Source organism: Zootoca vivipara, chromosome 9 (assembly GCF_965207765.1).
Source record: "Zootoca vivipara chromosome 9, rZooViv2.hap1.1, whole genome shotgun sequence".
Lineage (NCBI taxonomy): Eukaryota > Metazoa > Chordata > Lepidosauria > Squamata > Lacertidae > Zootoca > Zootoca vivipara.
Window position 1 is genome coordinate 50,726,704 of NC_142592.1, and position 128,575 is coordinate 50,855,278.

The following is a 128,575-nucleotide window of genomic DNA, read 5'->3' on the forward strand; positions in this document are numbered from 1 at the left end:
CTTAACCCATTCTGTTCATTATGTGAAGTCGTTTTTCCAAAGTAAATAAACAGCACACATTCTACCTGACATTCTGTTTTCAAAATTGGCAGGTTTGAAGAGTTTACGAGTGATATTAAGTGGATTCTACAGTACCCACACCCTTTAATTAGCTGTTGCTATTTTAGATAACATTGTCACTCAACTGTTCACTCTTCAGAATTAAGAAAAGTACAAATGACTGAGAATAACTTTGCTGTGAGGCCCCAGAAGAGGAAAGACTGCATTGTTACCTACTGTACTCTAAAGAACTGTGCCCCATTTGCTCTGCAACAAACAACATTAGCAGCACTGAAGTGACCTCCCTGGGGTGCAAGCCTGGTCAGTGAGTATGGAGGTCCTGGGCTGCCCAGATGACAAGACCCCCCTCTCAAACTCGCTGATGTGGTCCAAAGGAAAGCAGAGCAAAAGGTTTTACACCAGCGTGGCTGCAGGAGTTGCCAGAGGGAGGTGTACAAGATGCTATCTTTAGCCTCCCACAGATATCCTGAAAGGCAGTGGAGGTTTAGAATCAAGAGTTTTCCTTCTCCTAGATGGGCTCTCCATCTACCTCTCACTTCCCTCTACAGCACATGCAGAAACCACCTTCTTGACCACTGGACCCACTATTGGTCTTGTCTGCTCAAACTGCCAGAGCTTGTCTTTGCATGCAGGGGAAGTCCCTAAATCAAACATGAGGACAAACATGTCACTGAAGGAGCTTAATGTCACCTCTTTCATTAGACTATCCATTCAATTAGTTTGCTATTTTCCAAAATAGTCAACTTTTATTTCTCAGCTTGACATTTTAAAAATGTAGTTTACATAAAAGCTGGAATGAGGAAATTCCTAATGCCTTGCCTGGCTGCCCAAGCTCCTATAACTTAGTGTATGTTCCTATGAATTGGAAATGGCTTTCTAGCTGCACATAGCTCTGAAAAAAACCAGATATTACTCTTCTGTGTATGTCCCACACCTCAGACTAAGAAGGATACATGTGAAGCATCTGTTGTCTCTTACCTTCCAAAGAACAATATGAAACCTTGATAAGCATTGAAAGTTTTGTTGTGACACGGTAACTGCACAAATCATCACTGATTATACAGACTTTTTACTTGACATAGGTACATGGTATGCACAACAGTATTTCACATACTTTGCATTTGCATGAAAATACATAAATAGAAGAGAGGGCTATAAAGTTTTCTGAACTACATATTTCAGCAGCAGGATGATCTTTTATTTCTATGCATCACTGGTGAAAGGTGTTTGGAACAGGTATGAGATCAATTAAAGCCTTGCATCTTATGTGACAGTCTGCATACAATCACAACAATATTGTTTACTATTTTTTCAAATAAAGAAGACACTGTGTTTATTCCATATCATCATCTTACATGGATGCTAATTTCCAGATGGCCTTCTTATCATAATAATTTTATTTTAAATATGTATATGCCGCCCATTCAACAAAGTCCTGGACAACAAAGGATGGACAAAAGCACACTGATTCTTGTTATTCGCTAGTTGTGGACGTAAACCACCAGAGCAGCAGTTCAAAAGCATAATTATATTAATGGATAGACTGACACCCCCTAACTTCCATAAATATGTAGCAAGAACATATATTAACTGGAAATGGTTTCTTATCCACTTTTCTACCCTGCTCTCCAAAGTTCCACACTTCCCAGGCAATCTCTTGTGTCTGTTCCCTTATGTTCTCAGAAGCTACAGATTACATCTCTCAAACTGCCCTAGATTTCCTGCAACAAGAAAATAATCATAAAAGCTTTCAATATGCCCTAATATAGAGAGGAAAACAATAACTGGGTAATTCTTAGGTTTGATTGAGAACATTCTGACCGATAGGTAGACAAGAAGGAAGACCAAGTTACATTGGTCCAAGAATGGTCTAAAGCAGGCACGTCCAACAGGTAGATCCTGATCTACCAGTAGATCACTGGATGTCTGTGGTAGATCACTGGTAGATCACTGGCTCCCCCCAAAGAAGCTCAACAACTTTGGCTCCCCTAAAAAAGCTCATTTTTTTGCTCTGCACCCCCCAAAAATGGGGCATTCCCCCTCCCTTAAAAAGCTCAACAACTTTGACCTGAACCACCCAAAAGGGGGTAGATCACTGCCAGTTTTTAACTCTGTAAGTAGATCGCAATCTCTTGGGAGTCGGCCACCCCTGGTCTAAAGGACTGCAAATTAAAGGACCCTGGGAAATAAAGCCATTTTCAAATAATGAGGACTCAATCTTGTTCCCTTATATAGGGAACAAAAGATGAGATCTCGTATTTCACTGACTGGAAGATGGTGCAGTGGGTAGGCCTACTAAATACACCCACTTTGGGAGATGGCAACTACATTCATGCCTCCTGTGCATCTGTGGGCACTTTCTTAGATAACCTGAGGACAACTGTGAACCTCAGGAACTCACACTGCATGAAAATAATTTAAGATGTAGGTATGGTGTTATGATACATCTCCAACGACAAAAGATTATGATTCAATTGCAAATAATTAAGGGAAACACCCAAGGCTCAGTATCTGTTGTACTTCTTTGTACTCTACTCAAAGCTATGATAGTTTTTTTTATCTAGCCCTTGAAAACTTGGAAGCCATCAGCATTGTTCTGTCACACATTTCACTACATCATACACAATGCTTGTTACTCAAAGATGTCAATGTGTTTTACAAGCTCCATGTTCCTCTTAAGGTTAAAAGGGGGGTGTCTTTGTTTTTACAGATGGATTAATGGTATCTGTCCACATTCCCCCACTGCTTTCCCCCTCTATTTTCGATTTTATAATCCTTGGGAAACAGAGACCTATTTCAATTGTCTACACAACTCTATAAAGGTGCAATGTGCAGCCACACACACACACACACACAAAATCAGGTATGTCCAAGATTACACAGATACCTCTTCGGATAACCAAAACCTAAATGCCAGACTTAATTCAAGGATTCAAAGTACTAAAGCTATTTCTACTATCCCACACACTTATTTCTAAGCATGCCACTTAAATAATTATAACTACAGCTATCACTATTATAACTACAGTACTCTTCCATTTCAAAAGAGAACAGACCAGGATAGAGTAGTTTCAAGATAAAAACTCAGAAAGCACTCTACATTACCTTGGAACAGAACTGAGAATAATGCTAAAATTCAAGTTCTACAAATTTACAGAAGCCCCTCAAGTTAAAAACTCACAAAAGAAATATTCATTGTTTTGAGAATTATTTCTGTTAGGACCTGTAAAGTGACCAGAAACAAAACTAAGACCTCTGGACAAGAACTATGCCACTTCTATGTGTTCACTACAGCATCTAGCACAGAACGCAACATTAAGAATTAAAACAGCGATCTCACTTACTTGATCTGATCAGAGATGGTCAACTTGAATCCCTCCCAAATGGGATGGGAAATTTTTATCCAGCTTCACTCATGAAAAAACTGTTTCCAAAACATAACAAAAATATCCTGTACTAATAAAACACATGGGGTTTGTATGCAATGCCCCATGTTTGCCCAAATGTGTGTGCTTCCTATTTATTTACAATACCCTAAATATATTCTAAAACTTGCTATCCCAACAAGGTGCCTACACAAATTGTGGGACTACAATTAGCATCATCCCTGACCATTAATTATGCTGGCTTGGGCTGAAGGGAGTTGCAGTCAAACAACCTCTGAAAGGTCCGATGTTGGGGAAGGCTGTTCTAATGTCTCAGCACCTGAAAAAGGCGCTCTGGGCCTATGCAACGAAATACACTTCCAACCCAGACCACTGCTGAGGAATTAAGTAACCTAATCTAGCAAAGATTTAGATCAAACCAGAAGACATGCAGTGTAGCCCTAATGAAGTTTACTTCAAAGCAACTCCCTAGTAAAGGACTGCAATCTACCGGTAAGTTTGTTTCAGCCTAGGACTTCAAACACTGCTGCCAGAGAATCCTTTTCATTTTGCTCCCACATACAGTACACATCTTATGTTATCAGTCTGCAGGACTCAGAAGGCTTACGTGTACATACAGATCAGTGCCACCTTTAGTCACAGGCGAACATCACCAAGGGGAACAAGCAAGTGAAGAGAACCCGGTGAACAGAAAGGGTTGCGTTGGGTGTTAATTGGGAGGCACACGCAGGAATACATTGCTGTCATCATTGGGGGGGGGGCAGAGAGAGAGAGAGAGAGAGAGAGAGAGAGAGAGAGAGAGAGAGAGAGAGAGAGAGAGAGAGAGAGAGAAATCTGCGTCTAGGAAAATGAAAATTTATAGTACTTAGGATGGATGAGGAGCGAGTAGTAAACAAAGGATCCAGACAGCATTTTACAAAGGGCGCATGGAGGACTAGCGGTGGAGGAGCCGAAAAAAACCCAAAACCAAAACATCTCGGAGGACCCGTGACAAGAAAACCTACCCGGTTTCTAAAAAAAGAAGATAAGAGACAGACGGGGGCAGTGGGCAACAATGGTAACATACCGACGCGCGCGCGCATGCACACCCTCCCCCCAACCCGTTTCTGCTTCGGAAGAAGGAAGGACCCTGGCCAGGATCGGTGCGCGCTTCTTCTGCCAGGGGAGAATAAAGGACCCGAGTCACTCTGAGGGAGGCAGGGGGGCTCGAAGGTCCAAGGAGCACGAGCGGGGCTCCGAGGGCGGTTGGGGACGGGAGGGAGGGGGGAGGCACGGGCGCCATCACCCGCCACCGCCTCTACACGTTACCTGCAGGCGACTTGCTTAGTCCAACCGCCGCTGCTTCCCCCTCCGGCTCCGGCCGGCGGCGGCTGAGGCTCGGCGGTGGGGAGCCCGGGGGCCGTGGCGGTGGCGGCGGAGATGGTGGCGGCGGCGGCACCGGCGGCGGGGCTGGGGGCCGCGACAGCCGCTGCTCCAGCTGCCGCGGCTGTCGCTGCTCCGCCACCACCGGGGGCCACCGCAGCCTCCGCCATTACTGTTTACCCCACACAGAGACGGCCCCGCCGGAACTTCCGGGAGCTCATCCTTCCGGCCTGCTGGACAGGAGGGCGGGGCAAAAGCTGATGGACGGGGGAGAAAGAGGGGGGGAGGAGAAAGAAAGAGGGGTGGGCGTGGCTTACCTTACCCACCCTCCCCCGCTTCGCTTTGGGAGAAGAGGACAAGCGGGCCGTCAGAGAAAGGGAGGGAATGGGGTGGGAGGGGGAAAGCACGAGGTCGGGAGCGAAGGTTCTGATTGGTAGAGCCGTTCGTGAAGCCACGCCCACTGGGTTAGACGGACGTGGGGGAGTTGTGACGCCAGATGCGGAGGCGGGGCTTGGGCGGGGGAACCACCTGAAAACGGGCGTTGGGCTTCACTTCGCGCAAGCGGCAGTAGGTGACAGAGGGCTCGGGAGTTTTCGGTGTCTTTTCTCTGTCGGGGCTTCATGGGGAGCTCGCTCAGTTACGGGGACGAAGCTGTGGAGTCTCAAAGCCCAAATACACATCAGAAACATGGACGAGTCTTTTTGTGGCATCCTAAAGACGAACATAATTTAATTTCGCATAAGAAGAACCCACTTCACTTAGAGGCCTAAAGCGTTCTCTTTCTCCAATTGTTACTTTCAAAATACGTTTCTTGATTTATTTTTCTTTATTTCAGATTTATACCCTGCTTGATTGTTTACACAAAACAATGAATTATTGGAAGAAAGTTTAGGAACCACTACATAAAACATTAAAAGAAATTAAAAAATCAGTGCTAAGCTGAAAACCAGATTGCAGCACATGTTGACATTGTCTGGATACGCTTGTCTAAACAGAAGTGTTTTGAGCAGGCACCCAAAATTGTACGGTGAAGGCACCTCCCTGACATCTACTGTGTTTCTCATATTATAAGACACGTCTTATATTTATTTTTTCCTCAAAAAAACACACTATGGCTTATTTTCAAGGGATGTCTTATTTTTTTCCTCCTCCTCCTGCCATGGCCGGCATTGCTGCTGCGCCTATCACTATGTCTTATTTTCGGGGTATGGCTTATATTCCTTGAATACTTAAAAATCCTGCTATGGCTTATTTTATGGGTATGTCTTAAAATATGAGAAACAGGGTATCGACAGACAGACAAAAGTGGCATTCTGTAACAATGCTGTTTCCTCAAACTCTTGACGGTAAGAAGATACTGTATTGCAAATACAGTAATCTGGTCCCAAGCTGTTAAGGGCTTTGCACACTAATAGTGTTGTGGGAAATCTCACATCCCAACAATACAAAAAGACTATACAAAAAGAGACCAAATCTAAATGCAAAAGTACCTGGGAGGGTGATCAAGTAAGATGGAGGCAAGAAATGCCCTGGCATTGTATACTGAACTGTTACCTCCTCAAACAAAGAACTTTAAGCTATGTCATTACATTTTGTTGCAGTTTTCATACATTGCTCCATGTACACTTATCAGCGGCTACATTCCTAGTCTATCAGGGTTCCTTTGAAGTAGACTCTGTTCCATGGCCTTGAGAGCAGCTCCTCCTGCTTATCTTCAGCCTCCCTTCCTATCCTTCTCGCAACTATCAGGTCGCATAAATATTAGGCATTCCACATGTCCGCCTGTGGCCTTGCTCAGATTGCAAGCCTTGTTCAAACAGCCACATACTGTAGTTTCACATTCTTTCTTCACAATAGTAGCGCCTAGAACTTGGCCTGGTAGCAAATCTGCAACCAATGCGGGACTCTGACCAGAGATGATATATGTTAACAGGGTTAGAAGCTCATTTACATGCAAGTATATAGAGAAGGTCTGGGGGGGACGGACCAGAGTCTTTCTGTGTAAAGTTTTAATGTACACAGAACAACGCACAATCACCATTCACATCAGCGATAATGGAAGATTAGACAACCAGCCTAGCTTTACTATACAACTGAACATCTATAGTGGGAGAAGAAAGCATTTTCACATTTAATGCCAAATTGATAGAATCAAACTTCTTGGTAAAATTCTTGCTGGCTTTTTTTTTAATTTTAAAAATATAATTTTACTTTTTTGTTTTCAAACATAAAATACTGTATACACCACCACCACAGCAAACTTATTTACAGTAACAGGCTGGATACAAAACAAAAGCTAGGTCAAGATTATGTAAGCAGTACATTGTTTGGTCATATTTTCAGTAAAAACTTCTTTTATTTTCATTAAAGAAGTTTCCTAGTAGTATAGAAAATTAATCTAAAGCATCGGCTCATTAGAGGCCATGCATGTTTAGAGGACACAATGCATTTTCATTATATGTTATATGTTTGGCAAAACCAAGTTGTTTGAATGCATTCTTAGAACATGGATTATGTAATGTCCTTATTTGTTTTATTAATTTTTTAATACTTTTGCAGATAACCACTATTTCATCATGTTGACATCAGATCTTTCCAGTGTCTTGCAATGTTTGGTGGGCAGCTTCCAAGGAGAATCTCAAGAAATATTTATGTAACGTTTCTTCCCCATTTCCATTGAAAATAGAAAGAAGACCCTTTTGTGGTATTTATCTTATTTTTCTGCTTTATTTTTATTCTCTTAATAAGCTGTATAAGCTTCTAGGCCAGGCACCCCCCAAACTGCAACCCTCCAGATGTTTTGGCCTACAACTCCCATGATCCCTAGCAAACAGGACCAGTCGTCAGGGATGATGGGAATTGTAGTCCAAAACATCTGAAGGGCCGTAGTTTGGGGATGCCTGCTCTAGGCAATGCACATCACGATTTTTTTTAAAAAAAAACCAAGATCTAAAAACATATCAATAAACAGATAATTCATACTAATAACTAAGCCAACCTGCAAAATAAAATAAAAAATAAAAGATTTGCAGCAGTAAAGAGCATTTGATCACAATTTGGTAATTTCTTTGAAGTCCCTTTGTTGAAAAATGGCAACATTCGGTTCAGCAGCAGAGTGTCCTGGGGTACCACAATGTTCTGTCCCTGGTTTCTGAATGTTGCAATTTTTAATATATTTGTGCTACTTACTCTTTTTCACACAGACATGCTGTATAAGAAACACAGTACTGTAATGAGTGAGAGGAACAGCATAACAGCAGCAGCAGCAACAACAACAACAACAGGTGAGTGATCTTTACATATGTTTTCAAATACATGTTCATTTCAGTAACCCTTTACATGTTTAGGTATGCTTAACGTGTGAGGAGATTCATCATCCACTTCATGCCTCCTCCATCTGTTGTCATCATTTTTGGGATATCACTTATCACACTCAAAATTGGGCAATCTAAGGCCTTGTGCAATCCAAGGAACTGTTGTTGTAACATAGGACTCTTAATTTTATAGTGTAATACAGCATGTATTGACAATGGAGGGCAGCAATCCAGTGTGGCTGATTAATGTTAAAAGGTAAGGTAAAGGTCCAGTCGTGACCGACTCTGGGGTTGCGGCGATCATCTCGCATTATTGGCTGAGGGAGCCGGCGTACAGCTTCCAGGTCATGTGGCCAGCATGACTAAGCCGCTTCTGGCTAACCATTTACCTTCCCGCTGTAGTGGTACCTATTTATCTACTTGCAGTTTGACGTGCTTTCGAACTGCTAGGGACTTGCGGGGATTCGAACCGCCGACCTTCTGATCGGCAAGCCCTAGACTCTGTGATTTAACCCACAGCGCCACCCGCATCCCTTTTGTTAATAGGTACCCTACCCTTTTAAAGTTGCACAGCTGGGAAGAGAAGTATAACAACAGGAGAGTATAATTGGAGACCTACAAACATTTGAGGATGTGAATTGTGTGTAAAATGGCTTCTCTCAATCCACTCCCCCCAGTGTCACACTTATTCATTCACATCCATATATGGATATTTACACTATTTGCATACAAAAGTTAATTCACATGTTACTCTCACCATTTAACACATACACACAGCCTATCAACTTTGATGGCACAGCTTTCTACCTATTCTGAATTGCGACCCTTGAACACAACACAGCCCCGTGGTGAGGTTTATACACAGTCCCATCTGTCCCTGAGACTTAGGCATGCACAGTTTGTTTATTTTTCATGAAACAAAACTGAGGAGTTCATAAACATTGCATAACAGCTCAGCGGCTGAGCAATGTTTAGGAGAAAAGGGCTCATTTCAATCAGAGCTATCACAGCTGATAGCTATGGCAGTTTCAAAGAGTGCAGCCTGTGTTAATCTCAGATTCCACCCCCTCCTCTTTTGTCAAATTTACCTGATTTTGGGTGGCAAATGTCGAAACCACTATTTTCCTGCTGCATCTGCATTGCATGTTTTGTGCTCTTGCCTAAAACCACCATAGGAACTCTGAAATATTATCCAAAACTGGCTTTGACTTCTTCAGAGAGATACATGAAATTGACGGTGCTGAGCATGGAAAAGCACCAAAAGTCATGGAGATCACAGATGTTTTCTCCAATTTGACAACAGCCTTCCCTTTCCCCAAGGCAGAGAGTGGTTCCAGAATGCCAGCTGCTTTATCCTGTTAATGATAAATGGACTTGCTTGGCGTGGAGTCCATGGCTGGAATGCAGAACAGCTGGAGCCAAGATCAGTCTGTTGCAATTCCCATCAGGCTCATCTTCTTGCAGCGCTGGTCATATGGAAAGTTCAGCCAGCATATGGTGGAAACAAGGAGCGCTCGTAGAGGTAAGGAACCAGACACATTGCCACCTTTTTCTGCTGTCAAAAGCCAATGCTAGTTAAATACCGGATTGCTAAGAGGGTGGGAAGAATCAAAGGTGCAGCTGGGCGAAACCTGAAATAAAAATGAGGGTCCTATCATTATTTTGAACTGAATCAGAAACTAATCGTAGATAGAGAGACAGGGTTAGCAATAGAAATGTCAAGATTTGAAAAGATAATAACAAAAATAAGGAAGAAGAAAATTTCCCTAATGTATGACTATCTTTTAGAATGGGAGACGATCGAGGAGCAAACTAAAACTCCAATGATTAAATGGGCCCAAGACTTGGGTTATAACATCAACATAGACCAGTGGGAGAGATTGTGGGAGAAAGATCTAAAATTTACAGCATGTTTTAACCTAAGAGAAAATTGTTTGAAAATGATATACCGTTGGCATTTAACACCATGTAAGCTGGCTAAAATGTATGGGGGTATGAATCCGAGGTGCTGGAGGTGCAAGAAAGAAGATGGCACACACTACCACATGTGGTGGCCCTGCAAAAATATAAAAGAATACTGGAACAAGATATATGAAGAACTAAAGAAAATGTTTAAAATAACATTTAAAAAAACGCCTGAAATGTTCCTTTTAAATATCTTACCACCGGAAATAAATAAGGAAATAAGATCTTTATGCCTATACACTGTGACCGCTGCTAGAATCTTGGTAGCTAAAAATTGGAAGAGCGAGACGCTGCCCACAGTAATAGACTGGCAAACACAAATGTTAAACTATATTAGGATGGCATGGTTGACAGACTCAATGAGAGATATACCTGTACAAAAGACAGTGAAAGAGTGGAGAGTGTATAAGAACTATCTCAAAACATATTACCCAAATAGCTCTCTACTCACGGATATTGAATGATGCTTGAGAGAAATAGAAAGGATTAGAATAATAATGAGGAGGAAAAAGAGATATCGTTAACATAAGCCTGTGAAACTTAAGATATTGAAAAGTGTGCAACAAAAGGGACAGGAAGTATCTATATGTAGATGTGATGAGTGTATCTGTTCTATATTCTTATTTGTTTTGTAAATCTGTGAGGATAAGTTTTGACGAAATATTGTAAGAATAAGGTTTTTCTTGCCCTTTTTTTTCTTTTTCTTTTCTTCTTCTTCTTTTTTTTTATCGATCTTTATTGTATTCTTTATTGTATTGCTTTTTCCCCACCCCTTATTATTCTCCCCCACCTTATTATTCCTTTTTATACGTAAGTGTGTATTTGTTGTTCTGCTGATTTTAAACAATAAAAACTATTTTAAAAAAAAGAATGCAGGGTTTGCTGCTAAAGATAATTTTAAAAAATACATTGGTGACTCTTGCTTAGTTTTAACAAAGTGTAGACAGTTTTTCAAAGGACTTGTAGTGAAACCAAACTGCATTTGCTTGAAAGGTAAACTTAGTTGATATTTAGTTTTTAGTATTTCGCATCAGGGGGGCTAGCACACAAAATTCCCTGTGTGCAATGCCAGCAACAATTTGTATGCCTTTAAAACAATATACGTAACTAAGCTGAGCAGCATAAGCCTCACCATGTAACTCAGTCCTTAACTCAGATGGAGAAATCACTCTAATTTTGGATAAATTGTTCTAGGAACTCTAATTATAGGGATCCTGGAAATCAAGGTCGAGAGCACTAAATTGTGTGGTTGGTCCTGGACTAGTTACCTGAATATTTAGCTGGTGCCTTTTGCAATTCTATTATAGTTAGATATGTAGGAAGCTGCCTTATACTCAGTCAGACCACCGACTGGCTGCAGCTCTTGAGGATTCTAGGTAGGAACCTCTCCAAGCCCTCCTATGAGATGCTGAGGGTTGGACCAGAGACCTTCTGCATGCCAAGCAGATGCTCTTCCCATTAGCTTCCATTTGGGCTGGAAAATTTTGTAAAGGGAAATTTGAGGTTTAATCTGAGGTTCTCTGTTCCATTTCCATTCTCCCTTAGTTTCCCTGTTATCATGAATATTATGCAGCTTTATAAATTGATGGGTTGATTTGTGGTCTTTGACTACACATTGGAAGCCACTTTTGAGGGGCATGACGTGATGGTACAACGGCATAAATGCCTAAATAAATGATAAGGAAGGGACCAGCTTGCAAGTCAATGAAAGTCTGAGAACAGACACAAACTTTGCTCCTTTCAGACCCACTTTTTGACAGCGTTGGTCTTCATGAATTGGCCTTCTCTTCAATCAAAGAATGATTTTGAAACCTGCCTTTACCTTGGGAGGCCGTGTGGCTTCTGTGGCTTGTCGTGTTCTCCAAATAAGAAGATACTTGAACAGTGAGTGTTTCTTGAAGAGATTGCATTCTCTTTTTTATGCCACCCTTGTGTGCAGTATTAAGGCTGGTTCATGCATACATGTACATCACCTGATAGCTCATCCTCCATCAGGGTGTTCCTTCAGACTGCCATTATTTTGCAGGGCAGATTCAGGTGCACACCGGAGCATTTAATTTGTGCATTTGTAGTGGATTGATGCTCTCTGCCACTCTAGTTCAGAGGCAGTGTTAGGGTAGCATGACCAGTTTGGCCGCATGGAGCACCGCGCTGCAGGGAGGCACCACAACAGTGCTGTAAAAGGGAGCATGAGAGGGGGAAGCGTACGCCAAATTTTAGTGTTGGACAGGGTGCTGCTTGAATTTGAGAGCCAGGGCCATCTTAAGCACACCTGGCGCCATGGCGTAAAGATCCCTCCAGCGCACCCTCCCTTTCCCAGAATTTAGAACTCTGGGTCCAACTTGCAGACCACCTCGCAGCCCTGGGAACCGCCCCCCACAGAAGACACCATCGACGTGGTGGCCGCGGCGCGGCTGGCCAGACCGCTGGAACCCCGCACTCGCTTGTGATGCTCCGGGGTGCCTCCTCCTCCTGCCTGACAATGACAGCCTGCTGCCAGTGCTCTCGCTGCTGCCCAGTGGCCCGGGGAACAGGAGGTGGTTGCCACGCCACCACCTGTGCCACGGGGAGTGGTGGTGGTGGGGCGGCGGGCCCCGGTGACGCGGAGGAGGCCCCTCGGGAGCTGCTCCCGCTACTGCCACTCCCTCGGACGACAGCGGCTTGGCGGGCGGAGGCTGAGAGGATTCTTGCGGTCAAGAGAGAGGAGGCGGCAGCGGTGGCGGAGCCATAGGGCTTAGTGGCTCCTACCACCAACCACCTGGTGGCATGTAGGGAAAGGGGAGGCCGCTGGCAAAGCCGCACAGCTCCCCCACTTGCTGGGGCGCCCCTGAGAGGCTGGCGCCGTGGCACAACGAGCCAGTAGGCCCTATGGGAAAGACGTCTCTGTTGAGAGCGCAAAGTCTGTCCTAATGCAACAAATCCGCTTTCAAAACAAAACAAACCCAGGCTTTTTGTAGTTCAGAATACACATCATGAGAAGAGGGTTTTTTTGGGATATGATATCCCGCTTTATCACTACCCGAAGGAGTCTCAAAGCGGCTAATAATCTCCTTTCCCCTCCTCCCCCACAACAGACACCCTGTGAGGTGAGTGGGGCTGAGAGACTTCAGAGAAGTGTGACGAGCCCAAGGTCACCCAGCAGCTGCATGTGGAGGAGCGGAGATGTGAACCCGGTTCCCCAGATTACCAGTCTACCGCTCTTAACCACTACACCACACTGGCTCTCAGTGAGCAGTTGTACAGTTAGGTATTTTTAAAACTACTGCACTAGAGGGGGTTTGTATGAGGCCACAGTCTTCCTCTGTTTGGCTGTGCTGGGCTCTGCCAGTGGAGTGACTCTGCTGCCTCAGAACCCCCAACTGCACCCTCATAAAACAACACATTGGCAGCAGCTGCCACTGAGGTTATCCACAGGTGGTAGCTGGTACATATCTCTCCCCCCCCAATTGGGGCATTTCAGGAGTGGGAGGAGGGCAGGGGGTGGATCTCAGCTAGCCAAGGACCCACTGGATCCCAAGCTACTGGCAAGTTGTAGCAATGGCCCCAATCTACAGTTTTCTGCTATGGCAGCCTTGAGCAGATGCAGCAAACATTCACAATTTTCCACTCCTCCCCCACTTTGCCTTCTGGTTCGGACGGTGCAGGCGGTGGGGCTACAGGTGTGGCAGTGGTTCCCACATTCCATTACGCCCAGCTGCTGTTCACCAGAGTTTGGATTGCATCCTTAATGGCCTTACAGGGGCTCCCTCTTTAAATGATTGTGTGCAGGGGTCCCCAGACTTACCCGGCTTCGGGCCGGTTACTCCGGCGCCGATCGCGCGGCAGGCCAGAGGGTGGGGGAACGCACTCCCATACGTGCGTGCACTTGCTTTTTCTGGCGCAGGGCACCTCCGGAAATGACTTCTGTGCATGCGCAGACATCATTTCCGGTGCACTTCCGGGTTGGCGCAGCACATAAAATAACTTGTGCGCAACTTGATGGGCAACTGCACCGCGGCACGCCGGTAAGAGCGGGCAGCAGCGGGGGTCATTGGGGGGCCACACAATTAGTTTGGGGACCCCTGATCATGTGTGTTTCTTTACTTAGATTTCAAAATGCAAGCAAAGCCCTGCTCTGTTTGGAGCCCTTCTGCTCTTTGAGGCCCTGGACTCCTGCCCCAAAGTCCTGCCCTGATTGCCACACTTTCCCATTAGATATCGACAGTGTTTATATTTTGTTCTAGGCAGCGACTTCTGCATCCATCCTTTGGTGAGGGAGGCCCTGGACAGCAGGAGGCCTGTCGTTGCCTTGGAGAGCACCATCATTACACACGGCATGCCATATCCCCAGAATCTGAGGTAGGCAGAGACTGTAATTTTCTAGCACAGCAAAAGCTGCAAGCTGGGCTAGGCCAGAGACCAATGCACACAGGCACGCACCTCTCCTGACACCTCGTTGCTTGTTGATCTGCAGCTAAACTGAACTCATTGAACTGCCTTCATTGAAAAGGACTCTTTCTGGGGTCGCCAGGTCAGGGGCATTTAAAGGACTTGGGGCAGAGGCCCCTGACACAAATCTACATAGAATTTGCATATGCTAATTTATGTAGACAGCCCTGGGAAGGTGACGTGGTGGCTGTGTGGCAGGGGTCTTCACCAGTAATGCATTTTGCATTGTACCTAGCCGCTGGGTGAGTGGCTTTTGGGGGAAATTTTAAGAAAATGGAAGTGGCAGAAAATATGGGACCCACCACAAGAGCCCCTCCCCAGGCCACCCCGTATCAATGCTGAAGTCATCGGGAAAAATGACAGCTCTGTCAATTACATTTGACCTTTGATGACTGCTTCAAAAGTTCTAGCTATTGCCTGAAGTTGCAGTCACCAAGTAATAAACATATACATGCAGGGTAGGAGCCACTTAAGCCTGCTTCATATCCCTATAATCATACTTTTTGATGGTAGTGGGGCAGTCTTTGCACAGTAAATGAACAGACGGCACAGTCTCTTTAGGATTAAGGTACCACTGCAGATTGCAAGTGAGGGAATTGCATCCTTGAACACTCCTCTGGGTGGGAAAAGTTCATTGCAATTAGAAAAGCAGCGCATCAGGGAATGTGTACAATCTGAGGGAGGCTACACCAAACAATTTGCCATTCAGAATAGATAAAAGCAGTGCACTTTTTTCAGCCGGAATTCACCAGAACTTAGTCCCGGCACCTCTCAGGTGGGCTCCATTGCCATTATAAGAGACCTGGGGGTGTGGTGGTGGTGGTCATGGTGAGTTCTGGCACCTCTTTTTCTAGAAAAATAGCACTGGCCAATAACCTTGACATACTAGAGAATAGGTTTTATGTTGGCTAAAGGCAGGGCTATTAGGACAGGGGGGGATCCCAGATTGCCACCTACATTTTTGAGCAGGGACTGGGGAACCTGTGGCACTCCAGATGTTGTTGGACTCCAACTCCCATCAGCCTCAGCCAGCATTGCAGAATGGTCAGAGATGATGGAAACTGTACTCCCAACAACACCTGAAAGGCCAAGGGTTCCCCATCTCTGATTTATCCCTGTGCTGACAATCTGGCCATGAATTGATGCGCAAGAACCTCATTGCCATTAAAACTAACCCAAGATTTGTTAGGCATCAGATTATGTAGAGGAGCTACAGGGGAAGGAAATAAAATGTAAATGAGGGTGTGGTGAGGGATTGGGTGATTCAGTACAGCAGGCACCCCCAAACTTCAGCCCTCCAGATGTTTTGGACTACAATTCCCATCATCCCTGATCACTGGTCCTGTTAGCTAGGGATCATGGGTGTTGTAGGCCAAAACATCTGGAGGGCCGCAGTTTGGGGATGCCTGCAGTACAGTTTTTAATACCATGGCAACTTATTTTGCCTTCTTTTTCTATTGCGTTGCTTGCAATGCACCAGCATGGCCAGAGAGGTGGAAGAAATAATAAGAGCAAATGGGTCTGTGCCAGCAACTATCGGCATTTTAAGTGGCCGCATCCACGTGGGGCTCCAGAATGAACAGCTTGAGACTTTGGCCAAGAGCAGAAATGCAATGAAGGTGTCTCGGAGAGATCTTCCCTACGTTCTCAGTCAGGTATTGGACTGAATTCTCGGGGTGGGTGGGTCGTTTTCTCTTACGTCCCCCTGGTTCAAATCTCTATAGAGCACACATAATCTCTGAACATAACATAAGAACACGAGAAGAGCCTGCTGGATCGGTAGGAATGGAACCACTGCAAAGCAGCGCCACCTACCCCCAACTAAGACAGCCACTCCAGAAGGATACCTTGCTTGATAGCCTTGAAAGCTGCGGAGAGGTCGAGGAGAATTAACAGACGCATTTCCCCTGAATCTCTCCCAACAGAGGCCATCATGCAGGGTGACCCAAGCAGTTTCTTGCGGGCCAAATGGGGTGACCCAGTAAGCTTAATTAGGTCCAGGTTCCCCACCCCTGTAGTTTACAGTTCCTATGACTAGTAACCATGGATAGCCTTATCTCCCTTAATTCACCGAATCTCTTTTTCGAGCCGCCCAGGTTGGCTTACATTGCTGTATTTTGCCCAGTGGTGGAACGATATGAGAGGGTTGCGATCTAAGCACTCCTTGCTGAGGGTCTTGTGCAATCTAGATGATGACTGGCTGTTCCACACAGGGCTTGTCTGGTGGTACAACTGTGGCTGGAACCATGATTGTGGCACACAAAGCAAAGATCCCTGTATTTGTGACAGGAGGAATTGGAGGGGTTCACCGCGGAGGAGAGAAGAGTAAGAGAATTAATTTTACAACTAGAAGTTAAATTCCAAATGCTGTTCTATTTTTATTACCAGAGGTTAAATGCTAAATGCTGTTTATATTAATATATATACCGTATAAATTCTAGGCCTATAACCACCTACCATTTTATGGATCTCCTCCTCTAGGAATGGGAAACTTGGGGCCTTTCAGATACTTTTGGATGCTAATTCCCATAAGCTCATCCTACAAGGATGATGGGAGTTATAGTCCAGCAGCATCTGCAGGGCACTGCATGGGCTACATCTGAGTTAATGGCATTTCTCCACATTCTTCCCTCCCTACCCTGCTTCCTCTCTGTTCTAGCGGTGAGAGCCAGGACATGACCCCCCCCCCAATTCATATACAGCACAGTCTCAAATCTGATCCATCCCACACACCTTGCAGTTGCTACTTCGAAACACATCGGGTTAAATGCATTTACTTGTTTAGGGCTACAATCCTACCGGTATACACACTTGCCATGGGGTACACTCAGTGCTTTTTTTTCCTTTAAAAAATGGTTGGGGTACTCTCATTTTGACTCAAGAAAATCACCATTTTATAGTTCAAATTGGGAAAAATAAATACAGTAAATGGACAAATGGACAAAGATTCACAAAATGTTTAGGGGTATGTGTACCCCTGCATCCCCTCAGAAAAAAAGCACTGGGTATATTTCACTGAAACCAACACAACTTATTTTGGAGTAGCCATGTATAGGATTAATCCAGGGCCGGCCAACTCATGAGGTGAGCTGAGGCAGCCGCCTCAGGCAGCAGAAGCCCACGAGGCAGTGCCTCTGCACTGCAGGCACTGGGCCCACCCCACCCCCTCTGCCACCGATGGAGAAGCAGCAGTGCCGAGATCTCACCGAAATACCACAAAATCTCATGAATTCTCATTTGGTCCATGAGGTGCCATTTTGTGGATGCTGCCAAACAACCCAGGTAAGGGAGGCTTCAGCAGGGACGGTGGCGGCGAAAGGGCAGGGTGGCACTGTCCCCTTTTCACCTCTGGTGGCAACATGGAATGCAGCACTCTTGGATTCTTCTGCTGAAGTTGCATCTTGTTTGACCCTCAGACCATAGAAGGCCACAGCCAATTAGAGTGGGTGGTACTGGCAAGGTGAGCCAATGGTCTGACTCATCATAAGGCAACTTCATATGTTACTTTAATACAGAATTATGATGGTTCCCACCCCCACCAGTTTGCCCATTTTGGGGGCTATGGAATTTGGCAGGGCAACTGTCTTTTCAGTCTTTTCTCCCTGTCCTTTTCAGCTTTGGATGTGAGTGCGGACCTGACAGAATTAGGTCGCACTCCAGTTGCTGTGATTTCCGCAGGTGTGAAGTCTATACTGGATATTGGCAGGACATTGGAGTATCTGGTAAGGAGCCACAAATGCAGTGCAGAAGGAACAAGAGACATAAGGCTGGCTAATCTGGCCTTTCTCAGTTCTGTCGTTCCAGCTTCACGTAGAATTTACTCCCATATTTCAATGGATGGTTGTACTGTTATGGCTGTCCTGCTCAGAACTCTGATATTCTGCAGTAGGGATAGTGGAGAATTTGATAAAGTTTACATTTAAACAGAGCCGTCTTAAGCATGCTCGGCGCCCCCCGCCCCGTTTCCCAGCACGGCGGGCGGGTGCCGCGCGCAGGGGGGCTGCCACGGGCGCAACTGCACTGCGCCACCCAGCCTGCTGTAGGGCCGGCCCTGGGCCAGGGGGTGCTGCCCACCCCCTGTTGCGACACCCCTGCGCGCAGCGGAGGCGGCCCCAGGCCCGTGCACCTCCGGAGAGCGGCCTGAAGCCACTGAACAGCGGAGGCACACCTGGGGCAGCCTCAGCCGTGCCTCTCAGCGGGCGCAGCGGCGCCCCTGGTGGCCTGGCGCCCTGCGCCACCGGGGGCGGGCCTAGAGCTGGCCCTGCATTTAAAGGCAAGCCTCTGTAATTTATACTTTCCAAAGCGATATACAAACCAAAACACAGCCAGCTTTCAGAATTTTCACTTCTCCATATTTTGCAATGTGCAATTTTGCATATACTGGGGCAAAGTATGCATTTGCTAGTGCAAATAACCTACAAAAATGTTAGGGAACATTGCTTTGCAAAAAATTGTATATTAAGCAAAATTGCATGTGAATGTAATATGCACTAAAATGCTTTGTAACTTTCACAAGAACTTTAAAAAGTGCAAACTTATGTGGAAATGTGGGGAACTGAACTTAACATTGGGAAAAGGAGAAACTGAAGTGGACAGATATGCCTATCCCTCTTTTTAGTGTACTGGAGGTGAAGGAGGCAAATTATCTGTTTTTATAAATGTTTCTATGCAACCAAAGTATTCATCAAATTGATTTGATACTTCCTTACCCAATTTATTTTAAAAGTTGTTGGGTGGTGTCAGGGGATTGTTGCGGCTACTCTCGAGTAAAGACGCTCCAGTCCGCACTGTCTTTAAGAGTTTTGTTGTGCATACTATTTACAGTGCAGAGATAACAGAAAACATGACCGCCTAGTCCGATTCAGCACCCGGCAATGGCTGCCGCCTGCTTTTCAGCCAGCATAAAAGCCTGGGCACCCCAAAACGCCGCCCCTTCACCCTACGTACGGGCGCATGCCTCAATTCGGGCTCCAGAAATAGAGGTCTCCCCTCTTGCTGGCTGGGGTGGCGCCTGGGCTCCGACATCTCGCTGAGTCCCTCATCCCCTGACCCTCGACCAGAGCAGTGCCAGGGCTCTGACATGTCTCTGAGCCCTTCCTACACGCTCTGTTCTCCATAGCGTTGCCAGGGCTCAGACACCTCATTGAGCCCTCTCTCCAATCCACTCCATTCCCCATTCCCTCTTCCTGACTCGCTGCTCGTGCTGTTGCTGGGCGAAGTGCTAGTCAGGATGACCGGGGGGAGGGAGTCCCCCTGACATCCAGCTTGTGCACCCCTAGTGGGCTGCAAGGAATACCTCCATGAGCCACAGGGAGCCTACATGCATTATAGAGATTATACCAACTAAAATGTATATATTTTGAGGTTGTAGACACCACTCAAAGACAAAACAAGAAAGAGATTTGTTGGGCTAGCTCAGGCTTCCTCAGCCTCGGCCCTCCAGATGCTTTTGGCCTACAACTCTCATGATCCCTAGCTAGCAGGACCAGTGATCAGGGATGATGGGAATTGTAGTCTCAAAACATCTGGAGGGCCGAGGTTGAGGAAGCCTGGGCTAGCTGCTTCTAGTTCACGAGATTGGATTCTATCAAGTGGGTGGAGCTGGAGGAAAGGGCTTGTAATTTTATGCTTTTGTGTGAGAGTGGTAAGGGTTCCCTGCTTGGGGAGGGGTTGTACCTCAGTGATGCAGCTTGTGTCATAGGTGCAAAAGTCCCTAAGTCCTGACATCTCCAGGCAGCAGGGCCCTCAGCTAGTCAGATTAAGAAACACACCTGCCCATTGAAGCAGACAGTGAAGAGCTAGCTGGACCAATGGTCTGACCTGGGATTGTGGAAATTTAATTTGATTCTGTAGTGTGGTTAAGTGATTTGGTCCGTAGCACAGCAAAGATGGCTTTTGCTTTCATGTCACATCTTTTCATCTGGCCCCCACTCTTCACCTCTGCAGGAAACTCAAGGTGTCTGTGTGGCCACCTTTGGAGACTCCAGAGAGTTCCCAGCCTTCTTCTGCCATCAGAGCGGCTTCCAGGCCCCATATCATGTGCAGAACGAGGAGGATGCTGCACAGCTGATTGGTGAGCTGTCCGTGGAACAAAGCGCTTTTTGAGAACAGTGTTTGAGTTTAAACCAATGAGCTTCTCACTTTCCCCGAGGCAGCAGTTCATTGCACACGTAGTGGGGATCAAAGCCCGTTGTAGTCCGTTGGGTTTACTTTTGAAGAAATGCACATGGGAACAGGACAAGTCTGTCCCAAATGCTCCTTTCCATCCTTGGGTATCTTCTCTTGTTTTCAGTATCCTGTTCTTAACAGCAGGGCTGATGTTGAGGCTTGGCGGGGGCAGCAGCCCTGGCAACTGCCCACACCCCAAGTGACAAGTGCACCCTGGACCCAGTGGTGAAGCTGCATGCTCCACTACTGGGGGGGGCAGAGAGCAGACGGGGCGTGGCTGGTGCCCCGGGGTACCGTGATGTGCACCTGGGGGGCGTGGCACACATCCTGGGAGCATGGCGCACTGCCCGTAGAGGCGTGGCACACATGCTGGGGGCGTGGTGGGGTGTGCGGTGCATGTCCGGGGGGGGGGGGCGCCGCGATGGCACCCTATTGGAATAGTGGTGCTGTGGCCGGTCCGCTCCCTCTGCACTCCCGTTCCTCTGCCAGTGCCTGGACCCAGGACTTTTTTTCTGCTGAAAGCAGCTCAACAACTTAGGGTTGTCCGTCCAAAAAAGGTGGGGGTTCCTGCACCTCTTTTTCTAGAAAAAAAAAAGCACTGCCTGGACCTACTTGTTTCAATCTGCTCTTTAGAGTGAATATGCCCACTTCACTCTCTTGGCTCTGTGCATGGTTTGGAATGTAACGCAAGCGAAATAATTATTATTTATAATTATTTCTTTTTTAAACATTCTGATGTGACTTGGAGCTGCTAAGTAGCAGGATGCTGCAGTGGTAAAATCTCTTTCAGAATGGCCCAGGAAGTGACCGTATGTCATAACGTGCCGCCCGTTCCAGGGAAATTGTACAGAAAAAAAAGGATGGGTGCCCGCATGTATCTATGCACTCACTGGGGCTGATGGGAGTTGTAGTCCAAAACGTCTGGACGGAACCAAGTTAGTGACTGCATTAAACTTTGTTGGGTGCAAAGCAGTTGACACCAGAGGCTACTGGGATAAAGAAACAAATTGCAAGCACATGCATATGCATCTGTAAGCGATGAAATTGGTGATGCCACCTTTGTCACCCGTTGATAAGAGTTATTCAGCAGAGACACACAGTTAACGACCTTTCTTCCTCAGCCAGGTCCCTGAATTTGCAGTTGGGCAGTGGCGTGCTGATTGCCGTTCCCTGCCCTGAGGATCAAGCTGCTTCAGGACAGCTTATTGAAGAAGCAATCCAGCAGGCTTTGAGAGAGGCTCGGTAAGAATCCTCCTCCTCTGTTGTGATTGTATAAGGAGAGTTAGGGCCCCCATAGAGGCATCTTTTTTCATGGCTCATTCCCAATGATTTGTGCTCATGGTGTTATTGGGGCTGTCATACTTGATCCCATTTTGAATGCTGCTGGTGTCTGCAGAAGTTTTGGGGGGCAGGCACACTCTTTCATTTCCAATCAGTGCATATCCCATAAGGTGCTGCTGAAATCCCATAACTTTTCATAACACAAATGTTCTGGGTTTATTTTGTTTGTCTCCCTTTTGTCTTCCATAGCCCTGCCAGAGCACCAATGGTGTGTGTGTCTGTGTGTGCGTTGTCCACAGATCCCTGCGGTCTCTGACACCCAAGCTCCAGTCAGTGGGTGCCCTCTAGGGACAGGTTTTCTCCAATCAAGTTCCTCCACTTAAAAGCCTGAGCAGAGCTCACCTTGGATAATCAATGCATATATTTATTAAGTCTGTAGCATAGATGTGTTTCCCCCTTTTGATGGATAGAAAGATGATTTATTTGTGCTCTTCTCATATACAAATATAAAATTACTGGCTCTCATCCAGATTGCTCTTGTTACATTTGCAGGGAAAAAGGAATTACAGGAAAGGAGCTTACACCCGTCTTGCTGCAGAAGCTAAACAAGTTAACTAGCGGGGAGTCACTTAGATCCAGTATCCTTTCCTGAAAATGCTCACTTCTTACTTCCCCTCCTCAAAATCCAATTGCATAATCCCTCCCCCCAATATTCTCCATACACTGCCCCAGAGCAACATTACATTGGCAACATTCTGGGAAATTAAAATAGAGGGGGATCTTTGCACCAGTTTCTTTTAGTTCTTGGGTTCTTCTGCTTTTATTTCCCTTTCATCATAGCCTTCCCCATATCAGATATTGCCTTGATCAAGAACAACGCCAAGGTGGGCAGCCGCATAGCTGTGGCCCTGAACAAGATCCAAAGATTCCCAGGCTGGAGAAACAACTCGCCTCAAGACGAGAATTTATCTCCTGCACCAAGACCGGTGAGTGGCCTGCTCTGTAAGGGTCGCCACTCTCTCAGAGAGAAACAGCTTGGCTGTTGCAGCTCATTTACACATCGCCTGAACCTTGCAGCACATGGCTTTGCGGTCTTGGCCTTGGACTCCTCCAGGTAACGTGACGATTGAGCATTCATCCGGATGTCTTTGCACAAAGCTTACCTGGTGGTTAGACTATGTTAAGTGAGGGTCTTTAGGTCAGCCACCACTTTTGCCTTCTCTAACACTAGCAGTGCTTCCCTGCAAAATATTTTTTCTCAAATGGAGATAATCTCAGCGGAGGTGAAACAACACAAAAAGTCACAAACGTGGAGCTCAAATGAAGAGATCTTAAAAGTCACCTAGTCAAACTCCTCGCTGATGCCAGTTTATGATGTGCACCAATCATGTATGAAAACAGAATATCTGTTTAGTCACAATGATGCTTGCTTGGAAACGCAAATGTTGCAGTCATCGAACAAGAAGAGCAAAGAGGCATGCCTCAAGGAAGTGCTTTTAAAAGCAGTAACTTATTTTGGTAGGAATGCCTAATGCATTTTCAACCACAGCCCATCCACAGGGGCACTAACACAAACAACACATGTTTTAAAATGGATACTCAAACATAACCTCCAGAAAACATGTTGAGTTGTTAATCAGCTGTCTGATGTTGCATGAATGTTGGACAGTGACTATCTTGAGAGTTTTTAAAAATGCAATTTGACAATCATTTTGTACTTTCTCTCTAGAGGTTGTTTATTTACAATTTGCATTAGGGCTTTGCATTTATTTACTTTTTCAATATGTACTTAGGAAAACCTTTTGGTTGAAATGCACTGACCATTCTTCTGTGGACGAAGTTGATTTATTTGCTCCCACTGCCTTTTAGGGAACCCTCTCAAGGTGGCCTACGGAAGACTTTGAAAATGCAACAGAATGTGAGGCACATATAGGTAACATGGTGCCCCCATGTTATGGACTACAACTCCCACGAACCTTTACCATTGGTCATGTTGGCTGAGGCTGATGGAAGTTGTAGACCACAATATATACAACAGATGCCACCACATTGTCTGTCTGTCCTTGCTGTGAATTTACTACTTTCAAGCATCTGCTTGAAACATGCCTCCTCCTCCTCTTGTCTGATAACTGCAAGCCAAGCTTTCATTAATATGAGGGGCGTATCTAGATCAGCTTCTGCGCAACCTCTGATCCACCAAGCCAAGTGTTGATCATTATTAGCCTACCAAGGACACAATAACCCTCCTTTGTTTCTACTGCCTCGGTGGCACTGCAAAAACTGTGGTTGTCTTCTGCTTTGAGCAGAGCTGGGGAGACTGTGGCCCTCCAGATGGTGTTAGACCCCAACACCCCAAAGAACCAATCCCCATGGCCAAAGGTCAGAGCTGATGGAAGCTGGTGTTCAACGATGTCTGGAGAGCTGCAGATTCCTCAGCCTTAGCTTTGTGGGCATGTCCTGGAGGAAGGGCTCTGGAAGAGAGCTCTGCTGATGGCTTTCTCCCTCCCTCCCACCCACCCACCTCTTGTTTTCCTTTCAGGTGGTCATTGGTGCCATCAACGTCGATTTCATAGCCAAGGCAAGAGATGCAACAATAGTGGTAATTGCACTTAGCAATATTTAAGCTGCATTTTCTTTACCCTAACCTAGCCTGTTGCTGTAAAGCTCATCGGATGCAAGGAGCTCACATGTCACCTTTCCAGACTATTAGGAAGTATAAGGGCTGGCAGTCTGGAGGCAAGCAGGTACTGCCCAGGCAGGTGACCAAGCCTAAAAGGTGTTAGGCAAGCAAACAGGTATATAGGTGGTTAGAAATGGGCTGATCTGAGCAGATAGAAATGGGCCACCTGAGGTCCATACCAGGCATAGGCAAACTCAGCCCTCCAGATGTTTTGAGACTACAGTTCCCATCATTCCTGACCACTGGTCCTGTTAACTAGGGGTGATGGGAGTTGTATGGTCCCAAAACATCTGGAGGGATGAGTTTGCCTATGCCTTATGTAACATCATGCAACATCTGTACATGATGTTGATGTGAAGGCTGAATTTGTGTCATCAGAGAAATGAAGGCGGGGGAAGCAGTCTTCAGGGTGCAATGGAAAAGCCCTAGCTCACTACTTTTTCCAGGCAAGTCCGCCCCACAAGAGCAGCTCAATAATTCATTTATTTAATAAGATTTATAACCCACCTAATCAACAAAAACCTCTAAGTGGTTTACATGAAACAATATGAAATATCCATAAGAAGCATACCATTAAAATATAACTTTAGAAACAGGTAGATCTAAGATTTATTGACATATAAGTAAAACCAGCAGTTTGGCAACACATGCCTAATAAGTTGGTGTTTGGGAATATGTACTTGAGCGACACATTGCTTAGACTAGCTTTCACCAATCTGGTGCCCTCCAGATGTTTTGGACTACATGGCCATATTGGTGAGGACTGATGGGAATTCTTCCATAGGCAGGTAGCAGCAGCGGCAGCTTAACACTGTCTTGTGGTGCCTAGGTGTGGTACAACTTCCCTCCCAGCCATTTCTTATGGGTCACAGGTGTTGCTATGATAAAAATGACGGTGGTCATCATCATACACATGGACCCATGAGCTAAGAGAAATAAAAACGTTCCATAATAAGTGATGAAACCTCTGTGGAGTGCAGAAAAAGAAGAGGGTTTAAAGCTGATAAATAGAGGAGTTCACCCTATGTCATCTAGTGGAATGTTTGATGCCAAGTGATGAGACACACCTCTTTGGTAAAAGTGAGCAGAGTTCCCTAGCCAAATGTCTTGCCACCTTTGTGATTAGCTGACAAGTGGCTGAAGACAGAAATGGAAGAGTGCAATGGTTAGTTAATTAACAATTAACTAAGAAAACACTTCTTAATCCTTGGAGACAGAGAAGAAAAGTACAAACCATGATGAATGTTGGCCTAGTAGACAGTTGGATTTTATAGATTTTCCATTTCTAGAAGAAATAGGGGAACTTCAGCAGATGACAGAAATAAGTTTGTTGTAACGATTGGCTGTAGCCTAGCTCATGTTGTATGGGGAAGGACCATAGGTGATTGTCAGAGCACCTGCCTTGCATGCAGAAGTTTTGAGGCTCAATCCCTAGTGTCTGCTTAAAGGTAAAAGGACCCCTGACCATTAGGTCCAGTCATGACCGACTCTGGGGTTGCGGCGCTCATCTTGCGTTATTGGCCGAGGGAGCCGGCGTACAGCTTCCAGGTCATGGGGCCAGCATGACAAAGCTGCTTCTGGTAAACCAGAGCAGCGCACGGAAACACCATTTACCTTCCCGCTGTAGCGGTACCTATTTATCTACTTGCACTTTGATGTGCTTTCGAACTGCTAGGTTGGCAGGAGCTGGGACCGAGCAACGGGAGCTCACCCCGTCGCAGGGATTCGAACTGCCGACCTGATTGGCAAGCTCTAGGCTCTGTGGTTTAAACCACAGTGCCACCTGTGTCCCTAATTGTCTTCTTACTGGGCTGGAAAAAGCTCCTGCCTGAAATCCTAAAGCAGGCACCCTCAACCTGCGGCCCTCCAGATGTTTTGGCCTACCACTCCCATGATCCCTAGCTGACATGGCCAGTGGTCAGGGGTGATGGGAATGGTAGTCCAAAACATCTGGAGAGCCAAAGGTTGGGGGTGCCTGTCTTAAAGAGCTGCTGCCAGTCAGAGTAGAAAATGCTAACTAGATGGATCAATAGTCTAAACTATTGGCAGCTTCTTCTGTTCCAGTCCCATGACATCACATAAAGTGGAATAGTCTCGAGAGAACTTGGGTTTAACTTGAACCAATGTTGACACAGCAGTAGCATTACGGGTCCATCTGGGAAAATCAAGGCATATCTAATTTTTGCCCTGTTCTGTTGAATTCTGTGCATTTGCAGGGCGGAGGACAGACAAATCCATCAATAGTGAGACAGTCGTTTGGTGGTGTGGGGAGAAATCTAGCAGGTAATTCATTCTAATTTTGCTCTCTGCAGGGAGATACTGGGTGTAGCATATTGCTATCCTCAGCCCCCACATCACCGAGCTAGGAAGTTCCATGGTCTCAGCTCTCCCCAGGTTTGTTGGGAAGGAGGCCATTGGATGGGCTTGTTTGGTGCTTTTGACATTTGCTTTTTATTTACAAATATACAGGTTGAGCCGCCCAGAGTGGCTGGGGGAACCCGGCCAGATGGGCGGGGTATAAATAATAAATTATTATTATTATTATTATAGTTGGATATCTAATGTGGGAACAGTCCATTGCTCCCAGATCTCTAGGGAGACAGCCGGCACCCCAAAACACTCTCTTACGGCACTTCCACATGACCTGTTTATTGCGCATTCGTCCTCATTTGTTTGCAGGCAGATTAGACAATGTTGGATATTTAATGAGGATCCATTCTGATTTGTTTGCAGGGGGCTTAGAAGATGTTGCATCAAACAAAATGTTATCCCACACTTCATAGGGTGTGCTCTTTATTGCAAAAATTCCAAACTTTTGGGGAAGTGGATTTGTTGCGTGCAAGACCTCCCAACCAACAATATTTGTGGAACTTGAATCTGTCAGTATGCGCTTGAATCCCTCCAAAACATAATGAGTCTGAGAGTGTTATGTCTCTCTTAGTCTCCATCTCAAACTGCAACCTCTCTTTACATGCGGGCCTAGATTGCATCATCCTCAGTAAAGGAGCAGGGAAGGGGCACCTCTCAGGTATTTCCTAGCTGTTAAAAAGACCAATTATTGATCCTGAGCTAGATGGATAGTTTGGCCTGCTGAAAGGCGCTTTCCTATATAAATTAGAAAGAGTGCAGTAGATTTTTCACTGACTGATGACCCCAGAATGCTTCTACCTTGACTTTCAGATTCTAGGGTTGTTGGCCGATAATCCAACTTTGTTCCATTTCTCTTCCATTTTCAGATTGCTTAAGTCGTCTTGGGAAGACCCCGTTCTTTATCTCCGTCATGGGGAAGGATGAGCATTCCGAGTCCGTCCTACGCTACTGCAAGCATATGGTAGCTCACAGCTTATGGTTATTCTAAACCAGACATCCCCAAACTTCGGCCTTCCAGATGTTTTGGACTACAATTCCCATCTTCCCCAACCACTGGTCCTGTTAGCTGGGGATCATGGGAGTTGTAGGCCAAAACATCTGGAGGGCTGCAGTTTGGGGATGCCTGTTCTAAACTAATCCGTAGCAGGGTGGCTGTTTTTCATACTGCAGTTCACAAAATTTCATCATTCCGGTCCCATGTACCCACTCTCTGCTTGCTACGAGATTCCTTGTGGGAGCTCTTCATTTTAGAGACACAGGAAGCTGCCTCATAACTAGTCAGATGAGAGGTCCATCTAGAATAATAATAAAAATATATATAATAATGTTACTAAGTATACCCCACCCATTTGGCTGGATTTTCCTAGCCACTCTGTGTGGCTCAGTCTTGTCTGCACTGATTGGGAGAAGCTCTCCAGGGCGTCTAAGTCCTAACTGTAGATGCCAGGGATTGAAGCAGGGACCTTTTACAGGCGAAGGTCTGCCACTGAGCTACAGCCCTTCCATAGCAGGGAAGTTACAGAAGGGGAATCTCAGATCCACCTGACCCTCCAAGCTCTCCCCAGACTACATCTGCCTCGCTCCAGGTCACAGCCTGAGTAAGCAAGGCCTGGCTGGAATGTGTCTTCAAACTTTGATAATGGCTCTTCCTTGTCTGGATGGAGGACCAAGAGGGGTCCTGTACAAAAGGTGTGAATTTTACATTCCTTTTTCTGCCCACTGTTGTGTCAGTCTCCACCCACAATGGAATGTGACCCTCAGAAGGATGTCCATTGCCCCTCTTTTAAGCTAAAGAGAATGTGGAATTGAGGCAGCAGATTTAGAAAGCAACAGAAATGATCCGGGAAAAGTTGAGAGGCCTGCATGCTCCAGGGCCATGGATATCCGTGAGACCCAGGTGCATCTGGGATGTGCCTACCTGTCCCAGGCTGCTCCTGTGTGACGCTTCCTGGATTAACATTTGCTTCATGGTGTTATTCCAGGTCTCCTTGAACTGGAGGCCAGATTCTTCATGCAGATGAGGAAGCACATTCACTAGCTGGGCAGGCGCTGGTGCACATTTTGCTCTGAATGAGCTGCAGAGAACAGAACACTAAATTTCTCTTCTCCCCCCCCCCATTTTACTTTGAGGACATGAGAGGTGTCTTGCGACTGGAAGGGCACAACACAGCCACCTATTGTTCCGTATTCACAGGCAGCGGAGAGCTCTCCCTGGGCTTGGGAGACATGGAGATCCACCAGCAGATCACCGAGCAATACGTAAGACCCTTCTGCGTACAGCATGAAATCTCAGTGCCTCTTTTCTGCTTCTACTCTCCTAAGGGGCAGAGGATATTTTCTCAGGGTACCTAGGAAGGAAACAAAGGGGAAATCCAGAACTGGGTAATTCTGGAAGGCGGCATTGTGATGGAGTGCTGAAAGCCACCTTTCTGCCACTGCTGCCTCCAGCCACAACTCCTTCCAGACTCTGTGTTTCTAGGATGTGCTGAGCTGTAGAAACACAGATAAACACAGCCTCCTTGGTGGCTGAGGCGTATTTTTGGGACACTTAATGGAAGGGGTGATTAGGAGTGATTCAGGTGCAACCCCACCCTTTCCCCCATTAATAAAAAAAGCCTGTTGGGAAAAAAAACCCAAGTCTGCATTTAACAGCTGATACTGTTTGGTTAAGAAGGTATGAATGCCTGTCAGTAATCCACTTATCACCAAGACCCTTGAAAGGCTGAAGCTTAGCTCCTGGAAAGAAAAAAGTGGTCATTGTTCCCACCCTCTCTCCACCTTTTTCCGATCCCCATTTCATTATTAAAGGAAGGAAAAAAGGAGGCACAGCTATTAAATGATACATGATTCCCTTGGATTCCCACAGAATAACACAGCAACAAAAGCGCCTCAGAATTTCTGCCGGCTTCTACCTGTTGATGGGTGCTGCGTTGCAATGTTGCCTTCGGTGAATGCAAGAGGCTGCTGGAGCAGAATGAAAAGCCAAAGGCAGGAGTGGGGAGCCTGCTGGACTACAAATCCCATCAGCCTGAGCCAGTGAGGCAAGGGATGATAGGAGCTGCAGTCCAGCAACCTCTGTACGATCAGAGGTTTCCCACCCCTGACTAGGATGCTGGGCAAAATGTTAGGCTAGGTCTACACTAGTTGGGACTGCATATAGCAGGGTTGGGACTGCAATCCTATGCCTACTTACCAAGGGGTATATCCCATTGAAACCAACAGGCCTTACTTCTAAGTAACCATACGATTCTACTGCTTGTTTTAAAATAATGTGAATGCCTTGGATTTGTTGGATCCTATTCATGCTTGTTGAGAACTAAACCCCATTGGTTTCAGTGGGGAAAGCATCTGCCTAGACCAGACTTCCTCAACCTCGGCCCTCCAGATGTTTTGAGACTACAATTCCCATCATCCCTGACCACTGGCCCTGCTAGCTAGGGATCATGGGAGTTGTAGGCCGAAAACATCTGGAGCGCCGAGGTTAAGGAAGCCTGGCCTAGACGCTGGAGACCTTCTTCTGAGGCTCCCCCAGATGACCTGGTCTTGGGGCATCCTGGATTGCTTGTGCCAAGATGGCTCAATATTTGCTCCTTACTAAGCATCCTGATTTGTTTGCAGGTTGGCTATATGCCGTCTCATCATCATCCCACATTTTTATAGTGTTTCCCCATCACTTTCCTATCCACAAAAAGTTCACTTTTGTCCTAGCTCCAGTCCCAAAGCTTCTTATGTGTAAGAAAGTAAGCTTTTTGTCAAAGCTTACAATGGCATAACAGGTACAGATCATCTTAAGGCACAGCTGTAGAGTTCAAGAATGGCATCAGGGTTCTGAGAACCAGGACTAAAGCTATGGAGATGACTCAGCACCTGGTCCCGCCCACCCCACCAGAATTTGAAGCTGAGTCGTGGCAACACTCACTTGTGGGACTCACTTCCCTTTGAGTTTGGTGCACTTGGAGCTGCATGCTTCTGCAAGGGACCTGGGTGTGTTGCCAAACGGTGGATCCGCAGCAAAATGACGTCACTGGGAGCGACCAGAAGAACCTGACCAAGTGGAATATGGCCAGCCACAGAATTTCCTTCTTTTACTTTAGGAAAAGAGGAACATCTCGTTCCTGGAATAAACATGGATTTCCAATTGCCAATATTGTCTCTGTCTCTCATGCAATTTCCTTCAGGTGTCCAAGTTCAAGGAGACTCTGTGCTCGGCCCCACTCGTGTGCATTGATGGGAATGTGCCCCTGTCCACTATTCAGTATGTCTGTCAGATTGCCAGGGAACATAACCTAGCAGGTAAGAAGGGGCACTCACAAAGCACAGCCTAAAATGCATGGCGTTAACAGAGCATAGGAAGTGGCCTTCTAGAGAGTCAGACCTTTCGTCTATCTACCTCAGTATTGTCCACACTGAATGGCAGTGGCTCTTGAGTTTCAAGCAGGGGCCTCTCTCAGCCCTATGTGGCAACGTTGTGGATATTGCCTGGGACCTTCTGCATGCAAAGCAGCTGCTCTATCACTGAGCTACGTCCCTTTTCACCTTCTCCTAGTAAGGGAATGTTCCCAGCATCATCTTACTCTGGCTTATTTTGCTGCTTATTTCCAAATGTTAGAAAAACTACTACGCTCAACGCCCTGTGTTCTGAGAGAGAGTGGCATATAAATAAAATATTGATGACAATGATACATATTTTTTCTTTGCATTTAGCTCTTGTACAGTAAATCAACATTTTAAGAATGCAATGTGATGAAATATCAAGAGAACATGAACAGGGAACTAACCATTGTATTTGAATAGTGACACCTGTAAATGCCAGTGGAGGGCTCTACCGGTAGTTGTGTTTCTAGCACAGGTCTGAGCTTTAAAGCTCCATGTCCAAGCTGGGTTTTTGTGTGTGTCCTGATGCTTTTCTCAGCAGCCAACAAGATTTATAGCATTGGTATTGCCCTGGACATTTTAATAGAAAGACAATGTTTGTAAACTAGACAGATGCATCATTGAATACATATGATTCACGTTTGTCGGGTCAGATCATCTAACCCCATTTGATGCTCTTCTGAAGTGTGTTACGAGCCGACAGATGTGGACAAGGCTTCTAAGCCATTCCTTTCAGAAAGCTGGAGAGCCCTGGCATGCATATCTCCCAATCTACGGGAACTAAGAGCAATCAACCGGACCCTGGGGCATCCTGTTCCGGCAGGTGAGGCACTTTTGAGAGTGGAGGCAAGGAATATTTTGCCCCCCTCCCTCCAAAGCTAGGAATATACTGAATCTGCCTTATATACTGAGTCAGACTGTGGCCAAACTATCTTAGTATTGTTTGTCCCAGGTTGGAAACCAGTGTGCTCTGGGATACATCTGCCATCACCCCTGACCTTGGCCATGCTGGCTGGGGATGATGGGAATTGTAGTCCAGTAACACCTGGAGGGCCACAGGTTCTCCATTATTGATGTAGAACCATGCTGTCTTGCAAACACATCCTCCACTGGATCTTCCTCTGCCCACCAACACGATTAGCCCCTTCCAGCTGACTTTTCCTACCATGACTCTACCTAGGGAAAAAGGTTCCCTACTTGTTTCCCGCAGTGACAAAACAATGACGATGATTTTATGTACACACAATGGGTCAGCGCGTCTGGCTGTTAACCAGGAGGTTGGTGGTTTGAGCCCAGCCAGGGATAGCTGTGGGGCAGGATTCCTACATTGCAGGGGTTTGGACTAGATGACTCTCGGGGTCCCAACCCTATGGGTGGCATTGATGCTCTGCGACTAATTTTCCTCCACTCTTAAAGATCTGCCATCTACACTGGAAGATGCTGTCAAAACCGCCGTGACCCTGGCCCAGCCCTTACTGGGAGAGCTGCACTGCCTCGTTGTGACACTTGGCCAACATGGCGTCCTGGTTTGCAGCCAGAACATGAATGGGAGGTCCTCTCTTCTTCCTGGAATTTTCAACAAGGTAGGAGCATAAGGCAGGAAGTGTGAAGGGATAAAAACAGTGAAGGGGGAGGCGTGAGCTGTAGGTAAAAGGTGCTTGGCAGGCAGGGAAGTATAAAGAAAAGGGACATCCGACCCAAAATTCTATATTAAGCACTATTTCCCAGATTTCCTTGGGAGGAAATCTTGACAGTTAAGCCAGTTAAAAATCTAGGGATAATGTGGCAACTTAAGCTGATGGAGTATGTGCAGCTTGCGGATTTAACAGATAGACTAAGAGAACAAGAAGAACATACAGTACATTTAGAGAAGATTGGAAAATGTTTATTGAATATTTGGGGGGAAATTGTGTACATTTGAAAACGTTGGCAGCATTAAGATAAATTCAACAGTGTAAATAAGTTGTGATGGATAATGGAATATTGAATGGTTTAGTATGTAAAATATGCAGGGATTTATGATCTGCAAAATGAACCATGGAAAGAGAAGGGAAGTCATTGATATTTTAAGGATGTTTAAATGAGTATTCTAAATTGTAACACAGAAAATTTAATAAAAATTCTATCTATCTATCTATCTATCTAGGGATAATGTCAGTGTAGGCAGAAACTTGACCCCGGGAACCGGAATTCAAATATTGCAGAAAAATGGAAGCTCTTAAAAATGTCCCATCCTCACTTTGGTTTTTGAGTTTTCAGTAGATTGTGTAGGCAAAGGGAAGTTTTTGTCCGTCTCTCATAACACTAGAACTCATGGACGTCCCATGAAGCTGAATGTGGGAAGATTCAGGACAGATAAAAGAATGGACTTCTTCACACAGTTCATAGTTAAAACTATGGAGTTTGCTTCCAGACAAGGCAATGATGGCCACCAACTTGGATGGCTTTGAGAGAGAATAAGAAAAGGCTTTCACCGGCTACCAACCCATTGCAGTGCTGTGCCTCCACTGCTGGTCAGAGTATGTCTCTGAATACCAGCTGCTGGGAGTCACAAGTTGGAAAGAGCGCTGCTGTACTTGGCTCCTGCTGTCAGGCTTCCCACAGGCATCTTGCCTGGTTGCTGTGAGAACAGGATTCTAGCAGGACTCAGCCTTTGCGAACATGAGGACCAGTAACTTGTCTTAAAAATTTTTGATAACCTGAGATTTTCAGAGTAGTCAATATTGCTTTTATGGACCAGTTTCAGTCCAACAAAGCATTCATGAAGCAGAGTACATGTGTATACCCCTTACATGTGTATCCAGAAATCCCACGGTTCAGCTATTTGGTGAAGGAAACTTTTCAATCTTATTATTCCAGTACTTTTTAGGTCTGTTGTACTGACTCTACTGTCAGCTGCTGGTTTTATTCTGGACAAGATTTCATCTTTGTTTTATGGTTTTAATTGTTTGCTTGCAAATCCCTGGAGAACTTTTGTTATTGTGTGGTATGCATAGAAATGTGTTTGTGGGGGAGAAACTTAGCACATATTTGCAAATAGATTTCTGGATGTCCATTTGCAAGTATGGCATTTGAGAATTTTTTTGGGGGGCATCACTCCTAAAATAGAAATTAGCTTCACCTGAGGAGGTACTCCTGACCTGATCCCTGGGGTAATAACTGCTTACCAGTATGACACAACCCTTTATCAAGCAGAGCCTATTTCCCGCCCTACTACTGTGACGTTTCTATTTCATCTTTATTCCAAATAGCTCAAGGAAGTGTACAGATGTACCTTGGAAGTTGAACGGAATCCGTTCCAGAAGTCCGTTCGACTTCCAAAATGTTCAGAAACCAAAGCACGGCTTCCAATGGGCTGCAGGAGCTTCCTGCAGCCCATTGGAAGCCGTATCGGACATTCGGCTTCCAAAAATAGTTTGCGGCATTTGGGAGCCGAAATATTTGAGAACTAAACTGTTCAAAAACCAAGGTACGACTGAACTTAGTTCTCATCTCGATGGTGTTTCCTGCTTGGCAGGGGGTTGGACTGGATGGCTCTTGTGGTCTCTTCCAACTCTATGATTCTATGATTTACCATCGAAACCCTATGAGGTTGCATAGGCTGAGCAACCATGATTGGCCCAAGGCCAGCCAATGAGCTTCGTGACCCAAGTGGGGATTTGAACCCTGGACTCCTGCATGGTAACCTCTTCACCGCATTGGCTTCTCCTGAAATGAATGAGAAGTTCCCTTCTTGTGCCAACTCCACGCGTAGTTCAGTTGGGTCTCTGGCTCCCCACCTCTAGGGTCTGCTCTGCCTCTAGCATTCACTTGACAATGTATAAAAGGAGCCCGAATTCATCTTACAGTTCTCCAGGTTCAGGGTGCCTCTACCATTGTCTCTCCTATCTCACCTTGCAGGCCACTGCTGCAGAGGAGCTGTGTGCTGTTCACTACCCAGCGATCCCTGTCCCCGCGGAGGAGATAGTCAATGTCTCCGGAGCAGGTGACAGGTATGTTGCGAGCGGCCCAGAGAGGTTCCTGCCACAGCACCAGGCTCTTCCACCTTCCTCTCCTTGGCCCCTGCCCCCCTGGTTGCTGTGGCAACAAAACAGTGCCTGCATGTACGCGGCATTGCTAAGGAATCGCTAGTCCAAATATTTATCCAGAGGTGGTGAGAGAAACGGGAAGGTTTATTGTGAGCTGTCATTTTCCTGAGCCTTCATATGAAAGAGAGAGAAATGGAGGCAATTAAGTCTCAACAAGATGTTGACATCTTTGCTCCACGTGCCTCCAGACGCCGCAATTGTAAAAAAGCACCTGGAGCCTCTTAGTGGGGCAGCAGGGCTTGGGCAAGAGGCGGTGCCGAAATGGGAGGTTTCAAGACCTTTATGTCTCAAAAGGTTCTCCATCAACCACTCATGGTGGTGCCAGCACCACAGTCATCCTCTTACGCCAGGGAAATGTGGGTCTGGGAGAGGGACAAGGGGTTTATACCTCTTACCATACCGGAATTGGGGTGCAGGATGAGAACACTAAAATAAAACCACTATAAACGGTGAAATTCAGTTGTTGAAGAGCTTGGTCTTTTTCCTTCGGTAAGCTGAGTTGGCCTCTTCTCTCTTCAGCTTAATGGCTGGAATCCTCGCTGGGCTGCTTGCTGGAGAAGACATGGATGATTGCGTCCGGATGGGCCTCTTGTCCGCCAGCTTCTCCCTCCGTTCTTATGAGCCAGTTTCACCGGACATCAGTGCCACCAGCGTGAATGTGGCAAGGCTCAAGGCTCAGCAGTGGCCTGTGGCAAAGCGCTGGAAGTTGACTTAAGAGCCGGTCAGTCCCTTCTGCACCCTGAAATGGGCAGATGCACCAACATCTCTCTCTCCTACCTGGGCCTGCTTTTGAACTGAATCAGGTGGGCTCTATGATTACATCAGGAGAAGAGGAAGGGAGGCTGGCTGGATCTCTCCATCTTCCCTTCCCCCCTTCCCCATTCTTTATTGCTAGGCCCAGTGCTTTTCCCCCCTAAAAAAATGTTTAGGGGTACTCTCATTTTGACTCAAGAAAATCACCATTTTATAGTTCAAATTGGGAAAAATAAAGTGGACAGAGCTACAAAGATTCACAAAATGTTTAGGGGTATGTGTACCGCTGCGTACCCCCAGAAAAAAAAGCACTGGCTAGGCCTATGACCTAAAAAGTTGAATTATGCAACCTGTCCCCCATGAAGAATTATTGGAAATAATAAAAAAATTGTAACAGATGGTGCAATGTTAGTAGTAGAAGATGCAAGAAACTCATTTTGAAACGGAATGTAAAATTTTTAATTTTACTTTAATTTTAATTTTACCTTCAAGCCAAAAGGCTGCATTTAGCTTGGTTGCACAGTTGGGACCCTGCTACCTCTATCATGTTACGTGACTCTGATTTATGTATGTGGGAGGTGGGCTCAATTGTGATTTAACTCATTTAAGCAGTGGCGGACTTTGGGCTCTCAAATTTCAGCATTGGTGTGGAGACCCCTGTGGTGTGGCACCCAGTTTGGTGGCCTAACCAGTTGCCCTCCAACTCTGTACTTTATCACAGACAAGCAACATCTTGTTTTGACCTATGACTGTCATCCGCCCTAGGCAGTGTGGCCATCAGTCAAGGATGGTGGGAGATCACCCCTGCCTTAGGCTGTTTTCTGCAACTGATGGTTTGAATCCATTTTCTCAAAGGTGGGGTGTGCCAACCAAATTGCATTCCTGGACTAGGAGCTCTTGTAGTGTCACAGAGGCTGCTGGGAACAGCAGTGTGGCAAAAGGGACTCTAGTGTGGGCATTGCCCCAAGTTACATGTCACAGTGGTGACTCGAGAGAGCAATAGGCATGTAGTGTCTGCTCCAATGCTTGCAGGTGGAAGGGGGATTTGTTCAGCAGCACACAAGATGGCTCAAAGGAAGCGTCCCACAAAAGGGCAGTTGTGGTTTTTCTCTCCAAGATACTGCATCAGGCACAGTGGTAGGTTAAAACTCCAGGCCAGCCTCCTTCAGGGGGGCTGAAACACTTTCTGCCACCAAGCTTAGATCAGAGCTCGGTTTAGGGAAGTGCCTGTGATCTGAAGATGCTTCACAGCCAACATTCCTATCCAATAGAACAGGGTGGCCAACTCCCAAGAGACTGCGATCTACTTACAGAGTTAAAAACTGGCAGTGATCTACCCCCTTTTTGGGGGTTCAGGTCAAAGTTGTTGAGCTTTTTAAGGGAGGGGGAATGCCCCATTTTTGGGGGGGTGCAGAACAAAAAAATGAGCTTTTTTTAGGGGAACCAAAGTTTTTGAGCTTCTTCGGGGGGAACAGGTGATCTACCAGTGATCTACCACAGACATCCAGTGATCTACTGGTAGATCAGGATCTGCCTGTTGAACGTGCCTGCAATAGAACAAAATGAGTTGCAAATGCCAAGGAGGGGTGACAAACAGGACTGATCAATAAATCTAAAATAAGGCATTGAGTGTAAGAAAGTACCTTTAATCTGTAAGGTAAAGGTAAAGAAGGTAAAGGACCCCTGAACGGTTAAGTCCAGTCAAAGGCGACTATGGGGTTGCGGCACTCATCTTGCTTTCAGGCCGAGGGAACCAGAGTTTGTCCACAGACAGCTTTAATCTGTGCACACAGGTGACATACTTTTGCCCAGCCTAGGAAAGCTTTTTTTAAAAAAAATCAGCACCGCTCACTCAGTACTTTGCAGCACCTGCTTAGCTAAAATAATAAAAATCAAATTGTTCCATGACCACAATGGGGAAAGGTGGCATTGAGCGGGAAGGACATGCTTGAGTTTTACAAAGGAGTTGGGTGTTGCTGCTGAGGGATGGGGGTGTAAAGGAAAGAGGGAGGGAGGATTTTCCAAGCAGGAGGCGTGAGCTAGAATTTCAGTATCACAAAAAGGGGGGAAAGGGGGTGGGGGTGGGGGTTAAGCTGGGAATCCAGATGCATAAAAGGGCTCCCACTCTTGACGCAGAGACATCACCCACATGCATGTGTGGCTGGTTTTAATCTCTCCGGCAAGCTCCAAGGCAACAGCAGCCCTTTGCCCAGAGAGCTGGGAGAGAAAACCCAGGCAGGAAGAGAGGATGAGGGTTTCCGCAGTGGCTACCTTTGCTGTGCTTTCTGTTCAGTTTTGTACCCTGGCTCAAGTCCATGGGAAGTGGGCTGGGAAAGGGCTGGTGGACCCAGCAGGGGCTGGAGGAGCCAAGAAACCTCTCCACGCGCCCCTTGAAGGAGACAGAGAGGCGGAAGCCCAAAGACTGCCTCCTGCCAGGTCGCGGAAGGCGGAAGGAGGAGCTGGAGCAGGTGGCAGAGCCCACAGCAAAGCGGCAAGCAAACCCCAACCGGGACATGTTAAACAGAAGGCCAGCAGCAAGAAGCAGGTTCCCCAGCTGTCCCCTCCGAGAAGTAAGAGCCCAGGACTTCAGAACTACTTGAAAGGACATGGGAAATTTAACACAGATACGGTGAGTACAAAACCTCTAGCTTTTTCACCAGTCCCTTACGGCAGTGGGGGCTAGGGCCCCCAGATGTTGCTGAACTACGACTCCCATCAGGACAAGCAAGCATAGTGGATGGTCAGGGATGGTGGGCATTGTAGTCCAACAAGAGCTAGAGAGCCACACATTCTCCAACCCTGCCTTAGAGGGACGGAGAAAGCAGCCTTGAACCAAATCAGAGCACTGGGTCCGTCTGATGGGAAGCGGTTTCCGGTTCTATCTTGAGATGCCAGGGACTGAACTTGAACCCTTCTGCATGCAGCCAATAAATGAATAAATATATTGTTGGTTTTTGCACTCTGCACCACCCAGAGGCTTTTGAACCATTAAGTGGTTCATAAAGATTTTTAAATAGACAGACATCTCCAGAATCAAAGACAGTCTGTGTCTAAATTCCTGGGAATCACAGCCAGGCGGTGTGCTGCTGCAATGTGAGAACATAGTGGTGGATGCAGCAGGCCAAGCTCTTCTTAATGCCTTTAGCACTGGTGCCTAAAGGGATTCTCTTTCCTTTCCTTCTCAGTATTCCTGTCCTGGGATTCAGTCAAAGGCCTGCAGAAAACCCTCAGACTGCGATGGCTGCCTGGGCCTCTATACCTGCAAACTGCCGAGAGGGAAGTGCGACCTGAAAGCAGTTTCCCATGAAACAGGTAATATATAAAACACAGCAGAAAGCCTACGACACTGGTGAATGGGGGGTGCTTCTGCTGGACATACTGGAATAAATCTCCTTTGTGTGAAAGTTCCCAATAAAAGGTCAAGCTCTTATTGTGGAGCTAATTCTGTATCTTGGGCTGCATCACTTTAAGTGTTTCTGTGTGCAAGGGAAGTGTGTCACGTATTTTGAATCCTCCCTGCAAAAATAAAGTAGAAAACTAAACAGGAGGGGGAAGGGTCTTAGCCAAGCATTCCCCTCCTTAAAATGTTGCTTTCTCCATGCAGGGGGCACAGATGTTTTAAATATACGGAGGAGCATTTCATCATCTGAGTTTACCTGCGGTGATAAGTCTAGAAACTAGCTTATCAGTCACAGGAAGAGATGCGGTTCTCAAATGATGTTTTTGGAACAAGGACACCATGTGGCATCATCCACTGTTAGCCAGCAGGAGGGGCACTGCAGCCACAAAATTAGGAAACAACAGATTTGGGGTGTTCCCACCCACAGTCTGCACATCTCCCTCCATGCCACACAAACCTTTTAAACCGCAGCGTTGACATTGTTGCTACGAGGTCTGGCATCGTCCCCCATTGTACCCTGTTTCTCAGGTACTAGAAATGAATGAAATGGGAAATGACAAGGTAGCATTACTGAGCCGTACTGAAAGGTATGAATGAACGAATCGATTTATTTCGTTCACTGACCAGAGTGCATACTGAGAGGTAGTGCTGAGGACAGGTATTGGAACGTAGGGCGGTAGAATCCTTGCAGGTTACTCCGTTCAAGTCACTCAGCTACAAAACGGATTGTGCTGCTACCTAATATGTAGATGTAAACTTTGCCTCTGTCATTGCACTTAATATCTCCACCACCAAGATTCTCAAGTATTAAGCCAGTTGCGATTTCCTACTGAACGCATTCAGATACCTCACTGTCACAGTGGCCGGAGTGGACTACTTCAGAGTAACGACGCTACGCAGCTCTGCATTTTATTCTTTTATTGGTGCTGCGTATTTACAGTGCTCAAGTCATTGCTATTTACACGGAGCGAGGTTGTCAGTCGGTTTCAGAACCTCCTAATGGCTTTTGGCGCGTCTTTCTCCAACACAAAAGCTTTGGCAGACCCATCCTCTTGCCCCTCCTCTTCCTGCGTAATTCTGGAGTTGGGGGGATGGGTCTTCCCCCCTTACTTGCCCCTTCCTGTCCCACCTGGGACCCTGGCTCCTCTACCTTGCCTGAGCCTCGGACACGACTTCCTGCTTCCCCACTGGAATCGGAACTCTCCCTGCTTTCCCCTTTGCTCGGGGACGGGCTTGAACTCAGGAGGGGAGGGACTTCGCGATATCCCCTGTCCCTCACATCCACCCCCCTCCCAAGCTCTCCTTCACCCCTCCCCAGGCCCCCCCCATGTGTCGGTGACGACTGGAAGCCTAAAAACTCGGTGCTCTCCGAGCCCGTTGGTGTGAACACCTCCCCCCAGTCCTGCGAGCCCCCCCCTTCCGCCTGGGAGGACGGGAATCCCAAAAAGTCCGTGGCGTCAGAGCTGGTGGGGGTAAAAATGTTTTGCCAATCTGCTCCTTCCTCTGACTGGGTGGATCTTGGCGACACCCATACCTCATCCTCTGGTTCCTCAAACTCCGCTTCCCAGCGCCATGGTGAGCTGTTCTCCCGTGCCTCCTCCTCCTCCCCCTCCCTTTCCATGTGCCAGGGCTTGGGTCTGTGGGGAAAGAGGGCGTGAAATTCTTCCACCAAGAATTCCTCCTGTATCTGAGTGGCGGGAACCCATTCATTCTGGGACGGTGGAGCATCCTCCCATGCCATGAGGTACTCCAGGCCCCCCACCCCCCACCTTGAATCCAGGATGGCCGTGGCCTCATTGAGTTGCTCCCTGCTTTCCCTCTCCCCCCCTCCCTCGGGGGTTTGTTCGCTGTCTCTGAGCCTGCTGCTTTCCCTGTACGGCGACAGCAGCGATCTATGAAACACTGGATGCACCCTCATGTCCTCTGGCAGTGCCAGCCTGTATGCCACCGGGTTGACCTGTTGCGTGACCGTGAAGGGGCCCAGCCATTTGGGTGCCAGCTTTTTGCACCTCCCTCTGGTGGGAAGGCCCTCCGAGGACAACCACACCTTGTCCCCCACCCTGATGACCTCCCCTTGTCGCCTGTGGCGATCTGCCCCCTTTTTGTACGCTTCCTTGGCCCTCTCCAAGTGTTCTCTGAGCTGCTGGTGCACCGTCTCCAGTTCCTCTGCCCAATCCTCAGCCTGTGGGCCCTCCTCCTCCTCCTCCCTCTCCCTCTCTGGGAAAGATCTGAGGTCGCGCCCGTAATTGGCCTTAAAGGGCGACACCCCTGTGGAGACGTGCACTGCATTGTTGTAGGCAAATTCTGCTAGTGGCAAGCGATCCACCCAGTCCGTTTGCCGCTGGCTGACGTAGCATCTCAGGTACTGCTGCAGAATGGCGTTGACCCTCTCCGCTTGTCCGTTGGTCTGCGGGTGTCTAGCCGTCGACAAGCTGACCTCCACCTGCAGGAGGTTCATGAGCCGCCGCCAGAACCTGGAAACAAATTGGCGGCCACGATCCGAAATAACCCTTAAAGGTAATCCATGCAGTCTGAAAATGTGATCAACAAACAGTTTGGCTGTCTCTTCTGCCGAGACTGCCCTGGCACACGGTATAAAGTGACACATTTTGGACATGAGGTCCACCACCACCAACACTGCAGTCTTACCCCTGGACGAAGGCAGATCTGTGATGAAGTCCATGGACACCACTTCCCACGGCCTGTGTGGTGTGGCTAAGGGCTCCAGCAACCCTGGTGGCGCTGCTCTGACCACCTTCGCCCGCTGGCAGGTGGTACAGCCCCTTACATAGTCTCGAACATCTTCCCTCACCCCTGGCCACCAGAAGTGTCTCATGACTAGGTGAGTGGTCTTGTCCCTTCCAAAATGCCCCGCTGTAGGGTTGTCGTGCATCTGCTTGAGGACCGTACGTCGAAGCTGGGTGGTGGGTAGGTACAGCGCACCCTTGTAGAAAAGCAGCCCTCTGCGTTCTGCAAAGTCTTTTGCCTGCTCCCTCCCCCCTCTCAGTTCTCTGAAGATGCGGTTGGCAAATTCATCCGCTGCCGTCAGTGCTGTGAGTTCTGCCTCGCTCACCACTGCTGCTCCGCAGGACCATGCCGACGGGGGGAAAATGTGCCTTGGGGCTGGTGGCGCCTCCTCCTCCATGTACTCTGGCTTGCGGGAGAGGGCATCCGCCCTGACATTCTGCTCTCCTGGGATGTAGTGTATGGAGAAGTTGAAGTTCGAGAAGAACTCCGCCCACCGTATCTGCCGCTGGTTGAGCACCCTGGCAGTTCTCCAGAACTCCAGGTTCTTGTGGTCTGTGCACACCTGGATGGGGTGCTTGGCGCCCACCAGGAAGTGTCTCCAGTGCTGGAACGCCGCGTGGATCGCAAGAAGTTCCCGATCAAAAACTGTGTAGTTTCGCTCGGGCTGGGTCAACTTCCTGGAGAAGAAGGCACAGGGTCTCCACTCTCTGTTGGCGTCCAGTTGCAACAAAATGGCGCCCACAGCCTTATCAGAAGCATCTGTTTCAATGCGTAGGGGCGCGTCCTGAACCACGTGGAACAGGTTCTGGTCTGAGGCGAACACCCTCTTGAGGCTTTCGAACGCTGCTTGCGCCTCTGGTGTCCACCTGAACTTCTGCTTGCCTCTCAGGCAGTCAGTGATGGGAGCCGTAACTCGAGAGAAGTTCTTGATGAACTTCCTGTAGAAGTTGGCAAAGCCTAGTAGGCGTTGGGCATCTTTGCGCGTCCTGGGGCTGTGCCAGTCCAGGATGGTCTGCACCTTGTCCTTGTCCATTGCCAGCCCCTTGTCTGACAGCTTGTAGCCCAGGAAGTCCACCTCCTTGGTGTGAAACTTGCACTTCTCCAGCTTCACATACAGGTGGTTCTCCTTCAGGCGCTGTAACACCTCCCTGACGTCCTTCACGTGCTGCACTGGGTCGTTGGAGTAAATAAGGATGTCATCCAGAAAGACCAAGCATTTCCTGAAGAGTAGGGACCCCAGGACGTGGTGCATGAAGGCCTGGAAGCATGCTGAGCCCCCTTGCAACCCGAAGGGCATCACCAGATATTCAAAAGAGCCCAGAGGCGTGAACATCGTGGTTTTCCACTCATCGCCTTCCCGGATCCTGATCAAGTTGTACGCCCCCCTCAGGTCTAGCTTGGTGAAAATCTTGCCTCTGCGTGCCGCTGTCAGGAGATCATCCACTCTGGGCATGGGGAAAGCCACTGGCTCTGTCACCGAATTCAGCCGTCTAAAATCCACCACAAGACGGCGCTGTTGCGTGTCTTTCTTGTCCACCCAGAAGACCGGGCTGCCCCCTGCTGCCTTGCTTTCTCTGATGAACCCCCGCTTGAGGTTCTTGTCGATAAAAGCGCGCAGATCCTCCAGTTCCTGGTCTGACATGGCGTACAGCTTGGCTGGGGGTATAGTTGCCCCAGGCACCAGGTTGATCTGGCAGTCAAAAGGCCTGTGTGGGGGCAGGTGGTCGGACTCCGCTTCACTGAAGACCTCCTGCAGGTCCCAGTATGGTTTGGGTATCGCCTCACCCCCTTTGACGTGCATGGTGGCCACCGTGGCTATCGGAGGCCCCTCCCCTGGTTGGTGCTGCATGCAATGTTCCAGGCAAAAGTCCGATCCAAAAGTGATGCATCTCTGATGCCAACTTATGGAGGGGTCGTGGCGCGCCAGCCAGCTCATGCCCAAAACGATTGGGGGGTCTGAGATGGTGGTGACGTTGAATGCCAGTGTCTCTGAGTGCCTTCCAACCGTCATTCTCATGGGGGGGGTTTGATGAGTGATGGCCCCTCCCAGCAGCTCTCTGCCGTCAATGGTTGCCACGTGCAGAGGAAAATCCAGCTGCAGAAGCTGGATCTGGTGCTCTTCTGCAAAGTTTCTCGAGAAGAAGTTGGCTGAGGCACCACTGTCAATTAGGGCGAGGACCGTCAATGGATAGCCATTTGGGAGCGTGAGCGTCACTTCTAGAACCACTCCTGCTCTGGGAGGGGTGGGCTGGCTCTGCTCCTCTCTGTGCGGGTGGGTGGGCTGGGGCTGTTGTCTGCTGACTGTGCCTGGCTGCCGCCCCTTGTCTCCTGCAGCCAGGCTTTCCCGTTTCCCTGCTGTGGTGCTGCGTCAGTGGGGGAGGGCACAACCGTTCCCGCCTTTCCTTGCCACTCCCTGCGATGTGGGCAGTCTCTGACGAGATGCTGGGGGGAGTTGCAGAGAAAGCAATTCCCACCCCTTCCCTCCTTGCGTCTTGGCGCCGCTGGGGTTTGAAAAGCCCGCGCGCGCGCGCTATCAATCTGCATGGGTTCCTGGTCCTGACTGGCCCCAGGCGTGGCTTGAAAGGGTTGTTGAGGGAGTGGCTTCTCCTGCGACCGTGGGAACCAAGCCCGCTTTGCGCGCGTTGCTTGCTTGTCGCTCCATCTGGATTCCTGCCTCACCCCCACCGCCAGAGCCGCTTTGCTCAGTTGATCCATATTACTGGGCTTTGGACCTCTCGAGAGCTCATCCTTCACCTCCTCATGCAACCCCAAGTAAAACGCCGCTTGCATTGGGGCAGACTCCAGATCCCACCCCAATCTGTGCACCAGCATGGTGAATTTCGCCCAATACGCGCGAACTGTCATATTTCCTTGGCGTAAATTATGAAGTTCCTCCTTAGTCTGGTCCATATGACTATCGGACGAATACATCGTTTTCAAACCTTCTAGAAATAGTTTGACATTCTTCATGCAAGGATTCCTTGTTGCAATTAACGGTCTTAGCCACTCCCTGGCCGCCCCTGTAAGGTGCTCCACAATAAACGCTACTCTGTGCTCATCATCAGGGAACTCATCGTGGTGCAGCTCAAGAGCATACACAATCTCAGTCTCAAAGCCCTGAAACTCCTTCGGGTCTCCATTGAACTTGCTTACTAGGGTCCCGGCTCTCCTTCCTGGCAGCACTTGGACTTGGGGTGCCCCTCCCGCCTTGTTTTTCTCTGCATCCAGCTTGTTTTGGAGGTCTACCGCCACCGCCCTTAAATGCTGCTCTTTTTCCTGGAGCTCTCTCACCTGTTCCGCAAGTTGTAGCCGGTCGTCCTGGACCTTCTTAGTCTCCTCTTTAGCTGCCTTCAATTCTCCCTGCGCCTGCAGCGACAGCTGTTGCAGTTCTAGCTGGGCTTGCTCAGCGATCTGCCGCCACTTCTCCGCCTCTGACACGCTCATCCCGGCAACTCCAAAGTAGCCCAAAAATGATTAGGAGGTTGCTGTCACAGTGGCCGGAGTGGACTACTTCAGAGTAACGACGCTACGCAGCTCTGCATTTTATTCTTTTATTGGTGCTGCGTATTTACAGTGCTCAAGTCATTGCTATTTACACGGAGCGAGGTTGTCAGTCGGTTTCAGAACCTCCTAATGGCTTTTGGCGCGTCTTTCTCCAACACAAAAGCTTTGGCAGACCCATCCTCTTGCCCCTCCTCTTCCTGCGTAATTCTGGAGTTGGGGGGATGGGTCTTCCCCCCTTACTTGCCCCTTCCTGTCCCACCTGGGACCCTGGCTCCTCTACCTTGCCTGAGCCTCGGACACGACTTCCTGCTTCCCCACTGGAATCGGAACTCTCCCTGCTTTCCCCTTTGCTCGGGGACGGGCTTGAACTCAGGAGGGGAGGGACTTCGCGATATCCCCTGTCCCTCACACTCACTTACCAAACTTCCTCTGTGCTCTTTGATAACACAGGTCTAACCTTTTGGCTCATCTCTGTGTGCTTTTTTAAATATTAAAAAGGTAGTAGTGCACTGATAAATGGATATTTTATTTAATGGATACCTCAGATAATCCATGTCTGCTTGTATGAAGATATTGAGGTTGGCGTCTCATCAAGGAAAGTTCCCCTGATGATTTGTCTTTTTGCTCTCTCCCACAGGTGGTTTCTTCCAGAATATCCAGAACAGATAAAAGACACTGAGTTCCTGTCAGCCTTTTTAAAAAAAGAACTGCCAGCACCACCCCAACAGATGTTCATGCTTCTAAAGCTGTACAATTTGGGGGAGGGGAGAGAGAGAGAGAATTAAAAAAACTGGTTTTAAGTGGCATTCTGTTCAAACGTTGCAAGTTACGTTTGCTCACATTATCTAAACTTGTTACAATCTGTTAATAAAGAAGGACTTTCAGTTTATTTTGACTGTTTTGATTTCGGTTACCCCATCTGCACCTCCCATGAGGAGGGAGCTTCAGCAGGGATCCCTTCTCAGCTTGAAGATGAATGAGCAAGAGATAGAGCTTTTTTTGTCTTCTCATTTCCTGGAGAAACCCAAGAATTATGGCTGCTGCTGCTGCTGCAACTTGTCTCAGGGTCCAGGTCTACTCTGGCACAAGGGCACCAGTTGTGATCTTGCAGCTAGGTAGAAAACCTTGATATGTTCAAACTTTGGCAACAGGGCGCAGGGTCCTAAGTTTAGGTTACAACAGGTAAGTCAGCGCTGGCCTCTGTCCCAGAGCCCAGGTGTAAAAGGAAAAGGCACAAGGTGTGCATGGACCCATGCAAGCTTTAAAAAAAGTCCTGGGGAATAGACCATGAGAAGACTAATGGCTTGCAAAACATATAGGTTTCCCTACCGAAATGGCTTGCCCCTAGGGAGGGACAATTGCTCACCGGTAAGCGTCACTTGAATGCAGCAGGTCCCAGATTCATTCCCTGGTATATCCACTTAAAAGGATTAAGTACTGTAGCAGGTAATAGGAGAGAAGTTTTGCTGGCTGAGATGATGGAGAGCTTCTGCCAGTCACAGTAAGCAGTACAGGGCTAGATGGGCAAGTAGTCTGACCTGGCAGAAGGCAACTCCCAGTGTTCCTACAGCCAACTTTCATTCTCAGCACTGACGACAGACAGAATGGCTGGGGCAAACACGACCTTCCGTTCTGAATCCGCTGTGAGCAGGAGGATAAAATAGGAGCTTCCTTTTGATACAAAGAGTCGAGACGTGCTCTGGGGGAGACGTCAGGAAGCAAACCTCTGCCACATCTTATTTGTGTGAGAAACACAAGAATAAGTTGGGGAGGGGGGAGAAGGAGCCTTAAGTAAAAATGGAAGCTAACGGAAATGGAACCTTTCGGTGAATGTTTGACAAAACCTCTGCCAACACAAAACAGCAGAGGTGGAATTGAACCCAAGGCCCTTTGTGGGCAAAGGAACTGAGCTACAGGTGCCCCCCCCCCAATTGTTTGAATTCCCTCCCAGGTACCTTTACTTTTTCCTCTTAACTGGGACTGTACATAAAAGTAGAAGACATAATGGAAAAGGCTCATCGCTCGGTGAGCGCATGAACAAATCACCACAAGTTCCAAATCATCGATGCAATTTTTGTGCCACCACAAATGCAGTACTCTTCAGCAGAGTGGCTTCACCCACTCAGCAGTCACTAAGCCAGAGCTTTCGAATTTTTTCATACGGGTGTCACACTTTTTAGAAAGCAACATTTCGCGACATGGTAATTCAGTTTTGCTAGCAAAATGGAGGTTAAACTAACCCCTTTCCAGCCCCTCCTCCCAGGAGGAGCGCAAGAAGCGTTTGTGTGACACACCTACACACTGCAGCCGACGCACTAATGTGTCGTGACACAGAGTTTGGAAAGCTCTAAAAACTAAGTACAGTGGTGCCTCGCTTAACGAATGCCCTGCTTAACGAAATTTCCGCTTAATGAAAGGTTTTTTCTAGCGGAGGTTGCCTCACTAGACAAATTCGTTTTATGAAAAATTCGTCTAGCGAATCGCGGTTTCCCATAGGAATGCATTGAAATTCAATTAATGCGTTCCTATGGGCAAAAAAAATTTCAAAAAAATTTCAGTGCATTCCTATGGGATTCGCTAGATGAATTTTTCGTTATAAGAAAAGACCTGTGGAACGAATTAAATTCGTCTAGCGAGGCACCACTGTATAGGCAAGCTTAGAGAAACCAAGTGATGTGCAAGCCTGTGTTGCAAGATCCACACAAGAAAGCAACTGATTTACACTTTTTGGCCACCAGGGGGCCTAAGACCCCATAATAATAACAACATCATCAATATTATTCTGGCAACAGGTATTTGAAGAAGTGTGCATGCACACGAAAGCTCATACCTATGACAAACTTAGTTGGTCTCTAAGGTGCTACTGGAAGGATTTTTTTTATCAGCCTAGGCTGGTTTTTTTAAAAATAAAAAATATATATGGATGTTGCGGAACATTGCCACTGATGCAATCATAGTGCATTAATGGCTTTTTACTAAACTGTCCACACATCACTCCACTTATGATGCTTCCCCCACTGTTCCCACATTATTGCCATCTGGAGGGGCCACTTTTGGCATACAAAGAAAACCGCAGAACATTTGCGATATGAAGAGCTGCATTTCAGCAGGCAACTATGGAACATGAGCTCTGTGGAGCCACCCTGAGATCTGCAAAGGAAGGGCGGTATATATATTTAATAAATAAGAAGAAGAACAAGCTCTGTCCCGAAACGTTTGCAGAGGCAAATCGGATTGGAAGCGGGATTGCGTAAAACAACCCCAAGTAACATCACAAGCCCAAATAGTCCTGAAGCCACAATGAAAAGGACATCTGGAGGCTCCCCCTTTCACGCAAAACTGTTTGGAGCGGAGAAACGAAAGAGGAAAAGAACAAAGTCAGGTCAAACCCACAATACACTTACTTGCGAATGGTAAGAACAACTGGACACGTTTTCTTTAACATCACTCACTTTTAATTACATTGCATCAGCCTCTCAGCTTACTCCGAGAAAGGATGCCCACTAGGAGGGCCGGCAAATCTTCCATCCCATAGTGGTTGCTGGAGTGGGTATCAAATTCTCAGCAGCTTCAGCGGTTCCCCTGCCTCACCTTCCCTCTAACTGCCTCTTGCTTCTCCCCCTTTTCATCGTATGGTCCCTGTCCGTATCTCAAGAGTCCAGGTTAATACAGCCTCCATCCAGCAACCTCCTTTGCTGCCATTTGAGAGAGGAGCCCGGGGCAAGTGTCATTGGCTAATACTCTCCTTAACCTCAATATAAATAAGAAACAACATTTCAAAATGTTTACTAGCTAAGAAATAAGAAAAACAAACAAACCCCAAACCACTGTGAAATCTGCAAAGCGCCAATGGAGAGTCCAGTGCATGTTCTTGGTAGCAGCTGAGAGTCCCCTCCCAGCAGCCTCTTCGTCTGTGTCCCCCTTAGCGCCATCCTAGGAGGGCAGAGGCCAGCTTTTCACCTAAGCACAACTCCCGGACACCCTGCTTCCTGGGTTGGGCTTTCTCCTCCTTGGGAGCAGACGAAATGGGAATGGGGGAAAACTTGGTCCATTTTCTGTCTGCTGAACTGTGGAAGAAATCACTTCTCCCTGCAACAGTGGCACTCTAAGGTCTTACTTCTTGTGGAGAAATTTCATTCTGCTACCTGGAAGGGATTGATGGGGGTGGGAGGAAAGAAAGAAAGAAAGAAAGAAAGAAAGAAAGAAAGAAAGAAAGAAAGAAAGAAAGAAAGAAAGAAAGAGTGATTTTGGCACAATGGGATTGGATTGAAGCCCCCCCGGCCTCCATAAAACAGATTAAACCATCCAGTGCACAACCTCGCCACATTTTCCCACCTGCATTGTACACGGCCCAGTATTTATACAAGTGCAATGCCCACTATACACACCATAAAGTTTGCAAAATGGCACGTTGCAAAGTTTACACAACACAGCAAGGACATAAATCCCATCCAAAGATGGTTGGTGACATTTATGGAGCCACAACGCAGATGGTAAAACATAGGAAAAGGAGCAGCGTGCTTTGCTTACGAGTGAACTGCATTTCCCCAGCAGCTGGGGATTTTGCTTTAAAAGCCCAATATTCCCAGCAATGGAAGCAATACCTGACACAAGAAGCTCTCAATTCCATAAACTGTTCCTTTATACCTGCAAAACGAGATTTTGCCAGGCACGGGAAGAGACCCTTCCAAGCCTTTGCAACACTGCCGTATGAGAAGCAGCAGCTCCCTCTTCTACAGAACTATAAAAGAGGCAATAGCCTTCAAACTGGAAGGATAGCCATCCCTGATTTACATCTACTAATACCTGTAAGCCCTCATCCCCAGTTAAAACATACCCAAAACACATTTCCTCACTTTCATCCCCTGTTACCACTCCCATCCACAGTAAACCTGTCCTCACCCATCAGAAATTACATATAGATTGCAGTGTCTTTGGGGTAAGGACCTGCCCTATTTCTTTTACTGCTGTGCATAACATAAATACAGCAGTGATTGTGCTTATATTGCGAATAAACCCACACGCATTGTGATTTGACTTTAGGGCACGCGATGGGATATAAAAGCACACTGCAATCCAAAGCAGCAGCCAGGATCTCTTACCTAAGCCTTTCAGGAATTTATTGACTCCACTCTGCTCTCCACTGGGAAGGGTTTCTAGGTACTCTTGGGCACGTACCTCAAACAAACCTACAAAGGGGTGGAAAACAGAATGCAGAAAGAAAGAAAAACCTGGTGAGTTCCAGTTGCAGACGCTGTGGGATGTAACATCACAAAAGCAGTCGAATACAACATTTCCTGTTTGCCCAGAGTGGACACACAGGGGAATGTTGCTCCAGCCAGGAGGACTTCCTGTCACACCTGGTCTGGAGCATCCTCCCCCTGCGTGTGACCAGGTAGATGGGCATGACCCTGGCAGACCCTATAAAGGGGCTAGTCATGCAACCATCTTCCTCTTCTCTCTCTCACTCTCTTTCGCTACTGCTCTTTTGCTGTGTGCTGGCTCTCAGCCAGCAGCACATGGGCTCCTCCCTCACAAGAACCCACACTTTTCTCTGTAACGAAAAGGTAAAGCCTGCCTTCAGGATCATACAGTGAACTGAATGTAAGTAAACCTTGTCCTTACTTTCTAAAAGAAGACTGCTGTGCCATTATTGTTTTTAAAAGGGAACAAAAGGGGATTTACCAGGAACAATCCAATCTGGACAAGCCAGACTGGATTGCTTAACTCAAATGGTTCTAACGAATCTATCAACTATGTTTTCTGCTGCTCCAGAGAAGCGGACACGGAGCAATGGATTCAAACTACAAGAAAGAAGATTCCACCTAAACATTAGGAAGAACTTCCTGACAGTAAGAGCTGTTCGGCAGTGGAATTTGCAACCAAGGAGTGTGGTGGAGTCTCCTTCTTTGGAGGTCTTTAAGCAGAGGCTTGACAGGCATATGTCAAGAATGCTTTGATGGTGTTTCCTGCTTGGCAGGGGGTTGGACTGGATGGCCCTTGTGGTCTCTTCCAACTCTATGATTCTAACTAGCTTCCTGCTATGCGCAAGGGAATGTGCTCTGCTACTAGCTCACTAGCGTGAGTGAGGAAGGATAATATTTAATCATTATATCCTCTCCTACTATTCTCAGCATTCCCACCAATACCACCTGAACAGCTCCTACGTGATGAAAGGGGCAAAGGAGGGCGGAAAAAAACCCCTGATGAAAAACACGCTTAATTAATCGCACGCCCCTTTCACCGCCCCCCTGCTCTCTCACCTTTAGCACCCTGTTTCCGCAACTCTCGCTCCTGAATGAAGCCCCCAAACATTTGCGTCTCCATGAAGACCTCCAAGAAGCGCCGGAGGCTCTTGGAAGAGACCGACTTCCGGAAGGCCTCCCGCTGCAGGGTCCTCTCTTCCCTCTCGGAGGGAGTCAGGAAGAGGGAGTAGTGCCCCACAATCTCCACAAAGAAGCGGACGAATGCTTCTGACACCACTTCGTTCAAGGGGCTGGACTCTGGAGGGGGGAGGCAAAAGGAGCAGGGAAAACACTGGTTAGCGGGAGACCTGGCCTTAACCTGCTCTCTTCCAGTCCCATCCTTTGAACTTGCCGGGGTGCAGTTTTGGGATGGAGGGGCCGTAGCTCAGTAGCAGAACACCTGCTCTGCACACAGGGAGTCCCGAGTTCAATTCCTGGCATCTCCAGGAAAGTTTGGGAAAGGCTTCAGCCTGGAACCCTGCAAAGTTGCAGCGAGTGTTGTGGACACAGACACTTGGAATCTGCCGTATTTAGAGTCAGACCATTGTTCCATCTAGATTAGTCCTGTCCACCCCAACTGGCAGCAGCTCTTTGGGATTCCGGACGGGGTCTCTCCCAGCCCTACCTAAAGTTGCTGGGGATTGAACCTAGGGCAAGCACTCTCCCAGAGCTGCGGATCTTCCCCAACACCAAGCCAGGTGAACAAATTTTCTGACTTGACATTAGGAAGGTTTCATGCGCAGGTCCAGCCACACGGTTAAGCCCATCCTTGTGACATCTCCACACCCATGCAGAGGGGCTATGAAGTGGACATCATGAAATATTTGGTATATTCCGGTCATCTCATACAGTATTTAAAAAAGGATACCAGGTTCTGAACCGTCCAATCTTTCAGAATGCCAATAGAAATAAATAAATGTACAAACGAAGGATCTACCCAAGTGATGCTGACACCATACACTACACAAACACTATGCAATAGAACAAAGGAAGGCTACCCTCCAATCTCTCTCCTTTCTCTTTACCCCCAACTGTCTACACCGATAATGTCTCATACAGTACAGAAACGAACTGTGAAAATGACTCTATGAAAAAAATGGAGATGCTATGTGTACTTTCCCTTGTTTATTTGTTTGTTTTGTAACAATAAAATCTTATATAAAAACTTTTTTTTAAAAAGGAGGATACTGAGAGTTGGGAAAGGGCAACCCACACGCTGAAGCACCTTTGCTCCAAGGAAAGGCTAAAAATCTTTGGCCTTTTTAATTTTTGGAAGGGGAATGACTAAGGGAGGGGAGGACATGGTAGGTAGAGGTTTATAAAAGCTCGGTGTGATTTTTCCTGGCGAAAAAATAAGAAGGTGAGAGGTTTTAAACCTTACCTTGCTTGCCGTTGGGAGCGCCCTCTTCCTTGTCGCTTGCCAGCTCGTTCCTTTGCTCCAAGATGTGTTCTAGTGCTGCTTGCAACTTCCGAGGTAAAATAGAGTCCTCATCTTCCATCTTAAAAAGAGAGAGGGGGGCATGTTCTATAGCAGGCGCCCCCAAACTGCAGCCCTCCAGATGTTTTGGCCTACAACTCCCATGATCCCTAGCTAACAGGACCAGTGGTCAGGGATGATGGGGATTGTAGTCCAAAACATCTGGAGGGCTGAAGTTTGGGGATGCCTGTAATACAGGCATAGGGTGAGACCAAGCTGCACACTCTGGGATAAACACTCTAAAAGCAAGCTGGAGGTGGCCCTCCAGATCTTATTAGACCTCAACTCCCAAGACACCATGGCCAATAGTCAAGGTAGCACACCAGCACCTGGGGGGTTAAAGGCTAGACCCCCTCTAAAGGATCCACTTTTAAACCCTTGCAAATGGTCATCGAGCACTGGAAGGCGGTGGCGTGGGGGCTGCTTCAGAGGGCTGTGCTGGAAACTTTGCCATGGCGCCATCAAAGCTGCCAAAGCTGAGCAGAGAACTAGCACAGAGTACAGTCTTGGCATGGAGCAACGACCGAGGTGGCCCTTTTGCGATGGTCATAATGTACACACCTGGCAGCCACAGATACTGGAAGGAGGAGAAGCTGGTGGCACACAGGGAGGTAACAGAAAGTGGCACCAAAAGGTGCAGATGTTGGGCCTCGCAAGAGACAGCTCTTGCACTCACTGCGTTAACTATAGCTCATAGTCTGCATGCTGAGTATATCTTGCTGATGTCTGCCTTTGAAACAGAGACCTCATGCGTACAAAGCGTGCACTGCGCCTCTGAGGTACGTACCGCCCCTAAAGAATGATGTAGGCATGGACGTCCCTAAGCATTGGTCTTAGGACGCAATAGTGTGTTTTGCCTGAATCCAAGGTGGGACGCACCACTGGCACAACCACCATCTACTTTTGGGGGTTTTTTTGGGGGGGGGGGTTGTAGAGAGTCAAAGTTCTCCTCATCCACAGCGTTCCCTCATCATAGAGTCACCTTTCCTGCATCTTTCCTTTGTACTAATACTGAAGCAGAACTTGAGAGAATAGCACCCCTGCGGACATACACTTATTTGTGAAAACCAGGGGCAGGGAGAGAATCATTCGTGCATTATTATTTTTTTGCTGCTTATGATATATTTGACCCCTGGTTAATAGGTCTGGCAGGTTTTAGAAGCTTCAAAAACCTGCAGAACCCTTTGACTCACTAGAGGATGGAGTAAGATGTGAAGAAACATACGCACAAACCCCATGGAAATCAAAGCCTCTTGCAAATGATTTCCAACTTTCTCAATGGCCATTTGTCTTCAGGCTACATTTACCATCACCCTCTTCAGTGCTACTTTTCTAGAGAATGAGGCGCTGGAACTCACCATGAACACCTCCCTTGTTCTCCTATAACGGCAATGGCACCTGTCTCAGTGCCAGAACTGAGTTCCAGTGAGTTATGGCTGAAAAAAGCCCTGCTGAGCATCCAGCAACGAAACAGAGCAGACTCCCTTGTCCTTATTCTTTCCTGTTCCTCCCCCCCCCAGACAGAACCAGTGCGGGAAACATTTGGCTCGCCAGATGTTGCCGAACTACAACTCCCATCAACTCAGGCCAATGACCACGCTTGCTAGGGCTGATGGGAGCTGTAGTTTAGCAACATCTAGAGCAGGCATCCCCAAACTGCGGCCCTCCAGATGTTTTGGCCTACAACTCCCATGATCCCTAGCTAACAGGACCAGTGGTCAGGGATGATGGGAATTGTAGTCCAAAACATCTGGAGGGCTGAAGTTTGGGGATGCCTGATCTAGAGGGTCAAAGGTTCCCCACACCAGAGATAGAATGGACATGACTGGAAGCAAGTTGTTCTTACCTGCCTGAGAAACCGGTTATTCACAAGGTCAACCACAAGGACCTGCTCGGACAGAAATACACAGAAAGAAAAAGGGGAGAAGAACATTACTGGGAATGGTCATCAACCTCCTTGGGAAAATGGCTGCCTTGTATACAGCTTTTTGGGGGGGGGAGGGGAGGCCCTGCCTTATTTATTTATCTGAAGCATTTTTACTCTTCTCTTCGGCCCCAAAAAGGCTCCCAAAGGCCTTGGCCTACCCCAATTCCACCGAGCCTCAAAGAGATATGAAAACCAGCCCAATCCCAGGGTGGTTTTTATGACTTTTACCACAAACCACAGAATGACAACTTTAAACATAGGGAAGCTGTTCCTCTTGAGTCTCTTACACACACACTTTCCCCTCCTTTCCCTGACTGAGAAACCACACAAGTTATTCCACACAACAGGGAAGAAGCAACTCATTGGGTGGGGGATCAGAGATAGGAGCATGCTCTTATCTAGCCCTTTAAGAAAAAGAGATATTCAATGCAAGTATGGTACCAGCAACTTATAGCCTGGAGGAGCAATCCTTGGACTTTAAAACAAAGATGTTTTGGTGCTTGGAGGTTAAAAAACAAAAAACCCAAATGCTAAGGATGAGACAATTAAGCCAAAATAGATCCAAGTGTTACTGGGTTTGTAGAAGTTACAGGTAGGTAGCCGTGTTGGTTTGACGTACTCGAAACAAAAAACTAAAAATAAAAAATTCCTTCCAGTAGCACCTTAGAGATTTGGAGATTTGGTCTGACATAGTTGAAACAAAAAAATAAAAAAAGATTCCTTCCAGTAGCACCTTAGAGACCAACTAAGTTTGTCAGATTTGTAGATTTCCTGGTCTTATTCTGCTGACTCTTCTTTGTGGATCTCATTGTAGGGCTGCCTTTGTATAGGTTAGAGTTATCGCCCTGTCCATGTGGGGATTGAACCCAGTACTGTGGTTGAAGTGTCCCACCCTAGTCTCTTCCCTCTGGCTGTTGGGGGCTGCTCCATCTAGCCCTTGCGATTGTCATCACCAAAAGCCATGGGGAGAAAAGGGCCTCTTCTCTTCTGTCCCACACACCAAATCTCCAGCTCAGATGCTCTATACATCTAAATATCATCCCTAAGCCCACCTGCCCCAGATCATCTTCCATGTGGATGTACCATAGCTAAAACAGCAACTGCTGAGGAAAGATGCCAGCAAGTGTTTCACATCACAGCCACTTTCTCCAGGGTTGTTCAGCCTAGCGCCTAGCAGGATCTGCCATGAATAAACCCTGGCCCCAAAGCTTGTCCTCCTCACACCCCCAAAACCTGTGTCCTGTAAGGACAGTGCCCCCCTGAACCTGTATCAAACAATATCCATTCTGCCGCCCTCCCTTTCCCATACTCTGGCCTCACCTCTTCCACGGGCAGCTCCTTGAGGCGGGACAGCGAACTGGAGAGCAGGCCGATCAGAAAGGGGGTAGGCGAGCACACGATGTCAATCATCGAAGGGGGAAGCACAGGGATGTAGGTGTGCTGCCACGTGAAGGGGTAGAGAAGGGCCACCATGGCATGGCAGCATTTTGACAAGGTGCTAAGAGGAGGAAACAGACGCAAGGGTCAGCCTGAAACTCTCAAGGCCCCTTTGAGATAAGAGACATAAATTAATAGGTGGTAACTGAGAAGGCGCGTGGGGGGGGGTGCGGGGGAGATAGCTGGCCACACGCACTGACACCTGGCCAGGTTTTATCCTGGGACCATGCCAAGCTTTCCAATAACCTAAGGATAAAAGGAGAAATCAAATTAATAGTCCTCATGACTGCAAAGAGACAAACTGGAATCTGTCCCCTGCAGATGATCGAAGTGCCTAGAGACCACCAGTCAGGTTGTGTATCCACAGCAGTGACCAGAGGAGGAATGACTGCTGGGAGGAGCACAGAGAGAAGAAACGTCATGGTACATCTGCAACAGCACAATGGGACTCATTCCTCTGCCCCAGCTGCAACAAAACATGTCACTCCTGCATCAGTCTCTACAGCCACAGCTGGCGCTGAAACCTTCCAACAGTTTGACCTCACCCCTAAAGGTGCCCAAGACAGATGGAGGCCAACCATCTACTAAATGTTCACATTTAGTAGATGGTTCGCCTCCATCTGTCTCAGGAGACAGTGTAGGAAGTGCACCTTTAGGGGTGAGGTCAAACTGTTGGAAGGTTTCAGCGTCAGCTGTGGCTGTAGAGACTGATAAAAGTGAACATTTAGTAGTTCAAGGTCAGGCAGGTACATAGGAGCGTTGTTGAGGTCATCCTTCTCCCCGCGCCTACCGCCTCCATCCAAGTTTTTAGATCTGATAATTCCTCCTCCATCTCCCACAGGTCTTTTCTCCCTTACCTCCGGAGGCATACAAATATGCAAGAATATTTCTGGTAAACAGATATTTTTGTGCGTGCAAATTTACCTTGCATGGTTTCTTTTGAACTCAAGAGACTGCCCTTCTCTTTAGATTGTGCAGATTGCTTCTGCAGTACAGTTTGCCACATGGAACGTCCCCAACCCTGTCAAAGATATACTGTGAGCTGCATCCTTCAGTTTGAGTGGCCACAGTTGAGCCTGGAGCGCTCTCTCAAAAGTGTGTTGTGGGGCTCGCATAGTTTTTGCACATGCTTCCCTCCATACAGACACAGCCAGCGCATGGACTCCTGGAGTCATGGGATTAATGGAGAGTCTCGCTTTTCACGCTGTGGCCTCTTAAATACGGGAAGGCGTGGAACAGTCCCAGAATTCCTCCTTTCCCCCCTGCTAGCTAAGCAATCTGCTAGAAAAGCCAAGCATATACCTCTGCTGGGGTCATCTCTGCATGGAAAGACAACACCAGAAAGGAACAAAGAGAGAGAAGAAACTAAGGAGTAGACATACGGCTCAGGGCACAGCCAACAGGCTCTTCTCAGCTACCCTCATGACTTCATGAGTGAGGGACCTGATGATTCAATCGGTCCATCACCTGCACCTACATGAGGACTCTGCCACTCCCGTTCAAGTGACAATCGCTAGTTCACATGGAAAAGCAGGATCAGCACAGGCATTATAGCAGTCGTGGGGGTCTTGGGGGACTCGCGGCCCTCTAGATATTATTGGACTACAACTCCCATCATCCCTGGCCATTGGCTGTGCTGGCTGGGCCAATTGAAGTTGCAGTCCAACAAAATTCTGGAGGACCACAGGTCCCCCATCCCTTAGATCAGCCTTTCTCAACATCAGGTCCCCAGGTGTTCTTGAACTACAACTCCCAATAATTCCAAGGCACTGGCCATGCTGGCTAGGAATGATGGGAGTCGTAGTCCCAACAACATCTAGGAACCCAAGGTTGAGCAAGGCTGCCTTAGAGAGCAACAAACATGGAGGAGCTTGCCGTTTCATTCATTGGCTTGGAATGCCCAGGCATTTGGGAAGCTCAAGTCTGGAAGCAGAGATGCTGCTGTGGTCCCTATGAGCTAGAACAGGGGTGAGGAGCCACAGGCCTGGAGGTCTGAAGCTCAAATGTAGGTAAAATGTGGCTCTCTAAGCCAGGGGTGGCGGCTCTTTTAAGCCCAGCAGGCCAGACTCGTCTCCCCACACCCAAAGTCCTACATAATGGCACCAGACATCCTTTTCAGAGTGCTATTTTGCCCAATGCTTTGAAAGAGGCCTCTGAAGAACTGACAGCCACCTGACTAGGAAAGATTGCAGGAGATGTGTGACCAGTCTCCCTGTGGCTTAGCCGAAACTCAGCCATGTGGGCTGGTGTGGGCATGTGCCCACATGTGTGTGGTTTCCCTTTGGACTGCACCCCCCGCCCCCTTTCAGGATCTCTCACACTTCTTGCCTTCCTACCAAGAAGGAGATGGTACAGGATACCCATATCTGATCACATACCTACCGCTGGCTCCTAACAGACGATTTAGAAAGGGAGGGGAAATAAAACAATGTAAATGCATGTGTATGTGTGCACGCGTGGAATTTGGGCGAAGGAGGACGATGTTGCTTTTCGGTAATGAGAAACGGATGCGACTACAAATGCCTCGCTGGCAGGCTATCGAGATGTAGATTTTCAAGAAAGATTCTGCCAGGGAGCATTAAGTAGAATCAAGCAACGCTGTTTTCACACGGAAACAAAAGCCGAGCAGCACACGCCACCCTCAGAGGCAGGTAGAGGCCACTGGTAACTCATCAGCTCTGTAGGACTGCAAACTCCTTCGAGCATCTGGGGGAGGGCTGGTATGTTACTAAGCCATGCACATCACGTCATTTTGGTTTTATGAGCCAAATCTTGAATGGGAGAGAGGGAGGGAGGGAGACCGCGCAGCCTGAAGGAATCATATGGCCAGGAAACCACTCACAGCTGGCTTGAGTTAAGCACCATGAGGGAATATACACTGAGCAAGAGGAGAAGAGGAAGTGTGTGTGTGTGTGTGTGTGTGTGTGTGTGTGTGTGTGTAAAAATACCCCAGGCCCGGCAACAGCTTCTGCAGTTTTACAAGAGAAATGGAAAGGATGCTTGCTGAGTATGAACTTATTTTTTAAAAAAACCAAAACAGGACTGTTTATATTTAGTACACATGCTGAGTTGCAAGAAATTCCAGCTTCCCAGGAATCTTTCAAGTTTTTGTTTTTTAAAGAAAGTTTCTAGTCCTCATGGCTGAATATTAAATTGTTGAGAAGACAATGCAGGCAACTCAAGGGTTTTGTAATCACACTGGCATAATTTGGGTACCCCACAAATAGGGAAACAGACTTGTGCCCAATTGGCAGCTGTAAGGGAATGCTTGACCTGTCGCCCCTGAGCCTGGCTTCCCTAGGTGGGAAATCCTTTCCGGCCAAGGGCTGGATGGAGCAATAAATGCAAATTGTGTCTTTCTGCAGTAAGCACATCCACACACAACCTACTCTTATCCTGAATTCAGGCCAGCAAATTTCATCAGAGTTTGAGGACACATTCCAGATAAGCCAAACATCCGAAGAGACTGGGAAGAGTGTAGCCTGGGGTGAAGAGTCTCTTGGGCCATATTTGGCCCATGGTTCCCCACTCCTGCCCTAGATGGTTACCTGGGCTAAAGGTAAAGGTAAAGGTAAAGGCGCCCCTGACCATCAGGTCCAGTCGTGTCCGACTCTGGGGTTGCGGCGCTCATCTCGCTCTATAGGCCGAGGGAGCCAAACAGGTTCACTTGGCTTTTTCTTTCAGCCCCAAAGTAAGATGCACTAAGGACATCACCCCGCTTGCCACTCTGACGCCTTTACTGGTTATTATTTGATATCATCTTGTGGGCTCTCCTTCCTTGGAGGTTTTCAAGCAGAGGTAGGACAGCCATCTCTCCTGGATGCATTAGCTGAGATCCCTGCATTGCAGGGCGTTGGACTAGATGACCGCTGGGGTAAAGGTAAAGGGACCCCTGACCATTAGGTCCAGTCATGGCCGACTCTGGGGTTGCGGCGCTCATCTCGCTTTATTGGCCAAGGGAGCCGGCGTACAGCTTCCAGGTCATGTGGCCAGCATGACTAAGCCGCTTCTGGCCATTTACCTTCCCGCTTGGAGCAGTACCTATTCATCTACTTGCACTTTGACGTGCTTTCGAACTGCTAGGTTGGCAGGAGCTGGGACCGAGCAACGGGAGCTCACCCCGTCACGGGGATTCAAACCGCCGGTGTTCTCATCAGCAAGGCCTAGGCTCTGTGGTTTAACCCGGTACCCCCTTCCAACTTTACAACCCAATGGGTGTGTGATTTGCAGCACCATCCTATTCATGTCTTCTAAGAAGGAAGTCCCACTGAATTCAGGGGGGCTTATTTCCAGGGAAGTGGATAAAGGGTTGCAGCAAAAGAGGAAAAAAAGAAAACTACCTTGGCTACCACAATTTATTTCAGTCACAAATTATTGGAATCTTTCCCTGCAAATGATGCACAAGCAAGTCTAACAGAAAGATTAATTTAATAGACTGGATTGGCTTAAAAAAAAAATTAAGTCATTTTCACGAGTTGAAAAGGGATGTTTACTATAGTTACTATGGTAAGGGGGAGGGGGAGGGACAAAGGAGAAAGACTTTCCTTTTCTGCTGGCAAGGTTTTTGGAGTGACAGATCTTTTCAGAAAAGGATAGAAAAGGGGGAAAGAAAAACAGCATTTGGCAGGAGGCCCTCAGACAGCCAATTTTTGCAGCAGCTGAGAGATGTAACAAATCACACAAGCACACACACCCCTCTGCATTGTCCACACAAGAGATGTGTGCAGATACACCGATGATTCACACACCGAGGGCATCTGTGTGATCAGCTGCGGAGGAGCGTGATAAATACGATCTATCATATGCCTTTCTTCACCTGCACAGGCTCATTAAATAACCTCTGCTGAATTACATCTAGCATTCCAAACCTCTGAGCAACTTCAAGCAGCTGCCTTGGCTTAAAGAGACAGAGAGACAGAGAGACAGAGAGACAGAGAGAGGTAAATCAAGAAAGTTGCTGCACAGAAATCTTAAATTTATTTCTTCAGAAATGTAAAACAATCCCCTCTTTCCCAAATAATCATCATCTGCGAATTGGTTGCTTGGATTGATGTGCCATCCTTCTATCAAATCATCAGGGCCATCAATAAACTATACAGTTTTAAACACAATAAAACAAGCACATAAAAATAAGCTGAATGCAGCAAATCTATAAAAACCAAAATTAATATACATGGCAGAATAAAACAGATCATCTTTTAAAAAGTTAATTTTTTGGGGGGGGGCAAGAATTTGGCTGGTTCCAAAAATATTTCTGAGTGGATGCCAGTCAAACCGTTTATAGCGACTGAGATTAAGTAGGCTGCAGTCAGTGGAAGCTTATGCCATAATAAAGATGTTAGCCTTTAAGGCATCTTTGGAAGACACCTGAAGGCAGCCCTGTGTAGGGAAGTTTTTAATGCTTGATGTTTTCTTATGCTTTTATATTTGTTGGAAGCTGTCCAGAGTGGGTAGGGCAACCCAGTCAGATGAGGGGTGGGTGTGTTTGTTGTTGTTGTTGTTGTTGTTTAGTCGTTTAGTCGTGTCCGACTCTTCGTGACCCCATGGACCATAGCACGCCAGGCACTCCTGTCTTCCACTGCCTCCCGCAGTTTGGTCAAACTCATGTTCGTAGCTTCGAGAACACTGTCCAACCATCTCATCCTCTGTCGTCCCCTTCTCCTAGTGCCCTCCATCTTTCCCAACATCAGGGTCTTTTCCAGGGAGTCTTCTCTTCTCATGAGGTGGCCAAAGTATTGGAGCCTCAGCTTCAGGATCTGTCCTCCCAGTGAGCACTCAGGGCTGATTTCCTTCAGAATGGAGAGGTTTGATCTTCTTGCAGTCCATGGGACTCTCAAGAGTCTCCTCCAGCACCATAATTCAAAAGCATCAATACTTCCGCGATCAGCCTTCTTTATGGACCAGCTCTCACTTCCATACATCACTACTGGGAAAACCATGGCTTTAACTATACGGACCTTTGTCGGCAAGGTGATGTCTCTGCTTTTTAAGATGCTGTCTAGGTTTGTCATTGCTTTTCTCCCAAGAAGCAGGCATCTTTTAATTTCGTGACTGCTGTCACCATCTGCAGTGATCAAGGAGCCCAAGAAGGTAAAATCTCTCACTGCCTCCATTTCTTCCCCTTCTATTTGCCAGGAGGTGATGGGACCAGTGGCCATGATCTTGGTTTTTTTGATGTTGAGCTTCAGACCATATTTTGCACTCTCCTCTTTCACCCTCATTAAAAGGTTCTTTAATTCCTCCTCACTTTCTGCCATCAAGGTTGTGTCATCTGCATACCTGAGGTTGTTGATATGTGTTTACAAATAATAATAAAAAATATTGTAACAACAACAACAAGCCACAAGATTGCCCATCCCCTCCACTCTGGGAAGAGCATTTCAAAGCTGGAATCCCATCACTAAATACGTAATGTCCCCAATAACCACCACCACCACACCTGAGATGGTGGGGCATATTTGAAGAAAGTCCTTGGATGATCAAGAATCATTTCACACCTTACAAGCCTGACTCCAGAACAAACATACATTACATTGGTAGAAAAACACCATGGCTGAAAAGGATTTGAAACAAATTTCTGATGAGATTGTACTTCTGGCTGTAGAAAGTGGTGACTCTGGTGATACTTTCCTACTAGACCGCACTAATTCTGATGTCCACCACTTTGATGATCTGCATTGTTGCATGATGTGGTTCATGCAGCTCCTCTGGCATGTTGCTCTTTTAAATTCAAAATGAACTGCACCTGTCTGCAAGGCCTCAAATGAAAACCAACACCCATTCCCATCAGCCCTGAGCGTTCCTGCTAGATGCTGCCAACACAGAAAACTTTGCAAGTTTCCCCTCTGACTGTCAAGGCTAGAAGCTTGTTTAAGGGAAGCTTACATTGTAATGTTTTAACTATCTTCCATTTTATGTCTTTAACACACACACACACCCAAATCAAAGCCAGGTTTACTACTTGATATCTTTATTTAAATAAGTAAAAAGGTAAAGGGGCCCCTGACCATCAGGTCCAGTCGTGTCCGACTCTGGGGTTGCGGCTCTCATCTCGCTCTATAGGCCGAGGGAGCCGGCGTTTGTCCGCAGACAGCCTTTGGGTCATGTGGCCAGCATGACAAAGCTGCTTCTGGCGAACCAGAGCAGCGCACGGAAACGCCTTTTACCTTCCCGCCGGAGCGGTCCCTATTTATCTACTAGCACTTTGATGTGCTTTCGAACTGCTAGGTGAGCAGGAGCTGGGACCGAGCAACGGGAGCTCACCCCGTTGCAGGGATTCGAACCGCTGACCTTCTGATCAGCAAGCCCTAGACTCTGTGGTTTAACCCACAGCGCCACCTGGGTCCTTATTTAAATAAGTATATATATATAAATATACCCTGTCCTTCTAATGCAAACAAATCACTCAAGGTGGCTTGTAGTAATTAAATTCACACCGTCATACCACAATGTCAAGCAAAATGCAATGGAGACAAACTTCAGGTAAAACAAAAACATGGAGACAGCATCTGCTTCCCAGGGCAAAAGCCTCCTGGATATTTTTTTCCCTGCCCCTCCTTCCACCACTCTGTTTTATATATTTTTTATTTCTACGCCCCGCACCCCTGCTGCCAGCCTGCTCACCTTCTCACTCTCCACACCTGCATGAAATTAGACTGAGGGTCAGGTAGTTCAATGATACAACAGTAAATTGAGTGCATGGATAATCTCTTGACAGTTTCTGGTGAATTTCTGAGCATAACTGATTTCAACTTTTTAAAGTCTTCGCTATCTTGGCCGCCGTCTCTCAGAAAGCTGCTTAGTCATTAAACTCCTAGTCTGAGGACTTTATTCAAGCCTTCCTGCCTCTGGAAGTAAGGCAGGTAGGTGGTGACCACAACAGGGCCTTCTCAGTGGTGGCACCCTGCATTTAGATTCATTGCCCAGGCAGCTTCAGAGGTCAATGTCCTGGCTTCCTTTTTGGCTCCAACCAGGTGAAAATCTTTTCTTCCAGCCATGGTCTTAGTAGATCTATTAGTTTTACTACTTATTTTGTTTAATGCTTGCATATATTTTTTACTACTCTGATCCTTGTGTTAATATTGTTTACCTATATAATATATAATTTAATTTACTCTTTATGAATTGTACATGTTTTTCAATCCTTCTGAAAGATGTTCCAAAAGCTGTGCCTGAAGGATGGCTAATAAATACCTTAAAGTCAAATTCATGTCCCCAAGTTTGTGAAATTTAATTTACGTAGAGAGGGAGGAGGTGGGATATTTTCTTGGATGCAAAAATAAGCATCACATTTTGGGAAACAAATATAAGGCACAATCTTGTCTACAGTTAAGCATGACCCCTCCCCACCAAGTTCACCATCCCATTGTCTTTTGTGCTGGATTGCATCCATGTTGTTCAAGATCGAAAAAACTACTTCAAAAAGTTATACATTCACATTTTTGCAAACATTTGATGGAGTGAGATGGACAGCATACAGGCAAGAAGAAAGAACCAGAAGGGGGCAGTAACATGGCTGGGCCACAGAGACAAATTCTCATTCAGAATATCTGAGCTTCTAACATTTTTCCACATAAAAAAGCAAGCCTTTTGCTTGCATCCATGAGGACTAGGAACTTCTCCCCTAATGTTCAAAGCAAAGATTCTCAGGATTCCAGTTCATACTGCATGCAGATGTACTCTGTCATTCTCTGCTGTGTTTTCCCATAGCTTGCCTGAATGTTGTTCTTGTCCACCTTAAAAAAAAAAACCCACCCAACCCTGACGGATGAATGAATTTTTGGCTCCTCTTATGGCGGAGACCTCTACAGCTTTCCCCTTCCTTCTCTCAGCCTCATGGATGCAGCAGGACTTTCTGGGAATTGTGAAAACAGACAGGCTGTTGAAAGCTGATCTTGAGCTTATAAGCGTCATTACTCATCTGTTAAGTTTTGCCTTGCTGGCTTGAAGAGAGAACTCAACTCCCTCCATCCTCAAGTGTTTAAGAAATGGCCGGTTGCCAAGCACCAGCTGCAGAAAATCTTAAAGGAATCTGCCCCCCCCCTTTCTCCCCACCGTAAGGTGCGGGCGGAAAAAGTTTTGCTTGGATCGCTTGCTGACAATAAACTAACAGCCACCTAAGCTAGTGGTAAGAATGCTAAGAATTGCATTGCCACATTAGACCAAGTTCCATCAAATTCAGCGAATCTTCTCAAGCAGTGGCTAGCTTTGTAAAGCTCACAAGTAGGGCGAGAAAATATGAGCATCTGATGCTACATATCCCCAGGTTCTGGTACTTAGGGGTGTTACACCGGAGACTTTTAAAATATGAAATTTTCTGTTTGTTATGTTGAATAGCTGCTGACATTCCTATTCTCCTGAAACCTGTCTTAATGCTTAAAAAACCCCCACACATTTAATTTTAGTTAAAGCCATCTAAGCCTTCACACATAACCACTGACAGCGTAATCTCAGTTATCTCTCAACTGTTATGCAGTACAGACACCACTGAGATGACATTTCAGTGATAAATAGGGGTTGGGGGTGTGTCTGCCTGCGAGGGGAAAGCAATCTTGCTCCACACTCACCCACAGAAATATCGGCCACGATGTCGCACACACCCACGCAGGTTATGCGCAGCTGTGGGTGAACTGAACAACTTCCCGACAATTTTAAAAAAATATCTTTGTTCAACGTATTGTCCTTTGAACAACTGGAAAAGCAAAATCCCTGAGATATCCCTGAAATGCACTGGAAACCAGTTCAGTCGGGGGTGGGAACCTTTTTCTGCCTGAGGTCTCAATTAACTCACAGGCAACCTACCAGGGTGGGGGTGGCAGTGGAGGGAGAGGACATCCGTGGTGGGCGGGACCTGAGGTTAAAGTGGGCGGAGCAACAGTTATAATTCCTAACCTTTGTAAGGTAGGATACGGTACATTCCAGCCAGGCAAGAAACCAGAGGTTCCTGCCCACGTCTCTCTCTAGGAGCGAGCCGGCAGTAAATGACAGTGTGTCAGTTATTAACAACAACAACAACAACAACAACATTTGTATACCACCCTATACCTGCAGGTCTCCAGGCACTTCACAGGATAAAATCACACTATAACATCACAAAATACATAATCAAAATAAAAACAAGAACAACCCAATAACCCCCTCCACACACACACTCATTTTAAAAGGGCATTGAATGTCAGTCAGCCAAAGGCATGGTTAAAGAGGAACGTTTTTGCCTGGCCAGTTGAGGTTATTAGCAAAAGCACTATCTGCACAGACGTGGCTGAGAATCATGAACACAACAACTCATCCCCAGTACGTCTTGCCTCCGAGAAGCAGTTGCCGAGGCTGAAGGTCCCCGCCTCCCCACAGCTGCCCAAGTCTCCTCCTCTCCAGGGATTTCCCCAAGCAATCGGAGAATGCATGAACGTGTCACCTCTCCTCCTTCCTTTTCATGCCTCTTCTGGTTCTGGGAGATCAGGGGGGAGGGGAGCTTGTTGCAGCAGGAGGGGGAGACACCCGTGACTCTTCCCCAGCCTGACTCATCTCTGCCTCTTGGCCTCCCTCCTGTTTCAGCTTCAGCCCAGGGGCGTAGCCAGGATCAAAACTAGGGGGGGGGGCAAGCCATGGTCGTTCAGGGGCGGGGCAAAGGCACAGAAGGGGAGGGGCCACAAAGTGGGCGGGGCTAAAGGGCCAACGGGCCTGATGACATCGTGGCGGTGGCAGCAGCGGCCACCTTGTGCTTCTGGGGCTGGTAGCGTTGGCGGCTACCCTGCTTGGCTGGAGAGGACGGGAGGGTCGGGCAGGCGAGAGGGGATGGCAGGGCGGGCGAGGGCGAGGCAAGACACGGCCGCAGCCACGACAGCTCCGAGGCGTTGCTGCATATCAGCATAATATTTCAACCATGGTTCAAGCCCCACCTTAGGAAAAAAATCCTGCATTGCAGGGGGTTGGACTATATGACCCTTGTGGTCCCTTCCGACTACAATTCTACGATTCTATTGATATATTACCATACCATATGCATCATTCTGCTTTCTTGAATTGTCCTACTCCTAGGCATAGCAGCCAACTCCTAGAGGCCTAGGTGCCTCCCCCCCCCCCCAATTACTGGTAAATACCGTATTTGAAAGAGTCATGCCCCCATGTTGATGGGCTTTCTATGTGGGGCTTATCTGCCCCCCCCCGTATTTTATTAAGGATGGAAGAGGGAGGGAAGGAAGGAAGAAATAGAGAGAGGGATAACTCATATTTGTGGGTGCCTCTGGGTGACGCTGGAACTCTGTATGTACAGGAGCCTTGTAAGCAGCTTTCTCTCTGCTTGATTTACAGCAGGCACGTCCAACAGGTAGATTGTGATCTACCAGTAGATCACTGGATGTCTGTGGTAGATCACTGGTAGGTCACTGGCACCCCTAAAAAAAGCTCACCCAAAATTTTCCTCCTCCCTCAAAAAAATTGAACTATGACCTGAAGCCCTAAACAAAAATGGGCCTCCCTCCCTCCTAAAAGAAGCTCAACAAGTTTGACCTAAACCCCCCAAAACAGGGCTTCCCTTCCTTTAAAAAAAACTCAACAGCTTTGACCTGAACCCCCCAAAAGGGGGTAGATCACCCCCAGTTTTAAACTCTGAGTAGATCAGAGTCTCTTGGGAGGTGGCCACCCCTGATTTACAGTATACAGATGCAGGAGGAGGGGCAGACTGGAACACCAATGCTTTTTATAAACATCACTGTGTCTGTCAAAGCTACAGCCCCCCCTTTCTTATTCACTTCCTTTTAGCCTTGCAGAGCCACCTTAGTCAAATTGAATCCTCTGAGTCTGCACCCTCATTAAATCGCCAATAGAACTCTTAATGCTCCTGAATGCTCATTAACAAGTCCCACTTAAGAACAATAGGGTGAAATGGTCAGCTATCAAATCTTGCCTGGGGATATATGCTCCATTGTCTTAACTGCTTAACTACTGGTAGCCACTTTGCTTTATTTATTTGATGTGTTTTTGTTACTGCTGTGTCCCCCCCCCCCCCAGCAAGCGGAGACTTAGCTGCTCTTGCTAAAGCAAAGCCTTTTCCACTTCAGTTTTTGGAGGGGAAAAGTGCTGGTTATGGTCTGTAAAATACATTAATTTTTTTGCTTCTAGGGGGGGGGCAGCTGCCCCCTCCTGCCCCCCCTGCCTACGCCCATGCTTCAGCCTCTGATTCTAGACTTCTCTCTGCTACAGACTCTCCCAGCTCACTGCCCCTCCAGCTTCCAACACCTCCTCTTCCCAGTCTTCTGCAGACCACTCACTGTTTCCCTGCCTCTGAGCCACCTTCTCTGGGTGGTTCCCCAGCTGGTTCCTCCCACCATTCCTCTGCATCCAACCAGCCCATTACACCAGGCAAGCTATTGGCAGCATCACAGTTCAAGGACACATTCCTGACAAGCAAAGGCACTCAAAGAAAGGCACAGGGTAAAGGCTGATAAAAGGTGGGGCCTGGAGGGAGGGGGCCCCAGCTGGATCCCAAGCCTGAGGTTTCCCACCCCTGCAATGAGCACACTTAGTGGAGGTGGTGTGGAAATACCTGCTCGTACAGAAAGGCCACCTGAAATAAGGGAGCAGTGGCTGGTATTGGAGAGCAGTCAGCATGTGAACCCAGCTTGAGTTGGAGCCGACGGGAAGGAAATATGCACCCCGGAAATCTCAGCCGCAGAGGTATTGTTTTGCAGCTTCATTTCTCCCTCTTATGTCCAGAAAGATGGGAGCAAGCTGGCCCTCTTGATATCTAGGCCACATTGGAATATCGGGTTCAAGAATGGAGATGTGAGAATGAATGAATGAATGAATGAATGGGCATCAGAAAGGGGGAACCAAAGGAGAACAGATAGTAAATGTTCTATGCAATGTGAGGCACAGAAGCAAGCGGCAAAAACCTGTTACCTGAGTTTGTCTGCTATAAATATCACCCTTCTCTCTAGCAGCAGGGAAGCAAAGACTCTGCTTAAGTGCCGGATGCTGAGCGAGGAGAACAGGGACTCAAAGTCAACGTGCTCAAGCCTCGAGTCAAGTGGTCGGCGCAGCTCTATTACCTGAAAAAGATAAAGAAGGCAGCTAATGAAGAGAGAGTCTGTTTTGTGCATTAAAAGTCCCAGGTTCAACCCCCCAACATCTCCAGGTAGGGCTAGCAGTGTCCTCTCTCTGAAACACTGGAGGTCTGCTGCCAGTCAGTGCAAACCATACTGAGCTTGGTGGACCAATGGTCTGGCCTGGTATAAAGGCAGCTTCCTATGATGGCAAAAGTCTGGTGCCTAAAATCTCACCCGAGGTACTTAAGGAGCCACCTCTGCCTGTTAACATTGACTTCTCTTTGGACTGCCACTCTACTTGCTGCCTGGCTTTGGTTTTGAGCTTACTTCTGTCCCAGAGCCAGGTAGGAAGTTCTTGATGCAGATGGTTCGGCCCAGAGCTGGAAAAGGAGCCTCCATGACGCTTCTCATAAGGGGCTGTACCAAAGCAGGAGAAATCCCACGCCTTTTCTCAACCTCATCCAAGATCTAAAAAGGCAGAAAAGCTGGTAAGTAAAACAAATAATATCTTCTACAAAAGACATGTCTGTTTCATAAGTTTGTCCTCTCCTTTTGCTGAGTTCTCACTTCTCTTCCAGTTTTTCCTCTCTCTTTAGGATGCAACAAGACATTCTTTCTTCAAAAAAAAATCTAACTTTGGGAGATTCTAATCCAATGATTTCTTGTTTGGGTTTTTTTTTATAAAGAGGAATAGAGGGGAGAGGATTCATAACATATTTCAAGAGCTGTTTCTTAGATATACTTAAACCACAGAAAAGCTGGTGAATCTTAAGAACTTTGGAAAAAGTCCTTATTTCATACCTGCTAATAACTACAGCAAGGTTATCCACATAAGACTTAACAGACGTACAGTGGTACCTTGGTTCTCGAATGGCTTAGTTGTCGAACAACTTGGAACCCAAACGCTGCAAACCTGGAAGTAAGTGTTCCAGTTTGCAAACTTTTTGCAAAAGCCGAAGTGTTACACTTCGGATTTGAGTGCCACATTTCCTTTCTGAGTGCTACGCTGAAATCTGTCTGTGTTTGCTATTTATTTTAGGGTTTTGGGTTTTTTTTAAAGTCTGGAACGGATTAATCTATTTTGCATTACTTTCTATGGGAAAGCGTGCCTTGGTTTTGGAATGGACTTCTGGAATGGATTAAGTTTGAGAACCAAGGTACCACTGTACTTGTTTCTTTGCAAATCGAACTCCACATGTGTCAGGGATTGCTCTAGCAGTGAGCATTCCCTGACAATCGCAGAAGAGAGGCACCCTGGCTCAGGCAGCATCCTAGAGCCCTTACTGCAACCTCAGACAGGATATCAGGGGGAGGGATCAGGGGAAGTGTCCAGCGGGGAAATGCCTCGCCCTTTTAAGTTCATGCCTGACATAAGACATTCCAAGGTGCGCAGGCGCAAAGGGAGGAGGGCAGGAATCCCACGCTTACTATGCTGGGCGAGGAGCAGACGCCAGGCATTGGGAGAATCTTCGTCAGACTGATCAGACATGTATTCTTGATACTGAATCACATTGTAAATATCAGGCAAAATAAAAGCCTTAAAGACAGAATGACTGTGGTACTAGTTTCTCAGAAGTAGTCAAACAAGGACCGTGACAACATGCTAGCGTGCAGGACCACTGAGCTATCTAGAGAGATAACCCAGATGAATGTTCTTATGGAATCAGAACACAGGCAAGGGCAAGTCTCTATTCTCCACCCTGCTCTAAATGATGTCCCAGAAGCATAAACCATCACCCAGCGCCCCCTTTATGTATAGCCCACATCATCCATCTCCTTCTCCATCTACCTTAGAAAAGAGGTTGAAACATCCAAGACGGCTCACAATGCAGTAAACTTCAGGAAGTCGCTTCCCTTTCCCACTGGGCTTTCAAGAGAGACAGACAAAAGACACACCCACACAGGTGCACAGTAGTTAACAAGGAGAAACAAGTCGGTGTTCAGCACAGAAGGCAGCTTCCCCCAAACTAATTCCCCTTCCGAAAGCTTGAAAGTATGAAAGAAACATTATTCATGTTTTCTAGAAATCTCATTACTTCTCCAACTAAATGATACTGAATATTGAGAGTTCGTAGCATCTTGTGGTTACTTGGGCCTGGTTGCAAAAATGAAATTGTGGTACTGTGATGAAATACTGAAAGCTATAATAATAACAATAATAAACGTGTGAGATAAAGATATGAACAATTTGTTCTGGACAATTCCTTATCATCACCAACACTAGATTTATAGCACAGTATCAAGCAGCAGGAGCAATTGGTGATTTTGATACTTGTGCTGGAACATAGTGTGTCTAGTTTAACCTAAGATGGAACAATTATGATGGGTTGCATCCAACCAAGTTCTCCTCAAGAGCTGACTCACTGAATTTAATGGACCTAAATTAGTCATGTCTATTAGTGCCAATGGCTGTACTCAAGAGTATGACTAACAATGAATAGGACCCTGCGTTTAATTGGTTCAAGGAATCTGATGGCTTTGCTCATCCTCCCCCACCCCCCAATAATCCAAAATTAGGGTGCAATTCAAACTCTTTTTGCATCCGGTTTCACAGCAGCTCTGGGGGTGGGGAGAAGCTGTGATGTGATTGTGTCGGGCTGGATTGCAGCGGCAGCAGCGGCTGAAGGCTGGTACAGCAATCTGCTTCCTCCTCTTGCCTTCTAATCTGACTGGTGTGCATGGCAGGGACATGGGTGCGATTGTTGTCCTGCTGCTCCATTAAGGCCATTGGGCAGAGTCTGAGATGAGGATTGAACCTTGGAAGCTGATTCCAAGAAATAAAATAACATAAAGAACTTATATTCCATGCACCACTGATAAATCTGGGGAAATGGTTTGTTTTCTCAAAAAGGATTACACCCTAAAATATGTAGCAGATCAACTACATTTTAGATTAAAAAGGAGGCAGACTCCAGGTACATTTGGTGGTAGTGTAAACTCATAGAAAGTTTTTTTAAAAAACTATGGTAATTTTAATAAAGGATGTTACTGGGTGTAAACTTCTGTGTGATGCAGGAGGATTTGTCTTGAGAGCCATTGAAAATGCAGTCAGGGAAGTAACATTGGCTTGTTTCAATCTAAACACTGCCAAGTTTGTTTGGTTTGGATGCCATGATGAGCTGTGGCTAACCAAAAGTAGAAACAAGAGCTTCCCAACTCCCCTTGCTGCACCAGAAAAGGAGAGGACCGGGGGGGGGAATAAAGTAAAAAGGTAAATGACCCCTAGATGATTAAGTCCAGTCAAAGGCAACTATGGGGTGTGGCACTCGTCTCGCTTCAGGCTGAGGGAGCTGATGTTTGTCCACAGCTTTCCGGGTCATGTGGCTGGCATGACTAAACCGCTTCTGGCGCAACGGGACACCATGACAAAAGCCTGAGCGCACGGAAACGCGTTTACCTTCCCACCACAGTGGTACCTATTTATCTACTCACACTGGTGTGTTTTCAAATTGCTAGGTTTGAAGCTCATCCCGAGGTGGGGATTCGAACCGCCAACCTTCCAATCAGCAAGCCCAAGAGGCTCAGTGGTTTAGACCACACCACCACCTGTGTCCCTAGCGCTAGCCTGAGGGAAGGTGGGGCTTGTCCCCATCAAAATAAACTTTGGCCTATTTTTACATCCAAACACAGCCATTCTGCGGGCAGACTTGTTCAGTTACCTTTTTCACTTTGGAAAAGAGGTGAGTGTTGACAGCACAGAAGGGTTGCTACCTTTATTGATACCATGCTGTTTTTAGAAGGATTTCCTTTTTATTATTCTGAAAGATAGTTACCAGTAGCCTTCTGCAGTATCCGAACCTTCGACTGCCATCTTCACTAGTCAAGACAAATGAGAAAGTCTCACTGAAAGGACAGAGATATATAGATGATAAAAATGACTTCTGCCTTAACAAGGCTTTCTTTTACACATACTTTAGTAGGAGAGTTGGGAAACGTTTGGCCCTCCAGATGTCACCGAACTACAACTCCCATCATCCTTAGCCATGCTTGCTGGGGCTTATGGGAGTTATGGGAATTTCTGAAACTGCCCTTCAGAGTGCAAGAAGGGAGCTCTATGTTTGAATGCTAGGTCGGTAGAGGGAGTGTACTGTACTTGGATTATCTTGTCTTTCTTACAAGTTGGTTAGGGCAGCATAAACGGGACCCAGTTTATCTTCACAACAACCCTATGAAGTAGGTGAGGCTGAAAGATCAGGACTGGCTCATGGGCACCCAGCAATCTTCATGGATGAGTGGGGGGTTTTTGCCTGGATCTCCAACCCTGAAACTGTCTCCCTACAATGAGGAAATGATGGCTATCCAGAGGTTATTGGTCTCCATCGGCCAGCCAGCATGGCCAACAGCAAGGGATGATGGGAGTTGTAGTCCGGCGGCAACACCTAGAGGGACACAGGTTCCCCATCCCTGCTCTAACCGCTACACAACTCAGGGGATAAAGGTTCCAGATTGGCCATCTCTACCATGCCCACCTGCAAGCTTCCTAAAGGTCGGTCACTTGGTTGTGCTAGATTAGGAGGTCTTCTAACCTGAATCTGGGATAAGACAATTGCTTTGGTTTTCTCTCCTTGGCCTTACATAAAGTGAGCTCGCTTCTCCAGCTGGTTTCTTCTGTTTGAGCCTCACTGTTACCCACTGGGCAGGACTATTTTGGATGAGGGGAAGGTGCTATTGGGGGAGAGAGGGAGAGGGAGAGGGAGAGGGAGAGAGAAAATTATGATGCAACTTACCTGCTAAACTGGCAGACGGGTGTCCAGTCTTTAGCGTCAGGGAAGCAAAACTGAGGGATGGCTTTTAGCTGGTCCTCTGCTTCCCTCATGAATTTGAAGGAACGTTCAAGCTAGCGGGAAAAGAGAGATTAGGTTTCAGATTAGTGAAGAAGAGAGTGAAACAGCTTGAAGGACTGTCCTCTCTGCCCAGCTCTAAGATAAAACAAAGAGGTGATGGCAGAGACTGAGCTTCTGCCTGGACAGCTACTTGTCTAGCGTACCTGACCCTTCGTGTATTTTCCCCTCCAGCTGCCAACCAAAGCTTATGGATTCTTCCATGCAGTCAGCTTCAAAATGCATCAAGTTCTTTGGTGCCACAATTACCACACCATCAGAGGTAAGGCCTAATGCTAACATTTTAAAAGCCATACCTTCAGTTAGGGTGCTTGGTGATCTAAGAACAGAGGGACCTGCATTACACCAGGTAAGACTGCTGGTCCTCTGTGCCCAGTGCTGTTTTCTCTAAGGAGTACCAGCTTTCTAAAGGCCTCATTCAGAGGACTTTCCCATCACCTGCTACCTCTTTAACTGGAGACAAAGGATTGAAACAAGGACCCCTTACAGGCGAAGTATGTGTGGCTCTAACAGGATGATCCCCTCCTCGGATATTTCCAACCATATCTCTGAAGCAAGTCCTTCTCACCCCGGGGGGTGGGGTGGGGGAAACCCTTGTAGTTTCTCTGTCCAGCTACCATCTTGAGGTGGCAAAATTCTGCAACAGCACCTTCACTCACATGGCCCACCTTTAATGGAAACTGCTGGGTGACTTCAGGGACATACGGGGCACAAGCCTGCTTCTTGTGCAATGAGACCACTACGAAGTACTCAAAGAGTTGCCTTTCTTGGTACTCGATGAGATCCCGCTCCAAGGTTTGGTATCTGGGGGCTTGTTTCAGGCGAGACTTCACATGAACCAGGCGCTGGCTGTGAGCTATACAAAGACAGGCAAAGGAAGTCAGGTTTGTGTCACTTTTTTTGCATACTTAGTATTCCCATAATGCTTTGCAGTCCCCCACCCCACCCCTTTTCTCAATGTATTCTCCAAGATCTAAAGGGTTTGGTATTACTTCATGCTATGATGACAGAAAAATGTCCAAACTATGCCACAGAACTGTAAAGCGACATTATATGGAGGGCAAAGATGAAATGTAATATTAGAAGTCATTGTACCATGAACTTTGTGGTACAACGGGAGAGAGAGCAAAGTGACATACAGTCGGAGGAGTCAAAGCATGTCAGGAGTTGAGCATGTATATATTTAACTGCATAATTCAAGATCATTTTCTGAAAAGAAAAATATAAAAGGCTAGAAATATTTTCTGTGTTGGTTTAATGGTACCATTATTTTTTTTAAAAAAAATTGGTTGGATCCAAACTATGTTCATTGCAGTTAGTTGTTAATATTGCAATCAATGGGCCTTAATTACAACTTACTTTTCACATTGATTTCAGTGGGCCCCACATGCAAGTCACTTAGCCTGACTCAACCCATTAAGTTTACAAATTATTAAATAAAACAGGCATATTAAAACACCCCCACCCCAATGTGATTTTTCCCACACTCTGACCCTTTGGCAGCCCACCTCCCACTTCATTACATATGCGTGTGGACACAGGAAAAAAAAAGTCCAAATCCAAAATATTAATGTAGGACCTTATTTCCACCTTATCAAGGCTGTAAACCTGAATGCATGCACTCAGGAGGGAGTAGAAACCGGGGAACATTGTATGACTTATTTCTCAGTAGACTTGCACAGGGATGCACTACATATGAACTGCAAAGATAATGAGCTTCTCTGCAAACTGTGATTCTGGAGAGCAGCATCGGCTGTGTAGCTCTCAGAAAGCTAGGTAAATGGCATGTTCATTTTTACAGTATCTGAAAGTCTATGCAAGCACAGAAAGAAGTCCTGGTGCCTTTAGGGAAGGAAGAGTCTTGGGTGTAAATCATTCCTCAAACCCATAACTTCCATTTCAAAAATCTCTCTTTTGTTCACACTCCTCTGTTTTTTTACCTTTAAGCTTCTCTTCAGTGTCGCTGTCCGATTCGCTATTCTCATCTGTAACTAAGCAGGGAATAGAGAGGAAGAGAATAAAGATCTTCTACACTTTACAAACAAAAATAGCAATTGCCTCCTAAACCAAAATGCAAATGTCCTTCAAGACATTCATTTCCCTGAATTTTGTGGTGCAGCCCTCCAACCAAATAGTGCATACAAAACTGTGTAACATTAGGTTAAAGTGTGCAAAAAGATGCACATAGAGGTGAAAATAACGTACGGAAATGCACAGTAGGAGAAACAGCTTACAAAAAAGGGGGGTTATGCTAGGCAATAATTGCACGCAAAAATGTGTACGGTATATTGAGAAGGACTTCCTTAAAACAAATAAATAAAAAACTGCATGCAGAAAAGTGCGGACCTGAAGTTACGATTAGAAAACTGAGAAACTGAAGGTGTGTTTGAGTGTTTGCCGGAACAGGCATACACTCAAAGTATGGATTGGGGGGGGGGGCTGAGACACTCCCACAAGCCCTGACCCCAACAGCCTCACATGCATCACACCCCTTATTAGTTCCTGACCATCCCAGTGATGAGCGGAGGAGATTGCAGGGAGCTTCCACTTGCATTCACTTGAACACGCGCCAATGCCTTGAGAACTCACGCCCCTTGTTTATCCCCAATGTGCATGGCCACTTATGTGCAGGCTGCCCCCGTCCACAGATACAGAGCTGGCGGGCTCAGTGCATGAATGCACCTTGAGAAATAAGACAGATTTGTCCAGCCCTTTCAGCTATTTAATATTAGAAAGCGTGCTGGCGGTGGTGGTGAAGAAACAAGAACAAAACCACAATGAACCCCCAAACACAGTTCAAGCAAACACCCCAAAGCTTCTCTGTCCCTTCCCTGCAAACGTCCTCTTTACCTCTTCCTGAGCTGCTCTCTGTAGACTGTGACAACCTCTTGACTCGCTTCTTCCCTCTGCGCACTTCATAGATGGCATTGATTTTTAACACCAGCTGCTTAACGTAGAGAAGGCAAGTCAGCGTTTTCTCCATCCACAAGTCAAGATAACTGAAAATCCTTTTCCGTTCCTGCTTCTTTCCTCACACTTCTTTTCCTTTGGCCCTTTCTATCCTTTTGCGCCAAGTATTCTTTCTCTTGGTGAGAATCTTCCACAATTCTGTACAGTATTTATTTATTTTTAAAGTAGTGTGCAAGTTAAGCAAATCTTAGAAAAACATTTAACCCACAGAACTAATTTGTAACATACCTTTAATCTATAAATTTGGGGTGTGAAACTGACTCTCTCTGGTTTGGTGAAGGTTGGCTTGCCAGGTACATTTAACATGTATATTTTGCCTTCTTGCACATCCTATTTAATGCACATTTAACCTGTATAGCTAATCTGGAACGTGCTATTAGTTTGGAGGTATTTTTCTTCCAATTTAGACCTAAAGTAATGGATCAAGGGCCTTCTTTACACATCACAAACTTTGATTCTTACCTTAGGTCTGGTATGGGGAACTTGTGAATCTCCAGATGTTGCCTGAGAAGAATTCCCAACATCCTTGACCATTGGGGCTTGCTGTCTGGGGTTGATATGAATTGAAGCCCACCAACATCTGGAGAGCCACCTGTTTTCTACCTTCTGGCTTAGGTACATCAGTCATATATCCTTTTACGAGACTGGCTCAACCCAAAGTGGGGAGGGGGAACAGTAATCCACAATAAGTGGATATTTCAATAGCAGTCAACTTAAATTTACAACTTCATCTCACAATGATCCATAAAGTTTTTGGCCTGGCCCGTACGGAGGGAACAGAAATTAAAATTCCAAGCCCTTCAGCATATCCTGTGAAGATTGATGACATCATATCCATATGCTTATTCTCAGTCTTCACTATCTGCCTGCCCTTCCCCTAAAAAAAAAACAACAACAACTGAGAGAGAGAGAGAATATCTGTGGGGGTTACCTTAGGAATTTTTCTCCTCCTCTTGCCATTTTGAGTATCACCCAAGGAGAAGAAAGTATCGTCAGGGCTACTAGGGGTGGAAGGGGGACTGATTCTGGAAGGAGAACACGTCCCATCTCGGTTGGATTTCCGTATGTCTAATAACTTGAAACTCCGCCGTTCCGAATTCTGCCGAAAGAAGATGGGCTTGGAGAGCAGCTGCGGAGGTCAGACAGGAACAGAAAGGAAAAAAAAACAGGCAGCAACATTTAATTGGAGATGCTGTGTTTCTCCACGGCAAAAGTAACTCCCACCCCAAGTGGGCAAAGCAGAAACATTACAGTAGTTAGAATACTTCTTGGCAGTTTATCTCTGGCCTAATAAATTTCAGCAGTTACTTTGATTTTCACTGGAAGGCCCAGCAAGATAATAGGAGACACCCTGATTCTGCATCGTGACAAACTCACAGCGGAGTCTCTTCCTTATAAGAGAAATAACTCTTGTTGCTTGTGCAACTCAGGCTGGCAAGCTTTGTAGCAGCAGCAGCAACAAAAAAGCCAGCAAAACCAAGCAACCAAAGACATTTGTATGGGAGAATGAAAGAGCTACTGTACCACTTCGGACCAAAAGTAACACGGGCCAGTAGTCTGTCAGGCTGTGGCTGTTTAACAATTGCTTCAGAGAAAAGTTTAAGCAGCCCTAAAGTTGCATATTTAGGGATTGCTACATTCCCTAACCCTGTCATTTAGCGATTGATTCTACCCAGTAATAATAGAGTGGTCTGGCACCTGTTCGTGGGTCTTCTGATATTCAAGTCCTGGTTTCGACATGGGAAACCCAAATACGAAGCTTGGCTTAGCCATGAAACTTACTCAGCGACCATTGGAACTGTTGAAAGGTTGGTGTGAGCATAAATAAGCTCTCTGTGTACTGGTAACTGCTCCAGAAATTATTCCTTTCCATTCACAAAACCCCAAACCCTAAGGGAACAGTCAGCCTCATCTTAATCTGGGGAACAGCAGCAGGGAAGAATTATTATAAGCTGACAGCCAAACAGGAAAAAACCTCAATGAATGTGATGGGTACTTCGCTTGGTTTCTTTGTTAATGCAAAAAAGAAAGAAAGAAAAAAAGACTACTTTTTCAATATTTTGGGGAAATAGCAATACCTTTTTGCAATAACAAGATCGTTTTGCAATCCAACAGGTCCTTATAAGAGAAATAACTCTTGTTGCTTGTGCAACTCAGGCTGGCAAGCTTTGTAGCAGCAGCAGCAACAGAAAAGCCAGCAAAACCAAGCAACCAAAGACATTTGTATGGGAGAATGAAAGAGCTACTGTACCACTTCGGACCAAAAGTAACACGGCAGACTAAAGAAAGGCAGGTCTTTGAAAACATTTTGTATGGAATCATCTCTTCCCACTCCTTTGAGCCGCATATCCATATATGTAACAATTAATAGTACCAGTACTGCAATGCCTCTTTTTACAAGCTTGCAACAGAGATGGGCTCCCAATTTCTCAACACTTCTCCCTGCTGGTTGTGCCTTCAGCCTCCTATTCAGTGCAAGAGGATTCCCACCCCCCACCCCTTCTCTTAAAACACTTTGGAAAAGACTATGCGTGTCCGCTGCACTCTGTGCAGCACCTAGCACACTTTAGCAACATCAAACCATGTTGCAAGGCATCCGGTAACCCGCACCTCTCTATTTTGACTCATCCAGGGTCCAGTTTCTGATCATAGAATCATAGAATTGGAAGAGACCACAAGGGCCATCCAGTCCAACCCCCTGCCAAGCAGGAAACACCATCAAAGCATTCCTGACAGATGGCTGTCAAGCCTCTACTTAAAGACCTCCAAAGAAGGAGACTCCACCACACTCCTTGGCAGCAAATTCCACTGTCGAACAGCTCTTACTGTCAGGAAGTTCTTCCTAATGTTTAGGTAGAATCTTCTTTCTTGTAGTTTGAATCCATTGCTCTGTGTCCGTTTCTCTGGAGCAGCAGAAAACAACCTTTCTCCCTCCTCTATATGACAGCCTTTAATATATTTGAACATGGCTATCATATCACCCCTTAACCTTCTCTTCTCCAGGCTAAACATACCCAGCTCCCTAAGCCGTTCCTCATAAGGCATCGTTTCCAGGCCTTTGACCATTTTGGTTGCCCTCCTCTGGACACGTTCCAGCTTGTCAGTATCCTTCTTGAACTGTGGCGCCCAGAACTGGACACAGTACTCCAGGTGAGGTCTGACCAGAGCGGAATACAGTGGTACTATTACTTCCCTTGATCTAGATGCTATACTCCTATTGATGCAGCCCAGAATTGCATTGGCTTTTTTAGCTGCTGCATCACACTGCCAGTGATAATCTGACAGTGATCAGATCCATGTGCCTGGGGTCTGGAGCTCCTTGAGTTTATGACAGTGAGCTAGGTGCCATGGTCAGTTTCCTCAGCAGCCCACCCCCACCCCCACCCCAAGCCTGCAATTGGCAGTGAGTTGAAGAGTCTCTTCTCCAGACTTAACAAAACCAGAGACTGTGATTGTCAGCTCACTCCCAACAAGAAACAGAATGCCTCATGCAGCTAGGAAGGTCAGCATTTTCTTGTTCACCTCCTATATATCACCCACAGAACAGGTGGGAATGAGGACACATCCCAACACAGAGTTTGCACCCTAGATGACAAACTTATTGTGATGTGCTCCAAGACACTCCACCCAGGTGTGTCCTGTGTGCCCATATTTCCTAGACTCCCATAAAAGCCAGTGCAATGGCACAGCTGCAGCAGACCATGACTCTTGCTACTCAACAGTTCCAAGGGTAGCTCCCAAGTGCCCTTATGCTCTCTGTACCAATGGAAGGTTCCCCATATTTTTGCTCTACTGTTGGTCATTCATTTTATTACTTCACGGCAAAGGCGGCCAGGCTTCAGCTTTGTGAAATCTACTTTTGCTTTTGTTTTTATAAGAAGCCGGAGATACGCCAACCAGAGCCAGCAGCAAAAGACATGCACATCAAATTTGAAAATTATGAGCTCGGGAATTTACCCCGAGTCCCAGAAGTGACCTTTGCTCACAGTCCTTCCACACAAAAATGATTACTCTCCCTTTCAGTATTTCAGCATTATGAAGGATGGGGTAATTTGTGTCATTGCTTTGGTTAAACAATGAGGTTGCAGAAAGTCACACCCTGGGATCTGCCAGTAGAACCCAACTCACCTTCTGCCCACTCCTCTTTTAGGACCACTATTTTGCCAATAGTTAAAAAAGAGAAAGAAAACAACCACCACCAATAACAACCCAAGGCTGTTGGTGAGGCAGGGTACAAAAATTAAAGATGGTGTGTCACAGGAGTAAGAACTGAGACAGGAGTCGAATTAGAATGTGGAAATAGGCTGATACCCACTAAAAGGGGCAAAAAGGAGCAAGCACTCCACAGCTTTGTAACAAGCCTAGAGATCCCAGATCGATGCCAGGCAGCTTGTAGCCAAAGAGAAATGCCAACAGGTTAAAAATGGTGTGTGTGTGTGTGTGTGTGTGTGTGTGTGTGTGTGTGTGTGTCCCATTTTCCTAGCACCATTCCTTCCCAACCACATTAACACAGTCTCTTATATCAGGGGTGGCCAACTCCCAAGAGGTTGTGATCTACTTTTTTTTAGGGGAGCCAAAGTTGTTGAGTTTCTGTGGGGGGAGCTAGTGATCGACCAGTGATCTACCACAGATGTCCAGTGATCTACCGGTAGATCACAATCTACCTGTTGGCCACCCCTGTCTTATATGGTCTTGTAGTATTCTTGCATACCTTTGGCTATGGGCTGCTAAGGGCTGCCAATTCAACCCCACAGTGAGACGGAATCCAGAATGCACCATCCCAGAACCCATCAGGATTCAAGAAACATAGAATTCTCTCTCTCTTAACATCACAGAACTCGTTGGGCATGAAGTAAACCACACCAGGGAGTTAATCCAAGACAGGAAACCACACCAGAGGGCGAATCAGTAATCTTGTTCCCTGCAGGGCATCCATTTTCTCACCACTCTGCCTTTACAATGCCAGCCAAAACATATAACTTTGGGGCACTGGGTTTTCAAGTCAAACTGGTTAAACCAAGATACCTTTGTGGGTGTGCCAGGGACCGAAGATGAAGGAGACGCTTGGAAGTTCAGGACACATTTCTTCCCCAAGCAGCGGCTATTTGTCTCAATATCTTCATAGGGGTTCTCTTTTGCTGGTGGATCTGGAATAGGAAGACAGAGGCAGCAGATAATCAGCACACAACATTGTCAGCCTTTCAGCAGCTCAAGAAGAACTCAGGTGCTGCCCTTACCAGATCAGCGCTTTTAAGATCGAGGTCCAGCTAAGTCTTTTCCCACCCACTACCGGCAATCAGAAGATTTATCGTTGGACGGTTTAGCATGTTGCAAAGTATGTGAAGCTTCTCTCCCGCCATCGCTTAAACTCTAAGCATGGAAAAATCTTTACCTGTTGAATCTCTGTATGTTGAGCAACTGTACAAACATCCTAGAAGCATCCTGGAAGCATTGAAGTCCAGTGCTTCAATATACTATGGCCACAATCCAACACATAGAGTCAAGTACAGTATGCTTAAGTCTATTAATCTCCACTCCTCTCCCTTGGATTGTGGCCTGTACTTCAAATGCAAGACAAACACTAACAATTCACTCAAAAGCCCATTAACTATTCCCCAACAGCCTCAGATCTAGTAAATCACTTTTGGATCTTCTTTTAGCTGGGGAGTAACATAAACATCCAACTTAATCTATGCCCCGTGTGTGTGTGTGTGCATGTGTGCGTGCGCATGTACCCTTTTAGATATGTTATGTGCATGCAATGTTATAATTGTCAGTATATATTCTTCTGCTCTTACTACTTTTCTATTACTAGTCGAAATATAGTGCCCGTGTTGTAATCTTGTAATGTACATTATTTCTGCTGGCAAGGCAATTCTGAGCATCAATAGGAACCCCGTCTCGTCCCCCAGCCCCCCAGCCCCCCTCCCCCACTCGCAACACACACAGCAACTACTTCTAACAGAACACTGTCCTAAATTCTGGCTGCTCTAAAATAGACTTTAACAAAGTTAGGACATCAAATGAACTGAGATTTAACTACTTAGGTCTTAAATATCAGGCTGCCCATCACTCAAAGTTGGCCATCACCTGCCTCTGATACCCAAATGCCTACCTAAAATATCTTCATAGACATTTTCCTCTGATAAAGTGCGCGTTAGGGCCAGCTTGGTCTGGGCATACCAATCTACCCGGCCATTCTCGGAAGAGGACTGCAACAGATCTTCAAACTCATAGGACTTCCTGTGGCATTTGTGGGGTAGAGAGAGAAGCACAGCTTTTAATAAGTTGACATATGAAATATTATTTGCAGGTTTAGTCAGCAGGGTAGGAACTGCATCCAGGGGCGTAGCAAGGGGGGCACCCCAGGCTCCACTCTGGGGGGGGGAGCGCCCCCTCCCCACCTCCACCTACAACGGCCACCGCTGCCGTGACCGCCATCACGGAGAGGCCCCGATGTTGCTCGGCGTGTGCTTCGCTTGTTCCTTGGTGAGGGGCAGGCAAGGGAGGGCCATCAGCGGGCCACCGTGTGCGAGCGGCGCCCCTTGGAGCCACCGCATGCCAGTGGCATCCTGTGCTGAATGTGCACAGGCCAGATCCAGCACGTGCACAGTCAGCACAGGGTCAGGGTGACGTCCCCGTGACCCCGTGCTGACTGTGCACGCGCTGGATCTGGCGCATGCGCAGTCCATGCAGGGCGCCACACAGGCGCCGCCCCCCGGTACCAACTGGGCTAGGAACGCCACTGACTGCATCTTCACACATTTGTCTCATGTTAAACCACCACTGTAAAATGTTTTTTTTCCAGATACTGTAGATCTCATTTCTGTGATCTTAAATTGTTATAAACTGTTTTCCACATTGTGTTTTAACTGTTGTAACCTGTCCTAGGATGAAGGGTGGGTTGATAATAATGAGCCTCCCATGATCCTCTCCATTCTTATACCCTGGCACATCTTTCCTCCTTGAGCTCCACCACTCAAAGATCTCTTGTTCACCCAAAATATTCTGCCCCTTCTCCCTTGCTCTTCTATGCACTTGGAACGGCCTCTCAGAACACCTGCACGATGCCACCTCTTTCCATTCCTTCAAGTCACTTCCCCAAATCTTGTGTCTTGAAGCCTTTGGTACATTAGTCTGCATACTCACTGAAATACATCCACTTGGTTTGTCTATTTACTCTGCCTCCATTTCTTCCCTCTCTGTTGCCTCCTAGGTGTCAATATTTAGACTGCCAACTCCTCAGGGAAGGGACCCATCCTCTTGGTACTTTAGTGAAGTGCCATGCATGTTGATGGGCAAGCTAACATAAAATGAACACAGGTCAATTTGATGCACCCGAGTCTGCTCCGTGCTTTAGTCGTGATGCAAGCCAATACTGGATCAGGAAAGGTCAGGGAGGAGCTTGCATCTCTTTACAAAAACCTGCTCGACTGCTGGAGAGCCATGGAATTACCGTAAATGGTTCCTTACTTCTAGGGGTGGCCTAGTTTAGAGGCCCTCAACCCTTCCGGGCTGAAGGCAAAATTACAGATTGCAACATGGACCATCATGTTAACTGTAGCCCTTTTGTTGCACATACAGTAATAGGTAATAGAATATAATCATAGAATTTGAAAGGACCACGGTGATCATCTAGTTCAACCCCCTGCAATGCCCAATGTGGGGCTCAAATTCAGGACCCTGAGATTAAGTCTCAGGCACTGATGGAGGAAGAGGAGTGCGGGGGGAGCACACCGCCCCCGGCAGCGCGATTCTGGTGGGGTGCCATCGCAGCTGCTCCCCCCGCCCCCATGCTGGGCACCACGCCCCTGCATGCGGTGTGCCCCACCCCCAGGACGTGCGCCAGCCCCCCGGCCTGGTCTCTGCCCCCTCCCCCGTGCCGGAGCATGAAGCTCCGCCACTGGTCTACTTGTTGGGTTTCTTGAATAATTAAAGTTGCTTTTGAGCCGGTCTAATATCAATACTGTCTGTTTAAGAAAAACAGGTGCCAGTAATTTCTGTTTAATTGCTCACAGGTGTGGGCTCTACTCCATGTATATAAGGCTCTGTTGGAAAGCATTTTGTGTGGTAGTTGTGTGGGAGTATGGTGGGAGGTTTGGAGAGGTTGGAAGGGTTGGAATGTGGGTATGTAAAGTTGCTGGGAGAGAGCGCGTTTATCTTTAGTTTAAAGCAGGCACCCCCAAACTTCGGCCCTCCAGATGTTTTGGACTACAATTCCCATCATCCCTGACCACTGGTCCTGTTAGCTAGGGATCATGGGAGTTGTAGGCCAAAACATCTGAAGGGCCGCAGTTTGGGGATGCCTGGTTTAAAGTCTCTTCCAAGTCAGTTTGTTTTTCTGTTAAAGAAAGCCAACCTTTTGTTTTTCTTCTGTATACTTTAAACGGTATACTGCTAGTCAAGGGTTCCATGCTAGGTTGGTCTTTAAGCTCTTGGTGGTGTATTTTAGCCAAGTCAACTTCTGTTTGCGTATTTTGTTTTTCTATAAACTCTGTGTGAAGCGTACTTTGAAGGGCCACTGGGAAACTGGGGTATATGATTTATGCTAGCACTCTTATTACCCAGTTTTCCCCAATATTATTTCGTGATACTACTGACTGAGTTACCCACTATAAATAGCCCTTCCCTTGCCAACTGCTTCCCTCCCCCATCGCACCCTGGTAATCACCCCCTCCCCCAATGAACTGGTTTCAGCAGGATCTGTGTCTGCAAGTTACACTGGGGTCTGGGGTTTAGGTGGTAGGAGCAAGGAGGGTGCAGCAAGAAAAGGAAGGGTTAAGCAACACATCTCCAGCACTCAAGGGGGTTAAGTTCACATGTAGGCTGGATCTCAGATAGGCAGAGAGAGGCCTCTGCAGCGTTCTGCTAGGACAGATGTAGGATTCTTTTGGTCCTAGATGTTGCTGAACTACAACTCCCATCAGCCCCAGCAAGTGTGGCCAAGGGCCAGGGAAGATCACAGCTGCAGCTCAGCAACCTCTAGATGAGCAAAGGTTTCCCACACCTGGCCTAAATCCTTGGGCAGCCTCTGCCAGTCAAGATATACAACGCCAGGCTAGACCTTGCGTTTGGGGGCATTGGACTAACCCTGTTTCCCTCCAGATCTTGTTGGAATGAAACTCCTATCATTGCTGACTATTGGTCGTGCTAACTGGGTCCAACAACATCTGGAGGGTCACAGATCAACCACCGCTGCTTGAGAAGTTCATATGCATGAAACTTCAAAGAGGGAAGAACGCGTTGGATCCTCTCTTTCCATCGGTTTACAAACAAAAGCAGAGTGCGTGCCACTCAATCCCTTGCCAAACTCTCCCTCAAAGCAAACTAGCGATTCACCATATAAACTGGCTCTCCAATTTATGCTCTATTTCCCTCCCTCCCTCTCCCCCCATGTAAGTTTTCTTGCACACAGTGAAGTCTAGCAGAAAATCAGTCTTGGCTGCATCGAGCCACATCAAAATGCTGACCGTTATCAAATGAGGAAAACACGACCCACACATACCTGGCCAACAGTATGAAAGGAATCAACACATATTGGATTGGAGTGGACAAGTTATATATGAAGAATTCCATATTCAGCAGTTTAAAACAAAAAGTAGGAATGATACCTGTGATCTGTGTTCGCCTTATGCTTCCCATTCCTCAGTCTTCTGCTGACGGCCGAAGGAGGGGGTGAAGAAGGGAGGGGAGGAGGTGGAATAGAAGGCAGAGGGGGCAAATTTCGCTTATTCCTAACTGGCGGAATCCATCCCTCTTCGCCCTCGTGCTTGAAAGTCCGCCGAGGCTTGGGCAGCGGGTTGATAAAAGGCTTCTTCTCGAGCAATCCTGGCTCTGTGTAGACATTTTCCTCATTCCCGGGCTTGCATTTTGCACGGGATGCTTTCACCTCTTCCAGAGTCCCAAAGATAGGCTCGCCAGCTTCGGAGTCCCAGCTGAGGAGCCGTTTCCCAAGCTCCGCCCGGCTTTCCTGGCCTTCAGAGGGACTCTGCCCCTCGTCCGTTTTCTCTTGCAGGCAGTGCGGGGAATAGTAAGTACCTGGCAATTGGGGCTGCAGCTCTGCCTTCAAGGCCTGCTCCAGCTTCTTGACCTGACTCAGGACAGACACGTTCTCCTTCTGGACGTCTTTCTTACCTTCCTTCAACTCGGCGCTCCTGCCAGTGTTGGAAGCGGGTTCTTCTTCCTTGAGCTTCATGCCTGCTTTCCTCTCCCCAACACATTTCAGCGCCCCGATTCCCCTCTCGTTCTCTTTGCTTGCGCCCTTGCATTCCAGCTGCCAGTTTACAAGCCTCTTGGCATCCACGTCCCTCACTGCTGCATTTTCCCCGGTCATCTTCTCCACCACGCCCAAAAACGAACTGAGCTCCTCTTTAACTCCTTGCTCTTCCTCCTTGCACGCCGATGCAGGAGACAGAGCTTCCTTCTTCCCTTCCCACTCTGAAATCTTGTCCTTGATGCTCGAAGGCTTGCTTTTCAAACCTGCTTTCCCAACAGCCCTCAAGCCTGGAGCACCTCCCAGTTGCTTCCTTATAATCTTGCTGCTTTCTCGGATGTTTAGTTCTACAGAAGGTTCGCCAATGATCATCTTGGGACTAAGCATGTTCTGCTGAATGCAGTCTAACCTCGGGTCCAACATCAAGTTCTCCAGCGCCTTCAGTGTGCTCTCTACCACAGGAGATGGCTCTGCTTCCTGTACCAGTTTGGGCGTGATGGTAACAGTCTCCGAGCACTTCCTCTTTGAAGGCCTGCACCAAAGTTCGGCCTTTGCGGTTGTGTTATTTAGACTTTTAAACCTGCTCCTATGAAATGAAGGTAGAAAAATTGGCAGAGGAACTTTACCTCCACATTCCTCGATCTCTGTTTGGTCATGAGCTTGTGGTACAACTCTTAACCTTCCTGAAATCTTCATAGGTTTGCTCTCCTCCCTCTGCCTTTACATACTTTTCCCTTGAAAGAGGCGTACACCCCCTTTCCTCACTAAAACAACCTTTGTCGACCTGGCATCCTCCAAAAGTTTTGGAGAACAACTCCCATTAGCCCAAGCCAGCACAGCTGTGCTGCCTGAAGCTGATGAGGGTTGCAAAAGTACAAAACATCTGGAGAGTGCCAGGCTGCAGTAAATTCAGCTGCATCTTTACCTCGCTCATCTAAAAATCTTAGTCATCCAATTTCATTCTGCATCTCCCTCCCCTTATCTCTGCACTAATGTGAGCCTGTGTTCTGAGACGTTAAATGGGTTCTTCAGATCAACAGAATCCCATTTTGTGTAGTGCATGTTCAAAACCTTTCCAGAAGCTTGCTTAAAAAAAAAAGTTATTGCTATAGCACAGGCATCCCCAAACTGCGGCCCTCCAGATGTTTTGGTCTACAACTCCCATGATCCCTAGCTAACAGGACCAGTGGTTGGGGAAGATGGGAATTGTAGTCCAAAACATCTGGAGGGCCAAAGTTTGGGGATGCCTGCTATAGCAGTACACTGTGTGCAGCTAGCTTAAGGGGGACAGCAGGCCATACACACATTGTGAACCAGCTGCTTCCTCTCTCACTGCTATTCCTGCCGCGTATTTTACTTATAAAAAACCTTTCTACCCAACTTTTCACCTCCATAGTGTTATCTCCAGGGCTATTTACAGTGGCAATAAGACAATAAACATGGGGAGCAGCTACCATCACTGGCAGATAATGAAATTCACCACCACCCACTTTATAAACAGAAGTCAACAGAACATGTCACCGAAAAGTGTATGTTATTAAACAAAACATTTGACATCTAGCACACCTATGAAGGAGGGATGCAGCAAACCAGAAGGGCCGAAGCTCAGCGGGAGGACATTGGCTTTGCAAGCAGAAGATCTCTGGTCCAATCCCCAGCATCTGTAGATACAACAACCAGCCATGACCATTGCAGAAGTGGCTGTGCAAAGCTTTCCATGTTCTACCCCAGTTCAAAACTTTGCCCTGAGTTTTCTTCATGCAAAGCAGATGTTATTCCACTGAGCTAAGTGCAGAGGTCTTACTCCCAGCTAAGGGTATTTAGGCTCACACTGCTTGTCTCCAGTTCATAAAAGCTGGGAAGTGAGGGGCAGCTACTCAAATTGTTCTCATTTCGGAAGCACAATTTAGAACCAATGAGACATCATCATTTCTTTCCTTACACTCCTTAGAAGTCACTTTGAAAGGGACGTTAAAAATTACCCACCTCTCAATAGCGTTGCAAACACTGGTCTGAGGCTTGATGCTCACGTTGGCGACTGTGTTCGCTGTCATTGTGTTAGCACATGGCATGGCTGCAGTCTACCTAGGAGGGGGGGGGGAATCAGAAAAACACATCAAGTACAGTCAAAATGGGTCTATGGACCACAATAAAGTTGTGTGTGTAAAAAAAAACAATACAGTGCCATGCATTCCAAATTCTAGCATAATAGGACAGTGGATTCTTACTCTGGTCCTTATTGCTAACATAAAAAAATAAGTGAGTGCCAAGTCAAAACAAATTTATTTGATTTTTTTTAAATACCATGAAGAAATATCATTTTGAGTCACTATTTCCATGAGGGCTAAATCTCAGACCTGTGGTCCAATGGCACACATTATAAGTCTCTCCAAGTGTTTGGGCAATGTCGATCTGGCTGCAATGGCCAATTAATGGTTTAGCTTTTATTTTTTTATTTCAGTGCTTTTAGCTTGCTTGGGCAAAGGGAAGCAAATGTTTCAGTAAATGGAAAGCCAGATGATGATCCCAGACAAAGCCACAAAATGAACAAGCTTTTGTTGAAAAGCTTTAAAATAAGCTAAATTTAAAAGATAGAAGTAGTTGTAGTACTAAAGCAACAACATGATTCTTCCAGGGATAAATCCAGAACTCGTTACCCGGAGGAATCTACATATTCTTCACATACTGCCAACATTTGCATAGCTTGCCTTGCCAAGTAAACCCATTAAAATACCGTAGACTCAAGGAATACTATCTGTCCAAGCGGTAGTATGCATTCAAACCACAGCAATGCTTTGACATCCTTTGACATCCAAATGTGGCTCTCAGCATAAAAATAGTTCCTGAAGCCTTTCTGCTTTGATGTCTGAAAGTGGGATACAAGTGCATTTTATAGTGACTGAGTTAGGAGGGGATGGAAAAAGCTGCAGGGCTCACATTTAACTTTAGTCGGTTTCCCCCACATTTTTCTCTGATTGGAAGTAGCGCAGAGAGTGAGCACGCCGATTTAAAAACCCACCGAATTTTCTAAATTCCTTTTTTTTAAAAGTTCATACAAAATGCTATGAGCACTGTTGGATTAAAGAAATGGGAGTGCCTGATCACCTCATCTGTCTCCTGAGAAATCTCTATGTGGGACAAGAAGCTACAGTTAGAACTGGATATGGAACAACTGATTGGTTCAAAATTGGGAAAGGAGTACGACAAGGTTGTATATTGTCTCCCTGCTTATTTAACTTATATGCAGAATTCATCATGCGAAAGGCTGGACTAGATGAATCCCAAGCAGGAATTAAGATTGCCGGAAGAAATATCAACAACCTCAGATATGCAGATGACACAACCTTGATGGCAGAAAGTGAGGAGGAATTAAAGAACCTTTTAATGAGGGTGAAAGAGGAGAGCGCAAAATATGGTCTGAAGCTCAACATCAAAAAAACCAAGATCATGGCCACTGGTCCCATCACCTCCTGGCAAATAGAAGGGGAAGAAATGGAGGCAGTGAGAGATTTTACTTTCTTGGGCTCCTTGATCACTGCAGATGGTGACAGCAGTCACGAAATTAAAAGACGCCTGCTTCTTGGGAGAAAAGCAATGACAAACCTAGACAGCATCTTAAAAAGCAGAGACATCACCTTGCCGACAAAGGTCCGTATAGTTAAAGCTATGGTTTTCCCAGTAGTGATGTATGGAAGTGAGAGCTGGACCATAAAGAAGGCTGATCGCCGAAGAATTGATGCTTTTGAATTATGGTGCTGGAGGAGACTCTTGAGAGTCCCATGGACTGCAAGAAGATCAAACCTATCAATTCTTAAGGAAATCAGCCCTGAGTGCTCCCTGGAAGGACAGATCGTGAAGCTGAGGCTCCAATACTTTGGCCACCTCATGAGAAGAGAAGAATCCTTGGAAAAGACTCTGATGTTGGGAAAGATTGAGGGCACTAGGAGAAGGGGACGACAGAGGACGAGATGGTTGGACAGTGTTCTCGAAGCTATGAACATGAGTTTGACCAAACTACGGGAGGCAGTGCAAGACAGGAGTGCCTGGCGTGCTATGGTCCATGGGGTCACGAAGAGTCGGACACGACTAAACGACTAAACAACAACAACAACTGTTGGATTAGGGCCAGGGAAGCAAAATAAAAGCCCAGGTGTTTGCTTCCACTTAGAAATCGTAAGCAGGAGAAGTAAAATAATCGGTTGCATTTCTATTCGTCTTTCCTCCAAGGAGCTCAAGATGACACACGTGGTTCTCTTCCTCTCACCCACTTTATCGCCACAACATTCCTGCGAGGGAGGTTTGGCCGAGAGGGTGTGGCTGGCCTGATAGTAACATAATGGCAAAGGTTTTGAACCTGGGTCTCCCCCCATCCTGCTGCAACCCTCTAACCATTATGCAACACTTGCTCCCATGGACACCGTAGGAGGAAGCCACAGGTCCCCAAGCCATTGAAAGTAACATATAAAAACTCTTAAAACAGTAGGGGTAGCCGCGGCATTGCCTGCCTCTAATTGCAATGCAAACTGTAACCATTTGGTGCTCAAGGCTTTGGTGCAAATGCGCTCCACTCCATAGAGCTGAAGCAAACCCATTCTCTAAGCCAGCGTTTCTCAACTGCTGTTCCGGAGACGCTGGCTGGTGTGCCGCGACGTGCGGCGACGAGAAGGGCGATTTGCATTGTCACAGCGCTGACCCGCCGGAAAGGAAGCCGGCTGGGTCACGATGCGGGGCGAGCGCAGCTCCCAACAGCCACCACCACGGCCTCGGACGTGAGAGGCGGCCGGCGGGTGCTGCTGCTGCTGTTTGTCTCGCTCTCACTGCTCTTGCTGGCGGTGCCCGGGGCTTGGTCGGCGCGAGGCTGTTGGCCGACAAGCAGAACAGCCTCCAGAGGGCAGCCAGAAGCGTCTACGAGGGAGTGAGCGGCCTCTTCGGCGAGGAGCACGTGCGCGCCCTGCAGAAGATGAGGCGCCTGGCAATTGGCAAGTGTTTCTTACAGTCATAATTACCGGTATATAGTCAATATAGGGCGGCACAGAGTTAAATTTTTTAACTTTTTTAATGGTGGTGTGCCTCGTGATTTTTTTCATGGAACAAGTGTGCCTTGGCCCAAAAAAGGTTGAGAAACACTGCTCTAAGCCAGGGCTCCCCCCTTCCAGGTATACAAAAATATTGGAAGTGCAGCACCACAAGTGTGGTGCATGGAGTGGGGACAGCCCTCTGGTGACCTGCTGCCAACTAGGAGGAATTAACACACATTTAATCACACAGCAGACTGATCAGGCAGAAAGGCTCCTAATGAGCCAAACACATTCCCAGGGCAACAGAGCATCATCCACAGGGCTGTTCAGGCCAAGAATGAATATTGCCTCTGAGAAGGATCTTCTAATGAAGGGCTGTTCAGGTCACTGTTCATTTTTCTTTCCAAAGCAATTTCAGAGAAGTGTTATTGTTGTTTTGGGGAGGGGGGGTGTCTTGTTGGGGAGTGTGCTTCTGTACTATATTCAATGCAATTGTGGGGAAAGGAGAATTTACTTGCTTTGAAAAGTAGCTCTGGGCTTTTAAGAAGCTCCTCTCTCCCACCCCCTGCTCTCTCATTACTTCTCAAGATACCATTATACAAAGCCAGTGAGCTAAAGAAAAAAGAAAAAAAATTCCATGGTGGGGGAAAAAACTCATTGTCTCTTACACAATACTTGTTGAAGAAGAGAAAGAAAGGAAAAATAACCCAAAGCCTCTGGAGTCTGTCCACTTGGGAAATTTGTTAGCAGCAACCCTGCCATGGACAGAGCCTGGCAGGGAAAAAGTATAGCTAGCAGTTCTTCTCACTTATGTGTATACAGTACAACAGAAATTTGTACAGTACATGTAAGTGGTGTATGAGTCACTTCCTTGTGGAGTGACCAAAGTTGGAGAGGATATAAGAATGAAGCTACTACACCTGAGGGACCGATGACATTGTTCTCCCCCACCCCCTATCTGACCCATCTTCAAACAGTTGACAGTCTGCTGGGAGAAAGGCAGGGCCCACAATATTTCTTCATACACACCCCACATACTCTCCAACAGTATGAGAGCACACTACAGGGTAGCAGCTCCCAAACTGCTTTGTTCTCATGTGTGAAAAGGGATCTTCAGTGGGATGGAGCATTTTAACATTACGTTTTAGAAATGCAAGGGAAATTACAGGAAAACGTTTCTTGTTAGTATTCAGTGTGATGGGACTTCATGTTCCATCATTATAATGATACTCTTCATTAACTTATCCATCTCTGCAGTCTCTAAAACAAGTTTCTCCAACAGGATGTCCTCCAGATGTTTTGAACTACCACTCATCCTTAACTACCTGCCAGGCTGGGAATTGTAGTCCAAAGCATCCAGAGGGCACCAGGTTGGGGAAGGCAGCTCTAAAACCTTAACCAATGTGATAAGGTATTTGCTATACACAAGGCATAATTTCCACCAGCTCTTTAGCACTGGACCTAGCACCATTTTGAGAGTGCATGTGCTTCTGATGTTCTTGGAAAGAGCTCAAGCTCCGAAACAAGACCAAGGGCCTTCAAGTAACAAATCTTCCGAAGGAGGCTAAGGGTTTGGCAGGGCGGGGAAAGGAGGAGAACTCTGGCCAGGGCAGAAGGAGAAAAGCAGAGACACACATCATCCTGGGGAGATCTAGAAACAGCAGGAGCAGAGCTTGGCCTTGTGGTTAATTTTCATGGGCCATAAATTGGCAATGGGAGAGGGCAGGATGTCAAGTCCCGGCTGGAGGCCCCTCGCCATTACAATGACCTTAGGAATGCCCAAAGCATTCTTGGGAGGGATGTGGAAGGGGACAAAACAGCCATCTGATACTGTCACACAACTGTCCAGAAGGGGATGGGAGGAAGAGGGCAGGAGAAGAAAGGAGATCGCTTATCTATAGGGTGGATGGTAGAAAGGATGAAAAAAAAATACCCTTAGAACAGCAAGCTGCTCGACACTCTCTCACACATGCACACAAGGCTACAGATTCCCAGGGCCATGTGATCGGGAGCTTCCTCTTGCCAGGCCAAGTTAGACCCTGCTGTGACCCTTCTCTTCCACACATTAGTTCCTGCCCCGTTTCTGTGCTTCCGAAGAGGCGTTTGTTTACTGTCCTATCATAGGCATGCAGGAAGTGGCCTTGAAATGAGCTGTAATCATCTTTCACCAGCAGCCGCTCTTTGGCTCCTTTTCTAATTTCAGTTCCCCCTTCCTTCCTTCCTTCCTATCCTGACATACGCACACCACCCCCGCAATCCACAGGAGCCACTCAATAAAAAAAGTCACTCCACACAGGGTTTTCCCCTAATCGGTAGGCTATGGCAAAAAGAAGCTCCAAGACTCCAAGGCTAGATCTGCACCAGAAAAACTTGCAACAGGTTGCTATCAAGATGGACAACTGGACTTTTGGGGAACCTGGACAGGCCAAGTGAATGCCTGAACTTCATTAGGCAGGAATCTGTGTACATCAAATTGCACCAAGTTTCTCAGGAATCAAATGTGGCTCGATATTGGGGGAAGCAGCTCTCTCTTCTTCCATTTGTGCAAAGAAATCCAAATCCAAAGGAAAGCTGGGAACAAGTCAAAGGAAATTCTGTGTGGATTCTGCACTTAAATTTTCAATCAAGCCAGTGCAGTTACATTTCCTGAACTTAAGTTCATATAAGGATTTCCCCCGCTCAAAGTTAACAGGACAGGGAAGTAGGGGCAGAAAATCACAATGAAAGGAACACACCCGCATAATATGCAGAAGTCCAAATATGAAGCAGATTTTCATAAATGAAGCCACACTCTTCCATGCTGTACGTCTTCCAAGCTCAAATTACAGCAGCTTATTCTTTCATTCTAGATGGTCTGATCTAAATGGTCAACACGGTATTCACTGCAGAAATCTCCTCCTCCTCCTCCTCCTCCTCCTCCTCCTCCTCCTCCTCCATATTTATACTAATAGATACTGTTCTCCATACCTGGTCATGCATTTCACATGCACACAATAATCCTTATAAAAATGATCGGTTAGACAAGCCAGTAGTGTGTGACCGAGCTAAAGAAAGACATGAGTCACTAGATAAATAGTAGTAAAGACACCTGGAGAAACTAAAATTGCAGGCTTTAAGTTTTCCCCATCTTACACAACACAGGTTTTTACTGGTGTCATAGTTATAACAGCACAGGATACTGACGGTTAGTTGGGAATGCAAATAGTTTTACTAAACAATTATAAAATCAACAAATAGAGAGGTAAGAATATCAAGAGGTTAGGGTACATGTCTTCCTCAAAGTATAACCAAAATGTTACTGAAACAGAATGCGAATTATATGAATGGAGCATTCTGCTATTCATGTGTGTGTCACTCAGTACCTCTGTTAAAGATGTGCACGTTCTGCTTGGCAATAAAACCACTGAACACAGAGGGACCTACTTCTAAGTAAACATGCAAAAGATTGTTTGATTGATCTTGTAAAAACGGTTAGATTGGTGGCCTGATTCAGTGTAGGGATGCTATTGTAGACATGCCTTGGTATCACAGAGAGCATCCCTCTAGCAGTTCCTTCGCTGCACCATTAACTATTTCCAAGCATTGCCATTAAAATTTTACTTTTTTAAGGTCTTGCTTAGAAATAGTTTGTTTTCATTAATGGTAGAATCATTTCTTTCCATTAGGCACTATCTCTGCAACGTTTTATAAAACTATGTCCATTTCCCTACATACCCTCCAACTCCCGGTAAGAAAAATCCGGGATCAGCAGCGGCGCGGCATCGGAAGTCGCTTCTATGCACGTCTGGACATGCAACTTCCAGTGCCGGCGCTGCCCAATTTCCCATGCCCAGACATGGGCAGAGCGGCACCCGAAATCAGTTCTGTGCATGTCCAGACATGCGCAGCAGAAGGAGTCTCCCTGGCAGGTAGGAAATCTGGGGGATTTACGGAATTTTTCGCTATTCGGGATAACAGCGGGAAATGGGTTTAAATACGGGGGTTTCCCGTGAAAAACGGGAGATTTGGCAACTATGTTTCCCTAGCTGTCCCCCCTCCCACCCCAAAAATGAAAAATGCTCCAAACCATTTCAAGTAGTTCCTATTGCTGTATCTCCCCACAATCTTGCATTGGGGGGGGGGAGCAGCTACAGCTATACTTAGCATGTTAGATAAAGCCATGATGCAACATAGATTGTATAATGGCATTAAGGTTTATCCTTATTCTCTTAGCCAATTCCTTGTTTGAATTTTTCCTGTTTTGCAGCTGCACTATGCAGCCTCTCACTTAAACCTTCCAAGAGCTCTTTTCTGTGAAATATAAGCAATTTATTTACCTTTGGATTACATTAGAGCTATTTATTTGGGAATTTTCAAAAGACAGCATAGAAGACCCCCCACACCTTCAAAAAGATGGCATCATTCCTAGTTTTACTCCTTGTTGAAACAAAATTTAAAAAATCCTTCCAGTAGCACCTTAGAGACATTGGTATGAGCTTTCGTGTGCATGCACACTTCTTCAGATACCTTGTTAAGTGTCAAATCGATGCCACTCACTTGCTAAGAAAATTGCATTCTCTTCCTCAGTCATAAGTGGATGTGTGTTTAGATATCTAACCCCAGCCACCACGGGCTTAGACAATACATTATTTAGGTTTGAGCCACTTCAAAATGCTTAAAGAAAGACACATTGTGTCACCGTTTAGGATTCCTAGAGGGAATTTAAACAAAGCAAAGCAAAACAAAGCTTCAAGGTTATCAAACTACGCAAAACACAAAAAGTGACACTCGAGACAACAATAAGCTTATATGTAGCAGACGGATGTGCAGAAGACAAAACGCTAACAGGAAAACCAGGAGTGGTGCTCAGCTCTCATCTGGGACGAACGTAGCCCTAAACTCCTTCCACCCCATCCTTTTCTCTATTTACAGCATTTCCTGTGACAGGGAACAGAGACTCAAAAGCCCTGCTCTGGCCTGTGTGCAGAAGCTGGGTCCCCCATTCTTCCACACAGGTCAGAAAGATTCATTTCCTCCGGGATCTCAGCAAAAAAGAAGCTTGACCTACATTGTATAGAATCAGAAAAGATGGAAAGGAAGTTTCCCAAATAAGCAAATAATGTTCTAGCAACTAGAAAAGTGGCAGGATTTAGGGTTGGGGGCGAAAGAAAACACACAGCATTTGTTCAACTAACGTATGTGAGTAAAGGTTGGAACTTGCTGATGAGGTGCTATATAAAAGTCCCAAAGTTTCTGGGTTCCAATTCACATCAGCCCCAATAGGCATGGGGAACAGTCAGAGATGATGGGAGCTGGGAGTCTGTGGCATCTGGAGGCCACCATGTTGGCAGCAGGGATAGCCAAGTACGTATGGGGGAGAGAGAAATACCCAGACCCTTATTTATCCAGTTATATAAAGGTGATGCTGTCTAGGTTTGTCATTGCTTTTCTCCCAAGAAGCAGGCATCTTTTAATTTCATGACTGCTGTCACCATCTGCAGTGATCAAGGAGCCCAAGAAAGTAAAATCTCTCACTGCCTCCATTTCTTCCCCTTCTATCTGCCAGGAGGTGATGGGACCAGTGGCCATGATCTTGGAGAGAGCTGGACCATAAAGAAGGCTGATCGCCGAAGAATTGATGCTTTTGAATTATGGTGCTGGAGGAGGCTCTTGAGAGTCCCATGGACTGCAAGAAGATCAAACCTATCTATTCTGAAGGAAATCAGCCCTGAGTGCTCACTGGAAGGACAGATCCTGAAGCTGAGGCCACCTCATGAGAAGAGAAGACTCCCTGGAAAAGACCCTGATGGTGAAGATTGAAGGCACAAGGAGATGGGGACGACAGAGGACGAGATGGTTGGACAGTGTTCTCGAAGCTACCAACATGAGTCTGACAAAATTGCAGGAGGCAGTGGAAGACAGGAATGCCTGGCGTGTTATGGTCCATGGGGTCACGAAGAGTCAGACACGACTAAATGACTAAACAACATCAACAATAAAGGTGATGCTCTGTAAAGGGTGTGTGACATATATCACAGCCAAATACCACAGCCAAACATGTGAATGCAGTGCATATATGACTCCCATTTCTTTATGAACTACTGTAAATACAAAGCCTAGTGAAGAATGGATTGCACCATATAAATCAGTGTAGTGGGAACTCGAAAGCCATCCAATTCCCTGAATCCAGGCAGAATCTCCAGAACACGAACATAGAATTCTTTCAAGTAGGAACATCACCCTCCCTTCAAAACCCACCTCCTCCATGAGGTCTTTGACTTGATCTTAGTTCACATCCCATGGTAAACAAAGCTGAGCACAGAGCTGCATTTGCCACACATTAATCTTTAATCCTGGTTATCTTGTCCTCTGGTCCATGGGGTCACGAAGAGTGACTAAACAACAACAACATCTTGTCCATTCTTGCCCTCTCTCTGCTGCTTTGTTAACCTTGTCTTGCCCCCTTCCTACTTTCCCCTCCTCAAACCTCTCTTTCTCTGTTGAAGTTTAGATTGCAAGATAGATCCCCAGGGCAGTGGATTGTCTTTTGCTACTCTTATAAGGCACCAATGTCCTGATGGAACGAGATAAGACAAATGCAGTGCCCACAACTCTGTGGTACAGCACATATTTGTATATACAGTGGTACCTCGGTTTATGAACACAATTGGTTCCGGAAGTCTGTTCATAAACTGAAGTGTTCATAAACTGAAGCGAACTTTCCCAGGAATGGCGGACCTGTTTTCCATCTCTCTGACCTTCGTAAGGATTTGGCGGTTGCTAGGGGAGTAAATGGCAACCCCCTACCCTCTCCGGGGGTTACGGAGAGGGGCCGCTGGCCCGCGATGCCCCCAGACCCACTCCGACTGTTTTTGGAGTGGGGGGAGCTTGGGCTGAGCACTTACGAGGGCCAGGACTCCCGGACGCTAATCTGCATGGCGGGGATTTCCATGGTTAAAGAAGATAATTAGGCTTAAATCTATGGACATACTTCAGAAGGAGGGGAAGAAGCGCTGTTTACTGCTGAGAAATTTATGCTGCTGAGGGAGAGGAGTCAAAGGCTGTATTTCATCTGAAAGAAGGATTGATGGGGACGGAGCGATAAGGGAAGTGAGTCCTTTTTTATTTTTCTTCATATGAGTTACTTCGTACCTTCCCAGACGCGATGTCCTGGTTTGTTTGGAGTGAAAGAGAAGCAAAAGACTGTGTGAGTTGAACTTTATAAACTGTTGTTACTGAGCATATTTTTTAAAGATGTGGAGTTGCCGACGAGAAAAGCCCCCCTCTAGTTGGACGGAAGGAGTCCTGGACGCGTTCGGAGGATTTATGAGCTGTGACGCACTTTGAATTGGAGCAGCGACCTGAAGCTAAGTTCAGCTATAGGGCAAGGAGATCCATTAATTTACCAAGAGTCTTTGATGTTTGGGTCTTCTGCCTGGAAAAGCTGTAAATTTTATAAAGATCGTTAATCTACCCGGTTATGAGAGAAAACGAAAGTGTTTTGAGTTTTTTTAAGATGGCGCTGCTTCGTGTTGACGCAACAGGGAGCTCCAGACCAAGAAGATTTATGGGGAGGCTGGACTGATTAACCCACACAGGAGAAAGAACATTTGTGAAACCTTGTTTGATATTTATCTCAGCAGCTGGGAAACAATCGGTTGAAAGTGGAAAACATCTATGTGACTATAAGGGAAAGATTTGGATTATTATGAACTTGGAGAGGCGATTTGAACTTTAGAAAAAAGACGGCAGTGGACGGTTGCGAGGAATCCCCAATTTCTTGAAGCATGGGAACCCAAAAAAATTTTTTAGATGATTTGGCATAACATTCGGTTTGATTGATATATATGTGTATAATTTGAAATAACGAATGTGATATAATTGGTTTTAATTGGAAAATTAATAAAAATATATTTAAAAAAAAAAAGTGGGAAAGTGGATTAATCTGTTCCAGACGGTCCGCAGAGTACTTAAACTGAAGCGTTCATGAACTGAAGCGAACTTTCCCATTGAAAGTAATGGAAAGTGAATTAATCCGTTCCAGATGGGTCCGCAGCGTTCGTAAACCGAAAATTCGTAAACCAAGGTGTTCATAAACAGAGGTTCCACTGTACAGGCAACAACCAATTGATACGCGTCCAACTGAAGCAAGACTGCGCATGCGGCGATCATGCCAAAACCAGAAGTGACTTTAAAAATGGAGTCCAGAAAGGAGTCCAGAAAGGGCAAAAAAAAGACACAAAACCTGCACCTAACAATCCTACAAGCCTTTGCAAATGCAATCCCAGGAGCCCTTGTAGTGACCGTTGCGGCCTGTGGAGAGTTGGGAGTTTGAGCAAGGAGATTTGGAGGGAGTGACTGTGGTGGAGTTTGGCATCTGCTAAGTGCTGCTGGTTTTAAAAGGGTTTTTTAAAGGGTTTCGGGAGGTTTAGAGGGTGTTTGCAGGCTTTTCCAATGGCGTTTCAAATATGCGAGATTGTACGTAAAGTTGCGGTGCCTTGGAATGTAACCCCTGTGCAAATGGGGAGTTCTCTGTTCAGTCCCTAGCATCCTCACTTAAAAAGCAGTTTAGGAAAAGACATCTGCCTGAGATATTTGTAATCTGCACTGCTGATCCTAGAAGATGCTTTCACACTAAGACCAATAGTCAGATTTGGCATATGGTAGCTTTGTATGTTCACACACACACAAAAACAAATCAATATGATACTGTGGTCAAAGGAGAAAACTGTAAGAAAGGAGCACTTCCTATAAAACTTTATTAATGTGTGGGTATGTTGAGACATTTGAAAGTATGGTTTGGGAATTAACCGTCACACAGAGAGAACCAACTGGGAAATCTACTAAGATAAAGAACACCTGCTGGCATAGTAAGAACCTCGCAATTATAAATTCAAACTCCATTAGTAGAGATATTTAAAAGATAATGGAGAAAGTCAGGAATAAGCTAGATCTAGGTTTGCCATCTCTTGCTGCAGCACATTTTTATAACATTGAATGTGAAGATGGAGTGAAAGAGCTTATGATTTTAAGGCGAAACGAAAAAGCTAACGTCATTATCAGAAGGGCAAAGGGGCACTTTTAAAGGTCTGCCTTTTTTGTTCACCCCTGCAACATCACAGTTGCTTTGGAAAATGAGAAGCAGCACTGGTGCGTGTGCATGCATTCAGATACGAAGTGTGTGGGCATTGTGCTATAGCTGCCTCTAGTCACAGTCGGCCAGAAGCTCCATTCCTCCTGAACTAGGGAGGGAAATTTGAGAGTGCCGAGTCCTGCCAGGGGAAAGGAAGTGTGGGGGAGGGAGCACACTGTGATGCGCAGTTAACTGGGTCATTGTACTGATGGCCAATAAGACAAAAGCAAAACACAGCAGCCTAAAAAGAGCGTGCTAGAGGAGCAGAGAGAGAGAGAGAGAGAGAGAGAGAGAGAGAGAGAGAGAGAGAGAGAGAGAGAGAGAGAGAGAGAGAGAGGTCTTTCCTCCTCCTTCCACACATCTCTCTCTTTTAGCCTCTCCCATGCAAATGTGTGCCCACACAGTGCATAGCTGCCAAGTTTTCCCTTTTCTCGCGAGGAAGCCTATTCAACATAATGGAAAATCCCTTTAAAAAAGGGATAACTTGGCAGCTATGACACAGTGTCATAGATTCACAGCGCTATTCTCCAAAACAAAACCAATATAAGGAACTGAAGATATCAGAAATGAAGATGCAAAGCCCTTGAAATTTGCAAATGCAACTTTTGGAAGCAAAGAAGAAGAAGAAGAGTTTGGATTTGATATCCCGCTTTATCACTACCCTAAGGAGTCTCAAAGCGGCTAACATTCTCCCTTCCCTTCCTCCCCCACAACAAACACTCTGTGAGGTGAGTGGGGCTGAGAGACCTCAGAGAAGTGTGACTAGCCCCAGGTCACCCAGCAGCTGCATGTGGAGGAGCGGAGATGCAAACCCACCCGGATTCCCAGATTATGAGTCTACTGCTCTTAACCACTACACCACAATGGTATGGTCTGGTATGAACAATATGGCCTGGAGAGAAAGAGGTTTTTGGTTTTCTTTAAGCCTCTGATATGTATGTTTTAAAACACCACAGTGAGGGGGACAGGAAGGTCCTACATCTGGTGTGCTATTTTTCACAAGCCTCTTATTTTCCACCTTTGCAGAACTGCAGAGATATTTCCAAGATATCGCAGCATCCAAAAGAGAGAGAAAGTGCTTTGACCATCCCATGATGATCAGGACTGAGGTCTATTTCACATGTTATGGGTCTGTCAAACTATGGCTTACAAGCCTGCTGGCTTCCAGAGAGGAGCCCGCACCTACTCTACTCCTCCCTGGACCTTCTCGTGGAATCACGGTTTAACAGCATCCCTCCTCCTTTACAATGATCTTTAATCACAGGACAAACCTTGGCCACAGATTATAGTTTGGACAGCTTTGGACAGCAAGTGAAGCCAAGCTGCACTATGCTTTAAAGCAGGCATCCCCAAACTCGGCCCTCCAGATGTTTTGGGACTACAACTCCCATCATCCCTGACCACTGGTCCTGCTAGCTAGGGATCATGGGAGTTGTAGGCGAAAAACACCTGGAGGGCAGAGTTTGAGGAAGCCTGATTTAGACTGTTATGTTTGCAAACTATTGTGGGCTGAGTTTGGGGGTGCCTGCTTTAAAGGAATGGGGAAGGAACAAAGCGGGGTGTGACCTCCTCTCTGGGAGCTGTAGAACATTTGCATGGCTCCAGTAAGCCATTATTTGGCTTACTGGGAGTAGTGTGACGTCATTAACGTGGCTAATGTTTTGCCTTTAGGGCATGGCTGCTTGTAACTGCCATACCCTACCCAACAAACCCCAGGAGGCTTCATAAGGGAGCTCCCAATGGAAGAATTGCAAGGCAGTTCTTCACTTTTGAGTTTAGATAAAAGGATGTGTGTGCATTGTTAGTTAACCATCGACATTAGCTTTACTTAGGGATATTAACTGAACTATTGGCAAGCTTTATGCTCAATAATTTTCTTCGATCTGTTTTGAATGAATTATTACTTGCCGATGGGTGTCATAGTTATATTATAGTGACAATACAATACAATACAATGAATACAGGATTTTGTCATCATCCACCCTTCACCAGCCAGTATCAGGGCAGGTTATAACAATTTCAAATTCAGAATTAAAAACAATTTTAATGTTTTATATTCACGAGATTAGGGTTGGTCCTGAAAACACAATATCTCAGGTGCCAATGCCCATGGTAAAGAGTCAAAAGCTCTACGTTGAAGAAGCCAGACACCCCCTCTAAGGGGAGAGAATTCCACAACTTAGGGATTGACACAGAGAATTCCTTCTTCTAGGCCGCCACCACCACCGCTGAACAGAACTTCTGAGGGAGGTGGAACTACCAAGAGAGTTCCTTCTGCTGATCTTAACACCTGGGGTGGACCGTAGGGAAGGAGTTGGTCTTTCAGATATGTTGGTGCATTTAGACCAGGCTTCCTCAAACATGGCCCTCCAGATGTTTTGAGACTACAATTCCCATCATCCCTGACCACTGGTCCTGCTAGCTAGGGATCATGGGAGTTGTAGGCCAAAAACATCTGGAGGGCCGAGTTTGAGGAAGCCTGATTTAGACTGTTATGTTTGCAAACTATTGTGAGCACAACTCTGTAGAAAAGGCAGTAAATAAATAAACCTATGACTATCATGGAAAGACGTAAGTGAACATCCACAGATAACAACATTCGACAAACACCACTATCCTAAATGTGTGTGTGTGTGTGTAGGTATTAGTATATACTTGTTTGTATTAAAGAGAGAGAGAAAATGTGCTTATACTTGAGTGGGAAATCACTCAACACCTCTATACAAAGTTCTTTTCTTACTAAAAGTTATACAGTGGTACAGTCATACCTCGGTTTAAGTATGCTTCATTTTGAGTACTTTCAGTTTAAGTACTCCGCGGACCCGTCGGGAACGGATTAATCCACTTTCTATTACTTTCAATGGGAAAGTTCGCTTCAGGTTAAGTACGCTTCAGGTTAAGTACAGACTTCTGGAACCAATTGTGTACTTAAACTGAGGTTTAAGAACAGTTCGGTTTAAGAACAGTCCGGTTTAAGAACGACTTGGTTTACAAACTCCGCAAAACTGGAAATAGTGTCTTGGTTTGAGAACTTTACCTTGCTTTAAGAACGGAATCTGAACGGTGGAAGGGCACGGCAGCGGGAGGCCTCATTCGGGAAAGTGTACCTCGGTTTAAGAACGGTTTCGGTTTAAGAACAGACTTCTGGAACGGATTAAGTTCATAAACCAAGGTACCACTGTACTTGGAAACTTGGGGAATAGTGGCGATCAGCACTTAAGAGAAAGAGATTACCACACATAAAATAAAATTACAGGAATGTAAGAGCAGCTCTGCTGGATACGGGCAGTGGACCATCTAGTCCTGCCAACAGGATGCCCATGGGAACCCTGCAAGCAGGGCCTGAGACAAGAGCACTCTCCACCCCACCCTCCTGTGGTTTCCAGCAACTGGTACTCAGAAGGATTACTGCCTCCAACTCTGGAGATAGAACAAAGCCAATTGTGAGCAAGCTAGCAAGGGACAGAGAGTGGGGCAGGGGGGTAAGCACTATATGCAAAACAGAGCCTCTACATCCAGGAATGACAGGAATTTAGAATCCCACAAATATTAACTTCCCCAAATATCTACGTACATTTAAAAATGGAAAAAAGGGTAGGCTGAGGCAGTGACTGTCCCAACGACCCTTGGCAAGCTTCATGGCCAAGTCCAGGTCTCCCTGGCCTAAGTTCAACACGTCAACCACAAAACCACATAGGTAGCTATGGCTACATCTCAACGATATTTCAGGAGGTGATCTGCCATTTTGCTAAGAGGCTGTGACAGGTCCCATCAGCACACAGCACAATACCCAAAAGGAAATGTGGACTCTTGTTTAAAAGTATTACGTATGTGTGTCCACCATCAGTCTCATGCTATTTCCCCCAATTTAAGTCATCCTCTCCAGATGCCATTGCCTCATTTATGGGGAAAGATGCAGGCTTTCAGTGGTTTATAATGATCATTGAATATGTGAGTGTTTGGATTCACCTCGATTTTAAGATGATGGTTCCCTTTCAGGATACCCCACCCTCCAAAGAAAGAAAAATTCCAACAAATGAGCAGGAATTCCTCCGGCTAGGAACTGGAACATTTCTAGCACCTGATAAAGTAATGTTTGGCTGAGGCTGGCTATTAAAAAAACCTGCTAAGAAATACCAGTATTGTCCCATGAAGTTTGCATCATTCTGCTCCATAAATGAAAAAAACAACAACCTGGATTTTGTTCCCTTTTTTTGTAAAAAGGAGGAATCCCAAAAAGTTGATTACCCAGAGGACTTCCACCCTTTCTGCTTTGTTATATTGTGTATACACAGGCGTGCACTGCATATTCCTCTCTTGACTGCTACAAAACTATTGCCTGGCGAGAAACCAGCTAAACATCTGCAAAGGAGAGGGAGGGTCTACCATCCTCTTCTCTTCCAGAACAACTTTAGCGCTTATACCTTGGTGTGAGCTTCACCTCCCCCTAACGCAGAAGCCACACCCTAAGCCTATGCAACCATCCTGTTACGCTCATCCTCACCACCCGCAATTCCTGCTCAGCTGAAAGCCTTTTCAAGTTATCAGAATGTAATTGCAACCAATTCACTTATTAAGGCTGAGTGTTTAGTCTTCATCCACCCTGCTGAACATGAAACAAAGCCTTGTCTTCAACTTTGACTCCTCACTCACCATATCAAGTCCGCTGTCAAGTCATATTACCCTCTCTTTACAAAAGTATGAACACTCTTGGCAAAAAAAATCAAGTTTACACTCTGATTGCCTCTCACCTGGACTAGAATAGCCTCCTCTTCCATTGTCTCACCTCATTCCAGTGTTCTGTTTACCCTACTCCATTTCCAGCTACGTCTTCTGTTAACTCCTGTATGTTGAATTTGAAATGGGATCCAGCTCAGGGCATGGAACTTTGCAAAGCACCATCATCACATATTAATGGTATTAAGTATTCCTATTCCTCCTGCCATATGCATTTTACTTCTTCGTCAGAAATTGCATTCATGTGCCAATCTGATTTATTCATGGACTACATTTTCTTAATTGGGTGGTACCATTTGGATAATAACATCACAGCTTACCTATTTTATATGTCCTGCTAAACGCTACTAAACATGAACTCAACATTCTGATTACTCTCCCTCCCCCCCAAAAAAGGAAAATAAAGAAAGGGAAAGGAAAGGAAAACCACTTTAAGTGGGTCTCTATTCCAAACTTAAAAATGGAAAGCGTAATGCTGGTGGTCAACAAAAGAGGTTTAAAGACTGTCTCAAGGCAAATCTATAAAAAAGTAGTATAAACACCAACCACTGGGAAACACTGGCCTGCAAGCGCTCCAGTTGGAGAACAGCCTTTACCAAACGTGTCATGGGCTTTGAAGAAACTCGATCTCAGGATGCAAGGGAAAAACGTGCTAAGAGGAAGGCACACTTGGAAAATCCACACCGTGATCAGCTCCCGCCTGGAAACCAATGTCCCCACTGTGGAAGGACGTGTGGATCCAGAATCAGCCTCCACAGTCACTTACGGACCCATTGCTAAAACCGTGCTTATGGAAGACAATCGGCTATGAGTGATCACCAAAGAAGAAGCATCCTTTTCACTGCCCGTAGGTTTCAGTACCCCCCAAATTTGCCAACCCACTCCTCCACCCTGGGTTTTTAGACATTTGCTTACTATAAACAAAAATAACAGTCTTTGTCAGGGATTTGTTACAAGCATGCAATGTGTCTTTGTATGTTAAATGTTTTGTTAGGTCCTTAAAAATGTCTTTCAAGCTAGCTCAAAACCGCAACTGGGCGCCCTTTCCACCTCTCTTGGCACTCATTATTTCCCCTTAAGCCAAACTCCAGACTGGCTTTGCGTGTAGCCTACAAATGTTTGCAATAGCTTATGGCACTTTTGCCCCATCAGGCAACGTCAAGCCTATCAGGGAAAGACAGACACCTTGGATGAAAACAAAAAAAGCATCTCTCTTTTTTTAAAAACAACAACAACAACAACACAACAATATCACAGGTGTGTGTTATTGTGATACATTAAGGATAATCAGCAGATTTAAACTGGATTTCTTTTCAAGAGATGTGTTCTTTTCCCTTTCCATTTTAATCTTAATTGCTAGTAGGGTGCCTCTTGCAGAGTTCAAAGGCTACTCTGCAAGTCAGTTACAACTAACACCTGAACTCTCGTCAGGCCTCCGCTGGGCTTTGATCTAGCAGCTCCATTTTTGCAAAGCTTGTCCTAATTGCGAACATTATCGCTTAGGGCGTGTAACCAACAGCTGCACCTGCACAGGCACCCGGTAGCTCCCAGCAACATCCCTCAGCTGATAGCCAGGACCAGGAAACAGACCACTATTCATGTCCTTGCTGACCACATCTGCCAGGTGACACCTGAAAAAGGACAAGGTGCTGCTTGCCCTGTGCGGACGCTGACACCTGCACTGGTCAAAACGGAGGCACTGGCTAGGAATTTCGACGTCCACTATGCTGCTGCTGCTTGCTAAAAAATGACTTTAGATGATACCACCAGAAAGAAAAAGAAAAGAGGATGATGCTGCTCAAAATCAGAAGTGGATGAGCCCTAATAGGAGCAACTTCCCTCCTAAAGAGGTGGTATGGACCTGCCAGCACTCTCTTATTCCAACATGCTATCAGGCTGATGTAATCATTGCTATATGCAAGCCTGTTCATACTCAGTCCTGGCAGAGGAGCAGAGCAATTATCGCTCTTGCCTGATGTGCTTGCAGTAATGCAGTTTGTCAGCCAAGATTGTAGGAAGGAAATGGGGAGGTTAACTCTGATGACTTCATGGCTTTGTAAATGCAGTTCATTAAAAAGGCACACAAGTGAGAAGATAAGGAATATACGCCTAAGCCAGGCCAATGCTTCATCTGGCCCAGCGCTATCAGTCCTAACTAACCTTGGCTTCGGGCATGCATTAGTTGCAGGAAAGCATGATCTCATGGAACTCACCAAATCTTTGACAGACGGAGGGCTGGTTTACAGAGTTGTCCCTATTTACCAGAGGCAGTCACAACATCCTGGATCTTGTACCTGGTAATTCTGTCCCCATTTTTGCCTTCGGAGGGGCATGTTAGTTGAGCTAGATTTATCATTCCTTAGAGTTCCAGCTCCCGAAGAGAAATCTTGGACCCAGATCGACCTTATCCCTAGTGTGCATACCTGCAGATACATGCACATCTATGCTAAGGCACCATGTAGTGCACAGCCTGTGATTTCACATGGCAACAAAGATCATCTTGAACTGTTAGTCAAAGGAAATTATGCTTTTCTAGTACAATCATACCTTGGTTGTCGAATGGAATCCGTTCTGGAAGTCTGTTCAACTTCCGAGAATGCTCGAAAACCAAGGCTCAGCTTCCGACTGGCTGCAGGAGCTTCCTGCAAGCAGCCGGAAGCCGCAGAAGCCATTTGGGTTCCAAATAACGATCGCAAACCGGAACACTCACTTCCAGGTTTGTAGCGTTCAGGAGCCAAAACGTTCGAGTTGCAAGGTGTTCGAGAACCAAGGTACGACTGTATATGTCTCTAAGCAAAAGAACAGGCACTGTCATAGCTTATCACATGAAGAATAAATAAACTGTTCATCATGATAGGAACTAGCCTAGCTTCCCCCTCTTTTCTCCTCTGGTGTGACTGTGATGAAGTGATCAGGAGCCTTTGCTTCCCATTTTGATTAACCACAGTTTAGTGATACATCGGAGCCCTAAACTGCGATGAAATCCTAATCACTGTTTGCTGAAACATCGATCACATATTGAAGCTGACTTGTTTCAAGCAAACCATAGTTAAGATTATCCACATTTTGGGGAGCTCATACAAATATGAGAAGCTGCAGTCAAACAAAAAAGGAAGCAAACCTTTTGAACTGCTCCTCTCAGCCATGCTGGAAGTGGAGAAGGAGGGGGAAATGTGCAGGCCTAGGGAAGGGAGGCTGGCTGGGCTTGTTCCCATTGCGATAAACCATGGTTGTATCATGACTTATGAACACAGCCATCAGAGTTGCATATGTTTCCTGCTCCCTCAATTAGATTCAAATAGCCCTACTTCGAATTACCCACATGTGAGTTCTCTAGGACCTAGAGCAGTGCCAGGATGAACTACAGTACAGATGCAACGCTCAGCCTGGCCAGATATTAACTTGCTTTTTGTTTTTCCACCGCCTCATCCCCATTTTCTCTTGTTGTGGGCCTCTTTCCTCACACCCACTCTCCTCCTGTCATGTGAGCAGAGTTTCCAGCATGGTTGGCCGGTAGCCAACGCACAAGAAGAGAGAAGAAATCATTTGGGAAAAGCAATTTTCTGCTCCTTTCCATCACATAAACGTCACCCCCCCTCCCCTCTCCCCAGCTTGCAAGACTACTGCAGAGCAAGAACTTTTACAGCTGTTTGGATAGCCTGGAAATCTCTTGCTCCAAGCAAAGCAGCAATGAGCTCAGCCCTTCAGTGTTTGGTGAACAAAGAAACATGTTCGCTGCATCACCACTTCCTTTTCTCAGGCCTGTCCAATCAGTCCCAAGTCGCTCCCCCACAGTGGCGCACAAATCTCATGCATCAGTTCACATCAGCCCCACTCCTGCCTTATGCACCCACAACGTTCCACTGTGGCCACATTTCACCTTACTGGACCTCAGCAGAATCTACGCACCTTCCAGGAATCTTCCACACTACAACCCTGACTGTCCTTATCCCAAGACCAAGCTGTATGAAGAACAGTCACTTGTCAAATCAAGTTGCCCATTGATACAACTGCAGCTGAACTGGATTTCCCGGGACTGTGCCATCGCAGTGGCTGAAAGACTGCAATCGCTGGAGTTGCCATCAGAAAGTTGCATCTATTGTCTATGAAAATCTCCGTTGGCATGATATTGTTCACCATTATCAAGACACATATCACATGAACCATCTTCCCCGCTCCAGAAGCTCTTCCACAGAAAATAAATAGCCTATGCATTGAGCACCACACAGATATCTCCAAATCAATCCTGTCGCTTAAATTCACAAATACATTTGCAGAGGAGTCAACGGCAGCTGGTTCCACTTCACTCTCTTATAATTTCTAAGTCGCAACCAAGCTATCAGCATTCAGACATGAAAAGCCTAAATTGGGTACAGTGGTACCTCTACTTACGAATTTAATGCATTCCGAACGCACATTCGTAAGTCGAAAAAAATTGTACGTCGAATCCCATAGGAATGCATTGGGAGAAAAAATTCGTAAGTAGAAAAAATCCTATCTAAACCGCATCCAAGATTACGGACGGAGCTCCATTCGTAAGTAGAAAAATTCGTAAGTAGAGGTACCACTGTATTTATAATGTTGGAGTGTGTGTGCGCGCGCACACATAGAGGAAAGGTTGTCATTTTCTTTCCTTATGTTTCACTTTTCTAAAAAAAGTGTTGGAGAGCATTCACAATCGCTGTCTCTTTTTTAGAGAGAGAATAACCTAGCCTGTGTCTTGAGATATGCCAAGAGGCTTTTTGAAGATTATTCTATAAACATCCGGGGTCTAGCTCTTGGCATCATTAATAATAATAATAATAATAATAATAATAATAAATTATTATTATTTATACCCCACCCATCTGGCTGGGTTTCCCCAGCCACTCTGGGCGGCTTCCAACAGAAAAATAAAACACAGTTTTATTTATGAAGTAGTGCTTCTGAAAAACCACTTGAGTTTGTACTTCAAGTGATAGGGACACCTACGTTAAGTTTACTTAATTAAGTTCACCGTTGTTCGCTTTAGCATGAAACTTGAATGAGCAAGCAAAAGGAAGAAGAGAGCTTGTTTTGATTTATTTGCTCTCCTTGGTTCCTTCTTATCTGAGCCAAGGACAATGGGGTAGTCATAATGGTTAAGGCATAACCCTGTTCTTTTCAGCACCCTGTTCTCAAGAGTGGCCAACCAGATGCCTGTGGGGAACCTGCAAGCAGGACCTGAGCATAAGAACACTCTCTCCTTGGTTTCCAGCAACTGGTATTCAGATGCAGTACTGAGAGCAGCCATCATGGCTAATAGCCTTATAGTGCTGGAGGAGACTCTTGAGAGTCCCATGGACTGCAAGAAGATCAAACCTATCCATTCTTCAGGAAATCAGCCCTGAGTGCTCATTGGAAGGACAGATCGTGAAGCTGAGGCTCCAATACTTTGGCCACCTCATGAGAAGAGAAGACTGCCTGGAAAAGACCCTGAAGAAAACACACAGCATTTGTTCAACTAATGTATGTGAGTAAAGGTTGGAACTTGCTGATGAGGTGCTGCTATATAAAAGTCCCAAAGTTTCTGGGTTCCAATTCACATCAGCCCCAACAAGCATGGGCGATAGTCAGAGATGATGGGAGCTGGGAGTCTGTGGCATCTGGAGGCCACCATGTTGGCAGCAGGGATAGCCAAGTACATATGGAGGAGAGAGATAAATACCCAGACCCTTATTTATCTAGTTATATAAAGGTGATGCTGTCTAGGTTTGTCATTGCTTTTCTCCCAAGAAGCAGGCGTCTTTTAATTTTGTGACTGCTGTCACCATCTGCAGTGATCAAGGAGCCCAAGAAAGTAAAATCTCTCACTGCCTCCATTTCTTCCCCTTCTATCTGCCAGGAGGTGATGGGACCAGTGGCCATGATCTTGGTGAGAGCTGGACCATAAAGAACGCTGATCGCCGAAGAATGGATGCTTTTGAATTATGGTACTGGAGGAGACTCTTGAGAGTCCCATGGACTGCAAGAAGATCAAACCTATCTATTCTGAAGGAAATCAGCCCTGAGTGCTCACTGGAAGGACAGATCCTGAAGCTGAGGCTCCAATACTTTGGCCACCTCATGAGAAGAGAAGACTCCCTGGAAAAGACCCTGATGTTGGGAAAGATGGAGGGCACTAGGAGAAGTGGACAACAGAGGACGAGATGGTTGGGCAGTGTTCTCGAAGCTACGAACATGAGTTTGACCAAACTGCGGGAGGCAGTGCAAGACAGGAGTGCCTGGCGTGCTATGGTCCATGGGGTCACGAAGAGTTGGACACGACTAAATGAGTAAACAACAACAAGCCCTCTCCTCCAGGAATTTGTCTAACCCTCTTTTAAAGCTATCTTCTTAGGTGGATGGTCATCACTGCCTCACGGAGGAGCAAGGTCCATAGTTTAACTACGTGCTGCAAGAGGTTGGACTTGCTTTTATGTGTCCTGGCTCTTCCAACATTCAGCTTCACTGCATGCCCGTGAGTTCCATGAGAGGTGGAGAAAAACGTTTCTCTACCCACTTTCTCCATGCCATGCAAAAATTGTTAAACTTCTATCACTTCTTTCTCTAAAAAGTCGCAAGCACTGAAACCTTTTTTCATTGCTCTATCCCCTTGATTGTGTGGGTTGTCCTTTTCTGACCTTACAATATCCTTTTTGAGGTGAGTACCTTGCTGGTGTAACTCTACAATGGAAACTAATAAAGGGGAAAGAGGGTGGGAGCCAGATCAGTGTTTGTAGGCGACTAATCAGTTGCTCAATCTCCCTCTGCTTAGCCTTCGTTCACAACCACATTTCCCAATAGGACAATTTCATTGCTAGCGGCTGAAGTGGTTGTCTACATGCGTTTTTGGCAAGTTCCCACATGCTGGGTGGGTGAGGCTTCGGAGAGGCAGAAACTCAGCTCTCAAAGTAAATCGATGGGGAGAGATGTAGTGTGTGCAAGGAAAAATTCCATTCGGAGGAGTAATAGTCTAACACACAATTTCCTCCTACCTTTAGCGGTCTTTGGAACCGGTTGCTCCTCTTAGATTCTAATCAGTCAGTGGAAATCCAGGCAATAGGAGATGGAGTTTTTCACTCAAGTGAGTATGCACAGGGAACTTAATCAGGAAATACTTGTTTTTCTTGCTGTGAGATTGATCTTCACACCTGTATCTTGGTCTGAAGCTGAAATGGGGGAAGGCTGCTATCTAATATTGTTTCTAGTTTTTTAAAATCTAAAGAGATAAACAACTACCTGACATTTAGAAGACATCTGAAGGCAGCCCTGTTTAGGGAAGTTTTTAAGGAATGATGTTTTAATGTATTTTTAATCTCTGTTGGAAGCCGCCCAGAGTGGCTGGGGAGGCCCAGCCAGATAGGCGGGGTACAAATGATAAATTATTATTGTATTATTATTTCAAAGCACAAAACTGTACTACACCAGAGGAGGAGGAACATGGAAGGGCCGTGACTCAGTGGTAGAAATTCATTTCATTTAAAATCCCGACATGTCTAAGCTTGGCACCCAAAGACAACAGAACAACACAGGTGGCAGGTGAATGTTATTGAGGAAGGAATTCTGCAACAAGTGGGGAACCACCAATGAGAAAGAGTCCTACTTCTGAGTAAACATGCACAAGATTCTGCTGTAAGGCTGCAATCCTGTGAACACTTACTTGGGTACAACTCACAAAGTAATGTAAAGGTAAAGGGACCCCTGACCATTACGTCCAGTCGTGACCGACTCTGGGGTTGCGGCGCTCATCTCGCGTTATTGGCCGAGGGAGCCGGCGTACAGCTTCCAGGTCATGTGGCCAGCATGACAAAGCCGCTTCTGGCGAACCAGAGCAGTGCACAGAAATGCCGTTTACCTTCCCGCTGGAGCGGTCTCTATTTATCTACTTGCACTTTGACATGCTTTCGAACTGCTAGGTTGGCAGGAGCTGGGACTGAGCAACGGGAGCTCACCCCGTCGCAGGGATTTGAACCGCCTACCTTCTGATCAGCAAGCCCTAGGCTCTGTGGTTTAACCCACAGCGCCACCTGGGTCCCTACAAAGTAATGTAACACACTACAAAACTTCTGTCCAATCCAATTACAGGAGATACAAATAGATAAAATGAGTGCCAATATAGGTGCAGGAATATGCCAGCTTTCAGATTTCAGACCTGTATAGCACAATCCAATTTGTGTTTCCTCAGAAGTAAGCTTAATTGTATTTGATGTAGTTTACATCTATTTCTATTTCAATGCAGTCTTTGAAACTGAAAATTGCATACTTTTGCAGTCACCTAAGCAGGTCTATTAAAGTCATTATAAGAAATAAAATTCTCTCCCTTCCTTTGAAACCAGCACAGAAATGGAATACACATGTATGTATCTTCTGTATGTTTTTGTCATCAATAGCAAAAGGTTTTAAACAAAAGCTCAAGTAATAGACACAAAATAGTAAATAAGCAATAAGGGTTGGCAGGTCCTGAAAAAGTAGTATCTGCCGGTTCCACGCCAACTTGCAATTGTGTTACTCCATCAGTTGCTAAATTCCTTGGCGGTTCAAGGAAAGTAGCCACAAAGTTTTACTAGGACAATAAAAACAAAACCCATCCCAAGCACACTCAATAAGCCTCACACAGCAAAAGAGCCACATGGTTACCGCAGGAGTATAAACAAAGATTTCTTAACCTGTCATTGGCCAGTTCCAAAGTGTAGCACTTTTTTTGTGGTTTATCACTCTGGCACAGAAACTTTCAAGGTGTATCTATAGCACACTAGAGACTTAAATAGGTTCAAAGAGTCAATTTGTCTCCCAAGGGAACCCTGGGAACTGGAATTCTGTTGATCTCTAACAGAAAATTTCAGCATGCTCACCAAATAAGAACCAGGATTCTTGGGGAGGGAAAAGGAGACAGAACAAGTTAGATAAACAAGTTTGTAGTCTCTCTCTCTCCCTCCCTCCCTCCCTCCAATTTCCTAGCAAACCTATCTATCACCATTTCATCCTGTAAATCGGGGTGAGGCATCTCAGCCCCAGGGGCCAAATGCAGCTTCCAGGCCTCTCTATCTGGCCCTCGGGAATCTCTACAGGCTGTCTGAAGGCCAGACCACCCGCTGGCCCTGCTCTGCACCTGCAAATGCTTTGGGGCTTGGCTGGAGCGCATCCTGAAAGTATGATGAAGCCTTTTCCTTTAAAGTTAATTTTCTCTTACTCACAGAGATCACACATTGAACCAAAACTAAAACTTGTTAGGTATTTTGCACTGATACTGACTGGAAAAATCACTGCCCTCTCCATTTTTTCTTAGCAAAGTGGTCTAGATGTCACACTGGAAAAGCCAAAACGCCACCCACAAATTGGCAGAGAGGAATTGCTACATTGCTGCAAGCAGCTGGGTCTTGCCCAGGGCAGTGTGCTCCTTCAACGGACCTTGCCAAGCAAGGGAACAGGCAACCATGAATAAAAGCTTTGGTCTCTGAAAAATATAGTGCCAGATCTTAGGCCACCAAGGAAGCATCACAGGAGGTTTGTTCAATCAATCGCTTCCACGGGGCCCTTTCTGCAACAGATTGCAAGGGAGGCAAGGTGCGGTGAGGGTTCAGCTACCACAAGCAGTTTACTCCAGGCATCCCCAAACTTCGGCCCTCCAGATGTTTTGGACTACAATTCCCATCATCCCTGACCACTGGTCCTGTTAGCTAGGGATCATGGGAGTTGTAGGCCAAAACATCTGGATGGCCACAATTTGGGGATGCCTGGTTTACTCCTTTTGTTGTAGATGCCTCCACAGTTTATATGTGAATGGGAAAGACATATTAATAAAAGGAGCATGGAACTGCCCAGTCATATCTTGTTGAACTCTTGACACCCAGATGAATGCCACAGAAAAAGTACAGGGAGTGGTTTAAGCGCCTATGATGTCATTAAAGAAAAGCAGATTTTATCCTGGTAAGTGCCTAGACAGGAGGCAGTCCTTCCCCACCATGGAGTTTCTAAAACAAGCAATGCCAATGTGATGTCTTCCAGATGTTGTTGGACTTCAACTACCAACACCCCCAACCAGCATGGCCAAAGGTAGAAATGTATAGAGGACAAGATTCATGGGAGCTGTAGCCCCACAACATCTGGAGAATGTAATAGCGGCCACCCCCCTGCTGCAAAAGCATTGCAACAAACTAGTGATGCTACCTAAAAGAATGGTTCTGACTATCCAATGCACCACATAAAATAAAGGCTCAATGATGGCTGGAAGCACACCCAACTTTATCATGGCACCTGCCTTCCCTAGGCCTACTAATATGTGGGCAGTTTCACCAGGGTTACAAGCAAGGAATTGATGCTGGGCCAACCCATCAGTGTCAAAAGCATGACAACAGCAACTCTCCTGGGTTCTTAATCCACCCAAGCCAATGCAAGGACAAGGCAGCTAGGTAATGGCCATCATTTAAAGGGCACCATTAAATGGGAAGGTTATTGGGCTTACCAATCACAACCCAAGTGCCACGGGAAGTATTTCATGGTATATACCCCATGTTGAAACAACTATTGCAGGTTATCCAGAACGCACACACAGAGCAGTTTCTTCTTTTTCCTTCAATTTGTACAGCACATGGATATTTTAAAAAGTAATAGTAACTAAGTTCAGTCACACCCATCAATTATCTAGCGCGACCAATGAGAAGCAATGCTCATTTCCAGCTTGCCAAAAAGCACCAAGTATGTATGTTAAGATTAAGGGGATATGAGATTGTGTTGATTTTGGATTGAAGTTTATACTATGAAAAGGATGAAAATCAGCCACTACTGCAGCCCTCAGCTCTGAGAGACCCCCCCTCGCCCCCCCCAAAATTATTACTACTTTCCTTCTCTATAATTTGGGCAGGAAAAAATGTGTCTGTCTCAGTTGTTCCACTTTGGAATCTGGTGCTGGAAATTTAAAGCTTCTCAAAAAATATGGAACATTTCATAGCTACATCCAAGACGAAGCTCTGTTGTGATGCAAGCACCACCGTCGCAATTCTCTAGACAATGGAAATAAGCCATTTGTTACTATATACCTGCATAATATTTTCTTTTTGAGTGGGTAAAATACTTTGCAGCCATACAATCCCACTCCCAGAAGTGGTAGTCAATTGATCCCATACTATGGTTGGATCTAAAGGCCAGAGATTACTCTAAACACGGAGTCACTTAGGGGCAGAAGATCCAAGGTATGCCTCCATGGTGGCAATTGTATAATTTATTTTAAAAAATGAAGAAAATGATATTTTGCTGCCCTTTAAAACTATACTGCACAAAACCTGCTTGAGGCAGGTCACCTCACATTGTCCAATGGTAGGAATGGCCGTGGATGAACTTGGAGAATAAACAATCCATTTGTGTAAAATTAGAGCACTGTTCACTCAACTACAGCAGGTTCTGGTGACATTGTTAGAAGAAATGGGTGTATTTGTGGGGTGTGGGGGGGAATGGGGGGGGAAAGAGATTGGATGGATGGGCCCTATGTAAGGAAGTTAAAATGGCATTGTACAAACTGTTCATCAATCCCAGAGTGTGTAACTTTGCTTTCCAAGTGAATTGAGAAATTTGGGGGTTATTACACAATCATTCCGTTTCTTAAAACCTAGTGAATTCCACTTGAGTTTTTTCCTGCTGTCCCCCCATAATTTTTTTACAATCTTTTTTTAAAAAACAACAACAACAGTTATCCCTCTTTCTTATAGCAGGCTTGTGAAGAGCTTTGCCAAGCCTCTCTCTCTTTAACAAGATGAACGGAGAGAAGATGGATTATTTCCATGCAAGGATTTACTCATCACTTCAGTTAACGTTCCATCGAAAGAGAGAAAGAGAAAAAAACCTTACAGAACAGTGTGATCTGAAACACCTAATTGGACTCAATCCTCTCAATAGGGTTTAAAAGTTAAAACTAAAGCACACTGCAGTAAGATTGAACAGACCTGTAATCAGGCTGAACCCCTTTTATCTGCTGCTCCTGAAAACGGAAAGGCAAACTCAGCGGCTTTTATGCCAGAAAGTTTTTTCTGCATTCCTAGGAGCACCGAAAATGTGGGGGGAAAGGGAGAAGGGTTCCCCACGCCCACTGGTGTGTGACCCACACAATTCCTCTTAGCCAAGCCTGTGGATTTGGTAAGGCAGGAGACTTTTGATGCGGGGGTGGGGTGGGGGGAATCCAACAAGATTATGTGGCATTTTGAAACCAGTGCTTTTGAGGTAGCCATTTCCATGACGATTCACAGCTTTTCGCAATAAGTCACCCTTTCTCCACTGTGGAAACGTCTCCCGCCTTCAAGCGAGTCAGAATACCCCCCCCCTCCCCCGGTTCTCCATAAATCCCAATGGATAACCACCCTGCAGATCAGTTCCAGACGATCCCGCCACTAGGAATTCACGCACAGTTTTTCACAGGGCAACCCGACCTGCTCCTCCTTTTCAATCCTCCTCTTCTAAGCCAAAAGCCTAGAGACCATTAAGTCAACTACGGGCAGCGGAGCAGTTCGGCACCACTTTAAAAAACCTTAAAAAAAACCTCTGGCTTTAACGATCATCACAAAAAGGGGTGTTCTTCAGATGCTCACATGCATTTCTTCACGTACTGTACTTCACGTACTGGGAGGGTGGGGAGCAGTGCCGTCCTGCTGAAGGGGGCTTCTTCTGCCCCACACCGCCACCACACCAACTAACCACGGGGTTCACCCCTCCTCGAAGCGACCCGGTCATTTTGCACAAGCAGATCCCCTCCACCCACCCCGACCCGCCGCCGCGCAAACCTTGAAGGCATCCCAAGACAGAGCCTTCCCCTGCCCCCACCCACCAGCTGTAGGATTTGGCACATGAAGCCAGACCCCCCCCCCCCCAAAGAAACCCCGAGCGCGGCAGGGGCAGAAACCAGCCCCCCCGCCGCCGCCGCCTACCTACCTTGCTCAATGGCAGTAGCCGGCCTGTCCCCCCAACTGCCTTCTGTTCTCATCTTGGGAAACTCCAGTCTGGCGGCGGCAGTAACAAGAGCAGCAGCAGCGACCGAAGCAGTCTCTGCTTGCATAGTTCCCTTCGCTCTGCTCTGCTCTGCTCGCCCCCGCCGTAGTAGTTCCTCCCTTTTGTTAACAGAGCCCCCTCACGGATTTTTAAAGGATTTCCCTCTCTCTTCGCAACCCCGTCTGCTCCATTAGAAGGATCAGCTGCTTCTTCCACGGCGAAATCTTCCCAAGTTTCCCTTTCCCTCCTCTTGTCTTGCTGTCGCTGCTGCAATCCCCCCAACCAAAAAACCATCAGCTGCTTTTCTCCCCGACCCCCATCCCGACCGCTTCTTTTCCTGACTTTATGGCGCGCTCTCTCTCTCTCTTCCTCCCCCCCTCCAAAGCCTAATACCACCCCCTTTCTTTCCCCCCTCCCCCTCTTTTCTTTTCTCCTCCTCCTCCTGTGTCTTTCTTCCCACCCTTCCCTAGGCTGACCCATCCTGACTCTTTCCCAGTGAGCTAATCTGCAGCTGGCTGAAGAGCAGGCCGCATTGCCATGGCAACCCAAAATACTCCAGGATTTACGGGGTGGGGTGGGGAGGACCATAAACAGGATCTGCTTGGGGACAGCATTTGGGGGTCAGGGTGTGGTGGGGGACTACGGAAGGAGGCTATCCATTTCAGTTCCCCCACTTCTGCCATTAAAAATAATAATAATCATGTTTCAAGTTCCTCCCAAGCCAAAGTTTGCTTTGCAAAGTTGCTCAGAGGACTTTTATCAAAATTAACGTTTGCCCTCCTGCTAAAGATCTGTGCTGGAGAACACTTATTCTCATATTATTTACCTTGAAAACACCCCAGGGCGGCATAAGAGGGGTGAAATAATTCATTTCTTCAGGAACTGTTTATGTATGGCATAAGGACTGTGGCTCCACAGAAATGGAAGCATGTCCAGATTTTGGGGGTTGGGGGTAGGGAGATGAGGGGCACATCGCCCTGGAGATATTGGGGAATTGCGCCGGTGGTTTACTGGGAAGAGATCTTAAGAGCAGGGCACTCTTGATATATTCCAGGTCCCTTCCTGGATAAACATATCAGATTGCCGTTTACCAAGCTGTAATTTATCACAAGGTACATATAACCATTCGGAAAGCTGGTGGTGATATCCTGCCAAGCAGCGAGACGGCATCCCCGTATTTTTGATTAGGTGAATACAGGCAGTTAAAAAAACGCGGAGAGTATGCTACAATTAATGTGGTTCCGTTACAAAATACGTTAAGTGGTTTTCTCACTGTCTCTTGAGGCATAGACACCATGCATTTAAAACACATTTGCCACCCATCCTGTAAAGAATCTTGGGAAGTGTAGCTAGTAAAAGGGGTTGGGAATTGTAGCTCTGTGTGGGATGAACTACAGTTCTAAGGACGGGTGGGTGGGCTTAAAATACACAGCACCTCGTCTCTCTCGCATACTCCATCTCTCTGGTTATAATTTCCACTAGGGTATTCATCTATAAAATCATTTACATGCCACCTTTGGGGTCATAGCCTACCTAAGGCAACCAACCGTACAACATAAAAAAAAACTAACATTGCATTGGGCAGCCATGTTGGCCTAACCTGGGGATAGATCACATGCAAGGGTCCCAGGTGTCTGCAGGTAGGGCTAAGAGAGACTCCTGCTTGAAACAACCACTGCCAGCCCTTGTCAACAATACTAAGTTCAATGGACCAACGACAGCTTCCTAGGTTCCTATTGCAGTCAAGAAGGGGGGCGGGGGGGAGTGTCTTGTAGTACCTTGAAGTCTTAAATTTATTATGGCACAACCTTTCAGAAAATGAAATTATCCAAGAACCAGTAGGATAACTTTTCACCTCCAAGCACCCTCTGTCGCCAACCTGAACAACTGACGTTCAAAAGGGATTGGCACCGACATAAAAACCCCACATAAATGCCAAGCTGACAAAACGACAAGATAGTGTGCAAGTTGGGCCCCCCGCCCTCTGCCCTCTTCCCCTACATTTGGATATCATATTGTTTTACATTTTTCATTGAACGTACCCAAAAGACTTTATAATCTGAGAGAGAGAGAGAGAGAGAGAGAGAGAGAGAGAGAGAGAGAGAGAGAGAGAGAGAGAGAGATTGAGATTGCACGTTCTTTGTAGCTCTTGAAAACCTTATAATACAAATTATTTCAAAAAAATAAAAAGGGAGACTCCAATATGAAAGTGCCAAATTACAGCTTATCAGTAAATTCAATTCTGAAACCTGTGGCTTGAATTGTACTGTTTCCTGCCTCATTGATTAAGTTTAATTAATTAGTTAACCAATTAACTAATTCTAGCAATGTTAAAGGTCTTTTTCTTCTCACCAAATATTGCTGCTGATAGTCCTTTTAAAATCGCTATCTCAGACTGTATGTTTTGCTTTGCATTTCCATGTGATCTCACTGTTTATATATACTGTTTATACATATTTCTCTCTCTCTCTATGCTCAGGTGTAGCTGTTTCCTGACACCTGGGAGTAGTACCTAATGAAGTGGATGCTAATCTAGAAAAGCTCTTGCCATAATAATTTTGTCAAATCTTTAAAGTGTCACAACACTCATTTTATTTTTCCCTCCATTTGGTTATGTGTTCTTTACCATGTATTTGTGGATTCAGAAGAAGGAATTGGTTGACATTCTGAGCAGTCACCGAGTAAACGTTCGAATACAATTTCATGACCAGTGTAGATCCATCCATTTTTCACGTCACCACCTGTTTAATGGATTCATTCCCCACCCCTCGCTTCAGTTTCCCTTAATTAGCACAATTCATTCACATGCACAAACCACCTTTACTGGAGACTTATTTATAATTGATCAGAAAAACCAACAGTGCAATGCACTAGGCTCTTCTGCATTCCTCCCTTCCCTAAATCAAGGCTTCTGGTATGGAAACAATTGGCTAGGAGTGACGCTGTCCTAAACTGATCTTCACAAACTGAAGCTAAAGCATCAATGCTGTACTATATAGGAACTTCTGCTGGGGCTTAATGGAATATCAAACCCTACATAAGGTTCTATGATCGCCATCTACTGGAACTAGTCATAACTCCAGGATAAAAGGTAAAGGACCCCTGACCATTACCGTAGGTCCAGTCATGACAGACTCTGGAGTTGCAGCGCTCATCTCGCTCTATTGGCCAAGGGAGCCGGTGTACAGCTTCCGGGTCATGTGGCCAGCATGACAAAGCCACTTCTGGCAAACCAGAGCAGTACACGGAAACACCATTTACCTTCCCGCTTGAGCGGTACCTATTTATCTACTCGCACTTTGACATGCTTTCGAACTGCTAGGTTGGCAGGAGCCGAGCTTGAGCAATGGGAGCTCACCCCGTTGCGGGGATTCGAACCGCAGACCTTCTGATCAGCAAGCCCTAGGCTCTGTGTTTTAACCCACAGCACCACCTGCGTCCCAACTCCAGGATACTGTACTTCTATTCCAGGGGCCAGCAAACTTTTTCAGCAGGGGGCTGGTCCACTGTCCCTCAGACCTTTTGGGGGGCCAGGCTATATTTTTTTGGGGGGGGGGGAGAGAACAAATTCCTATGCCCCACAAATAACCCAGACATGCATTTTAAATAAAAGGACACATTCTACTCATGTAAAAACATGCTGATTCCCGGACCGTCCGCGGGTCGGATTTAGAAGGCAATTCAAAAAGCATGTTCAAAAGCATGTCAAAGTGCAAGTAGATAAATAGGTACCGCTCCAGCGGGAAGGTAAATGGTGTTTCCGTGTGCTGCTCTGGTTTGCCAGAAGTGGCTTTGTTTGCCTACCCATATTCAATACAGGGTGCTTTCAGCCTATCACTCTTCTGCAGGAGAGATTCTAGCTTATAGCAGAACTTTAGGCTTATGCCATGAAAGTAGTTTAATGGCCTTTGTCGCCCTTGCACAGCTATGGGGAGCCTTTGACCCTCCAGTCGTTGCTGAACACACTCCTGTCACCCCTGTCCAGATGTAAAAATAGGGGAACACCAGACCTCAGTGCAACCTGAAATCGGCTTTGCATCTAGCAAAATCTAACTCCATCCTATTCATGTCTACTCAGAAGTGACTTGGAAGTATTTAAGTCAATGTGTCTAAATTAAAAACAGGGAACAGGATTTCAGCCTAAGACTGCATTTCGTTTTAAGAATGTTGGAAACTGCAAGCTTTGGGATTTAACATCATGCCTGCTTTGATCTCACTCTCCTATGCATTTGTCTTGGCCGTGTCTAAATTATTCCTGGTTAAATGTATTCAGGATTGCAACTGAAATCTCTGAGTAGGGAAGGAATATATATATTGTCTCCAAACACACAAGCACATGCATTGCACAATGCATAGTGTGCCATTGTAAACACAGCTGCCGGGTATTTTCTACCCCATTGATAACCAGTGGTAAGATTATTCTACTTTTCTAGCATACTTCAAAAGAAAACCTTCCTGGTTTTTCAATCAGTGGAGGACAGAAGTATTACAGAAGAAAGGCAGAACAGAACTTTCAATACCAGTGTATAACAGTTGGGGGTGGGGCCAAGGTCAATGGCTGGGGGGCAGAACGGCAATTTGGATCCTGGGCCTCAAATGTTGTTGTCGTTTAGTCGTGTCCGACTCTTCGTGACCCCATGGACCATAGCACGCCAGGCACTCCTGTCTTCCACTGCCTCCCACAGTTTGGTCAAACTCATGTTCGTAGCTTCGAGAACACTGTCCAACCATCTCGTCCTCTGTCGTCCCCTTCTCCTAGTGCCCTCAATCTTTCCCAACATTAGGGTCTTTTCCAGGGAGTCTTCTCTTCTCATGAGGTGGCCAAAGTATTGAAGCCTCAGCATCACGATCTGTCCTTCCAGTGAGCACTCAGGGCTGATTTCCTTCAGAATTGATAGGTTTGATCTTCTTGCAGTCCATGGGACTCTCAAGAGTCTCCTCCAGCACCATAATTCAAAAGCATCAATTCTTTGGCAATCAGCCTTTTTTATGGTCCAGCTCTCACTTCCATACATCACTACTGGGAAAACCATAGCTTTAACTATACGGACCTTTGTCGGCAAGGTGATGTCTCTGCTTTCTAAGATGCTGTCTAGGTTTGTCATTGCTTTTCTCCCAAGAAGCAGGCGTCTTTGAATTTCGTGACACTTTAATTTAATTTAATTTAGACACTTATTTTTTTTTTAATTTTTTGGCATTTGATTAGTTCTGCAACTTGTTTTTATACCGTGTTTCTCATATTATAAGACACGTCTTATATTTATTTTTTCCTCAAAAAAAAAACACTATGGCTTATTTTCAAGGGATGTCTTATTTTTTTCCTCCTCCTGCCGCGGCCGGCATTGCTGCTGCGCCTATCACTATGTCTTATTTTCAGGGTATGGCTTATATTCCTTGAGAGCTTAAAAATCCTGCTACGGCTTATTTTATGGGTATGTCTTAAAATATGAGAAACAGGGTATATATCAGATCAAACTGGGGCACCCTCTCAATCCAGAGCTACAAATTTAAGCAAATAATAGATGTGATTTGGTAAAAGAGAACTTTTTTGTTAACTGATACAAAGGTTATCATATGCTTAATATCAACTTTGACATTTCAGGAGAGCAAGATTTCCCCTTAACAAGTAATGCATTTCAACAGAAAAAGGCTAGAAAAGCCTTTGGGTTTTTTTTTTTAATTTATTAAAAAAAATCAATTTGTGTTTCACTCTTCTTATTTTTTGTGTGCTTTATTTTATTTTCGAGTGTCATTATTTTTCCATGGCAGCATTTATTTTGGCTTGGGGGCCTCAGAGGCCAGGAAAGGCCAGGGCTTCCTTAAGCCTATGAGAGGACCAGGATGGGGCTCGTGCAAATTTCCTTGGTGTGAGAATTAAGATACAGCAAATATACTGAAGTAATACACATTACCATCTAAAGCGTCACCCCTCCCCCTCCCCCGCCCACCTTTGGTAAGTGCCTAAAAATTATTTCACTGAGCAACCCAGAAGAATTCCCATTCTTGGCACAGGATACATTTCTGGTGGATTGTGTCCATCATGTTGCTGGAACATGATGGCATTTCTCCATGCCTATATGAATCAAAGCTCTGTGTAGCAGCATTCTAGACCTATTTTATAGAGCAGTGTCCAAGAGACCCAAACGCCACAGACAAAATACCCCATTGTGTCTGGCAATACGGAGTATAGTTTTCACCCCCAGGGCCTTTGTGCTTTACAAAAGGAGCATCAACTAGCCTTTGACACAACACAGAAACAAGTTCTTTGGGAAAGTCTGTTCTTTTTCTGTATTTTGCTGGCAGAGATAAGCACAAGAAAGAAGACAGCCTCTATACTGAACATACGTACACTAACTGTAGGTGATGGCTGTAAATCAGCAGCATTCGTGGAGAGTCATTTCTCATTTTTAATACCTTATATGCTTATTAAAGGGACCCAGGTGGCACTGTGGGTTAAACCACTGAGCCTAGGGCTTGCTGATCAGAAGGTCGGCGGTTTGAATCCCTGCAACAGGGTGAGCTCCCGTTGCTTGGTCCCAGCTCCTCCCAACCTAGCAGTTCGAAAGCATGTCAAAGTGCAAGTAGATAAATAGGTACCGCTACAGCGGGAAGGTAAACGGCGTTTCCGTGCACTGCTCTGGTTTGCCAGAAGCAGCTTTGTCATGCTGGCCAAATGACCCAGAGTCGGACACGACTGGACCTGATGGTCAGGGGCCCCTTTACCTTTATGCTTATTAAAGGCCACTTTCCTTTCCTCCCCTTGAACACTCCCAGAACCTGTTATGGAGCTTCACAGCTGTTTAGTTTTTTCATTGTGAAACTAGCATTTTTAGCTGTCTCTCTGATTAGCTTTTTTGGTGGTTTTGTGTGCTGGTGTGTTTAATAATTGGAGTGATAGCCAAATACGTCTTACTCAGAGTAGGCCTATTAAAATAAATGAATTTAAATTGCTAAGTCTATCAATTCAACAGGTCAACTCTGAATACAACTAAGGCAGTGTAAATACAATTTTAAAATAGAGACAATATAGAAATATACAGGTGCAACTCAGGAAATTAGAATCTCGTCAAAAAGTGCATTTATTTCAGTAATGCAACTTTTTGTTTTTTATTTTTCTTTAAATTTTTACAAATGCTTTCTTGTGGAAATTCCACAGTAATAAAACAAATAGTTACAGTAATACAAAAATAAACATCGCTATTACATTTCAATTACTACATTCCATTTATAATTGGCCCGCCTAACGACAAATAATTACAAATACAACAAATAAAGGCTTGACATATCTTGCTTTGCATGTCATGCGTCTATCTCATATATTGGTTTCACCTTTTAAGTTGCATTACTGAAATAAATGCACTTTTCGACGATATTCTAATTTTCCGATCACAATACAGTAATTTAGCACCTGGAAACAAAACCAGTCCTACAATTCAAAAGGCTACATATGCTTCCATCTAGTGGCCATACCATCTATTGCAGGCATCCCCAAACTGCAGCCCTCCAGATGTTTTGGCCTACAACCCCCATGATCCCTAGCTAACAGGACCAGTGGTCAGGGATGGTGGGAACTGTAGTCCAAAACATCTGGAGGGCCGAAGTTTGGGGATGCCTGATCTATTGTACAACACAGGTTTTTAAAGCTGTAGTTTGCACTGACTGACAGTACAGTAGTACTTTTCGGGTGTTGAAGGGAAGGTGCCAAAACCAGATCCCAATTCTCCCTGTAGGAAGAGATGTGGCTCAGTGGGCAGCAGCGGCTGAATCTAGATACTTCCAGGCTTGAGTGGCAAAGGAAATAATCAATAGGAAGGAACAAAGGAAACTCAATAAGGAGTTTCAAAGCCTTACATCACACCAGAGAAAGCCCTGCAAATAGACGAGCTGGGAAGGAAGGGCGCCTGAAACGGACAAAAAAGCTCTCTGAGGTTCGGTTGCTGAAACTTACAACCATCCCGTGGGGCCAATTTAAATAAAATGGGGGGGGGCAGGTAAGTCCCGTCTCACATAATCGATCACATGACACGGTGCACACACCATTTGAATGGCAATGCCCATCAACTTTGGTGGTGGTGGTGGGGGGCATACCCATCAAATATTTTATTGAGGTGGGGGGCGAAGTGACCTCAGCCCCCTTGGAGTTGGCTCCTATGCAACCATCATAGAACGCATTTCGCTAACAAGGAGAGATCCCCCCACCCCCCAAGTGACCGATACCGTATTCCGTTCCAGGTATAGTCAGTGAAGGTTGTAGTAGCACCCAATCAAAAGAAAACAGTATTTTAAATAATTCCATACACAGCATGTGGGAGCACGCGAGAGCTGGCTAGAAGAGAAGGCGTATCCAAGAGTCATGAATCAGGGTAACTACAGTAGAACTTCCCTGTTCTGGGAAGTTTTTAATGTGTGACATTTTAATGAATTTTATTTTTTTGTTGGAAGCCGCCCAGAGTTGCTGGGCAAACCCAGCCAGATGGGCGGGGTACAAATTAATTATTATTATTATTGTTATTATTATAGAATGAAAAACCGATTAAGGGAAAGTTTATGAAAGGCTCTTTGGCCATTCGCCACAGCAACAATTGGCGATGATACAATCTTCCTGGTCTGCTGTGCTAATATGATATGCCGGCAGTGGAAAACTGCGATCTCGGTTGGGGCCTAAGCAGTAAGTCTCAAACTTACTGGAAAACTCTAGT

The 128,575-nt window shown here is 46.2% G+C and overlaps 3 protein-coding genes and 1 pseudogene across 15 annotated transcripts in view; 2 read left to right on the forward strand and 2 right to left on the reverse strand.

Moving 5' to 3' along the window:
• The window catches only part of MKRN1 (makorin ring finger protein 1), a 23,743-nt gene extending 18,473 nt beyond the window's left edge, over positions 1-5,270 (reverse strand). For 5 of the 6 annotated variants that reach the window (XM_035127930.3, XM_035127931.3, XM_035127928.3 and 2 more), the window contains exon 1: positions 4,755-5,001. In XM_035127930.3, the coding sequence (XP_034983821.3) occupies positions 4,755-4,978 (224 nt within the window). In that variant the 5' untranslated portion in view covers positions 4,979-5,001. Of the gene's footprint in view, positions 1-4,754; positions 5,002-5,125 lie in introns of those variants that run through there. The other variant, XM_088652236.1, reaches the window with a different exon arrangement.
• Positions 5,271-9,442: 4,172 nt separating this feature from the next.
• On the forward strand, positions 9,443-36,645 carry LOC118091279 (uncharacterized). 2 transcript variants are annotated; one of them, XM_035128082.3, is made up of 19 exons: positions 9,443-9,644; positions 11,832-11,971; positions 14,311-14,425; positions 15,996-16,170; positions 16,729-16,840; positions 18,131-18,237; positions 20,462-20,588; positions 21,805-21,925; positions 22,517-22,602; positions 22,820-22,950; positions 24,504-24,563; positions 26,861-26,927; positions 27,881-27,975; positions 29,145-29,273; positions 31,193-31,307; positions 32,074-32,211; positions 32,805-32,971; positions 35,289-35,380; positions 35,996-36,645. In XM_035128082.3, the coding sequence occupies exons 2-19, from the start codon at positions 11,887-11,889 to the stop codon at positions 36,189-36,191; spliced, it is 2,118 nt and encodes a 705-aa protein (XP_034983973.3). In that variant the 5' UTR covers positions 9,443-9,644; positions 11,832-11,886; the 3' UTR covers positions 36,192-36,645. The 2 variants fall into 2 exon arrangements, with proteins under 2 accessions (XP_034983973.3, XP_034983975.3); XM_035128084.3 differs by lacking the exons at positions 9,443-9,644; positions 11,832-11,971; positions 14,311-14,425; positions 15,996-16,170 and having other exon boundaries at positions 16,523-16,840; positions 21,809-21,925.
• Positions 36,646-38,403: 1,758 nt separating this feature from the next.
• LOC118091280 (uncharacterized) lies at positions 38,404-46,685 on the forward strand (annotated as a pseudogene). The gene is made up of 3 exons (XR_015945836.1): positions 38,404-38,858; positions 39,415-39,541; positions 46,519-46,685. The product of XR_015945836.1 is annotated as an uncharacterized LOC118091280 (transcript).
• A 2,628-nt stretch (positions 46,686-49,313) lies between these two features.
• Positions 49,314-120,257, reverse strand: DENND2A (DENN domain containing 2A). 6 transcript variants are annotated; one of them, XM_060279930.2, is made up of 20 exons: positions 119,816-120,257; positions 90,024-90,118; positions 87,436-88,623; positions 83,940-84,067; positions 82,850-82,971; positions 78,756-78,953; positions 77,705-77,798; positions 76,795-76,845; positions 75,514-75,710; positions 74,741-74,850; positions 73,787-73,856; positions 71,803-71,880; positions 70,341-70,481; positions 69,868-70,016; positions 56,851-57,028; positions 55,450-55,491; positions 53,508-53,625; positions 52,145-52,384; positions 50,984-51,070; positions 49,314-50,026 (listed from the first exon to the last, which is right to left on the reverse strand). In XM_060279930.2, exons 2-20 carry the CDS (start codon positions 90,107-90,109, stop codon positions 49,995-49,997), a joined length of 3,309 nt encoding a protein of 1,102 aa, XP_060135913.2. In that variant the 5' UTR covers positions 90,110-90,118; positions 119,816-120,257; the 3' UTR covers positions 49,314-49,994. The 6 variants fall into 6 exon arrangements, with proteins under 6 accessions (XP_060135913.2, XP_060135915.2, XP_060135914.2 ...); XM_060279932.2 differs by having other exon boundaries at positions 75,523-75,710; positions 119,816-120,252; XM_060279931.2 differs by having other exon boundaries at positions 75,523-75,710; positions 77,705-77,801; positions 119,816-120,252.
• Positions 120,258-128,575: the final 8,318 nt, after the last annotated feature.

What these genes read in the sequence shown, in the direction of transcription:
- LOC118091279 (XM_035128082.3), top strand. Translation starts at nt 11,887, where the DNA reads ATGATTTTGAAACCTGCCTTTACCTTGGGAGGCCGTGTGGCTTCTGTG. An exon ending in GCAGGACATTGGAGTATCTG is followed by an intron (nt 18,238 to 20,461) that starts GTAAGGAGCCAC and finishes TCACCTCTGCAG; the next exon opens with GAAACTCAAGGTGTCTGTGT. An exon ending in CAGGGAACATAACCTAGCAG is followed by an intron (nt 31,308 to 32,073) that starts GTAAGAAGGGGC and finishes GCTCTTCTGAAG; the next exon opens with TGTGTTACGAGCCGACAGAT.
- DENND2A (XM_060279929.2), bottom strand. Translation starts at nt 90,109, where the DNA reads ATGCCATGTGCTAACACAATGACAGCGAACACAGTCGCCAACGTGAGC. An exon ending in AAGGCGAACACAGATCACAG is followed by an intron (nt 84,068 to 87,435) that starts GTATCATTCCTA and finishes CAAATGCCACAG; the next exon opens with GAAGTCCTATGAGTTTGAAG. An exon ending in CCCGTCTGCCAGTTTAGCAG is followed by an intron (nt 73,857 to 74,740) that starts GTAAGTTGCATC and finishes CTGTCCTTTCAG; the next exon opens with TGAGACTTTCTCATTTGTCT.